Genomic DNA, 138,425 nt, shown 5'->3' on the forward strand with positions numbered 1-138,425 from the left:
TTAAGGTTGAAGTAGTCTTTATAAGTGTCTTCTCAACATGTCAGTCCTATCTAATCAATTGAAGATAAATTAAGGGTTTGATCAGACTTCCTTTCACAAGAATTAACCTGATGAGTAGAGACAATACTTTGTGTGTTGCTTCATCCAGTGCAAGAAGAAAAATCAACTGTACCTTGCTACAAGTGGCCAATTTTGGGTACTTGAGGCCCCCTGACCTTAAGCATCACTCAGTGCCCACTGCTGTCTAAGAATGACTGCACAACTTGCTCTGCATTTCACTCTGCAGGAGAATTGCCATAGTTATTATTTAAATAGCTTAAAATTGGGACAGCTTGAAGTGCAGGAAGGCAGACTGGACCATGAAAACCCAAGCAGTGCCACCCAAACAGACCCCTGAGGTCACAACAATGCCTCCTCAAGAGGAGGGACAAACACTTGATTTCTTTACCCAAAAAGACAACACCACAGTGTCTGGGTAGTCAGAGATCAGAGATAAAACCACTTTAAAATGACAGAATCCACTGAGGTTGGAAAAGACCTCACAGATCTTTGACTCCAGCACCACCATGTTCCCCACTAAATCACATTCCTCAAGTGCCACATTCACTGGATTTTGAGCTCTTCCATGAACAGTGATTCCACCACTGCCCTGGCAGCCTGTTCCACTGCCTGACCACCCTTCCAGTGCAGGAATCTTTCCTGTCATCCATTCTGTAAACCTCCCCAGCACAGCCTGAGCCCATTTCCTCTCATCCTGTCACCTCACACATCCAAATTCCCACTTCCACCATCTCCTAAAGCAGGTAGGGAAAAGGCTGGAAAGCCCACACCAGTATTCTCTCCAGCCAGCTGCAGGGTCTGTAGAAATACCCCCAGAGGGAGGGAAAAAGCACAAATCTGGCCCCTCGGGCACACCAAGCTGATGGCTGCCAACACACACCCATAAAATCCTGAAACAACCAGGTGTGACGGCGTTCACAGGGGTTCTTGGATGAGGGAAGAGACAAGGATCTGACTCCATGTTTCAGAAGGCTTGATTTATTATTTTATGATATATATTATATTAAAACTATACTAAAAGAATAGAAGAAAGTATTTCATCAGAAGGCTAGCTAAGAATAGAATAGGAAGAAATGATAACAAAGGCTTTGTCTCGGACTCTCTATCTAAGTCAGCTGACTGTGATTGGCCATTAATTAGAAACATCCAACAAGGACCAATCACAGATGCACCTGTTGCATTCCACAGCAGCAGATAACCATTGTTTACATTTTGTTCCTGAGGCCTCTCAGCTTCTCAGGAGAAAAAATCCTAAGGAAAGGATTTTCCATAAAAGATGTCTGCGACAACCAGGTATTTATTTCAGGGAAAGTGTTGAAACAAGAGTAGGAAAAACGTAACCCTGAGGAAAAAACAGTTTCTATTTCAGCGTAATAGATGGCCTGGGAAGATGACAACCTTTGTGTGTTTGTTGATAGAACAAGCTGATGATGTGACTGGGCCACAGGAGAGGCTAATGAGTTTCTGCAGTTATTACAGAAGGTCTGCTCAGGAGAAACTGAAGATCAGTGTTATTGCTCAGGCCCAGGAATCCCAATTTAGGAAAGATCTCATTCAGACTGAAACAGGTACAAAGAGCCATATGTGTTTAGTTAATCTCACAAAAGAAGATTAAAAATAACTCATTTCAGTTTGCAAATGAAAGTCTAGAGGCACAATTGCAGTCTTTGAATAGATCAGGGAGATTACCAGCATCAGACCCTTCCTGTTTTTACACTGAGAGCTGGAGTGACCCTTGGCTCCATCAACAACATGCAAGACAAAAAGCAGTAGGGGCACAAGAGGAATTTCTACATTTAATTTCCAGCACAAATACACTGGCTAGTTAAATGTCTAGGTGCTAGATGAGGGCACAGCTGGAAAAGCTTTCCCATAGGAGAGGAAGAAATAGCACCCCTTACTAAAATAATCCTACTTGCTTGCAAGTTCTCTGAATAGGATTGGGATCTTTCCTGACACTGAATTAAACTTTCAGACACTGAATTAAACTTTCAGACACTTCCCTTCCTGCCTGACCCCACAAAGCAATTGGAGTGGATACCAACAGCCCCAGCAGCATCTCCAAAGCTGGTCATGTTTTTCAGTCTCCTCATCACTGAATATTTCCATGAATTAGGTTTTTCAGAAGAGGGATGGAGAGAAGCAAGTTTAATATACTGAAAAAATTAAAAATTTAGGGGCAGGATAAAACTAATTGAATCCTGTGTTAAATTATACCACTGCAGGGATGCCAGTGCAATTTTATCATTCATACTTAGTCTAATAAAAACTCTCGGGCCTTAAATTTATCTCCCCTCTAGCACCATCCTGCACCATGAAAGGGCTTTGCCACAGAGCAGAGGTCAGGCTGAGGAGCAGCACAAGCTGTAAATACAGCAACTGCCTTCAGCTTCTTCCCCTTGGGAGTGGCACCAGGATGCTCTTTGCTAAGGATAAATCAGAGATAAGCACAGCACCTGAGAGCTCTCTTGCCTTCATGTTCTGTACAACTTCTTCACTCTCAGAAGTGGCCATAAAACTGTGCAAAACAAGGATGGGGGAGTCAGCTGGGCTTGGCCTCCAGCACAGTGTCCCCCACAAGGGTAATTCAGACAACTGTGGGTGTTGTTTGTGAAGAGGACAGGAGCACAGCTTTCCTTTCTCCAAAGCCATAATCCATCCTCAGGATTCAGGCAGTTCCTCAGACCAGCCCCAAATTATTTGTAAAAAGGCAGAGCTGTGCACCCAGCAGTCACCACAGCTGACCCCAGCAGACAGAGCAGATAGTGCTGCTGCTTGCATAGCCTGCAAAACATGCTGTACTTTAGTCCTCAGGCCTACAGGGAGCTGGGACAGAGATTTTTGTGCATCTTCTGAGCCAAAGATTTATTGCACGGTTGCCTGAGCTCAATGTGCCAGCTGCTGCACATTAGCCCTGTGCCCCCACACTCATTTGAAGCCCTGTTCTGAGCTGATTGTCCCAAGATGGGAACTCAGCAAGTTCTGGAAGATCTCTGTGGCTCCACCTGCCTGAGATCTGGGTGGATTTTGATTTCACACAAAATGGCTCAGTGAAACGTTCCTACTCCATATCTGTTCCACAGGACCTTGCACTTGCAGGAGCAGTGATCCCTGCCAGCCACCCACCCCACTCAAGCCCAGGCTGTGCACCAGTCCCCCCAAAACAGGCAGGGTAAAATTTCCACAGTGCCTTTTAAGACAGTTTCAACTTTAAAAAGCCAACAAGACAATGAACAGCTGACTAAACTGTTGCATGGTTTTGAGGAATTATTAATTTCCCTTATTGGTACAAGCTGTGCATTCATAAGCAGCTCAGAGCCTCGCCAGACTCCTGCCAGACTGAATCACTTTAGCTGGAAGACGAGAAACTGCAAAAGTTCAAGGTTGCCACAACAGCAATCAGGCTTTAGTGCAGGCACTGCTATAAACAAGAAAGCAAAAATTCTCCCAGCCTCAAGAAGCTGGAGATCCAATTCCATCTCACAGAGCTGAGATGCACTGGATGTGGGGATGGGATCTGGGAGCGTTCTGCAATCGCCTCATCCCAAAATGAGGAATTGGATCTCAGGAACACAGGGCTTTAGTGCCCCTGGGGAGGAAGGCACCAGAGGACACCCTGGGGACATCAGCAATTTCTGTGCTGCAAAGATGTCCCTCAGGCAGTTCTTACAGCTCCTAATCTATCCCGGGATGAAAAAACTCCATTGGAGCATCTTCCCCAGACTGAGAAAAACAACTCAACTGCTCTGTCCTCTGCAAGGATATCTCAGACAGCAACCTGTAGAGCTGCACTGAGTGGGTACATATGGTCAGGGACCACCTTCAAAACACAGCAGCTTTAATTATTCTGGCTCCTGTGCCAGGCATATGGCATTTTACCTTCAGTTTAAATGCCATCAGCTTCTATTCCCATATTGTTCCTTTCCAAAACTTGTCCTTTCTCCCCACTTTAATATTTTAAGCTGAAATGGAACTAGTTTTTTTTTTCAAAGGAAAAGTTTGTAGCCAAGCAAATATGTCCATGTCATAAGATGAATGACTATGCAGCTAAAGCAGTGATGTTTTCAGGATTAATCTTGCCTAAATATTTCATTTCTTCATTTTGAATTATGAACATCTTTTTCATAAGTACTGATAGAGTTTATAGATCATTCCCAAAAGGAAAGTTTGATTAAAAAACTAGAAAACCACTTGAGGAGGAGGACTTCAGTCCTATCTGAAGGACAGTTTTTGCCACCTACTGAAGAGCCTATAAGAGATGGGTCACTTATTTTTTGATAGAGTTTTTATTTTGGCAAAAAAAAAGTACTATAATAAGTCTTGTGCCACTTTTCCATTGTTGGATTAATATAATGAAACCTCTGCTTGAGTCTAAAACCAAGAGGCATTGTCAGAGAGTGTCTGGGGCTCAGCACTCTGCAAGGCTTTGGCAGAACATGCACCCCCTTGTGCTGTGGGATTCATTGAGAGCTGTCAATACACATTTCCTTCAGGAAATCAGGAAGCCTAAGAAACCCCGTGGCAGATAAGATGCAAGACTGATGAGCTGCAATCAGTACAAATTGGCACCTGCAAGGGATAAAAGGAAAGAAAATATCTATTATGACTATCAGAAAAATTCCAGCTGCAACATGAACTTGAGGAAGTCACAAGGTTATTATTTACAGCTAGACCTCTTCAGCAACTGGAGTTTTGCAAAGAAAAAAAAACCCAAAACAAAACCAATTTTTTTGGTTTTGTTTAAAATGAGGTTTTATTGGGGTTTTTGGTTTTATTTAAAAGGAGGGTGAGTACTAAAAGCTAATTTTTCCTAGGAATGAAAAAGCCACAAAGATTAATAGTTCCTGGTCAAAGGGAGTACCAGCCAAAGAAAAGGATTAAACATGAAGCAGATTTTTGCTAATGGTGTCTAAGGGACCATTTTTTTTTTCCTCTGCTAAATCTTAGATACCCTGGAGATGGGCGTACACCCATCAGGGCACCATCCTTCCCAGCTCATGTTATTAACACACCAGAACTCCTGGAAATGCTCAGGCCCCGGCTGGGAGGTGGTGGAGGGCTGGATGGACAGCAAGAAATGTTGGATTGCCAGAGGAAGAGTTCTGCAGGAGGTAACTTGCACGTTCTGTAGGAACAAGAGTCCATTTTCCCCGACGCATTGCTGTGCAGCCAGAACAGAGACCTTGAGTGGGCAGGAAAAGCTTTAACAGACCAAGCAGACGAGAGAAGGAAATTGGTGTCAAGGACAAGCACAGCCCAGTGTCACCAGGCACCCCAGCAGGTCACATAAACCATCCAAGTTATGGATTTCATTTAGAGCTCCTTGTTCTTACTACACCTGCAAAACCCAGATACTGGTCTGTCCAACAGCACCTCTTAACTAGGAGATAAGCACCATTAATTACCTGCAGGCCCAGGGATATCTCCTTTCACTGCCAGCCCACTCTCAAGTGCTTTCATAAACGCCGAGTTTCCTCTTGCAGGGGGAGGGATCCTATCTGCAAAGTGTTAATGGTCTGAAGCCACTTTCAAAGTAGCACCTACCAGCTGATAAGTTTATCCTGTATCTCAGCACTTCACAAACAGCAGCTCCAAACACTTTTCCCTGACCAATTTATCAAGATTTATATCAGATTTGGGTTCTCTGCTCCAGCTTGACTTGCCCAATATTTCAGCATTCTGTAATCAAACCCCGAGAGGCCCATGACTCTTGGGCATGACATCTTCTGCTTTTCAAGATGCTCCTGTGCTGTGAAATAAAGAGGCAACTGTGCCAGGCAATAAGCAGGAAGAGAATATTTCAAGAATACAAGAGAAATAATTAAAACTCAGCAATTTATTTGAGAGCACATATGTGCTTTTGTTAGCAGGAGAACGTCATCCGTGGCTTTTTTAATCTGGGGATGCACTGATGTATTGTGACACTCTGTGCTTTTCAGTGCCCTGCATTTCCATCCATTTCCTTCCCTCGAGTGGGGCAGGCTTTCCAGTGGATTGTCACCATTTAGTAATTACAAATATAAATGTCACTGCTGTCAAATAACATCACACACCTCACGCATCAGGACACAAGCTGTTTAAAACCCAGCCATTACAGCAGAGCCACCGCTGGGCGAACACGCCTTGATTAAATTCATAGACATTCATCATTTTAAATAAAAACTGAATTTTTGTCAAGGCAGCAATGAACTTTCCAGAAGATGTAGGAGTGAAGTGATGTTTCCAGAAGGCAGTGTTCCTCCAGGCATTCCTTTAACGCTGGAGCACAGTTGGAGTACATAATGCATAGCTGCAAAAAGCAGTTTTTAAGCACGGAGCAGTTCAGGACCACAAAACCCCTGAAAGCTGCAGCCCTCAGCATATGGCAGCTGCTCACCTGAGCACCAGCACAGGCATCACAATCAGGTGTTGTCTGCCCAGGCACAGCCCCAGCTCGCCCAAACCAGGGTCCAGGGTAATTTGGTTTTGCCACGCTGTCAATCCCACCCCCAGGAAGAGGTTCCCCTGCCAGCCTGCCCAGTGCCAAGACAGCTTCTATTTTCCAGACTGTCAGTCTCAAATCCTATCAGATTTCAGGCTGCAGAAGATGGATTATCTGGGCAGCACTATGACAGATGCACTGCTGAAGATGCCCACTTACTCAGAGAGAAAAGGGAAAATTTCTCCCCCTGCTCCTCATCTGTGTCAGACCCATCTGCCATCCACTGCTGGGTTCATCTTTGTCACTCCTGGGGACAACAATTCCACCAAAGGGTCTGCACGTGCATTAATTAGGATGAAACATAGTTTGATGGAAAGATTTCTTTTTCTTATCTTCCCAGAGAAGGAATAGCCTGAGAAAACAATCTGTGATTATTCCCCTATACATTAAAGGGGTTCTTCTGCATAGGGATCAAATTGCAGTTGCAGGGTGGAACAGCCACTTGGCACAATGACAGACTGCTGTATCAGTCATACCTGCAAACCTTATTTACAGAAGCACCACAAAAATATTTGAGCTGGCAGCTGTTCCATTGTGAAAGCAAATATAGCTAAAAAGATTTGCAGAATTTCCCATCCTTAAAAAAAAAAAGTGCAAACCACATCTCCCCTCACTGTCATCCAGCCCCTTTTGATGAAGGGTCCCCTAAGTATGGAGCATTTGCTAAAATGCAGACAACGATGTTGCTGTCACTATTTAGTCTACTTATGAGTCCAGATCTGAGATCAAGAGCAGATGAAAGAGGAGAGAAATCTCATTTGGAGTCAGATGATGCTCAGCCCCAGCTTGCTGCATGTCCAGCCAAGTTTTCATTCAGTCACCTTGCACTTACTGGTTCCCCAGGTGTGGCTGATCCTTGCCCAGCCTGGGGTGAGCAGACACTGGTGCCAGCTACAGGGACAGCAGAAGACCCCCAGGTCCATGTCAGACCTGCAGCAGCAAACCAGCAGCATCACCTTTCCATTCCAAAAGCAAGGAGAGCTCAATGCCCCCACGTGAACGAGCACAGCCAACACACAGCCCTGCTGATCCCTCCCCTGCCCTCAGCCCTGTGCTGCTCCCTCCATCACCCAACTACAGCTGTACATGCAGCTGGCACAGCAAAAGCAGACTGAGGAGCTGGGCTAAAAAAAGAGGCAACTCCTTGCAAATAAACTCTTAAATTTAGCTTCAGAGCTTGCAGCACAGCTCTCCTTGATTGAGGCTGGTGTGCTGGCAGTGAGATGCCTCCTGGCATGGATGCCCCACCCCAGCACATTCAGTTCTTCCCAGAGATGTGCTGGGGTTTCTCTGTGCTGCCCTGGGACACACCAGCATCGTGCACAGCCTCTGGTGCCCTCCATGGGCAGCCCCCACCAGGCACAGCCTCACCAGAGAGACAAGCAGCACTGCAAGGCCACTCATCCAGCTTGAGGTACCAGGCAGCATTATCATAAACCCTTAGGCAACAGTAAAACCCCTAGATTTTGGGGTTTGCTATTTTTTTAAGCTGAAATATGCATGCATATAGTCCATCTCTTTGTTGCCAAAAAGAACCAGACAGGTAAAACACAGAAAAGGTAAAGTTTGTTATTAAGGCAAAAGCCAGAGCCCACAGCCCCTTCCCTTCTATCCCTCAACCTGAGTCAAGCACATTAACCAGCTCTGCCACTCAGCCTCCTCCTTCTGATAGAAATGTATAACAGGAGGGAAATCGTGCCAGGATCCAGAATGTATTTGCCACCTACCAGAGTCAGGACTGCACTTTACACCAGAAAAAAATTTCTCCTGGGCACTCACTTCAAACTCAAGTCAACATTTGACTTTCCCAGCATCAAGCAAAGCAGCTCTATTGAAAGCTGCTTGAACTACCCCCTCTACCTAAAATTGCTCCCTGAGGGACCAGAGAAGCTCACCACATACAAGGATGTTTAATTTCTCTCTTGCCTTGCCTGAATACAAGCCCTCTGCTGCTCCTCAGCACCCCTCAACAAGCAACTAAGCCTCAAACCAAAGCAGCTTTTCCAAACTCAAAAAAAAAAAACAGAGCAGCCACCACCTCAACTTACCATCCAGGCTCCCAAGCAGCTTCATTTCCCACAGCCATCCTCTTCCTTTGCAAAGGCACTTTATCCTGCAAATATCTACCCTGAGCTGGGGGACTCTTTTGTACTCATGGCCCTTAGTGATTTGTCAGGTGGTCTGGATTCAATGCACCAAAAAACCTCATCTTCCCCACCTGAAATCTTTTACCCCACTCTCCTGGATTGCCCTGGGAGGAAATGTGTGAGTTTTGTGACAAAACATTTGTGTTCCTTCACAGGGGACAGAAGAGAGGTCAACCTAGAGGAAAGGGATGGCACAAATGGAAAAGTTTGGTGTTTTGGTTTTTGTTTTGTTTTGTTTTTTCCTCTTTATGGATAAAGAAAACCTTTTCTATGCAGAAGAAGTGTGAAAGCGTTAGAGGTCAAATCACCAGCAAAGCACACATCTTGCACTAAAAGAATATATTTGTACATATATAATAAAAGCATCAGTCTTATTCTGCTCTTCAGCAATGGAAAAATACCCCTGGACTCCTCTTGCCTCATAAATCACTGGCACAATTGTCCTGTGCTAAACACTCTCACTGCAGCCAGGCTTGGGGTGGCAGGCAGGGCAGGGCTTGGTGTTGTCACCCAGTGCAGGGGCCAGCAGGGCAGGTTTGCAGCCACAAACTGTGAGAATGAGGCCTCAGACTATGGTGTGCTGTCTCGTCCTTCACTTTTCAACCAGTTTTCAGTACACAGGATTAAATTCTTTGCACTGGCTTCAGAAGCAAGAGCAGATCCCCAGCACAACACAGCTGAGAGCACTCGCTGCTGGGTGCAACGTGACATCCCCTACTCTTATCCACACATCATGAATGAAATTCAGAGCAACAGCTGTGCTGTACAGCCAAAGAGAACCTTCTTGTGGACCACTGCAGACACAGTTATCTGCAAAACATGTTTTTTCTTTGCACATGCAGAAGATGAGCTCACTCAGAGCCTGAAACCCCAGCGTGTGGCCAGCTTGGGGCAGCGGGATTGGATGTGTGCTCAGCGTGGATGTATGTCACAGACATCTTTTATGAAAAATCCTTTCCTTAGGATTTTTTTCTCCTGAGAAGCTGAGAGGGCTCAGGAACAAAATGTAAACATTGATTATCTGCTGCTGTGGAATGCAACAGGTGCATCTGTGATTGGTCTCATGGGGTTGCTTCTAATTAATGGCCAATCACAGTCAGCTGGCTCAGATTCTGTCTGAGACACAAATCTTTGTTATTCACTCCTTCTTCTTCTATTCTTAGCCAGCCTTCTGATGAAATCCTTACTTCTATTCTTTTAGTATAGTTTTAATGTAATATATACCATAAAATAATAAATCAAGCCTTCTGACACATGGAGTCAGATCCTCGTCTCTTCCCTCATCCTTGGACCCCTGCGACCACGGTCACAGATGTGCACCTGGATTCTCCCTCCCATGGCAACCCAGGGAGCACAGCATCCTCCTCAGCTCCATGACTGCTTGTTCAAGAGCAGGAGGAGGAGCAGTGTGGGGCTGGGAGGGTTCCAGAGGTGCCACAGCAGTTTTGCTGAAGCCACGGCCACACACGGCGCGTTAGCGATGGCACAGCCACAGACCTGAGCTCTGACCTCCACAAACACCAGCCTTCTGATCAGAGTCTGAAACCCCTTAAAAACCCCCTTTCATGCACCTCAATTATTTTAACCACTTAACCATCACGTTCCAGTATTGATTTGAGCACAGACGAATTATTTAAGTCAATTGCCTATTAAAATTCATTTTCGGTGAAAGGTCAGAGCTGCAAATTGAAACCAGATGCAGTACATTATGTCTATCAGCACTGTGATCTGCACACAAGTTCATTATAATGCTTCTGCAGAAGTAATTTCTCTTGTCAAATTTTGCTCTGTATGCCGCTGTGGCTATTACAAGCTCTATTAATTAAGAGGCCTCTTTATTCTTATTAGCTAAAAGTTTTAAATTCTGCAGTTTCAAATAAAGATACATAAAAAAGCTTTGGGCCTTACCCACCTTATAGCATGCTGCTCCTGAAATTCAGAGAGAAAGGAAAATGAATTAATTTTGCAGCTGTAAGTGTATTTTATTCAGTTACAGGAGATCTGAGGAGTTTTTGGGCTCCCTGCAGTGACTAACAGTGGCAAGTAGCACCCTCCCCTGAAGCCACCAGCAGCATCCCTGCATCCAGGACTGTGTTGCTTGTTAAGTGCAATGACTTCTGGGCAGCTTTTAATCCACTTGAAGTCCATCAAGAGAAAAGGGCCACAAGAGTGGCCTCTCCGTGTCACCTTGAAGCCTCCCTCGGCTCCTGATGAAAGGCACCAGAAGCACAGCAAGCCTCAAAGCAGCCTCTAAGTGTTTACACTGCTCTCTTCCTCAGCAGCCAGAGCTGGGAAATCCCACCCTGACCTGACTTGGGTTGTATCTGGTTTTAAGTTCCCAAAAAAATAAAGGCCAGTTACTCATGGCTTGCTCTGCCACTGCTTGCATTAATCTTGCCCCAACACAAACACTGCCCTTCCTTTATGTACTCATGGCTTATGCAGCAAAGGGGGCACTGGAACACAGAGGGGAACATGGCATTTTCTCCCAGTTTTGTTTTCTTTGAGACTGACCCTGTAGCTACTGTCCCAAGAGGAAAATTAGTTTTCTTCCAAAGTAAAAATCATTTGAAAGGAAGGCTGCTGTTCCAGTGGGAAAGTGATGGTGCTCCTCTTGGGAAAACTGAAAACAAACCAAAATGGAAATTTTCATTTCATTTTAAAACGCCAGCTTGAAATAGGACATTTGCATTTCTGCCCTCCAATAGCAGGCATGTTGTTCCTATTAAGATGTTTATAAAAAGATTGTGTTTTGGTAGAAGGAGGGGGTGTTTGATACTTCTGATAGGGAAAGCTGATCTCTGACCATCTCTGAACATCTGAAAGTGTTTTGAGCTCTTTGCAGCCTACACTGACATTTCAGAGTGTTGGAAGTTGCACAGATCAAGTCAACAAATTTCAGGCATCTTATGAGTAATTCAGTTCATAGAATCTCTCCCAGTCCAGGGAATCACTTCACTTGCACGTTGCACCAACACAGACCAAGGCTGTGCTTTGGCTACAGCATCTTCCAGAGTTCTTCCAAGAGTTCTTTAAGACAATTGCCAGTGAAAAGTGGAACAGAAGAGCCAAGAGAAGAGGAGCTGCTCTCAGTGCCAAGCATATTCAGCAGTTCAGCAGGCACACACAGACACGTTTTTTTTTCTTTTTTTGCCAGAAGTTAAACTTTTTCTTCTTAAAGTTTTCTTGTAAAAATATTTCTTTTCAGTGGAGCTCTGTGGAATCTGTCCAATACTGTATATTACATGTATATATGTATGTGTATATATATATACTATATTATAAGTGTATATATATACTATAAGTGTGTGTGTGTATATATATATATATATATATATATATAATATATACTATAAGTATTATATATACTTATACTGTATTTTCTGGAACAAGGAACCTGCAAGTCCCCAGTGGGTCACCCCAGAAGCTGATGCCTTAGGATTTTAGCTTCTATAATTTTCAAATCCTGTACTGCTTTAGGGTATAACTCTAAACTCCATATAGAGTGTTAGTTAACCATCTTCACATTTTGGTCAGACAAAACAATCCCTCTAGGCCTGATCCTGATCAAGGTGAGTGGGAGCTTGCGTGTGTCCCAGGGAGGGGACGTGGGTGAGTGTAGGACCCGATGTCTCTCTATAACACAGCTCATGGGAAATGAGAGTGTCTCCACCCTTGAAACTGGAAACTCCCCTGAACAAGGATCATTATGTGAGCAACCACAGAAAAGGTGCCAAGAATGGGAAAAGCATCCAAAGCAAGAGTCCTGTTTGAAGAGATGCAGTGGTGGTCCTGCTTCTGGTTGGGTTGGGCTTAACTCCTTTCTGTCTAAAGTTATTTGAAAATGACTCTGTGGACACAGCCTGTGGAAGGGCCTTTGGAAGGGACCAAGCTGCTGTCCCAGAGCCCATCACGCCCTCAGCTCAGCTGCAGAGGTGGCTGCTCTGCAGGCAGGGCAGGGCCTCTCTTGCTGGGGCATTTGTGACACAGGCACAATGCTGCTGGGAAGGGAGTGGCATGGCCAGGCCAGCAGCCCTGGCAGATGGTGAGGATCTTCCATCTCAGTAGGGCTCTCTCAGGAGGAGGGGAGGCTGGACACCTGCTCCTCCAGTCACACATGGCTCTGTGCAAGCCAAGGGGTGATCCATGGGCAGGACATCCACTGCAGCTGTGGCTGCTGGGGCCACGGCAAGAGTTCTGCAGGACCAGGGACTTGAAACTGCTCCATTCAGTCAGAAAAAAATCATGGCAAGGGCTGGTGCTGCGGGGCCATGTAATCCAGGGGTTAACAAATTCCAGTATCACCTCTCCATCTTTCTGCCTCGCTTTCTTGGAAAAAAGATGAGATAAGAGCCCAGCTCTGGGCAGGATTTCACAGTCAGTGGCAGACATGCATGGGCTCTGATTCTCAGAGGGGAGGCATCTCAGAGCAGCTTCCAGATGACCAACACTGGAGGGGTTCTCACCATTTGGCTGAGCTCATCCCTGTGCCAGCGTGAGCCAGTCCCAGGGTGGGTGCACAGCTGATGCAGAACTGATGCTACACTTGATCTCAGCTGAAAGGCCATTACAGAGGAATCAGAAGAGACTGGCTAAAAGCAATTTATGGGGTTACAAAATGATGTATTACATGCACCATGGCTCCAGGTTTGCAGTAATTTAGGCTGGTATTGATTGAGGAGAGACTGGGGCATATTCCACCACCTTTTTAATTTCAGTCTGATTTGGCCACTACTTGCAGGTCAGCAGGCAATTTGATGAGACAAAAACAAACGAAGCATTAGAGCAGCCTAAATCACATGCTTTTAGAAGTACCTTGTAAATAACTTTTAAGGCTGAACAAGGAGAACAAAATGAAAGAATTGGCTATTAAGGAAATCGAGACTGAAGTTTCAGGCTCAGAAAAAATGGTTTCATGGCACTGCTAAGAAAGAATATCCCTCACACCTACCATCATTGCCTGCCTGCATTTTCCCAAACAAATATGTTCTTTTTCCTCATATTACAGTGCTAATTCTGATTCAATGTGTACTGATTAGGTACCAAAATAAAGCCAAAGTTCATACACTTTATTACAGAAGCCTCTAATGATATTTTTTCAGCAATGAGATAGATGAATTGGTAGGATTCCAGATTATTCAAACTATGTAATGGTGGAGTATTGTCTCTGCACTCCAAGAAAAGGGACAGGCTGTAAACCTGAGTGTAAAACTCCTGTAAGGGTAAACCTGAGATGATTTTTGTCCTGGAGGTAGTGATTACAGTATTAGAGCATGGAAGGGCACCCATCAGTACCTGAGGTGGGGAAATTGCCCAGTGACTTCCATCAGGGAAGAAAACTTGACACATACCTTGTGATAGAGAGGAGAAAAAGCACAGGCAGAGGAAGTGGGGGAAAAGGTTATTCAATTCTTCATTATTTCTTTTGATTCTGGGGTTGAAGAGGTCCCCTCCTCACAAAGCTACATTAAAGTGCACAAAATCCCAGATCCTTCTCCCTTTCCCTCCTAGGCATGTGCCCTGTAACTTTTCAGGCACAGCCACAGTCTCACAGGGTGATGGAGGCCCATAGTAAAGGGGGAATTGTTCCAAACCACAGAATGAATCCAACTGCAAACTGCCTGAATTCAGCCCCGAGCTCACCTCTGCTGTGTTTGCCTATTGATGTTGTGCAGGACGTGGGCAAAGGTCTCAGCAAAGCAGATCGATTCTGTCACTGACACCAGCCATCAGCTGTGGATATAAATGGATTTTCTAAGTTTGCTGTGACTATCAAATCTTGAACTCTGATGTGCACAGGTGAGGAGAGACACAGGAATCTCTGATTGGAGTAATTAGCACTTTCCTGCAGAAGGCTCCTCTGATCTCTAATTGCATGTTCATTTCAGTCTTTTAATAGCACACTTGTGAGTGATTTTCTACTTGCTGCAGGTAAAGGGAGACATGACCTCGTATCCCATCACACCTGCTGATGGAGCAGATGGGATATCCAGACTTGCTGATGCTTGGGAGGGAGCTGGAAAAATCTCTGAATTTACTTCAAACCAAGCAGCTTCTGAGGACTCACTTTTTTTATTTCTGGCTAGCAGGGATTCTGTTCAAATGGCATCCCAGGTAGCATGAATTCCCCCTTGATGGTTTGTCTCATAATAAAATCAAGCTCAGTGGTGTGAGGGAGGATAACATCTCCTTCCATGGCCTGTAGGAAATGGTAACCTTCTCCCAAATATATACACATGTTGGGAAGGCCAGTCAGGCCCTATGGACTCACACAGACATGACAGAAAGTGCAGGACTCAGCTGCCAGTGAAGCTGATTCCACCCTTCTGATAACTCATTCACAACCAAATGAAACCACCTGAGCACCTTCCTTCGTCTCAACTCCAGAGGTGTCAAACACCTCAAAAGTTATTGGCAGCTTTAATTAAAACTAGCTTTGAGACACAGAGCAACCTATAATGGTTATGGCTCATTCTAGATAATACTGTAATAACCCTCTCTCATATTAAATATAGCAGCAATATTGTTCACCAGAGATGAGGACATTAGCACAAATAATCAGCTCACTGTTGTGGGGAGGGCACTGAAGCCAAGAGGGGGGTCTAAAATGATTGCATAAAATGCATTTACTCCTGGAAAAGAGACACCCTGCAGCTCCCTGCCCTCCTCACCATCCTTCCCAGAAGGGCCCTGAATTTCCAGCAGATTTAGTTCAACCCCCCACACCATCTCAGCAATGTGCTGCCAGTGGGGGCCATTTCCAGGCTCCTGCCCCTGCCTGGGCACGGGCTGCACTGTCTCTGTCTCTGCCAGTGTCACTGACACAGCCCAGAGCTGTGGCAGGGAGGGCTGTGGGCTCGGTGGCTGCACAATTTCAGCCCCATTCAGCTCTTCTGATCCAGGCCTGGGCTCTGCCCAAGGGGCTGCAGCAATCTCAGGGCTCAGCTCAGAGAACTCTGTGATGTTTGAGCAGGCTGGCAGACAGAGTCTCTGCTTTGCTGCCCTTCAGAGCTGGGTGGCTGTGGCACTGCAGAAAGGGGATTTGGTGGAAGGACATGAGGCTCTCCTTGGGCTGGGGGTGCAGAGGGCAGGGCAGGTTATCACACATGGCAGCTTATCACACATGGCAGGTTATCACACAACAGGTTATCACAGCCCTGCTCAGGGAAGCCAAATGGCTCTGCAAGCACACCCTGATGCAGTCAATGCCTGAGGGATGTGTGGCTCACCTGCCTTCTGCTCACCTACAAACCCCCAGCACGGCTGCAATTAACTCAGGTTCCCTCCTGTTGATCTGCATAGGAAATAATTTTTTTCCATGGCGTAAAGGCACTGAAGTCAGCACATTGAAGGAAGCCACACAAGGAGGGAATTTGACCCAGGGCAGTTCCTGTCACAGTCTCAGGTGTCCACTGACACTGCCCAATGGCCCTTGCAGCTTCAGCCCAGTGCTATTTTAAGGGCCAGTGGAAAATTTAATTGTTTCTTCACATGCATGACAGCCAAATCTTCAGTGCATTTTCTAGAGAGATATCTTAGGTTCATCTGAAAGTCTCAAGACATTCTGATTTGATTTGCAGGAGGCCTTTGGGGGACAGTGAAAACAGTAAATTTGAGGAAACTCTAGTTGAGTACGTGAGGTAAAGGCATCCAAAATCATTAATTTCTTTTGCAAACCACATCTCCTCTTTCCTACAGTACTGAGGGTGTGCATGAAAACACTGAAACAAGTTTTGCTCAAAAGACCATTTCAGTGAAAAGGATTGTCATTTTTTAAACTAATGAAACAAAATGCAGCAGTGTTTCTCCTTTGAGAAAAATAAAAAAAAATAAACTCTTACAGTTCTTATTCCTTTTTCACCCTGTGTGTGTAATTAGATAATAAAGACAAGTAAAAAAACACAGGAGTTGGATTCAAAATTTGAAACCCACAGGGTTCTTCACAAACTTCTTGGGGAAATGTTTAGCTTTCTGATAGATGATACAAACCTTACTTATAGAACCAGAGGCTCATGCTAACTTAAAATCCCTTACACCTGAAATGCACTTCAGTGGCCATTCTGCTCAGGAACAGTTCATCCTTGGGAAAACATTATTGCTGGAATGCTACATGAGTCCACAGCTTGGGGCTGGAGGATGCATTTAAATTCTCTAAAGAGGCTTTAGGAATTCATAACAGCACTTGGATCTACCTTTGGGGGAGGGAATATGGGGGGTTTTGTGCTGCAGCAGCTGAAAGCATTAATTGGCTGATCTTTTCACCAACAATTCATTGTGTTTCATTACGTGCCTTTTATGTTTCTGTTGTGTTGTCCCAGTGCCTTGCTAAATATTTCCAAGCTGCAGCATGGCAGCTTTGAAAGAGGGAGAGGGGCTGTAGCCATCACTCTGTTCCCAGAGAATGAAAGCAAAATTAAAATTAAATGGGAAAACAACTGTCACCACAATGATAATCAAAGTGCAGGCTGCAGTAGTATTTTTCCTCCAGAAGCTCTGGTATGAGGCAACAAGATGCATGTCTTTCCACAAAATAATTATGCTGTAATGAGACTGTCTTAATGTGTTCAGAAAGAAAAACTGGTGTTAAGGCTGATTAAATGGAAGTACAAGCAGAACAGGTAGCCTAAATGGCAGCTAGGCTTTATAGTTTCTTCTCCAGTCTGGAAGATTAGGATTAGTGTGATCATAGCAAGAGTAAAATGATGTGATAGATGCAAGTGTAAAATCCAGATCGGGATTTCAGGTTTTGCTTCAAGAGGTGGAGGATATACAGAGGAAGGCTTCTGATTCAGATTCATTTTGTAAAGGAAATGTGTAAGCGTCTATCTGTTCATTCTGGTTCCAACAAGTAAATAACTTCAGCCTCTCTGATCCCTGAGGAATGATGATTTACAACTGGTAATGTGCACTGAAGAAAAATACAACTTGTTTCTGAAAACCACTGAATAAAGTGATCATAGCAAAGGCAAATAACTCTGGGCTTCCTCCTTTTATCACCCATACCTGCCTTACCCCTTGTTACTCCACTCAGCAGCACTGACTCTGATTTAATCTGCTGGAAGGAGGCTTGTCTGCAATGCTGATCAACACAATTCAGCTTTTGCAAACATTTGCCAGTGCCAAGGGACCTTCTGGCAATGCTTTTAGCAGAAATAATTTTAAGAAAATGAATTGCTAAAATATGAACTTCCGCAGAGACAGGACCAGGAGAAAAAAAAATGACAAAACCATAATAGGCGCTGCCTGCTCACTGGGAAGCATGAAGGATACAAGTTATTGAACCAGGAGGGAAGTACAACCTGGCAGATCTCTTTAGCCCTGTCTCATCCACCATCACTGCCCCAGTCTCTGCCAGGACTCTGTCACAGGGCAGATCCATGAAGAGCAAAAGCTGCAAGTGATGGAACTGAACATTCCATCCCCATCTGGACAATTGCAAATATTTTTTCCTGGTTTTTAGCCCTCCTCCTGGTGCCTCTCTGCACTGTCCTGGAAATTGTGTGAAATGCTTTTCTCATTTCCTTCTGCATGTTATAGCCTTCAAAGAGAGAAAGGACCCAAATGCAGAATGTGTGGGAAACACTTCAGGAACACAGTCCATTTCATTTCTAGAAACTGAGAATCACAGAAACCTGGGCAAGAAAGAATTCAAGAGTACCCTCTGTCCTACTGGATCTCCCTGGCCAGGAGAATCCCTCCACTGATGGATGCTGCATGACTCCCCAGAAATCTACACTCATGCTGCCTCCACAGCCAGTGCAAATTTCCCCTCACCTCTAACCTGAACCCACTGCTGAGGTCCTCCATGGACAATGGAGATGTTTAGTCCCCCTACACCTGCTTTACACACACACACACATGGCTTCCAAGTCCCTCCACACCTTTTCCTGGTGGGCTCTTCCACTTCCCAGAGACCCAGCAAGCTGGAGGGTGGAGTGTGACCAATTCAGACCAGAAACAGGGTGCAAATTTAAGCAGCACAGGTAGTTTAACAGCTGTGACGTGACCACAGGCTGTGCTGGCGTCAGCCATGGGCAGTTCAAAATTAGGATGCTGGATGTTTTTAAATGATGGCTGCGTTTCAAAGAGGAATTAATTCAGAAGCATCCTGCATTTAGTGTTTACCCTGTATTACTGTGCTATACTATCCCATAATTGGTTGTTAGGTCAGGATTGCAACCTAGCAGGTTCCTCTTCCTTGCCTAATTAGTGTGTATTCCTCATTGCTCAGCGCAGGACTTGTTGTTTTCCCCCTACACATCTGCTTTTCCTAAGAACACCCTCCCAACAACACAAATTTATCCCCTCTCCCTCTGACAATCCAGCCATTCACATGCAGAAGAGCTGCTGGTTGCCCAAGCAGGGTGACCTGAAGCTTCTAACAAAATGAGCTGTTTAGTCTGACGAGCTTGAGGCAGTGGAAGTGTTTCAAACTTGGCAGCACAGCCAACTCACTACTCAGACACTGTACGTTTCCCTCCTGTCTGATCTGCAGCCCTGCAGTGACATGAGTCATTCTCCTTCCCCTTCTCTTAAACCATGGGTTTTCCTGGGGCTGAGCCAGCACACGGCCCTGCACAGAGGTGTGCCACATGAGCACCCAGCTCCTGCCAGGACAAATCCTCCCCTACAGCACAACCAGCCTGCTCCTCCTCACCCCAGGCCCAGCATTGGCTTGTGCAGGGTGTGAGCTCCTCAGAGCACTGTCTGCCTTGAGCTGCCTGGGGTGACTGTAAATCCACAGGCCAAGAGCCAGAACACAGCATCACCCCATCACCATGCAGATCTCTTATCTCTGCAGCACCCTCAGCTCAGCTCAGCCAACCTCATCCTGTATCTTGGCCTCAAAAACTTGGCTCGTTTCTCATCCCAGCCAATTGTCCCGCTCTTGCAAAACCTGTTATCAAGGCCAGCAGAACCTGGCTCCCCATGTGAGACCACAGGTGAATACACACAAGGTCCTAGACAGACCAGCACAAGAGGCACCGTACACCATCAAACTGGGACAGAAACAGGGACAAACTGGGAGGGTTTGCAGAAGCCCAGAATTGAACCAGACTGAGGTGCCTGGCGCAGTGCATTAGGGAAGATTAAAAGAATGGATCTGCATGGCTTGGCTGAACAGCACAATCCAACAGCAACAGCCTGGGCTCAGAGGATGATGAGAAACTGCACCCTGGTACAGGGAACTGGCATTAGAGGTAATGAGGCAACACTAGTTTGGACAATGAGAGCTATTTCAGAAATTGGGAATGGGATGCAGTACATAGTCTACCTATATCTAGACACAAATTAATAGAGCAGGGGGGACAGCTTGACCTTCCCTTGCTGCTTCCAGAGCAAACCAAGCAAGCCCTTGCTGGGACTGTCCTGCCCCAGGCACCACTGCATGTCCCACAGAGTCTTGCAGGGACTTTATTTCCCCCAGGCAGGACACAGAGGTCTTTGCATCTTCCTCCTCAGAATGGCTTCAGGTTTATGTGCTGAGACACCACAGGATATGTGTATTGTTGCCCTAAAATTGGCAACACAGGCAAGAAGGAGTGCAGATCTCAGAGCACACAGCACTTCAGCCCTTCCGAGCACCACGCTCCTTCCAACAGACACAGACGTGGCTTACCCAAACAGCCCAAACTTCTGCCGGCCCCAGGAGCAGGGGAATCAGATCAGATCAACCTCTGATTTCCCCTTCCTTCGCAGCACAAGCATGCAAAGAAGTAAGATGACATTTGGCTTCTTGCAGAGAGCAGCAGATGATTTAGCGAGATTAAACGACAGCCTCGTCTCCCTTCTCAGGCAGAGAAACCACCTCCGACCTGTCTGTGCTGCAATGATGCTGCTCGAGCGCCTCTCTGTGGCTCTGAGCTCCTCTTCCTCCCTGACAGCCTTCTCCAGCCACCAGCTGATCTTTTAACTGCCTTTTACTTTTTTAAAATGCGGAGCCAAATTGCTGCTATTATACCGTGAGCACCTCTGAGTTCACTGAACTTGGCACTGATCTAGGAGCTGGCCCAGCCAGAGCTCACAATTTCATCTTTTTGATGGTGAGATAGACATATATGATGCTACTCAAGGCCTTTCTATAGTTTCTAGCAGCAGAACAGCTGAAATTGGAGCAGACCCACAGCTGCCCAGGGCTCACAGAGTGACCAGGAATGGAAATGTGGCTGCCAAGGGCATTATTGTGTTTGAAGGAGGTGCCTGTGCTTGTCTCCAGAACGTGCTGTGGAGCTCAGCACAGAGCTCCATCACTAACACACACATGTCAACACACTGAGCATGCCAATTTTTCTGTATCCCTCGAAGAAGCAGGAAACAAATGGTCCCCTGCTGAAATCATGAGTTAAAACAAAGGCTCTTCATCAGCCTCCTGCAGCTGCTTGTTGTTTTCCCTTCTCTGTGGAGCCTGCCAGCTCCTAGTTATCTTGGCCAAGCACATGATTAGAATCTTAGAGCAAATTCTAACTGCAAACAAACAAGTACGTCTTGAGAGGAATACACACAAACTGGTGGATGCACAGTACATCTAACTGTCCAGCAGATCCTGTCCTGCCCCTTCTGATGCCAGGCAAGCCCGGCTCCTCTTCTGGATGAAAAGCAGATGGGGCAGGATTAAAGGTACAGATCCCCAGGCCCTTTATATTTGCACAAATAGCAAGAACTAGACCCAGTGCTGCTCAAGGGGCCACATATTTGTTGTGCTGGCTTTCTGCAGCATGGGAAGAAATGTAGGAATTCCTGCCCTGAGTAATCCCCAGTGCCTGGCTATGGCAGGAGGTCTATTGTTTCTGAAAGTACCATAGAAACAAGATAATTAAGCTCTGTGGCCACCACAGCAAGAACAGAAGGAAGGATCAAGGAGTGCTCCTTGTTCACTCAGTGCTGACCCAGGTGGCTGGTCTTAAACAGGCACTGAGGGTGGTGTGGGCTCACCCTCCCAGCTCTGCACTGAGGCAGATGGCAAGAGCTCACCCAGCCCAGCCCCAATATCTGTAACAATCAGATGAGCTGTGAAGCTGGAATCTGCGGCAGATGGAAAATGACAGCACAAAAGCTTTTACCACGGGCCTCAGAGCCTTCACAAAGGTAGCAGAGAGGAAGGTTTAATTCAAATAGCTTGTCCTTGTCCAGAGCAAAGCCAGACTGCAAAACAAATTGAATGCTTCTCCCTTTTCCTGCCTCCCCAACAGCTTGGCTGACTTCATTTCCAGAGGATGAGCTGAAACATCTCATCAAAACTCAGCCCAAAACAAGACAAGTTGCTATGAAAAACTGAAATGGGACCTTGGCATGGAAGTGTCTACACAGCACATTCTGTGCTGAATCCCTGCAACCTGCATTGGTGCTCTCCTGAACCTTTGTGGGAGGCACTAGAGGAGGCATCAGGGGATAAAAAAAAAATGTCCCCCATGCACAGACTGGAGCTGTTCCTGGGAGATTTGTCAGATTCCTTGTGGGTTAGGCAGTCATCCAGAAGCAAGATCAGTTGTAAAAAGACTGAAGCTTTTTCATGGGCCTTCCAGGCTGCAATTCCTAAGCAGCCTTATCCCAAAAATGCCTGCTTTGAAGTCAAGAGAAACAACTGCAGAACATCCTCTGTCAGGCCTGTCACACTCTGCAGTGTCACTGCTGCTTAGCACTGCCATGCTTTGAGGGAAGACACCTCCACAGCCACTTTGCTGCCTCCTTTGAAAGGACAAGGTTTCTGGTTAAGCACAAGGATGCTGATGGCTGTCCATGTGGGTAGGAACAGAAAATGACACCCACTGGTGAGCTCCAGCAACACAAGGAGAGAAAATAAGAGTCTGACAAAATGCCAATGCTGTGAAGAGCAAGAGACTTTTAATGGAGGAAAAGCTTTATTAAGGTGCACCCTATTATTGTGACATGCCAGATTGCTCTGATGCTCCACGTCTCTGGGAGAGAGATGGTTGCAATAGAGTGTCTATGAAAATGTCAGTGCTGGATCATGGGCCTGGCCCTCAGGATGCAAAGCTGGCTACTGCTTCTTCTCTCCCTTCACTTTCTCTCTCTCCTTGTCCATGGCAGCTGCCCGTGCCTGCAGACAATCCCAGTATTTCTGCTTCTCCATTTCCAGCAGTACCTCCTGCCTGAAAAGGTGGGCAAAGGTTGGTTAAAACCAAAACTGACCCTGACATTACCCCAGTGCTCAGACAACATCCCCAAGGGCCCCTGGGGCTCACTACTGGTTAAGCAGCTCTACTCCCTGTGTCCAAAAATCTCAGTGATTCCCCCATGCCAATCAATAGTTCTCCTGACAGCAAGGAGCTCTGAATTTCTGCTGTCTCCAGATCTCTGTAGACACAGGTCCCACTGCAGTTGTATTTGCACAAATCTTGGTTTCAGCTCTCAGTTCCCAGGGTGCAAGATATCCCTGGAGGTGGTGACTGCCCAGTTCTGTGGTATGAGGCAGATAAGAGTCTCCTCTCCAGCATTTTGAGAAGGAGGGACAGAACTGCTGGCTGGTGACATAGGATGGAACTTTTCTGCACTTAACTAGCCAGACAACTCTGCAGGATTCACCCTGGACACAAGGAATTAGGGAAGGCTACCAGGTAATAAATATGTCTATAAGGTCGCACCAGCACTCACCTGTTTCGTTTCGAATTGGAAAATTAAAGCATAGTGAAAAGATACAAAATTCTGACACGGATTCCAGGTTCCCAGCAGAACTGAAGGCCAAGGACCCAAAAAGAGATGTCACAGTGCCATCTAATGACGGCAGCGGCGAGATGCTCCAGCCCCGAGGCTGCGGGAACCTGCTCCAGCCCAGGACCCCCCAACACAAACCACCGAAACACCACACGGAGCCGGGAATGGGGGCTGAGAGAGGCACAGAGAGACCCCAGCTCTGCCTGGATGTGGGGTCTAAAGGAGCATGCAAACACGTGAGGATCCCTGAAAAGCTTGTACAAACTGTGCTGCACAAAATCACATCAGAACTTGCATCCTGACTTACAGCTGAAGCTGTTCTAGGGAGGACAGAAGGGAGAGGAGGAAGGGTTCTGGGTGGGTGTCAGGAACCCAGCTGCCTGAACACCGACCTTTCCCAGACACAAATCTCTCACAGCACACAGAACAACCCAGAAGCTCCAGGGTGAGCCCTTGCATGAACTCAGCAGCATCACAGCTGACAATAATGCAGGTAAGGTGCACTTACCTCTCGGGCAGAAAGCGAAACCTATCACGTAAATAAATGTTACATCTCTCAGTCCACTGCAGTTCCTGCGTGGGTTGGAAACGCAAATCTGGTTTCTTTGGGATAGCCTCCTTCAGTGGGTAGGAGTTGAAGTCATAAACGAAGATGGTGCTGTGAGTGGCTTTGCTCTGGAAAAATTCATCTACATGCTGGTGCTCATCTCCTAGACAGAGACAAGAACAGTGAGCTACTGTTCAGGAGTCACCCAACAAGACCAACCAAGGAGCAGTGCCCAGCTGAAGGCACCCAGTGATGGTGTACCAACGCCCACCCACCTCGGAGCAGCAAGCAGCTGCTGGCACTATCCACTGTGAACACTGGCTGCCAGGCAGGGGCCACAGCATGAGAAGGTGGGGTGCAGAAGCAGTAAACAGTCTGGGATGTGTCAGTGTTCATCAGGGACACTGTGCCATCCCAGCAGAAGATCAGGACCTGAAGCAGCAACATTGACAAGTAGGTGAAAAACAAGTGAAAAACATTTTCATTAAAGGACTTGAGGTGACATCCAGGACTTCACATCCCCAAAACTGACAGAGATGAAGAACAGCCCTTGCAGGGAACTTGGACCAAAACTGCTGGAGGTTTGGATTGGAAAAGGACAACAGGGCACATTAGAAATGAGGTAGATTCAGCCTTCTATGGTGAGTGACTATCAGTCCTTTCCTCCCCATGCCTGCAAACTTTCTGAAACCATTTGTAAGGTCTGGCTGGATTTGTTTTTGTACCTTCCTCCCCAGGATGCCACCTCATATTTGACCCTGATGCCTGAACCCTCCCACCTTCACCTGTCTGTGTGCAGCTCAGTGGCCAGTTAGAGGGCACAGGTGCCAGGGGACACTGGGTAAGATCATGGAAGAGAAATCCTTTGAGCATTACCAGCTACACACAGACCCGTAACTGGTGTGGGAAGTCTTCACATCAAAAATATTTGGAAGCTGGAAAGGATGTGAGGATCTGATTACCCTGCTCGTTATCTTCTCAGCACCCAGTTACTGTCCTTGCTGGAAACAAGGCCCCAGCACAGATGGACATGTGTTCCCACCCAGAGTCAAGAGAGCTGGCAGCAATACTCACTGCACTGGGGAAGGCCAGGACAGGCATCACTGCACTGACTGTAAGATTTGGATTTTCAGGCCTGTGAAAGAGACAGAGGTTTATGCTGCTGTTGCATGTACCTGGCATGTGATAATGACATTGGCTTTGTGTCACACTGGCTGGCAAATAATCCCAGCCAAGCCCCTTCCCTACAGAGACAAAGCCTGTCTCCTCCTGGGCAGCAACCCCTGGGGCCCATCCCTGTGCAAACCTGCCTGGGAACTACACTGGAGATACAAATCCCTGCCTGCCAGGGAGGCATGAACCCAGAGTCTTCAGAGCAGGGGGATAAGTGAACACAAAAATGATAGAAAGATGGCAATAAATGTTTATTCTGACTTCTAGAAAGATGGTATTCTGTTAAGGGCAGAAGAGGGAAGAAAAAATTCCCCTGGGTATCCAGCAGAGACACAAACAGTCCAGCATCAGCCCTGGAGCTGTGCTAGAAGTATTTGTGTTCCGGAGCACAGAAGAAGCCAGAAACACCCCTAATTCTGGCAAACCATTGAATTTTAGCACTGATAAAACCACACTTGCTGCTGACAGCAGCATGGCAGAGCCATCTGGGTGAAAACAGCAGGAAGTTTTCTACTCCACAGAAATCTGAGGCTCTCTGTTAGACAGGATCACTATAACCATGAGTTTGCCTCACCTGTCTGCCAGGAGTGTGATGCTGGACTTGCCAGCCTTGGGTGCTCTCACCAAATAGAAAGAGCTGTCTGTACACAGCACCAGGAGCTGTACGATGGCACAGACAGGGTCTGAACCACAATAGACAGGATCTGCACCACATGTCTCATCACTGGCAACTGAAGAACCATACAGAAAGTGGATGCTACGGATGAAACGTTCCTCTAGAATGGCAGTCACAGACAGTGGGTATCCTGGGGAAGGGAGGGAGAAAAAAGGAACTGGTCATTTATCCAAGCAAAGCTTAGTTTGGAGTGTGGGAGGGAGAATAAGCAGATGGCAGAAGAAGATTCTTGTGCCAGGAGAGTCCCTGCACCATGGCAGGGTGACACTAGCACTGATGGCAGCCTGAATGTGGTGCCACAACAGTCTCAGAAGTGACCTTAGAGTGCAGTGGCAAAGCAGTGACTGGCACTCTGTCAAACCTCAGGGCAGGACTGATCAGTCCCTGCTGCAGCAGCTCCAGCCCCTGCATTGCCCTGCATGGGGATGGTTCTGCAGGGGCCTGGGCAGTCATGCTGGCCAAGCACCCAATAGATGACTGAATCCAAACTGTTTTCAGATTTCCTTGTAAATTCACCACCAGCCTTTTATTCACACTAAGTCTGAGCTTCAGACTCCTAGGCAAAGGTGCAATTTATCCACAGTGATCCCAATACAGAGTCCCAAAGGGCAAGCTCACCTAGGTGCTTATCCCAAATAGTTATTGTTGCATCTTCACCTGCCAGTGCCAGGTACCTGGAGCAGGAACTGACAGCTGAGCATGCAATTGGAGCTGCACATGGCCACACAAGATCAGGCTTCAGATCAGAGCCTAAACAGAATGGCATGAAGAGACACAACTGTAAGAAGGTGCAGGACATTCTCTCACACAGTACTAGCATCCATTTTCCCCATCAAACATGCACCACCATTCTGCTGCCTCCTGCCAGAGTGGCTTCACTAAAAACACTGCCAGTCTGTGCAACACAGAGCCCCCAACTCAAATGCCAGCCTCACCCACCAGCTATCAGTCAGCTTTCCTGCCAATTCCTCATTCCCCTGAATCCTGGAGACCTGGCAGAGTGAGAGCCCCTGGCCACAGAACACACCCACTCCCCACAGAGTGCTCTGCTAGAGAAAGCAAAACTTCCTTACCTGCTTTGTCCTTGAGGGAAGGGTTGAGTAAGTACAAGCAGAAATTGTGGTTTCCATACCAATGCACTCCAATGCCAACTGGAATATCTGGTACAGAGAAGGGGACGGCAAAAAGAGAAGACTGGGGGACAAAAAAAGGAACAATCCAGGACACCAAAATACCATTAGAAAGCTTTCATTAGAGCTTTCATGGTACTCCTGATAGAAATTCTGCTCACACAGAAACTAAACCATAACAACCTCTCCTTTTGTTTGTTTGGTTTTTTTTAATCTTGACTATATGCCTCCTTTTTCATTTTTGGGGGGGATTGTTTTGATTTGGTTTTTTTTTTTTTTTCCAGGGGAAGATTGTGGGATTCATTTAAAATATGAAGATAAGTTTTTTTACTCCATGCTATTAACTGACTTATAGTCTTAGGGCTGACAGGTTTTTTATTTATGTCCTTGGAGATGGAACTTAGAGTGGATGCAAGCCAGACCCACTGAGCTCTCCCTGCAGCTCAATGCCATGCAGTCAATGACCGTGCTTCACAGATTAACAGCTTTTTGTCCATTTGGATTACCTGGCTCTACTTCCATTTCTGGTGCCATCAGGATCCGGCTAGGAAGGAGGAAGTGAAAGGTAGCATATCTGAAAAAGGGAAGAAATATATGTAAAAGAAAGGCTTTGATAAGTAGGCAGCAGGATAACAAGACCTGGAATGGCTCCAGCTCCCTGCCCTGAAGCCTTGGGAGGAAGGAAGCAAAGCTGAGAGAGAGGCTTCCATCTACACAGTGCCCTGTGTGGGTGACTCCTGGCTGAATCCTGGCTGGTGCTGCCACTCACCTGGGCATCTCCTCCTTGGTCACTCCCTCAGCCTCCAGATACTCCTGGTAGGTGCTACAGAAGATTGCATCCTGCAGCTCCCACTGGGAATCCTTGATTAGGTGGTTGTACCCCAAGCCAAACGTGCTGCCATCACCCACTTCCTTCAAGGCATCCAAAGGGCCCTTAAAACTGGTGCCTGGGTTGGGAACACAAAGGGAAAAGGCACAGCCCTGGAGAAGCAGAAACCATGAAGCAAACAGCATGGAGGCATTTGGGGGTGGCATGGTCTTGAGGCAGAAAACACTTTATCTTGTGTGGGGCTTTCCATATCACAAGTTCCTTTTACAGTATTTGAATGCAGGGATTAGGGCAAGTACCCCACTCACCTTGCCTCTCAAAATAAAGCCTGTCCCCTCCTCATCCTTGGCATTTCTCTATAATTCCAGAATTTCTCTATAATTCCAGGGCTCAGAGTGATGATCAGGAGTGCTGCTAGATCTAGGGAGCATCCTCCTCCCTCTCACACCCACTCTGAGACACTCCAAAGCACTTTGTGCTGGCAGAGCTGACATGTTTGATGGTCTGGGAGGAAGCAACTCCCACTGCAGGATTACATGTAATTAGACAGGTCAGGAAAGGACCAGGGATTGTGTTACTGAGACTTTCTGACCTGTTCTGTGTTTACAGGGGCCCTGCTGCCTTTGCACCTGAATCAGGCTGCACACACAGACCCAGTCCTGACCTGTAATGGGTTTGGGTGGCCTCACTGTCAGCAGCAGCTCTGGGGGATCCAGCTTTATATCCAATCCAGCTTGGAGTGCAGGCACAGGGAGCTCCTGCAACAGAAGAGTGCCCACCTGAGAACTGTGGTGTGTCAAAATGAGTTTTCACCTGTTCGTGGGAATCAAGTGCTACCCAAAGAATTTAGGAAAAACTCCTTTGTGCAGGCAAAGGATGGCTGGCACTGTCTGGGAGATGCTGGGTTTGGGCTCATTCTTCAGGCCGAAACACAGAAGCTTCAGGGCATCACTACTTTCCCAACTACATTACAAGGATGTCCCGCCCACCCTCCTGTCTTTGTGCCATCTCTCAATTATTCCTGTTGCAACACAGGCCTGTGTGAGTCACAGCAATGCTCAGAAAATAAAGGGAAAAAAATTAAAAAAATAAGCAGGACTAAAGGTTGAAGGGTGTCTCCTGAAAGTGAGAACCAGATTTCACTTCACAGAGCCCAGGACTGGAGGAGGGCTGGGGCTCCTCCTCACATATATGCTTGGCTGGGAACAGAAAATTGTAACAGGGGGCCACCACCAGTGTGTGCCCACCACCATCACCCCACACACATTGACATTGGGCTAAACAGAAAAGGTCTGGCTAAATAATCAGCCAGTCTGAGCAGGAAGGGGCGGGAACTTGGATGGTTTGTACAGAATCAGCAAAGAGAGAATGCTTGAGTGTTTGGTTTTGGCTTCACTAAGTTAAGCAGGGTGTTTGCCCTGAGGACAAGGCTGAGAGCAGTTCCCTATTAAATGTCCAAGAAAGTCTTTGCTGAAGGAAGAGGAAAGAGTTGGGAGCTGCTGTGACAGAGGGTTAGTTCAGGGTGCTGGGAAGGAGTGTCTGTGTGCTGAGAGGTGAAATCCTGCAGGGTGAAAGTGATAAAGGGGAGGGTTAAGCACTGACTCAGCACTTTGAATTCCCCATGGCAGCTCAGGACAGCCCCTGAGGCCAGTGACCATCTCTGCAGAGCTGTGCCATGCAGCTCCTCAGTTTTCTGCCAAAGAACAGAGCTGACTGTGGTTAGTGCACACTGCAGAGACTCTGCCCTGCTCAGGTGGGTGAGGCTGTGACCCCACCAGGCTCTCCTTGCATGGAATCTAAAACACAAACCCTGCTTCAGACTCCCAAACAGAGGCATCCTGCCTGGCTCCCACTCCTCCTTCCCCCAGTAACACACAGGAGAAGCCCTGTGGGAATGCCCAGGGTCCCCTCGGATGGAGCAATGCTGCTGAGAAACTGAGCTGCCAGTTTCAGGGAGGGGCAGCAGCAACACGAGCCCTGGGACCAGGGGAATCTCTTTGGAAAGCCTGTCTTGGGAGAGTAAACACATCCCAATGGCACAAAGGCTTATGAAATGTGGGATGGGCAGCTGCAGCAGCTGCAGACACACACACAGACACACACCATCCCTTAGGGTTCAGGCTGGGTCAGGCTGTCACTGTCTGTACCAGCAAGGCTTGGGGGAAGAGCTGTGGGCAAAAAAATCTTTAAAAAAAACAGCACAGAGGGAGATGGAACTGTTCTGTACCACAGGTGAGGAGCTCGACCTCCTCTCACTGCCAGCCAGCTCCTCTGCAGCTCTTGAGTTCTCTTCCATCTCTGTCAGCCAGGAGTCCTTAGGCAATTGGTAGATCTCCAGCCAAGCTTCTGCGCTGTCTGCATTGGGAAACCATGTTAAGCAATTGGAAATGAGGAGGAAAGGTCTCCCAGGCAGGCAGCCTCTGTTATCTTTCATCCTTTTTAAAAAGACTTGTGTATTTTCTGAAATATAAAATCTCTGTGAACTGCATGCAGCCCAACTCTCCTCTCACTTAAGGCTTGACATGCTTGATTGAGACTGACAGCTCAGCCTCCAGCTCAGTCCTCAAGCTCCCACACCCATCAAAGAAATTCCATTAAGCTACTCAGTGAAGAACCTGACTTGCAGCCTCTGAGTAATAGAGTAGAAACTAGAAAGTGAGGCATGGTCTCACATTAGCTCTCTGCTACATGTCTCATTCTCAGCATGTGTCCAGGCAGATCCCACCAAACACAGGTCCAGAAAACCTGCCTGCCATGGATTCAGCTGCCATGAAACAGAAGAATATGGTAACAAGGAGTTTCTTGTGGTGTTTCTAGAGGCTCTCTATGCTCTCTGGCCTGTATCTGCAGAGAAAATTCTTCAGGTCTACATCTTTCCAGTGAGCCATAGCAAAGCAGAGGAAGAACTGAGTTTGGTACATCTGGAGAGAAGGAAAGCTGCTTTCACTGGGAGCTGGGGACTGTTTTGCAGAAATAAACAAAACTCCACAACTCTTGTGAAAGTTGTACAGCCGATATGTTTATTACAGCACTGGACGCATGTGGGAATCGTTCCCCTAAAATGACATGCATCATTCTGGGGACTTCAGGTCCCTTTTTATCCCCCTCTCAAATACATATGCATACAATTTCACAATAGGTTCACACATATTCATTTTTACAAATTTCATGTGACATTTGCCACTAGTTCTTCTTTATCAGAAAGGGTGAAAGAATTCCTAGGTCAGGTTCACCTGCTCTCACAGCACTCTCTGTCTCTCTCTATCACTCTCTGTCTCCCTCACCTTATCTCTGTCCTTCTCTGAGCCTAGGTTCTGCAGTCAGGCTAAATAGCTATGTTTTCTAACCACAGACTCAACCCAAAAACGTACATTTCACCTAAATCAAAATGGATTTCTAACCTGGAAAATTTCCACTTTGCCTCAGGACTGCAGCGACCAGCTCCAGACAGCTCAGTTTTGGAATCAGCCCCAGTGCACACCGAGTACTTTGGAAGGGACAGGGAGTGGCAGGGGCTGCTCCTTAAGCCAGAGGGGGAACTGGGAGGATTAAAACAGGATCCCTGGCTACCCAGACCACTTGCAGCATTCTAAAAACATTGCTGCTGTCCCTCTGTTGGAACACAGGATTCTCCAAATACAGCATGTTGCTGCACTTGCCTTGCAGCAGGATTCCTGCATAATCACCTCCTCGGGACAGCACCACCTCCACACAAAGACTTCGCTGGCTGATGTCCTCCTGCCAAGGAAAAACAGGCTGATCACAGCTAGGCCACTGATTCAGAGAGCTCTCACACAGCTCTCAACAGGCTGAAGGCCTGCTAGACCGCTGGAAGAACAAAAGTAAATATTGGGCAGCAGTCTTGGAGCACTACTGCCTGTGAATAAATTTCTGAGGGCAACTGGTGCTCCTCATGATTGATTACTTCCCAGCCTGTGCACGGAATTAGCTCAGCACTTACCACTTCATTCAGGGCTTTAATGAGCAGGAAGCTTTCCCTGTGGAAGCAGAAGAGCCAGGCAAGCCCTGAAACAGAAATACAGGAGCAGCAGGAGGAGGGAGAGGAAAGTGAATGAACATTAGCCACGCTCCTGGGAGATGGCTGTTACAACATGTGCAGGACAGTGAGCAGGATTACATTCCTCCCTGGGCCCAAGAAACAGCATCCCACTGTTTGCAGCACTAAACTTTTGCTGGCTTCCTTGTGCAAGCACCAGTAAAGCTTTGGTTGTTGCAGAGACGGAGAAGCCAGTCTGAAAAGTGTCTCCACCAGAAGTGACAACTTTCAGCTCACAGGCAGGGGGTCTTCCTGCCCAGCCCAAGATGTTCCTAAACCTCACTGTGCTTCCCCCTCAGCTCTGCAGCTGCCCCTGCTGTGCCCCAAAGGCCACCAGACCCACAGCCCTGCTAATGACAAGGCCCCAGGGCCACTCTGCCACCCTGCAATCTGCTGGCTGTCCAACGCCCTCTCTGCAGGGCTTTCTAGGAACGTTCTCAGCCTCCCTGATGCTGCTCTGTGGCACTGCCAGCTCAGCCCCAGAGCTCAGCTCATCCCCAGCCAGGGCAGGGACACCCCGGGCACACTGACCCATTTCATCCACAGCCAGCAGGACGTGGCCCTCGTTGCCCAGGGCTGAGGCATGGATGGCACAGATCTCTCTCTGGGCTGCATCCCAAGCACAGACATCCTTCAAGTCACACCTGCTGAAGGCAGCCAGACCCACGGACAGACCCACAAAGATGTATTTTCCAGACACTGCAAGGCAATTGGCTCTTTCAGTTACCTAGCAAAAAAAGGGAAAAGATGAGTGTACCCACTTGCATTCTCATCAGCCATGCTAATGATGTACTCCTGACCTTTTCACCAGAAAATGCTGATTTATTCCACAAGGGAAACCTTTGGACATATTCTTTCCCCACAAGAGCAGGGAAGGGTCTCTCATCTCTGTCACAGAGATTGGTCTGTGTTAAGAATGAGAAAGTTTTCCCCCGTCTTTCCCCTTCCCACAAACAGAAGGGGCTTTAAAGGCCAAGAACTCAGGAGCATTGAGCCCTTCCATTGTCACAGACATCTTTTATGAAAAACCTTCTCCTTAAGATTTTTCCTCCTGAGAAGCTGAGGAGGAGTAAACAATGGTTATCTGCTGCTGTGGAATGCAACAGGTGGATCTGTGATTGGTCTCATGTGGTTCTTTCTATTTAATTGCCAATCACAATGAGCTGGCTCAGACAGAGAGTCTGAGCCACAAACCTTTGTTATCATTCCTTCTTATTCTATTCTTAACCAGCCTTCTGATGAAATCCTTTCTTCTAGTCTTTTAGTATTTTAATGTAATATATATTTTAATATATACTTTTAATATAATATATATAATAAAATAATAAATCAAGCCTTCTGAAACATGGAGTCAGATCCTCATCCTTGGACCCCTGTGAACACTGTCACACCTCCATTCCAGTGCAGAGCAGTGATGGGATGCTGAACTCCCCCAGGCAATCACAGGCACCAGAGTGTCCCCCTGGACACCCCCACATGCTCTTGGGGAAGGCAGCACCTTCATTCTGCCCCCACTGGAGCATTCAGCAGAGCTCACAGAGCTGAGCTTTCCCACTTGTGTGCCACTGACTAATCACCTTCTCCTCGGCAAACAAGGGTGGAGCCAGCCCGGGAAGCAGAAGGTGAATTTAGTGTTTAATACCTAGAGAGGTGTGATGATTGGGTGGGAAGCAGAACCTGCCAGACAAGCTGGGAAGCTGCAGGCTTTCAAAGTGAGCCAGTGAGATGGTGGCTCATTCTGGGGAAGGTCATGAGCAGAGGAATGACAGGATCTGCTGTGGTGGTTGATGCTGGCTCTGTACCTGGAACTCAGCTGTAGGAAAGCATTTTGTGGGCTGCACCTTTCGTTTTTGTGCTTCTCGGAGCATCTCCCTTTCTTCAATGATTTCCACAGCACTCTCAAAAACCTGCATCACCAGTTTGTGGATCATCCTGAAGGGCTGTGGCAGCACATCGCGCTTTCGATCGGGATCCAGCAGGAAGAAATTTTCCTCCTCTTCCTTCGGCCAATCCTTTGCAGATGGCGGGGGAATCTCCAGGGGATGCTGCCGGCTATTCACTGCCATGGCTCTCCCTTTGCAGATGCAAAACGCACCAGGGATGCAGGAACAACCCTGGATGCAGAAGAACAAAGACTCCTTCAATACTTTCTTGCATGAGGTAATGGGGGAAAACTTGATTAATGATGTCTAAGGGGGTTTCCTTTCCATATTGATAGCCAGAGCAACCCTGCTCTGCATAGCTCAATTCTCCTTGCATCGCCTCTGTTTCCCGGGGGTTTTGTCCTGCTCTGGGCATCTCAGCCACACTGGGATTTGCAGGCTGCCCACAGGTAAAGAGAGCCCAAAAACTTTGTCACAAGCATGTATAAGCATTTTGAATGCATTCAAAAATATCTAAAAATGTTATCTTGCTCTTCCTTAATTACCCAGGACTTATTCGGCCTGGGTAAAATCCCAACGATTAACTCTGAAAGCAGCTGCTCTCACTGGGAGTTTTATACACTTCATTTCCAAGACACCGCGTGCTTTCGAGCTTCATCTCCGCGGCGGGGCCATACGCACACGGGCGCACCTGACCTCGGAGCGGGGCCGGGGGCCGGGGGGCCGTGCCGGGGGCCGTGCAGGGGACCGTGGGGCAGTACCAGGCTCCTTCGCTTTCCCGGGAGGATCCGCCGCAGGTCAGGCGGCGGCTCCGGGGCGGGGGAAGCCTTTAGCGGTGACACCGCCGCTGCTCCGTTGTTGACGGTTGCCGTGGTAACGGCCCCTCGGTGCCGCAGCCCGGCCGGGATCGGGGCGCGCAGCGGAGCGTTCCGCGGCGGGGCGGGGCCCGGGCGCGGCGGGGCGGAGCGGCCGCGGCCCCCGCGCTGCTCCCGCCGTGCCGCCGAGCCATGGAGGGCTTCGTGGGCTTCACCAACCGCTCTCAGGGCCGCGACCAGATCTTCCGGTGAGTCTGGGGGCAGGCGTGCTCCCCGGGAGCCCCGGCACCGAGCCAGGGCCCCTCAGCGGCCCCGCGGCCGTGCCCGTCCCGCCCGGCCCCTCAGGCAGCCCGGCCCCGCCGCGGGCCCCGGCACCTCCCGCCCTGCCCGGGGATGGTACCGAGCCTCCTCCGCCGTGCCCAGCCGCAGGACAGGAGCGGTGGCCCTAAACTAAAACACAAGTTTGGTTTTTTTCCTCCTCCTCAGCGTGAGGAGGAACTTTTATACATTGCATCTGAGCGGCTGCCCCCGGAGAGCCTGGAGTGTCACTCTCTGCCTCTCTGGGGGCATCCCAAACCCACCTTGTCACCGTGTCACCCCTCCAGGGGATCCTGCCCTGACAGTGGGGTTGTACTGCGTGTTCTCCTTCCCAGCCTGACAGTTCTGAGTCTGTGGAATAAACCTGTCCTGCTGCTGCCATCCTGTGATTGTCCGTGTCTCACCTGTGTCTCCCCCTCTCCTCGTTTTTTCCCTTCCAGAGCCACTCAGTACACATGCATGTTGCTTAGCTATTTAATAGAGAATAAAGCCGATAAAAAGAAGCTGGTAATGAAACTCAAGCAGTTGGAATCTAGCATGAGCTCTGGCCGGAAAAGTAAGTACCCAGTGTCTAGAGGGATAAGAATTTCTTCACTTGCTCCTTCCAGTAAAACAGCTCCTGGCCTTGTGTTTCCTGTAGTTAACCTACCTTGAGCCACAAAACCTCTTTTAGTATATTTACAAAACTGTCAATAGACCTTATCCCTGCCATGGCTTGCCAGGCTAGGTAAGGCTAAATAGATTTTTTTTTTTTTTTTTTTTACTTCCTCAGCCTCCTCTTCAGTTAGACAATCGGAATTACTGCTGGAAGGATGAGAGGAATCAGTTAACAAACAAGTTAACAGTCAGCTGGTGCTGTAGAGGCCAAACTGTCACCTCTGTTCAAGGACAGAGCAGGGTTATGAGGCAAGGCTGGTTCACTGTGTGCTCATTAGTCCTTCCAGCTGATGGGTTGAGACAGCCCAGTGCTGAAAGATCATCATCCTACAAAATCACCTCTGAAGGACCATCCTTCAATATGGCTTTTATATCCTACTTAACATATTAATCTCTTTAGCATTTCTACCCTACTAAAGACATACCCTTCCATGCTTACAGCCTGACCATTTGCATCACTCCCTTCTGTGTCACGGTTGCATCCACGATGACTACACTGTTACTACGTGTGTATCACTTGTTTTCAGCTTGATCTTGCACCCACTTGTCAATTGCTCAATCCTGGAGCAACTGCAACACATGAGACAAATATTCTAGTCTATCATATTGCTATGGATTTGTTTATTATTCCATTAGCTTTAGAGTTATGGTAATGTCCAGTGGGGAGGCCAGTTGGTTTATCAGCATAGCCATAATTCTCGTGCTTCTGCTACATAAATCACTAATAGACACCAGGCCTGAATTCAGGGCTCTTGTAGTTCCACCAGGCTTGGTGCTGTCAGCATCTGTCACTGTGATAAAGGCAGCAGGGTGTAAAAAGTATTTTCAATAATATTGTATTAACATTCAGGGGCCAAAACCCAAACGGTGCAGAGGTGAAATCAGGTTTGCCATATGTTGTAGCTTGAAATGGAATACAGTGTTCCACACAGTTTACAAAGAGCTCCATGTGCCTCTGGCAGAGTCGTGGCTGAGGAGGGACTTTGGTCCCCGTGCTCAGCACGTGAGTCACCGGCTTTCACAGGCACAGAGGGCACCTGTATCTCATGGCTGCAATAGGATTAATGCAGCAACATCTTCTGTCCACAAAGTGAGGTAAAATGCTGTGCAATGTCCAGCTGAAATTAGAGGCTCTGTTTGTGTTCTTTACTTGCTGGCACTGAGTCCTGCAGTGCCGAGGGTGATATTGGTCCAGAGGGGTGCAAGAATGGAGTGGCAAGAGAGGCTGCAAGTCCTGGCTGCTGACCAGACATGTGTGTATGTCCTGGGCTGGTGATGTTTACATAGAACTGAGATGTTCACATCCCTTTCCTCACTAATTCTAGCAAGTGCTCGAGCACACACATGCCCAAAGCCCTGCAGGTTTTGTACAAACACACGCGGACCGTGCCGGGCCGGGCCGTGCTAACCTGTGTGGGCTCTCTTGCAGTGTTCAGGCTGGGCAATGTGGTGCATGCCTTGGTGGCAGCCAGGAGAGCTGCAGAGCTGCCAGAGGTGGTGCCTCGCCTGTGCCTCACGGGCTCCCACCTCAGCCGGGCCCTGTACTTCGTGTGCGACGCCGCGCTCTGGCTCCGCAGCGTCGGCCTCCAGCCACACCTCAACAAGCCCAAGTGGCACACCTGGGCCACCAAGTGCTACTACTGCTCCCTGCTGATGAACCTGGCCAGGGACTGGTATGAGATCTCCTGGAGGCTGGAACAGGCTGCGCTGGAAGAAAAGGCCAAGGAGAATTGTGCCTGGCAGAGAGACGGCGAGGGGCTAAACGGCGTGAGGAGCGATGGTTTGCACAGTTTTCTCTGCCAGCTCTTTCAGATACTGAAAAAGAATCCTCCTTTGCTGCTGGACTTGGTGAAGAACCTCTGTGATCTCTCAGGCCCTTTGGATACACTGGGAATCTACAAGACCAACCCAGGAGTGATTGGTTTCTGCGGCGTGCTCTCCTCCCTGGTGGGGATCCTCACGTTAGCAAGCCCACATCTGAAGCTGAAACAGTGACATAAAAGGAGCTGCATAGTATGAGGCTGCAGCTTTGATCCTCTGACAGATTTTTATCTTCATATAGCACTTTCGAATGAACATGTCTTAAAATAATCTCAAGGTTAATTTTGTCCTCTGAAGAAGTGGATTCTGCCACTTTTCCTTCCCTGTGCCTTTGCAGATGAGTTTAGTGCCATGACACACTCACTGATGGGGTGGAGAGAGGAAAAGGCCAAGTAATATTTCACAAGCAGAAAGAGGACTTGGAACTTGGCTGCTAGATAAGAAAATATTCCTTTATTTTAATACAGGGTTGTGAAATAACTGCATAGGCGACTGTAATAGGTATATGATTCATGACTACACTAATCATGTTTACACTGGAAAGTTTCAATTCACTAATCCAAGGTCCCTGCAGTCAGATTGTCTAGAGTGGGCTAAGGTGGGTTAGGAGCTGCAGTTAGAGCAGCCTGAAGTCAGGGGTGAGTGTTCTGATGGGTTTGGGTTGGTGGATGCTGTGCCCTGCAGGTACTGAGCATGCTGTGATGGTACTTGGAAATGGTCTCTGTGGTGTGTGCCCTGCTGGTGCTGGAGCTGCAGTCTAGTGAGTGCCAACTCCTGTCCCAGAAAATTGCACTTTCTTTGTTTCCTTTGATACTGTGAGCCAGGGACTGTTGGCCAGTGACTCTGACTGCTCCAGCAGGCCACAGCTGAGAGCTTTGGTGCAGGACAGCATATTAACTCCCAAACCCCTGTAATTGCAAGCCCAATTATTTTCCATTAATGATATTGTGATAAGGAGCTTGTTTTTGTCTTTAAATTTACATGAAAAATTCCAGTGTAATAAGGAGTTTGGAACATGCAGTTAAGGAGAGAAGCCTGGCTCAGAGCTCGTTGAGTCACAAAAACTGCAAGGACATGTTTCTGGTTGTGTAAGCTCCAGGAGGGGAGAGAATGGAGTTTGTCATGATAACATCAGAATCCCTGTGGAAGAAAGCTTTTTACTGGATTTGGGCATTCATGGTTTAGACTTTTGTATCTGGTGCTCCCTCTCCTCCCTGCTCATGACCACATGATTGCTTCTGTGTTCCCTTGCTGGCTGAATGGGTTCAGCCATTTGAAAATGCCTCATTTTGTTGCCCTGCAACTGTGTTGTTGTTTATCAGTGACCTCACTGGCAGGGATGGCTGGCAGTATAACTGGGTTAAAAGAGAAATGCTGTGTCCAGCTCTCTAGCATGGCATGCAGTGTTTGCAGAGTACCAGTTTGACACCATCTGAGACAAATTGCACATTATACAGGAGATAAATGTAACATTTTTCTTCATCAGAGTTAGGCCTGTGTGTTCTGCTGCTTCCTGGTGTAAGAAGTCCTTGTTTAATCTGTCAAGGAGATGTGAACAGACTAACCTGGACCAAAGTTCTCTCTTATTATTTCTGATGCTATCTAAAACCAGAAAATTAAAAGGTGTGGACCTCCTTTATTAAAAGGCAAAGGATGTGGAATTAAGTAGGCAGGTGAGGCAGTGCTCCAGTTTACCTGAAGTTGTGGTTGGGCTTGGAATTACTTCCAGTTTGAATATGAAGTGATAGCCTGCCAGTGAAGTGTTTGAAAAGAAAGAGGTTGCTGGGCAGGATAATTAAGTGTGTTTGAAGACCAGATGTGGCCTTCAGCAGCTCTTCAATATGGAAATGAGCAGCACTAAAAGTAAAAGCATACTGGCAGTTCAGGCCAAAATGGAGCAATGTGGGATGTATATTATAGGCTGTATTCTAGGCTTCCTCTCCTTTATAACAATGGAATTTTTTTTGTTTGTTTCTTTCTCCATTTGTGTTTCATCTCCTGGCCATGTGGAAGCCATCCCTACCTTAGTCAGATTGATCATTATCTCAGTGTGTAGCAATCCCTGGAAGAAAGGAAGAGGAGTCTTGATCATCTGAGAGTGGAGGTTTGACCGGCTTTTGTGTACAGAATTCCATCTTATTGCTAAAAATGTGTTTTCAGTCCCACTCAGGGGAGCTCTCAGATGCAAAATACTTCACAAAACACTTTCACTGGTTTGCCAGCTGGTTTCTCTTTCTCTCTTACACTTTTCAGGGAAAGCCATTGATAGAGCCCAGTCTCCCTCCCTGTGCCCTGCAGGCAAACACGGTGCTAAGCCCTGAGCCAGGCTTTGATGTTTCTCCCATAGGGCCTGGTGTGGATTAGCTTGTGCAGCCTTATTGAGGGAAATGAGGGTGAGTTTTCAGCCTGTCTCAGCCCTGCCTGTCCCATTCTCCATGATGCAGGCTGGAGCACACAGGAGTACCTCTCTTTACTAGATGTTAAGCACTAATATTTGCCTTCTGCTCCCCAGCTGGAGGCTGGTGATTTAAGGTACCTTAAAATAATGTGACTGAAGCTATAGGATTGTGATCATATGGAGAAAATCCTTTTAGTGCCTTTTTTTGTATCTCTTTCTAATACAGCAGCTGGAGTAAGAACAAGATGTTTGAACACAAGCAATAAACTGTGATGAGTGTGACACTGTGTCTGTGTATCACTTGGAAGGTGGTGTAAACAGGGAGAATTTCTCTCATCTCTGAATTTTATGAAGGGTGACACTTTTAAAGAGACATTATGAGTGGGTTCTAGAACTTTCCTTTTGTACTACCCAACTGGCAGCTAGATTCATCCAGTTAATTTAGAATCACAATTTCAGCTGCAAAAACATTAAGAGATATTTGAGTGATATCAGGTGAAAGTGCATCCTTAGATTGCCCTGAAACAAGGAGGTGTTTTGGGAATTCCTTTGAGTACCAGCAGTGAGGGCTGGAGCCTTGTGGCCAGTGCAGGCGCAGCTGGGTGAAAGGGACAGGGGCACCTGCATTTCAGTATCTCATAAACAGCTTTTCATTTGGATGGTCATGGTTTAATGACAAATGCCAGCTCAGGGGAACAAAGGGTGACATCTCTGGCAGAGGTGGCCAGGGATGGAGCCAGGATAACCATTAAACTGAGCTCACTGCTAGCTCCTACCCCCTGCAGTGAGAGTCTTGCAAACTTGGAAGTTCCAAAATGTCAGCTCCTGAACAATGTATAAAGCATGGCATTCAGGGTGCTTTAGCAAGAGTTTCCTTCTGGATTAGTGGCCTCAGACACATTTTGTAATGGGAACAGTAGGAGAGTGGTCATCTTCTCTTCTACTTACAGACAGGGCCTTCCTAACACTAACACTGTGCTGGGCATGGCATTTCAAGGAATATGTGAGCCATTGGGGATTCCCAGGTGAGCATCAAGAGCAGGCAAAGGTTAAAAACCAACATCTCTAAGGAGACACCAAATAAACCAGTTCTGTAGAGGAAGTGTCACCAGGGGAGGGTGTGAGTAGTCTTCTAAGTGTCTAAAAGCTTTTCTGCCAAGGGCAAGGCAATGAATCAGTCTCCAAATCCAGGGGACAATACTTTTATATTGCCACAAAGAATTAAATCACACCTTTTTTTGAACTGAAAGTAAAATAAAAAATCTAAATAGCTTGCCTAGGAGGGCATCCTGGGCAGATGCCCTGGATGAAGAAACTGGGCAGACATCTGTCAGCAGTGGTTATGGGGTTGCTGATCCTGCATGGAAATGAATCAGATACTTCTCCAGCCCCTTCCCAGACCAAAGGATGAAGGTGCCTTGCAGGGCTTTGGGGATCTGGCTCATCCTCTCACTGTGGTACATTACTGATTGTGGAGCAGACTGCAGAGACAGGGGTGTGAAGCTGCGTCCCCTGTGGGTCTGGGAGCTCTGAACAGGGAATGTTTCTGGTGCTGGAGTGGTGGGGCAGGGAGGCCGTGGTGCCTTGGCCCTGCAGAGCCAGGGCTGGCACAGCCTTTGTCCCAGAGGAAGGGGAGGGGATGAGCACAGGCTTTAGTAGGGCAAAGGCTGTGCTGGCTCCTGACTCCAGCCAAGGCAGGGAGGAGGTTGCTGTGCCCTCTGCACTTTCAGCCATGCCAGCAGCGCTGGAAAAAGTCTGAGTGCCAAGAGAGCAAACTTTGAAGCAGGCTGGTGCCCTTTGTCCCTCTGTCTGAAGGGCAGTGGCTGACCCCAGCACCAGCTGGAGGCAGCCCAGCACACTCATGTGCCTCTGCACCCGGCCAGCAAGGCAGGCACAGCCCCGGACTGGCAGCAAACTCTGGGCTCTTTGGGAAGCAAAGGGGATTTTCTTTCCATCTGTGCCTTTCCCATGCCCCAGGGAAGCCTCCCACCCCCACGCAGGAGCAATGCAGCCACAAGCAGGGAGCCATGGAGCCGTGTTGGGTGCTCACCTCCATGTGCTGAATGGGAGTGCTGGGCACCTGTGGGCATTGTGAGCCAGTGCCAAGGGACACACGGCACCCTGGACCTCTCATGTGCACTGATCTCCCTGATTATTGCCTTGTCCTCAGGCATTTGTCCTCTTTCCATCACACTGTCCTCATCTCATCAGTGTGGCTCATCTGCAGTCAATAACCAAAACTTGGCATGGTCCCATACAGGTGGTGTGGTCTTCGTTTCAGTCAGTACCACAAATGGATTTGTTAACAATGATGTGAGTCCTCAGTGTGCCTCCTGTGCACTGAGGCCATGGGAGAGCAGCATTTTAGTGAGGGCAATGCTGGCTGGTCAAGGAGGGAAGCTGTTCCTCTACAAAGCATTTGTGAATCCACATTTGGGGAAACATGTCTTGTTTTGGTCCCACCACCACAGAGACATCTTGAATAGTCTTTCATGAGAGGGCAAGGCATTCAGGGGCATGGAACACAGGCTACACCAGCACTGAATGGGGTACAAACTCTGCTCAGAGGTGCACAAAGCAAAAATAGGACATGTCAGGTACAGCAAAGAAAATTCCAGCTGGACATTAGGAAAAAGCAGTTTAACCATTAGTATGGTTAGGACAGGAACTGGGCCTCAGAGAGAGAGGAATCTTCTCCCTAGAGGTTTTTAAGACTGGACAAGACCAAGAGCAGCCTGATCTGGCTTTGAGGGCACCTCTGCTTTGGGCAAGAGTTGAACAAGGTTATCTTCACTTCCAAACTGATCTTTTTCTCCATCTATCCCAAATGCCTAAAGCTTTCCTAATGCAGTGTCTGCCCTGACCCTCAGCTAGAGCCTCCTCACCAAAAGCCTCATGAATCATCTTAGAAATTGCAGACCTGCCCAAACCAGATTGCTTCAAGCAGAATATGTCCCCCACATCTGCCTTCTGCTCCTTGTGCTCAGTAAACTCTCCTGGGGAGAAACCATGTTCTTGGTGTGTTTGGTTTCCTAGCAGTATTATACCCTGGTCCATCATGAGACACAGCAGGGCTTACAGAAACACAGGAAGGTTTTAATCTCTTAGGAAACCCTGACTCTTCCCCTTCTCCCTGTCTGTCCATGATCTGCTGCTGTCGAGGTGGTGAGGTGGTGAGGTGGTGAGGTGGTGAGCTCCTTCTCTTGTGTGGAAGGAGAGGTGTTAAACCCTGGAACATTCCAGCCGTGCTGCAGCTGCTGCACTCTGCAGGGAAGGCAGCAAAGGGGATTTTCTGCCGTCATCTGCTCCCAATTACGGTGGTTTCAGGGAGCTCCTTGGCCCGTTTCCACCACGATCCCTCAGCTCCCGAGCCCACGCAATGGGAGGTGGGGCCTGGTGGTGGTGGTAGTGGCCAGAGCACGGTGCCTCACCCTCACAGCACCAGGCTGAGGGGACACTGCAGACACCACTCTCTGCTCCTGCTCTGCTGGGGACAGGCTGGCCCTCGGTGAGTAGTCTGTGCCTGCTGGGTGCTCCAGGACAGCTTCAGTGGGACCATCAGGGATCACCCATTCTCTCTAGATGTCCAGAATTTCATCTGCTGCTAAGAAAAAGGGGTCTGTGCTGGGCCTGGAGCTGTTTTCACAAGGATGAGTGTTGGCATTGTGAGCAGCAGATATGTATTAGGGGGACGCTGACCTCAGCTGGACATCTCACCATATCCCTACCCACTGCTCTTCTATCTGCTCCTGTCCTGCCTTCCTACCCCTCCTCAGCCAGAGTCTATTCTCATGCACATCTGTCAGCATCCTGGCTGCTCTGAGTTTGCTTTTCCAGCATACTTTATCCTGCCCTTATCATAACTTCTCTAAACTACATGCCTCTCAACTAATTCTTTTGTATCTTTGGGTGTTAAGGCACACAAGCAGGGCAGGGCTGCACGGAGGTTTTGGTTTTACATTTAACTGGTAAAAAGTCAAATGTTGGGCAATGCCACGTCCATTGCACCCACGGGAGCTGTGTGTCAGCCCAGCTGCTGTGCTTGGGGGTGCAGGAGTGAGGGGGAGCCCAAGCCCAGCCCTGCTTTCAGGCAGAGTCTGCTGTTCCCAACTTTGCTTTGCAGGTGGGTGCACCACAATGACGGTGAAGAAGACTCAGGCTCTGCAGGATGGAAGTGCCAAGGTGGGTGCAGAGAAGGGAGAGAGAAAAGGGCACAGATGTGCCAGGGGGGCCAGGTAGTGTGTGCTGACTGTGCTGGATGAATAGCAGCCACACCTCTGTGTCTCACAAGTCCCATGTTCTCTTTATATGGATCTTTACCTGCAGTAGTATGGAGCATCATCAAAGGGAAAGGACAAACCGTTTTGCTTGCTTGAAATTAAATAGTTCAGATTCAAAAAAGGTAGCCTTGAGCTGATGTAAGCACTAAGTGATAGCTGCCGACTGTGCCTGCCCTTCATCTGTGCCCCATTTAGTCCCCAGACCTCCAGCATGGAGGTTTCCAGAGGAAAGCCAGAGGGAGCATCTAAATAGTTGGGCTTGTGTGACTGTGTTCACAGGGGTTTTTGGTTGAGGGAAGAGACAAGGGTCTGACTCCATATTTCAGAAGGCTTGATTTATTATTTTATGATATATATTACATTAAAACTATGCTAAAAGAATAGAAGAAAGGATTTCATCAGAAGGCTAGGTAAGAATAGAAAAAGAAAGAATGATAACAAAGGTTTGTGTCTTGGACAGAGAGTCCAAGCCAGCTGGGCTGTGATTGGCCATTAATTAGAAACAACCACATGAGACCAATCACAGATGCACCTGTTGCATTCCACAGCAGCAGATAATCATTGTTTACATTTTGTTCCTGAGGCCTCTCAGCTTCTCAGGAGGAAAAATCCTAAGGAAAAGATTTTTCATAAAGGATGTCTGCAACAGGCTTGGGATATTGAGGAGTGAAGACCAACCCCCTCAGACATTGCCTGCAGTGTCCCTGCTCCCTCAGTGGCAGCAGCCAGCCTATAGTCCTTACTCAGCATACCTGGCAGACCCTCAGTGGGGCTAGAGTAATACCCTTCTACTCCTCCTCTGCAAGCAAAAGTGAGTCCTCAGTGTGCCTCCTGTGCATTGAGGCCATGGAAGAGCAGCATTTTAGTGAGGGCGCTGCTGGCTGGTCAAGGAGGGCAGTTATTCTTCTACAAAGCATTGATCCTGTACAAAGCATTGATCCTGTACAAAGCATGGATCCTCTATAAAGCATTGATCCTGTACAAAGCAGTGATTCTGTACAAAGCATTGATCCTGTACAAAGCAGTGATCTCTGCTCACTGCAGCGCACCAAGAGCCAGCGGTGTGCAGGGAATTGGGGCGCTCCTCAGGGCATTGCTGCTGGCTCACCCATCCCCACCCACCACGCAGGAGAACGTGCTGCAGAGGGTGCTGCAGCTGCCCGTGGTGAGCTCGACGTGCCAGACGCTGCAGCGCAAGTACAGCAGCACCAAGGAGTCGCACCCGCTGATGGCCTCGGTGTGCGAGGTGTACGAGCGCGGCGTGCAGGGCGCCGGCGCCCTGGCCATGTGGGGCATGGAGCCCGTGGTGCGCCGCCTGGAGCCGCAGTGTGAGTCCGTCTGCCGAGGGGGGACGTGGCAGGGGCGTCCAGCCGGTGCGGCAGCGCTGGCACAAGCATGGGCCTGGCACAGCCATGGGGTTTTCTTACCGTGCTTTTGCCCAAGGCAGTCGCTGTGGCCAACAACCTGGCTTGCCGGGGCTTGGACCATCTAGAGGAGAAGATCCCTGCTCTGCAGTACCCTGTTGACAAGGTAAGTCACAGGCAGGACTGTCACTCTTGCACTGAGAATGATATTGGAACAGGCAGTATTGTAGAAAGAGCAAAGAAGGCTTTTTTCAAGAGAACCACACAGTTTTTATAGAGTGATACAATAGATTCTATTAGATTGGCTAGTTAACAAAAACACCTTCCTCATACACCATCCTTGAGAAGAACAGAAAGACAAAGTAGAAGAACACCACCTGCAGATTGTTTATACTTAACAAGTTGTGTCATCCTTACAACTCCCTAAAAATTCTCACAAGGCGCTGTGAGAAACGCTTGCTCTTTCTCTCTCTGTCCCATGGGATCCACACAGGACAGGCTGGGACACCCCAGCCCCTCTGAAAAGCCCACAGTACATCTCCTCCAGCCTTGTTTCTGGATGGTGACAGGCTGCTGGCTGGGAAACAAGGCAGCACCTTCAAGTGAGGGCTCCTCCAAAGGCCTCTGCAACCTAAATGATGGCTGGGGCTCCCAAATATAAGTCAGCAATGTCTGTGTCCCATCCCTGCCAGCTACCTCCACCCCAGGTGGAGAGAGCTGTTATGCCCCTATTAGAGCTGTTCACTGGCATGGACGTGGCTGGGGTCCCTGCAGTCCCTCTGGCTGTCCCATGCCACCCCAAGCACACCAGAGGGGCTGTTCTCCATCTCTCTGCCCACAGCTCGCATCTGAACTGAAGGATACCATCTCCTGCCCCCTCCAAAGTGCCAAAAGCACCATTGGCAGCTCCATGGATAAGATCATCGAGCTGGCGGCAGAGGGCTATGAGGCCACCAAGAGCACAGTGGAAACGACAGCCAAGTACACAAGGAAGAACTCAGTGACCCAGATGGCAGCTGCAGGTGTCGACACAGCCCTGGGAGGGCTGGAGAAGCTGATGGAATACCTGCTGCCAGAGGAGGATGAAGAAGCAGGTAGTCCTGATGCCCAAATCCTCACTGAGGGAGTCTGGTGACAACTGGCTGGGCGGCTCCTCAGTTGTGGGGTGCGTGGGGCAGGAGGCAGCCCCTGGAATTTGGCATAAGGCTGCCTAGGAGGGTTGTCCCACCAGAATGTAACCATTCTTCTGCCTGTACTCTTCTCCCTTTAGATAAGAAGCCCAAAAAGAAACATCTGTCAACACCAAAGGTGTCCCAGCAGCAGCCCAGCACTACCACCACCACTCCCAGCACTCCCAGTGCTCCCAGGGCTCCCAGTGCTCCCAGGGCTCCCAGTGCTCCCAGGGCATACAGCGCATGCAGCACACCCAGCACTCCCAGTGCTCCCAGTGCTCCCAGCACCCTGGGCCGGATTGGTGCTTTGGTCAGCACCGTGTCCCAGCGCGCTTACCAGCAAACCACCCAGAGCCTGCAGCGTGCCAAAACCAAGGGGCAGGAGCTGGCCTCCTGGATCCCCATCCTGGTGAGTGCCAGGACCCACCTGCTGGGCTCCTGCTCCCCCATCTCCTCTTTTGAGCTGATTTTGCTTCCAGACAGGACGTTTCAGGCTCCTTGGAGCAAATCTGAGCAGAGTTCACTTCCCCTGCTCAGCAGGACAAGCTGGGGCTGGCGGTTCCTGCGTGATGTTCACACATAACCATGTACCATATTAGTGGGACGAGTTATTTTTAGCAGGTTCCCAGCATGTAATTGTTGATTTATGGCCTTGCCATAACATCCTTCCTAAAGCAGAAAGCCCCTGCAGAGACCCAGAGGGGATGGGGAGAAGGAGGTGTTTTTCCTACCCTGTGCTGCAGTGGGAACAACTTCCCTGGCCTGTGCTAAAATCCCAGAGCTCCCATCTGCGCTCAGGGTTTCTCCCCAGATGCACAAATGAACTCCCTGTGCACCCCTGTGTACCTCAGGCTAAAAGGACAGAGTGGGACCAGCCAGCTCCCTCTGAGTGGTGCTTTTTTGCTCCCCTGGCAGGGAAGCCTGGCCAAGCCGAGTGCCCCTGCAGCCCCCCAGCCCCGCAGTGATGCGCAGGGCTGGCTGACCCGGCGCCACAGCAAGGCACCCGAGCAGAAGCAGGAGAAGGCAGGCAAGAAAGACACCAACCACGCCAAGGTATGGAGCAAAGCAGAGCAGTGAGCTGGGAATGCTCCAAAGCATCCTCCTACCCACGGACCATAGAGGCTGTTCCTCCATACCTGTGGGGCCTCTATCCCTGCTCAATCCTGAAATGCAACTTGGAGGATGCAAGAGGGGGGTGGCAGTGGGGCAGCCCCAGGAGACCCCTTCCCTTTCTCCAAAGCTGGGAGCTGTGGGCAGCCCCTGTGCCAGGCAAAATCACTGTGGTTCGTATGTTCAAAACTCCTTTGGAGCTGTGGGATGCCAGCACTGAACTCCCTCCTGAACCTCTGAACAGCCCTGAAAACGCCCTGCCGTGGTGCCTGCAGGGAGGGGCGGTCCGAGCCGGTGGGGCTGGGAACAGCTCCTGCCCGGCTCCGCTGGGAGCTGGGGACGGGAAGCAGCAGGTTGGGGTCAGCGCCCTCGGCCTCTGCCTGCAGCGGAAGCACAGCCCCGAGCAGAGGGTCCCTGGGGCCCGAGGGGGGGAGCTGGCAGGGACAGGGAGAGACCCTGCTGCAAAGGGCTGCCGTGGCTTTTGCACGGCAGCCAGCTGAAACCTCTCAGGCTCAGAGCTGCGAAGGGGATGGGGAAACCAGGGCCACCCCTGTCCTGTCCTGCTGGCGGTGGGGCAGCCCAGGAGCTGAGCTGGTTTCTCTGGGCAGGCGGGACAGGACCCTGGGCTCGTGGGCAGCGTGGCTCACAACCTGCAGAGCGCCTGCGCCTCGGGCATCTCCAGCGTGAAGAAGGTGCCGGCCGTGGCCTGGGATGCGGCGGAGGGCTTGATCCTCTTCACGCCCCGCAGGCTGTCCAGGGCCATGGAGACTGTGGATGCTCTCGGGGGAACCCTCGTCAGTGCCCCTAAGCATCTGCTGGGCACCCTGTACAGCTATGTGCCGGTGAGTTTGCACCCAGCCAGGCCCTGTCCATCTCCTGCAAAGCCATTCTGCTCAATCTCCTGCCATGGGCACCCCACAGCTGCAGGAAATGTCAGACTGGGGAGATGGGGTGCCATGAAGACACCTCATTCCCACCCTCCTCTTGAGCATCCCCAAAGCCATGACAGTGAGTCCCTCAACAAAACAAATGGGTCAGACAGTGGTGACACCTCCACACAGCTCATGCCCAAGCCAAGGTTTGACCACAATCCTGGGAAGTTGAAATTTCAGGCTGAGACCCTGCTCTCTCTCCTTTACCTCAGCCTGTTGTTCCCCTGGGAGTGTTTCTCCACCACAGCTGCTCAAGGACTGCAAGCCACCCACTCCTCTCCACTCTGGGGGCAAACTGGCTTCTCCTGAGGTTCTCCCAGTTTAAGGGGGGCTGTGCAGCACAGGTGGGGCAGGGCTGGCAGGTGGCTCCACCTGGCTGGGCGCTCACCCCATCTCTCAGCTCCGCAGGCAGTCGGTGAAGGAAGAAGAAGCATCCAGGGCCAGCAAGACCAACACGGAGAAGAAAGAGAAGAAGGAGAAGGAGGAGGAGGAGGAGACCAAGGCCGCTGCCCCCTCCAGCGAGGAGAAATCGCAGCTGAGGAGCGACTGGCGGCTGTACCGTGGCCATCACCCCCTGTCCTTCCTGGGGCTCGAGGACCCCCTGTTCCTGCGGCACGGCTACTACCGCAGCCCTGCCCTGGAGCCCGAGTACCCGTTCCCAAGGAAATCCGCATTCTCCCCCTACAACAGGAGGGTCAGTGAGGGCTCCTACCGCTTCAGCCCCGAGTCCGTGTACAGCCGGGCCTACTACGGCAGCCTCTACAGCCCTGTCTACAAGAAGGACTGAGCCAGAGGCGGGACAAGCATCCCAGCCCCTCTCCAATCCCCTCAGCACGCTTTGCTGGGCCCCTGCCAGCTTCCCACACTCACCCCTGTTCCAGGACAGGAGCTCCAAGTGGTAGACAGGCCATGGGACAGCTTATTCTGGAGTGCATCAAGGCCAGGATGGGGGAATAAAGGCAAACAAAAGCCCTGCTGCCAGGAGGAGAAGGTAGGGGAAGGTGGGACTAGGCAGATGAAGGAGATGTGGAAAGAGCAATCACCCAGGGCTGGCACTGGGCTACCTTGGACCCTGCTCAGCAGACAGGGTGAACTTAGATGGGCTACACATTGAGAGAGAGAGGGGAGGATGACAAAGCTGTCAAACATCACCATAGCAAGCCTGCTTCCCCATCCTTCCTCCCTCCATCCCCCCTTGCAGGGCACATCCCCAGGCACAGATTGCTCCTCCATGGAGAGGCTGAAGATCCCCACCACCCAGCAGGATTCGTGAGTGGGAAAGCCCTGGGCGCTTCTCTCCCAGCTGGTGGTGGGATGGACGGTGGGGTCAGGAAAAAGAACAGGTGGAGCTCCTGGAGCCCCTCTCCCACAGGATCACCTGGCTTCCCACAACACCTTGTTGCATCTGCTGCAATAATAAACCTGCAACAATAAACCACCTGCAACTCACCCCATCTGCTCAGCTTCTTTGTGGCAGTGAGACACCAAACCAAGGGAACACAGTGGGGTGAGACCCCCAACTCAGGGCCAAGGGAGTGGGCGCAGGAAACATCCTGTTACGTTCCCTGTGGGTAGCTGCCCACAGAGTGGGTGCTCATGCCCAGCACGGTATGTGTCTCTTCCCATGCCCCAAGTACAAATTCACAGCTCCAAGGAGCCGGGGCTTCCTGCCAAAGACAATTTATTGCATTTCCAGAAGAACACAGCAGAGAAATCAGTGTCCCTACAGCACGCACAAACCCTCTCCCAACACACTGCGCTCCCAGGGCACAAAGAGAAGGGTTTGGGAGAGGCAGGGAAAAGCCTCCCAGCAGCACAGGGGTCAGCGAGCCCCTTTCCCCAGCTCCTTTCCTCCCCGGGGACAGGCAGCCCTGCAGAAGGAGCGGCTTGGGAAGGCTCGTGGTGCAATTCCCATGCTGGGAACGAGCCCCACGCCTGGCTTTTCCCAGGCACAGCCTGTACAGCGCCCGCCCGCACAAGGGAAACAAACGGCTGGGATGGCTGCAAGGCTGTGGGGGAGAGAGAGGGCTGTGAGCACAGCTGTTCAAAAGCACGGCAAGGGGGATGGGAGGCACCAGCCATCACCAAATTCCCCAGGATCGCCGGTGCCCTGGGCTCTGATACACACGTGGGAATTATCACTGCCTCCCCAGTGGGGAAAGCACCACCTCTCCAGCTCATGGGTGCTCCAGGGTTACTGAAGAGGACCCTGGTGAGGGTAAAACAGGAATAAGGGTCCCAGGGTAGGAGTGGAGAGACAGGGAGTCGTGTGCTGTACAAGAGCAGGATGTTCTCCGTAATCGCTGACAGCCTGGGCAGCTCCTGCTGCAGGAGCTGGGGATGCTGCTGCCTGGAGCTTTGGCAAAATCCCCCCGTGGTTTCCAGTGTTGGAGGATGGAAGGAGAAAGCAGGAGGCACCTAAAGAGCTGGTAGAGCAAAGAGATGAGACTGTCCCACGGCAGAGCCAAGAGGAACCCACTACAGTCCTCAGCTGCACTGGCTGTGCATGGCAGGACACCCAGACCCTGACACGAGGAGGACAGCAAGGAACCCGTCATACTTATGGAAAGACACACACCATGTCCATGGGCACCCAGCAGGCAGGCCTGGCCCAGCTGGGCAGCACAGGGAGCAGCAGCAGCCCTGCAGGGGCTCAGAGAGAGTCCGTTCGCTTTCGGGCAAACACAGCCGACATGGTCTTGACGATGCCCCGGATCCCTGTGCCCTTCTTCAGAGCCAGCTTGGTGTCTGGGATGAGCTTGGCCAGTCCGTGGAAGACCATGAGGGCCCCGTGATAAGCCTCAGCTGCAGAGACCTCGTAGAAGCCGCAGTCTAAGGAGAGGGCCAGGAGCCGGCCCTCCTCGCTGGACACCTCCCGCTGGTGGTGCAGGTCCCGCTTGTTGCCCACAATGACAATGGGCACCTTCTCCTGGCTCTGCCCCTCCTTGGCAGCCTTGATGAACTGCACTTTGAGGGGCAGGATGTTGAAGCTGGCACGGTCACAGATACTGTAGACCAGGACAAAGCTGTCTGCCCACTGGATTCGCTTCTCCTCCGAGGAGCCATCCTCTGCCTGCTCCTGTGGGGAAAGAGAAAAGGAAGGGTTGTTTCATTGAGCTCCCTCCCTCCAGGCCTGCCTGATGGAACAGGGCAATCCTGAGCCTGTCAGGACAACAAAAGGGCAGAGAGAAAGAGGAGTACCAAGGAGGGCAGAGCAGCACCTGGCTAGCAGAACTAACCAAGGGGGGATGATTCAGCTTTCACCATCACACCCTAATCCTAACCCTCACCCAGCTGCCAAGCACTGCAGACTGTAGATGATAACAGTGTGGGACCTCAGAGCAGCACCTCAATTTCTTTAGCACAGTCCTGTATTCCCATCAGTGCTTCAGCTCCAGTGTTCTCAGCCAGAGGGCCATGGGCTATGGTAACTATTGCTACCCTGTCAGCAGCACTGCTGTCCTGTGCTTGGCAGCTGAGAAGAGTTCAGTCACTTATGAACCCTCTGATCTGAAAGCCTTGCTCACCTGAACCTCCCAGCCTGTGGTTCCCCATAGGTAACTTCCAGTAAAGGGGTTTTTTGTCTCTAGGGTAGAAATGGGTGATAGGAGTGGAGCTCTCTCACCTGGGAATTGGGGACGTCCCAGATGTGTAAGAGAATCTCTCGGCCGTCCACAGTCAGGTTGTGGCTGTAGATGAATTCTGTGCCCCCAAAAAGAAAAAAAAAAATCGTCATCTTCACGGTGCCACCAGCTGCCACCCTGGACCTTTTGCACCCCAGAGAAGCAGCTGTGGAGCAAAGAGATGGGTCACTGAACAAATACAACACTGAGCCCCTGGGAGCAGGCAGATGCTCTGGAGAAAGGCAGGAGAGGATGGGCTGCAATGAAATCCCAGAGCAGAGCTGTGCCCAGTCCCTGCTGGGAACTGGCCTGGCCTGGCACTCACCCATGTCCCCGTACTCTCCAATAAAGCGTCGGGTCAGGAAACGCACGGTCAGAGCTGCAGACGGAAGGACAGGAATCATCAGAATAACCCAAAACCTGGAGGGTGCTCCTTTCTGAATCCAGAGCAGAGTCAGGCACCATGCCCTTGTAAACTCCTACAAGCAGCAACGACCTCTGAGTTTCCCCAGCCACCAGCAGGTCTGTGAGTGCAGCAGAGGCACAGCACGAACCAAAGCATCCGCACGAGCCGGAGCATCAGCAAACTGCAGCTCAGTGCAAAATACCTTCCCCTGTCATTGCCCGGCCGGCTACAAGGTTGTGCTCAGCTTCCCCACCTTGAACACAGCTGCACCCCAGGGCTCAGCCCCCTCTCACCAATTCACTCCTTGGGCTGCTCCCTGCCACTGCCCTCCAAACACTGCTGCAGTTTCCAGCCTGCTACAGCTCACCGTCAGTTCTCACCTGATTTCCCTACGTTGTCTGCTCCCATGACAAGGACGTTCGCTTCCATCTTCAGGGCAGCGGGGCCAGGCACCTCCATGAGGGCAGGGTGGTCGGGGGTGAAGCTGGTGCTGCGGCGCAGGGGGAGCCGGAGCCCCATGCCGAGCGTGGCCGAGCCCCTCGCACGGTCCCAGCCGTGTGTCCAGCCCGGCTCGGCACAGCCGGCAGCCCAGCGCTTCCCACGGCACCCGGGGGACCCGCCAGGCCCATACCCCTCCCCGCAGCCGCAGGGGCGGTGCGCAGGGAACTGCAGGCAGCCGGATGAAAAACTTTGTCATCGCTCGGAGTGTCCTGAACATACGTCAGTGGCTGAGCCGGCCCTGCCAGCCCCCAGCGCGGCGGGCGGCCGGGAAGCACCAGCTGTCGGCACCAGCTGCTCCCAAACCGCATCCCAGGAGGGACCCACGCCCCCACCCCAAAGCACTTTGTGCCTCGGCAGGGCCACGCAGCCCCTTGTCCCTTCCGCACGGTGATCGTGGCAATGTCACCCGGGAGTGCGGGAATGTTACCGCTGCTGGGCTGGACGAAGCGGCTGATGAGAGACGCGAGTCCCCTGTGGCTGGCGGAGCATCTCATGGGCGGCGGAACTTTGTTTCACCAGCGATGGAACACTCACGATTAACGGAGCGCTGCCTCGCATGTGACGAAGCATCTCACGAGGGACGGGATCCCGAGTGAGGGAGTGAGTGATGAAACATCCCAGGAGTGATGGAGCATCTCCCGAGTGATGGAGCTTCTCTGGAGCAAGTCCCGCAGACACGGGCATCCCCCGCTCCCCCCGACTGCTCTCCGCGGGGTGCAGCGAGGACCGGCTGCATCCTCCCTTCCCGACCCTCCGCATCCTCCCTCCTGCTCCCTCATCCTCTGCCCTACCCGCATCCTCCTCCCTTCCCGACCCTCCGCATCTTCCTCCCGGTCCCGCATCCTCTGCCCTACCCGCATCTTCCTCCCGGTCCCGCATCCTCCTCCCTGCCCTGCCCTTCCCGTCCCGTCCCGTCCCTTCGGGAGGAGCCGCTGACGCCATCGCGGCGCGCCGGGCGCGGCCATGGCGGCGGAGGCGGCCGTGGTGCGGGTGGCGGTGCGGGTGCGGCCGCTGCTGCCCCGGGAGGCGCTGCGGGGACACCGGCCGTGCCTGCGGAGCGATGCCGCCACCGGCGAGGTGGAGCTGGGCCGCCGCCGGTTCCGCTTCGCCGCCGTGCTGCCCGAGGCGGCGGGGCAGGCGGCCGTGTACCGGGCCTGCGTCCAGCCGCTGCTGCGCGCCTTCTTCCGCGGCTTCAACGCCACCGTGTTCGCCTACGGACAGACGGGCTCCGGCAAGACCTACACCATCGGGGAGGCCAGCGTCGGTGAGTCTCGCCGGGACCGGCGGCTCCGTGCCCGCCAGCATCCCTGTCCCGCCAGCATCCTTAGTCCACCAGCATCCCTGCTTCTTCAGCATCCCTGACCTGCAAGCGTCCTTGCTTCCCCAGCATCCCTGTCGCGCCAGCATCCCTGTCCTGCCAACATCTATGCTGTGCCAGCATCCCTGTTCCTCCAGCATCCCTGTCCTGCCAGCATCCCTGTCCTGCCAACATCCTTGCTGTGCCAGCATCCCTGTCCCACCAGCATCCCTGTTCCTCCAGCATCCCTGCTCCTCCAGCATCCCTGCTCCTCCAGCATCCCTGTCCCTCCAGCATCCCTGTTCCTCCAGCATCCCTGCTCTGCCAGCATCCCTGTCCCTCCAGCATCCCTGTCCCTCCAGCATCCCTGTCCCTCCAGCATCCCTGTTCCTCCAGCATCCTTGTCCTGCCAGCCTCCCTGCTCTGCCAGTATCCTTGCTTTACCCAAACCCAACTGTGTCATCATCATCTCCATCACTTCCAGTTTCACTCCCAAACAGCCCTTCCACCCTGCCAGCCCCTCCAGCTCAAGCCAACCTCCCCTCACCATCCCACCGCCAGCAGCCTTTCCTTTCCCCTGACCTATGTTGCTGTAGCCACCCCCAAAAGTGTATCTCCATACCCTTGAGATCACAGTGTTTAGGTTTCTCCTCTTTCACTGCAGGACAAGTGACAGGACCTGGTCTTCCACCAGCTCTGGAGGTGGTTGGTGTTGGTCCTAGGTCCTGAAATAAACCTGAAGGAGAGGGAGGTTTGCAAGTGTTGGTCCTGTTAATTTCTTTATATGAAGGAAATGAGCAAAGAGGCAACTTTTTCAGGCTGGTTTAATGGCATTGTGATTTCTTACAGAGGATGTGCTATAAACATTTCAGTCATCTTTAGTTAATTGCATCATTTGTAAACACTAAATTGTTTCACAGTTTTAATGTACATCTGTTTTCAGTCTCCCAGCTCAGGCTATCATTGCACCAAATTTGAGAATTGCCATTTTACATGGCTATTGGAGACAAAAGAAAAAATAGAGTGCTGTGGCCAGATACAAGCAAGCTACAAGCACACACAAAAAAAAAAAAAAAAAAAAAAAAAAGAAAAAAATAAAGAAAAGCTGCTCTCAGTTGGGAAAAGTTGTGGAGTCATGCTGGCTTCAAAGGACAGCACAGTGCAGCTGCAGGCCTGGTGTTTGACACTGAAATGCTGAGGTGCTTTTTCCTTCTTGAGGAAGGACTGGAACCAAGCAGCTTTGCTGGAATCCGGCACAGCAGTGGGATAGGATGTGCCCAGAGGTCTTGTGGGATGTTTAACCCAGGCTGAGAGGGCTGAGCTGTGGGGGAGCTGTGAGGCTGCTCCTTTCCAGCTGACGTGTGTTGCAGGCAGGCTCCTGACCTCAGCTCTGTCCCCAGCCAGCGTGGGCTCCCTGGATGCTCCATGGGTGTGTGCCTCTCTTTGGCAGCTTCCATCAATGAGGATGAGCAGGGCATCATCCCAAGAGCCATGGCTGAGACCTTCAGGCTCATTGATGAGAACGACCTGATCGACTACACGGTGCGAGTGTCCTACCTGGAGGTGTACAAGGAGGAGTTTCGGGACCTGCTGCAGGTGGATACAGCCAGCAAAGACATCCAGATCCGGGAGGATGACAAGGGGAACATTGGTATGTGTGCCTGTGCACAGGCTCCTTTTCTCCCCATGCTGTAGGCCAGAGCTGGGTTATCTGTCCGTGAAGGCAGAGCCAGGTCTTCCCCCACCATCCCTTTGTCTCTTGCAGCAGTTTGCTGTGCTTAATCTTGAAAGCATGTCTGGGCAAAGCCCGGTATGGGCAGGGTGACAGCACCAAGCTGTGCAGAGCAGCTTGGGCAGCCCATCCCTCCCAGCTGTGGGATTCACATTCTCTGAACCTGAGAGAAGCATCGAAAAGAATGATCAAAAACAATTCTTATCTTATTAGCTGCTCCTGTGTTGTGCCAAAGTAGAATGCAGTGTGGAGATTGTTTAGCCACAGTGATGGCGTTTTGTTTCCTTGGGCTGTCAGGGCCAAGCGTGTGTGCAGACTGTCGGTCAGGAGACAGTCACAAGATTTTGTTCAGTTGAGCTGAGTGCTTGTGCAGTTTCAGTTTAGATATAGTGTAATGTAATATAGAATAATATAGTATAATAAAGTAATTAATTAGCCTTCTGATATCAATGGAGTCAGATGCATCATTCCTCCCTTTGACGGGGATCACCTGCTTTTACAATAGCACAGCTGCCTTTGCTTTGCAGTGCTCTGCGGAGTGAAGGAGTCGGAAGTGGAAGGGCTGGACGAGGTGCTGAGCCTGCTGGAGATGGGGAACACGGCCAAGCACACGGGAGCCACGCACATCAACAGGCAGTCGAGCCGCTCGCACACCATCTTCACGGTGACCATGGAGCAGCGGCGCGGCGCCGGCCGCCTGCCCCTGCACCGCCAGCCGCCCGCCCTGCCCGCCGCCGGACAGGTCCTGGTCTCAAAGTTCCACTTCGTGGACCTGGCGGGCTCAGAGCGGATTGTGAAGACGGGAAACACAGGGGAGAGGCTGAAGGAGAGCATCCAGATCAACTGTGGCCTCCTGGCCTTGGGCAATGTCATCAGTGCCTTGGGAGATCCTCGGAGAAAGACCACCCACATCCCGTACAGGGACTCCAAAATCACCAGGTACCACTGGGAGCAGGACCCCCCATGTCTCACAGGCTCAGCTTACAGGTCTGCCCTCTCTGCAGGTTCTGATGTAGGGAATCTCAAGGATCAGTGAGGCCAGGATAGGAATGCAGCCCTAGCTCGTTGCAGTGCTACAGACAGTGAAGCTTGCATAACTCATGCTGCTGAAGCTGAGATCAGGTGTTGCTGTGGGTTATCCTGCCCTTCCTGCAGTCAGGGAATAAAAAATACTCCCGGTAGATTTGTTGAATGGTCCACAGTTAGTTCTTAGCTTGAGCAGGTGGCCTTTGCAATCTCCACCAGGACATACCTAGCAGTGATCACAGAGTCAGGGACCTCCCAACCTCAGGAGTTATTTGGATGGAGACTTGCCGTGGTGCAGACTGTTAATCCTCTGCTTAATGATTCCATTCACATCACTGATGCCAACGAACTACAGAGCAAGGACCAGAGCAAGATCATTTTCCTTGGACTCAACCTCTGAAAACCTTCTGTGTTATTTTGTATTTCTGCCATTTTAATCCCTGTGCTTTTCCTTAGGATCCTGAAAGACTCCCTGGGTGGGAACGCCCAGACCGTGATGATAGCCTGCGTCAGCCCCTCGTCCTCCGACTTCGACGAGAGCCTCAACACGCTGAACTACGCCAGCCGCGCTCAGAACATCCAGAACAGGGCGGTGGTGAACTGCCGCAGGGAGACGGAGCACATCGAGGAGCTGCACCTGCAGATCAAGAGCCTGCAGAAGGCGCTGGAGCAGCGGCAGCGCTCGGAGACGCGCACCATCCGCCGCTCGGGCAGCGCCAAGCGCGGCGCGCCCGACGCCACGGCCCGGCTGCAGGCCGAGTGCGCCCATTACCGCACGTGCACCGACGCCGCGCACCGCCTGCTCTCCGAGCTGCAGGAGGACAGCAGCCTCAGCCTGGAGCAGGTCCTGCGCGTCAAGGAGTGGCTGTGCGCCGTGGAGAGCCAGAGGAGCGAGCTGACCTCGGCCGGGCTGGACAGCGGCATTGAGAGCACCTCCATGGAGGAGCAGGGGCAGGAGGCACAAGGGTCAAAAGTGGCGAAAGGACAGGTAATAGGAGGGTGTTACAGCTCTCTGAGGTGGGGTTCATCTCGTGGCCACAGCAGCTCCAGCATAGCATGATTAAAGGGTCAGGAGAGGGAGGGGAGGAGAGGTAACCTGTCCAAGAGGCTCTAGGGAGGCAGGAGGACATGATCCTCACAGCAGGCAGGGAAAAACTAGGACTAGGACTCTCAGCTACAGCTGAGAGATTTATTACATAGGAAGAATCTGCAGAGCTGTTGTGTCCTTGCAGAGATGGGAAGAGAAGGACAAATACTGATGCTGCCTCTCTTTTATTTTGGGGAGCAGGTGAGCGCTGAGAAGTGTGAGTCCATCAAAGATGAGCAGGTGGCCAAGCTGCAGAGGCAAGTGGAACGCCTGGAGGAGGAGAACCGTGATTTCCTGGCTGCCCTGGAGGATGCTATGGAACAGTATAAGCTGCAGGTATTTCTGGGCTCTGCTCTCTTTGAGGGACCTGCCCCACTCCTCTCCTTCCTGCCCAGGGGTGCTCAGCCCAGCTTTCAGGTTCCTCTGCAGTGAGTCTCAGATCAACATGTATGTAGCCACATTTTTCTGATTGTTTCCTAGAGTGACAAACTTCAGGAGCAGCAGGATAAGATCTCAGAGCTGCACGTGCGCTTGGAGATGGCAATGCCAAACCTGTGTGTGCCAGGACTGCTGGAAAATCTTCACCTGGTCACTGCCAGCCAGAGACCTCACACAGCCCCACTGGATGCTGCCCCTTCTCATGGCTTTGGTGGGGTTCCCTCGGGGCTGCTTCCTGAGCAGAGTGGAAGAGCTCTTTGCAAGAAGGTGAGGGCATAAGGCTGTGCCACTGAAGAGCTGCTGCCTCTTCATTTGGCTGCTCTCCACCGTAGGAGAGCTTTTGCCCTGCTGTTCAGTGTGATCCTTACCAGAGGTGTAGTTCAGAGCACTGTGCTCAGTGTTCAAATCTAGAGTTTTACAACTCTGGCCAAAACAGCCCAGCTTCGAAACTGAGGCTTTTGCTTTCATGTTGTGGGTGAGTCCCAGAATTGTTCAGTGTTTGAGCAGCAGAAGCACAGGCAGCTGGCAATGCACCGATTCTCCTGAAAATACACTCAATTCATTTTGTTGCTTTTATGTCTAGCAGTGATGCTCAGCTGGGAGCCACTTTTTCTAACACTGGCTCTCACACAGCTTGTTTCCTCTCTTTCCAATTCTGTGCCCAGAAGCTCAGCAGCAGCTCCTGCTTGCAGAAAGAGGAACTGGCAGGCTGGCACCCGAACCACACACAGCACCCAAGTGGTGATCCTGAGGTGAGAGAGGTGGGGCTGAGGAGGGAGCTCAGCCAGGACTCAGAGAAGCCATCAGAGCTGTCCTCGGGAGAGGAGATGGAGGAATGGGAACAGAAACAGCCCCTGTCCCAGTGCCGGTGAGTTGGGGCTGTCCCAGCCAGCTGTCCCTGTGCCGTGTCCCTGTCCCTGGCTGTGACCTGGCTGCCCCACCTCTGCAGCTCAGCTCTCGTGTCTGATGCAGGGCAAATGCTGTCTGCGGGGTCAGTGATGCTGCTGGTACACCTTACTGCTCCCTGGGGAGCTCATTACCATCATTCCTGACCACAGCTATTCTTTCCATCTCCTTCTGGAGCCTGTGGATCATGAGGGTCCTTACTGGGAACAGCTTTAGCAGTGTCCAGACCAAACTGATTAATTTGCTTCTCCTTCTAGAAATGGGATCCAAAATTTGAGCAAGAAAGAGATTTTCAAGTTGGGTGAGGAGCCAAGTGGAGGCAATGCCCACTCAATTCAGGAGGAGCAGCTGGAACTGCCAAAAGGCAAGTAGCAACTGTAGGTTGTTGGACAATCTTCCATGGGCTGGTGGTGCTTCACTGGGAGATCTTGGTGTCCCACCTGGATGTGCCCAGAGGACAAAAATGGAGCAAAAAATGGAACCCAGCTGCTTTTGTTAGGGAGAAACTTGAACTCTTAGGGTCTGGCAAGGGTGTATGTTATGGTAGAAGCTTCAGGTGACTCTGGGCAATGCTGTGTCCGACTCTGGTGACAGATCCAAGATCAGATTGTCCTTCTGTCACCCATCTGCTAAGATAGGACTTTCCTGACGTGGGGATCTGTGTTGCAGAGGTCTATGGGAAGCGGGAGTCACTGCTGGGCTGCCGGGAGCGCCTGCCAGGGAAGGGCTCTGAGTGGAGGCTGGTGCAGGCACAGCAGAAGATCCGAGAGCTGGCGATCAACATCCGCATGAAGGAGGAGCTGATCACGGAGCTCATTAAGACAGGTGCAGAGCTACTGGCAGATATATGCACCCATTTCCCATGAAACCTCCTCCTAGTTGTGGTGCTTAGTCTCTTCTTCCATCCTCATCTTCTCTGCCTGTGTTGCTTGTGCTCAGTCTCTTTCTCCTAAAAGCAGCAGGGCTTTGTTTCTCCATCCCTCCAGCTGACAGAAACCCTTCCTACTGGTTTGTTCCTTCCCTGGAGTGCCTGAGGGAAAGGGAACATTCAGTCTCTGTAGCCAAAAATACTTGTGGAGGGGGAGGAAGGGTCGGGATCCTGGCTGTGAGAGAGGGGGCTGTGTTGCAGGCAAGGATGCCCAGGCTCTGAACAAGCAGTACAGCCAGAAGATCAGTGAGCTGGAGCAGGAAGCAGAGCAGGTGCGGGCAGAGCTGAGCGACAGCCAGAAGCAGCTCCAGGAGCTGGAGGCCAAAGAGCCCTGGGACCCTGGGGAGAAGCGCAAGCTGCAGGAGTACCGCACACGCCTGGCGGCCGTGCGGAGCAAGGCACAGGTGAGGGGAAGGGCTGAGCAGGGCAGAGCTGGGGGCATCTCTGCAGAGAGAGGAGGTGCCAAGGGTGGTTTCCCCCCCTGGCAGGTTCTGTGCAAGAAGAAGCAGGCGACGGAGAGGCTGGTGTCGCTGTCGGCGCAGAGCGAGAAGCGCGTGCAGGAGCTGGAGAGGAACATCCAGCTGATGCGGCGGCAGCAGGGGCAGCTGCAGCGGCGGCTGCGCGAGGAGAGCGAGCAGAAACGGCGCCTGGAGACGGAGGTGAACAAGGGACAGCACCGAGTCAAGGTAGGAGAGGCCAGGAGCAGCTGTGGGGTTTGTGAGGATGACTCTGGCTGGGCTCTGATGTGGTCTGTAGTTGTCTTGGAGAGCATGGAGACAGCTCTATCCGAAGGGCTAGAGGAGAACACAACCTGTCCCTCGGCCCCTGGGCAAACACATCCCACTCCCTCCATGCTCATGCTGCTCTTTCACCTGCAGGAACTGGAGCTGAAGCATGAGCAGCACCAGAAAATCCTGCGCATCAAAACAGAGGAAATCGCGGCTTTCCAGAGGAAACGGCGGAGTGGCAGCAACGGTTCTGTGATCAGCCTGGAGCAGCAGCAGGTACAGACAGCAAGCCTGCCTCTGCTTCCCTGCTCAGGGGGGATGCTTGGCAGGCTGCAGGCTGATGGGAGACATCTGAAAACAGACCTGAGCCCATCTCATGCTTGAGAAGGACAGTCCATAATGTCGTTTCCATCTAGTAGCAGAAGACTTCAGATCTTTTCTTACCCCAGAAACAGGATCTCATCTAAATCCTAGCATTGGTAAAAAAGTTTTGAAGTTTTGTCTGTTAGCAGAAGTGTGGTGAGAGATGTGCCCTCCAAGAACTCCTGGACAGCTGGGAATTTAGTTTAGCTCTGACTTTTGGAGGAGCTGGAAGGATAAAACCAGCGAAGTCTGGGCTATGGGGGTTAGCAGAGATGGAATAAGGACGCTTGTTCAGATCTCAACCCCGCTGCTCTTTAGTCCAGCAGTCCTGGGCACTGCTGCTGCTGTCTGCACACACACACACACACACACACACCTTCTGCTTCTCCCTCCATCAGAAAATTGAGGAACAGAAGAAGTGGCTGGACATGGAGATGGATAAAGTTCTCGAGCAGCGCCAGGCCCTGGATGAGCTGGAAGATGAGCTGAGGAAGCGGGAAGCTATTGTGGCCAAAAAGGAAGCCCTGCTGCAGGAGAAGAATGGCCTGGAGACCAAAAGGCTGCGCTCCAGCCAGGTAAGACAAGAGTGTTACACCTCAACCCTTTGCTTGATTTCCAGCAGAGGGCGAGGCTGGAAGACTTGGGTGCCATCCTGGGTCTGGCTGCAGGCGAGGATTAGGGGGCGTTGGGAAGTGGGTAGGAAATCTTGTCTCTATGAAAGAGTCTGAGCTTGTTGGTTTGGTAGCCCTTGGTCTGACTGGGGATCACTTGACCTAGAGAGGGAGTAGAACAGGGCTGAGGGCCTGACTTGCCTTGGGAGCAGATCTCCTTGAGCATGCTGTGCTGCAGGCCCTGACAGATGACATAGTGCGCGTGTCCAGCCGCCTGGAGCACCTGGAGAAGGAGCTGAGCGAGAAGAACGGGCAGCTGCGCCACGGCAGCGCCCAGGACCAGCAGCAGATCCGCCAGGAGATCAACAGCCTGCGCCAAGAGAAGGACCAGCTGCTCAAACAGAGGCTGGAGCTGGACAACAAGCTGCGCCAGGGCACGCTGCTGTCCCCAGAGGTACCTCTGCTGGGCTGGGAGCAGGAGGCTGTAGGAGAGAAGTAAAGATTGAGCCTGAGATCATTGGCAGATGCTCCCCCACATCCCAAACTGCATGTCCCAGCTTCTCACCAGCACTGACATGACAAGCAAGACTAGGGCAGGGTGAGACAGAGCAAACCCTTTGCTCCCTGGTAACTACAGCTCTGCCCTGGCAGGAAGAACGGATCTTGTTCCAGCTGGATGAGGCAATCGAGGCTCTGGATGCAGCCATTGAGTACAAGAATGAGTCCATCACATGCAGGCAGCGAGTCCTGCGGGCCTCGGCCAGCCTGCTGTCACAGTGTGAGATGAACCTCATGGCCAAGCTAAGCTACCTCTCCTCCTCTGAGACACGAGCTCTGCTCTGCAAGTACTTTGACAAGGTGGGAGACAACTGCCCTCTGTGCTGGTGGGAGCTGTATTTCACTTACTGGCTGTTAGTGATTGCATTATTAGCCAGCCAGAACACAGCATAAACATAACACAGCTTGAATGCACTTGTTAACAGAAATTGTGACCTGACCACATTCTTGTTTTCCTCAGTTCCAAGCTTTCTCCTTGCATCATATTCCTGTAAAGTAAGGCCACAGAGCCACAGCACCATGACCCCTAGCTGGGAGAGGGGCTAGGTAGTCATAGGATGCATGGATCCCTGCAGGGGCTCTGCTACATCAGTGCAGCCACACCTTGCTCTTCCCTCCACCACAAGGCAGCTCTGACATCCCAGCACTACTAACCTTTGTAGGCTGTACCAAAAAACTAACCTGACTGGGGCTGGGGCAGGAAATCCTCCCAGGCATGAAGGGGCTGAAGAGTTCCTTGCTCTTGGGCCCTGGCCAGGTGGTGACACTGCGAGAGGACCAGCACAGGCAGCACATTGCCTTCTCAGAGCTGGAGATGCAGCTGGAGGAGCAGCAGCAGCTGGTGTACTGGCTGGAGGCGGCTGTGGAGCGGCAGCGGCTGGAGATGGACCGCCAGCTCACCCTGCAGCAGAAAGAGCACGAGCAGAACATGCAGCTACTGCTGCAGCAGAGCCGTGGTAACCCCCAGCTCTCCTCATGGGCAGCAGTGCTGCTGCTTTTGTCTTTCTCAGGGCTCCCAGGCTGAAACAGCCTTGTTCTTGCTTGCAGAGCACATGGATGAGGGGCTGGCCAGCAGCAAGCTGCAGTATGAGGCCAGGATTCAAGTGCTGGAAAAGGAGCTAAGCCGGTACATGTGGGCAAACCAGGAGCTGAACCAGAGACTGAGTAACATGAACCTCCATGCTGGACAGACCAAAGGTGAGAGGAAAGCCAGGCTAGGGGTTTGCTGTTCCTGCCAAGTTAAAAGGGAGGCTCAATTCCCACAACTGGCAGTGACAGCTTGGAGCAGTTCAGAGCAGTGCATGTGTAGGTCCTTCAGCAACTGTTATAGAGGCACCAATTTTGATTATGAAAGTCCTGATAATCTCCTCACTGTATCCTCATTTTTTCCCAGCAGGGATGGAGAGAAGCATTCATGGCGCTGGGGACAGAGCTGCCCCTGAGCTTGGCACCTGTGAGGAATTCAGCCTCAGGGAGCAGCCCGTGCCTCCAGCTGCCGCTGAAGAGAGCCCTCGGGCCAGGGATGAGAGCAGGGACCTGGTGCACGCCCCTCTGCCCTCGACATGGAGGCGTTACTCGCTGCCCAGCGACAGCCCCGGCGAGCCCCGGCAGAGGGACCCAGAGCACTCGCTGCTGAGAGCAGGGCAGCCCCACGAGCTGCTGCCCCCGCGGAGCCTGGCGGCTGCTGCTGCTGCTGCTCCCAAAGCCCGGCGGGAGCTGCGCAGAGCCAGCCTCACCGTGAGCCCAGTGCCTCACCACCCAGCCATGATAGACGTGAGGAAAAACCCACTCTAGAGCCAGCCTCACCGTGAGCCCAGTGCCTCACCACCCAGCCATGATAGACGTGAGGAAAAACCCACTCTAGAGCCAGCCTCAACGTGAGCCCAGTGCCTCACCACCCAGCCATGATAGACGTGAGGAAAAACCCACTCTAGAGCCAGCCTCAACATCAGCCCAGTGCCTTATGACCCAACCATCATAGATGTGAGGAAAAACCCACTCTAGAGCCAGCCTCAATGTCAGCCCAGTGCCTCACCACCCAGCCATGATAGACGTGAGGAAAAACCCACTCTAGAGCCAGCCTCAACATCAGCCCAGTGCCTTATGACCCAACCATCATAGATGTGAGGAAAAACCCACTCTAGAGCCAGCCTCAACGTGAGCCCAGTGCCTCACCACCCAGCCATGATAGACTTGAGGAAAAACCCACTCTAGAGAGCCAGCCTCAACGTCAGCCCAATGCCTTATGACCCAGCCACGATACACGTGAGGAAAAACCCGCTCTAGAGCCAGGCTTAACATGAGCCCAGTGAGTAAAAACCTGCTCTAGAGCCAGCCTCAATGTCAGCCCAGTGCCTCATCACCCAGCCATGATAGATGTGAGGAAAAACCCGCTCTAGAGACAACCTCAACGTCAGCCCAATGCCTTATGACCCAGCCACGATACACATGAGGAAAAACCCGCTCTAGAGCCAGGCTTAACATTAGCCCAGTGCCTTATGACCCAGCCATGATGTGAGGAAAACCCACTCTAGAATCAGGCTTAACATGAGCCCAGTGAGGAAAAACCCGCTCTAGAGCCACCTCAATGTCAGCCCAGTGCCTCATCACCCAGCCCGGACACATGTGAGGAAAAACCCGCTGTACAGCCAGGCTTAACATGAGCCCAGTGCCTCATCACCCAGCCATGATTGATAGATGTGAGGGAAAACCCACTCTAGAGGCAGGCTCAAGGCTCACCTGGCACAGGGAGCAGTGGGTATTGCTGAGCTGAGCTTGAGAGCTCTCCTGCCCCACAGGGCAGCCTGGCTGCAACCCTGTTACATTTCAGAGGCCTGGGGAAGAACAAAGATGTGATTTGTTGTCATGAGTGTGTAAGGTGTGGGAGCACCAGCCTGCATTCTCCGTGTTGCTGCCAGTCGAGGCAGCACTCACTGACAGGAAGCTTTTCCTCTGCTCCCTCAGCAGCTTGAACACTGTGAAGCAGGAGACACTTTGTTTCCAGGCCTCTTAACACTAAAAACTTGTTTACAATGTGGAATTCTCAGCTGAAGAGCTTGCTCAGCCCTGGCAGCCTCGGAGGGAGATGCTCTGCAGCCCTGCAGAATTTGTACATAGATTTTTGTAGTAACTTTGTGTTTTTTACATTTTTACTATAACTTTTCTAATAAAGCAGAGTGAGCTTTATGAAATGGTGACTTGTCAGAAGAGCCACTTACTCCGGGTATGTAGGAAAGGAGTTGTATTTAAATCTCACTGCATGGGAAGTCAGCTGCTGTCACACTGTTGGCCTAATGTTTAAATATCTGTTTTAAGTAGTCCCAGCCACATCTAAAAGGCCTCCTACATTAAATTGCCACAGGAGGAACATCTCCAGCCAGCAATGTCCATGATAAAAGGAACTCTGGTTCTGCTTTTCTCTTGCAGCCTCTAAGCTGCTTTAAGCAGGGTTTTCATATTCTTGAGAGAACTTCCAGTCTGGATTTAAGAAAGACTAAATGCAATCCTGCAGCTTAACACTGACAGCTCAGGAAGGGGGAACAAGTCTAACTCTAGCAGGGAAAGACGTAAAGCCCAGATCCCTGATTTAAGAAGGGCAAGGGGTAGGGGCAAAAGGCTGCTTGACCACTTGATCCTAAAAACCAAGCCACTGCTTCAGCCTGAAATGAGAACAGCTACCACAACCATGGCTTAAGGAGTAACATAGCAAGTTAAAAGCCAGCATTTGATATAAGAACCACCTTCTGATCTACATCCTTGACCTTGCCTGTAGTGGTGTGACAGTGAAGGGAGGATATTATTGAGGGCTCTGTATGTGCCTGAGCTACACAAGATTACGTTCAGACACTTTTATTTCCTGCTGTTGAAAACAAAGACCTTCAATAGGAAAAATAACAATCTGTCCTCCTTGGAAGTAAGTAGCAGATTTGGAGCTCCAAGCTTGTGTCACTCCACATCCTTAAAGGAGGTGTACCTTTCCTGCAACAAAGAGTGTGTCCAGGAAACAAGCTCCACTCTATCCCATCTAGTCCCTCAAAGCCTTAAAGCCACATAACAAGCCCCTGGTTTCCTATGCCTTGTTTTAGGATCACCCTACACCATCTCCATAGCTCTCCACCTCCTGTGCAATCAGTAGACACAGTGGTGTGAGTTCCCCAAGATCACTACCCCAAGGGAAAAAATTCAGCCCTTCCAATATTATGCACAATTTTAGCCCCTTGTAGGCCACATCTCAGGCACTGAACCACAGCTCCTGCTCTCTTCATGGGGTTAGAACACAAATGTGTCACAGGCAACTAAATCACTTTTTTAATCCATGACTCAGTTTGGTAAAGAGTAGTCTTGAAACTGTCATTTCCAGTTATTCCATCCAAGTTTTACTTCTCAAGGACACTTCCCCAGCCAATTCTTTCTGGCTTACTGCAAGTTTGCAGAAAAGGACAATGAAGTCACTCCATCAGCATCTGCTTATCCAGCAGTAGCCAGGAGCGGATACACCAAACCATTCATGATCTACAAAGATGTTCCCAGTTAAATTATCTTTCTCCTTTTCTGAATTCTTGGCACTTGGCTAATTAATTAATCTGCTTGTTATTTTCCCACTAAGCTGTGGCAAACTGGAAGCAATTAACAGAGGGATCCATTTAGTATCAGGACAAGACACAGCAGGAGCACGCAGCTTGTTCTGTACCCGTTTGCCTCCAGCATCCTCCTTCCTGCAGCCCACATCCCTCAAGCCAAACACACATTTTTGGATTAAAGGACACAATGAAAATTCATCAGTTTATTCTACAAGAGCTGGAGAAAAGTGACAATTCTCCCTCTTAACCTGGGAGAATTGGCCCTTCACTGCAGAACTCACTCTAAGGTTCCACTAGCAGAAAGACCAAGCTAGGCTTTGAATGGATGGAAGAAACCATAAATTTTTAGAGTGGTCCTTATTTCTACTGCCATGTGCTTGCATTCAGTGTCCTACCAACACAAGGCAGCTCCAGTCTAGCACCAAATACCAGTCTTTGTTAAAAGGTGTGTTGTACAGCTGGGATAATACAGTTTCCCATGCTGGCCTGGCTCCAAGCTTCAGCTGAGCAGCTTTTTCCGTGAGTATGTCCTGCTGAGGCGACGCCTCCTGGGAATCGTGATGTGGAATGGAGACAGCTCCTGGTTGGCAGTAATTTGGACAGCATCAGATTCCTCCTCTACAAAAACAGAAAGAATACATGAGAGGCACAGTTTACCAGAATTCACTGGTGATTCCAAGAAGCCAAATACCAGGTGGAAGTTGCACTTCCCATGTAGCTACCCTCTCTTCATTCTTCAGCAACTTTTCTCTCCTCCCAAACTTCCCAGTTCATGCCAAGTTTCTTGTAAGCACGTGAGACTGAGATACTGAGCACAGCAGTGGCAGATAGAGGTTTTCTGCCCAAAGCCCACCCCCAGCACAGCATGATTTTGTTCTTATGTGCTGGAGCCCAGCCTTTCCTCTCCTGTGCTTACCTTGAACGCGCTTCCTCTGAGCCGGCGGTGGGGACAGCAGTGGAGACTGGGTCAGGGCTCGAAGGCTGCTGGCACAAAGTCCACTCTTCAAGGGTGGGGTGGAGCCTGGAGAAGCACAGTGAGATGCTGCAGCAAAAATACTCAACAACTCAAATGTTATGTCTCACCACAGCCTTTATACTGATGTCAGTTTTGAGGTAGCATAAGTGTTACTTGGAGTTTATCTGAAATAAACTCTAGGCTGCCACAGTGCTGTTTTAGCATTTGAGAAAGGTAAATGGCAGTCTGGAATCAGCTTTTAGCACATTTAATTTTCTTAGCTGGTTAAGCAGAAAATCACTTCACTTGTAATAAACACAGGTAATTCGCACTTCCTGGAAGAAAACTATTACAAAACCACAATTATATAGAAATACAAACAAGAGGTCTGTAGGTACAGAAAGTCTCTCACAGGACCATCTTAAATCTATTATTTCATGTCCTGAATATGGATTAATGTTGCTTCCAGGTGTCACCTGTGATAATGTTGAGTAAGACACTGCCTCTCTATACAAATCTTTCCTTGCAAGAGAAAACACACACCAAAGCTTTGTGCAATGACTACAGAACAACACCTGCCACAGCCCCCTGTAATTTCTACAACAATACTGGATTAAGTATTTGAAATTCACAAGGCCTTGTTTACAGAGCTGAACCTACAGCAAAAGCAGAGAGACAGCTTAAATCCATTCACCTCCTGATACATTATTGCTAGCACGAGAATAATTTCTGGTAGCATTTCTTACAAGTGGCCCACCGCCAGGGGCAGAGACAACTGGAGCATCAATAAACACCAACATCCACAGGACTAACCCCACCAAGACTCCAGTCTGAAGCACTGAAACAGCCAAGCTTTATACTTAAGATTGGCTTGTTGGCTTCAGAGCTGAATGCTGGGCAGAAACAGGCAGTGGTATCAACACAAACCTGAACAAATCACCAGCTGGATGCAACTGGGATCCTCTCTCCTCAAGTTCTCAAACTTTCCTTTTAGTTCCTCCAGCTTTCTGCTCTTTCATGTTTCTCTGATCTCTCTTCCATCGTTAATACTCCTCATATCCAGTCTGCCTCTCCACATAATTATCTTCCATGTCATCTACAAGTCACTCCCCTTTCACCTCAGTCTCCCTCAGATAATTACATGGGAAACAACTGTGCTCTTGTTTTAGTCTAACCCCCATTTTTAACCACATCTGAATTTCAGTGGAGTGTATTTTGTGCCATTTAATTACCTGACAAAAGGAAGACATCATCATCCCCTAGACAACTGTGCTGCTCCAGTGTTTTGAGGGCACATGCTCCTGGTTTCTCAGGAAGTACAGAGTCTGTCCTTGATTTAGTTCTGTTGCTATCATCTGTGGAAAAGCCAGTGAGATCCAAGCTGCCCCTATCAGGACATGATCTCTTGGCACTGTGGTTCTCCTCCTTTTCTGATGATAGGTAGGTAAAGACCCGCTTCCGAGATTTCAAGCCAAAGGTTCCCATGACAGAGTCCTCATCAGCCTTCAGTTCAGAGTCACCAGGAGATGCCTGATCCTGGAGCCTGCAAATCCCTTCCAGTTCAAACTCCCCAAGAGGATTTGTCACTTTGCTGCTGCAGTTTTCTGAGATCCTCATTGTTCTCTCTCTGGGCCGTGTCCAATCATCAGCACTCCTCTCACCCTGACTGCAGCTCACACCAGCAGTGCTGCCTGCTGCTCTCTTCCTCCGAGGCCAGTCATTGATGGCATCAGGAGTACTCTTCCCCTTCTGCTTTGGAGAAGGTGTCTGCAGAACTGCTTCCAGTGGGAACGGGGAGGTGACAGTAGAGGCACAGCTTGTGGGGGTGTATGACTGGCATATGTAGGTTTGTCCTGCACCTTTCCCAGGTGTGCTATGGAAGGAACGGCAGCAGGATGGGGAGACACAGGCAGCTGCTAGTTTTCCTGGGTGCTTGCTGCACCAGGTCATAGCAAAATCACTGAAGGGGCTTTCTCCTCCCCTGGCTTTGCTGGCACTTGCTTCAGGCTGAACTTCCAAGGATGAGCAAGAGCCAATTTTCTTAATGCGAAGCTTGGGCAGGCCTGAAGCTTGCATTTCAATCTCCACCTCGTAGGCTGGTGGGCTGGCAGAAGGAAGTTTGCCACGACTTTCAGGAGTGGAGGACTTGGCTGCCAGCTGGGGCTCCCCCATGCGTGCCGCAGCCTCCCGCTGCCTCCTGTCGGCAGTGCAGCGTAAGGAATAGGCAGGAGGAGACTTCTGCACAGGAGGGGAGGGGTTCAGGGCAGCTCTGGAGCGTCTCCTGAGACTCGGAGCTTTCACTCCCATGCATTCTTCCCTCAGCACAGTTCTTGCTTCCAAGTCATTATGAACTGTTTGCAAATGGCTTAGGAAGGACTCACAGGTGTTTGCACTGCAGTTCTCCCCCTTAACTGATGGCTCACAGTCTCTCTCAGCATTCTGTGCATGTTCCTGCCCTCCAGCAAAAGGCTTTGGAGACAAATGGTTTTCCAAGTTTTCCAAGTCCTCCCTTGAAGGAGACTTTTGAGACACTCTATCCATCTGTTTATTTTTCTCCAATACAGAAGTATTTTCAGCAACTTGGGACTGATGAAGCTGAAGGCTTTCCACAGAACAGTTACCACCACTATCACAACGACTGTCCTCATTTTCTCTAAGTGTTGCACCCCTGAGGCTCTCTCCTCTAGAACCTGGTTCACATTTGGCCTGCTTGGGTGTGTGAAGCAGGGACCCCAGTGAAGTGCCAGTAATACCTGGAGTCTTTTGAGATGCACCAGGTTCCCAGTCAGACTCCCCAGGCTGCGTGTGGGAAGCAGAGCAGCTTGTCACAGTGTTTGTGGAACCTTCATGGAGTGCAGAACTGCAGAGAGGCTCTGGCCTCACAGCAAGCTGAGGTATTTCTGTGCTCAGTGAGCTAGTACATAACTTTGAACCAGGATCTTCAAGTTTCCTGGGTGTCCTTTTAGGTGCTTGAGATAACTGATCTGACTGCTCCTGAATTTCCTTTGGGAGGATTTGCCTCCGAGCACTCACCGGAGATGCTAATTTTGAGAGGTATCTCAAGGAACGTCTTGGAGTCTGAAGTTCTGTAAAACACCTTTCTTGGGTGGCAGAGGGAGGAGAAGAAACAGGATTTGGATCTGTTGGAGGTAATACAGAGGCTGTGAACCTTTCACGTTTTGGTGTTTGCCAGGCAGGCTCATTGTAAGGAGGGGAAATTGTCAGAGCTGCACAGAAGTCCTCAGCAGTCACTTGCACTGAGTGAACCCTCCTGCTGTCAGTTAGCACAGATGGAGACTTGATCCTTTGTGCAGGATGAGAAAAGCACTTCCCCAAACATTTAGCTACATTCTGCTTAGCTGCTGGGCTTCTGCCAGGTGTCCTCTCCAGCTTCTGAGGCGTCCTGTGGACAATGCGAGGCGATCTCCTTGGGAGCTTGCTGGCAGAATTCAGTGGCTTCTGGGCAGATTTGTGAGGTGTTTTGCTAGGAGTCTGCAGGGGAAAAATAATATATTAAAGAATCGTGCTTGTTCTACTCCAGGACTATTATCTATCCATCTTCATATTTACTTCCCAAGACTTGAAACATAAAAAACTCATTGGATGAGACTTAACAAACACTAAATCTAAGATGCTGATGAATGGTGAAGAAAACAAGGATGGGAAGAAAGAGAAAAGGAGGTAGGTAACTGTTTCTACCTGACATGAGGTGAGCTCCTCTAAGTGTAAGGAATCTTTTCTTGTTCTCTTCCTTCCAGGTGAATGCTTCCCTGCTGGACTACCCATGTCAATGACTGCACCAAAGAAAAACCTCTTGGGACTCTGGATGGGGGGGCTCTCTGAATGCTGGTTAAGGCCTATAAAATGGAACAGCACAATTTAACTAACACAAAGTAATGTGCCACAATTGTCTGAGTCACGTCAGATGTGTGGAAAAGTAGTGTAAAAAGCTCATATCCCTGGCATGTTCTTTTCTAACCAAGAGTTAAAGCTTCACCAGAATTATTGTTATTTCCCATTATGAAATTAATACCCATCTTTAGAAAGAGTGCTCCAATGGTAAAAAAAGGTATAAAATACCTCGGCCTCTTATTCTATTTATAGCTTGTAGCTTTAGATAGTTCTGGTTCATGACTAAGGATTCTAATAAGTAGAATATAAAGAACTAAGTGTCACCATTTTTAGCTGATAATCCTACTGAGAAAGCCTCCAAAGAAGATCCCATCAGTCATTGCTTTATGCTGCCACAGAGTAAGCTATAGGATTTCTGTCCCATATTTTACAAGGATTTCACTGCTTTTAAGGAATACAGACTGACAATCAGTGGTATTCTGTTAGATGGGCCTGACTGGTTTGTTAAGTTGGCAGTGAATTCATCATAGAAACAGCTGCCTTACCATCCTCAAAATTCAGATTACCAATTAAAAAATAATTACTGAGAATGAATTTCTGTCTAGGGAAGATATTACATGACAGCTCTTAGCTTCTTACGGTCTCTTGTAAAGCCAAATCAAATCAAACTCAGAGCTATCCGTGTCAGCTTTTCAGATCAGCAGTATCAGTCTGCTCAAATCCCACTCAGTACCTTCTACATCCTGCAGTTTACAGCTCTCCTTTTCTTGTCCCTGCTGAAGGTGCTGTGATTTTTTTGAGCTGGGCAGTGTAGTGGAATAGAAAGCACCAGAGCAGGTCCTATTCAAAGCCAGCTGTTTGATGCGTGGGCTTCTTCTCAAACTTGCTTCTGAAAAGGCAAGGACAGTAGAGACTGAGCCTTCTTTCCCACTCAGCAATGGGCACATCATCAGGAACAGTTCACAACTGCAAGGAACAGACCCTCAGAAGAAACTTCTCTACAGATAACCTGTCTCACCCAGGAAGGCAAGCAAGTGAAGCAAAGGTTCAGTTTTTTCGAGGATTTTGGAATATTTATGCATACAAATCTCCTCAAGTAAGATGCCCCTCCTCTAACTCACGATTACTCTCATTTCTCTTTAGAAATTATATGAAAAGGAATGCTAGAAAAACCATGTTCAATGCAAGTTACATCCAAGTTAAAAGACGGGTTAATGCTCTTGTCTCTTCTTGCTAGCAATTTCATTTCCCTGCTTGCCCAGACACGCTGTTATTTTCTTCCCTTCTGGGGAAAAAGAACAGCAGTAGCCAACATAAGAGGCACTCCCCAGAGTCAGGTGGCTGTCTGTTACAGCAGAAATCAGAGCAGGGTCACAGCACAACACGGTGAAGTTACATTAAAAATAAGCATGTGCTGGTTTGACAGTAATTATAGCAGCTCAGAATCTTGTTCACCCTTCAAGTCCTTCACGTTTTTTCCTTTAAAAGATTTGCTATCTACCTCTCTTTCTTAACTTAAACTGTACAGAGCTGTTAAAGCAGTGAGCAGCAAGTGGTTCTGTCAGAACAGAACAGTACAACACTTTTGGACTGACTTTAATGAATTAGCCAAATCAAAGCACACTCATGAGCTACATACAACAGAGCCAAACCACCTTTAACGAAAAATCAGTGCTTACCATATATGGCCTTCTCTGGAGATTCTTCTACAACACCAGTGTCACAACCTGGATCAGAAGACCTTGAGAAACAACAGATATTTTGGGCTTAGCATACTGAGCACATGTACAGAAATAGAACCTGCCACAGAGAGTAAGAAGCAGTGCTTTATCCTACACCAATATATTGTGTTGTAGGCTATTCTGAGTGACCAGTAAGCACTTTGCCTCCTATTGACATGTAATTAAGTATTGGTAGCTACCTATATGTACAGGTAACATGTCTACATGAAAGAAAATGCTACAATTCAGCCTGGAGCCCACAAAATACAGCAGGAGCCTTTCCCTCATAAGCCCTTGAATCAGCAAGTGAACCTAAACAGACATTAGCTCAAGAATGAAAGCAGCCTGACTTAACAAGATGAAGCAAGCAGTATTTCCCCCCACTTAAGCAATGGCATTTAGCCTCTACTGGTTCTCTTACTGCCTTAAGTGAAGATGATCTTTGACTGCAATGATACCTGGTAATTCTGCTCATAGCCATTAATTAGTTACTGAAGAAATTCAGAAAGAACTCACCGGCCTTTGATCTGCTTGTGCAGGAGCCTCCTGGACACCTGCTTGTGCAGCGGCGTTTCTGCAACTCTCTTGGTCAATAACTTGCGATGATCTAAAAATCATGCAAGAGCTGTAACATCACACCATTATAAAGCACTTGGAACAAATAAATAAATACAGTTTTGTACAGGCTTCAGCTTAGAATGATAATAGTTATTCTTAAGTCAATACAGAACCACTGTGCTGTCTCCCAGTACTCACAAGCTATCATTATTTCAGTCCAGGGTCTACACCTCCCTCCCACTCCCTCAATATTGTACCATGTCAGACATAGTTAACCTACTGAGATAGCTTTCATTACTCATCTTTATTTCACAGATCCCTTTTAAACCAAGCATTTTTAATTTTGTTTACAAGATGTAAAAAGTTTAGAAAAACAGGTTTCAGTTTTAACATCATCATTATTCACCCTCCAAACACCACAGCAATGCTTTTATCCTTCAATAAAAACAGATCATAATTGTTTCATAGAATTGAGAATGCAAAAATAGGAATTTTAGCAAAAGCTCAACAATTCTACATGTGCAAGTCATATCCTACCTTTGTTGCCCTCACTGGTGCATTTGTATTTTAGGCCTTCCACAGCAGATACTGACTGGCTTCTAAGCATCTTTTTCAGTGACCTTTTTGAAGGTGAAAGCATCTCTTCATTGAAGAGATTCCTCCTTACCTTTGTAACCTCTGTGAGACAAGAAAAGCAAGAAAAGATCAGATTACTAGGAAAAGAGAAGAAAAAAAAGAAAGGAAAAAAAAAAAAAGGTAATTTTGTTAGGTGACTAGGGATAGAACAATATACCAGCATGGAAAGACAATGTTTTAGAGGCTAAAAAGCTTTGAGAAGTTGTTTTTCCTGCTACTGGAACATGTCCTCCTCTAAATCCATTCCAGTCTTCTCTTCTGAATTTGTTATTATTTGCATTATTCCAGCAATAAGCTACAAGCAGATGCCATAGCAGGAAAAGCAGACAGTCGATGTCCCATGTGGAACATTAGGTGCACTACAAAATCTCAACCAAAGCACATCTTGGTTCAGAGAACACATGAGATTTATTTTTATGAAGTATTTGTGGGGATATATCCTATTTTCAAATATAGTTCATTCTTGTTCCCATTTTCGTTTCAGGACAGAGAAGTTGGAAATAATTTCAAGAGTCAAGGCTTTCTTTTGAGGACACAAAATTTAAGTTTTCTGTGTATGAGTACACAGAATACCACATATTTTTTCCCCTCAAAGTTTCTGCACAACTCAGCAAAACTTCCTTCAGATTTCCAGCATGCCTCAGCATAATTTCACCATGGCTCAGTAAAATTTACAGGGACAACAAGTGCTGAAGATGCACCTTTCCATGAACAAGCCAAAAGTCAATATACCTTGCCCTGCCTCTTTCTGCAGCAAAGGCATCTGCTGGGACTTCTCAGTGGCAAGGTAAGAATGGGAGTTCTCCTGAAACAAATGAGAAATCAGCCTCAGCAGCAATGCAATGCTATGTTTAAGTATGAATATTAACTACAAGCTCTGAACACATTATTTCAATTTTTCCTTCAAAACAATTTTATCTCTGTACAGCTGATAGGGCACACTTAGTAAGGGAATAAGGACAGAGCAAGGGTTTTTGCAGTCAAGCATCACAACTCACAGACAATCCTTCTGGAAGAATTTTACCTTTCTGATGGGGTTCTTGGCTACCTTGGGAATCTCAATTTGACGCAAGTTCTGTGGTGCTTCTGTCATGCTCCTGTGTCTGGCTAACACATGATTCCTTCAGAAAACACACAAAAATTATGTTAAAATGAGATCAACAGCACAGTTATCAACCTACTGACAATTAAACTTAGGTGTGACTCGAGAGATAGGATGTGTTTACCTAAATTCAAATTGCAAACTACATTGATACTTCACTTACTATAACACTGGGATATGGTTTGCAATATAAAAAGGCTGGTATTGGAATTCATTCACAATTTGCTCATATGAACACAGAACCCCCAACACAGAGATCTTCAGTAAATCACTTTTAGCTTTAACAATATAGGTCAGCTACTGCACAGCATAGCATGTGTTTCCTCTCATGGAAGATGCTCCTGAAATCTACTTTTGCATAAGATACAGAATCAAGACTGTATTTTTTACAGTGAACAAAAAGCTGCCTCCTGTTTGGACTTAGTACCTTCTCTTTTTGGCAGATCTGGTGCGCAGCTCCTCCAGCTGATCACCCTCAGAGCGAACAGCACTGGGAGTTAAGACAGATGATAAAGAGAGGGGAAGGCCTGGAGATTTGCTATCCAGAGTCATGGAGTCATCACTGAAGAAGTCTGAAGGCAGAACAGATATCAGCTTCGGAGGTATTTGTGTACCCAGACCATAATAAATATCTCCAAGGGTCTTCGGTATAGAATTCATATACCTGGAGCACCAGAGAGAACACACATGAAATACGCCCCTCCTCAAAACTTTGGTATTTCAAACTCAAGGTGTGAACTAAATCCTTGTCCTTACATGTCCATTTAAAAACAACAAACTGAATATCAACTGAGTTTTTAAATTAATTTACTTGCTTATCAGCTACTTTTTCTTTAACCAAAATGTAAGTGTTATAAAGCGAACATGTCTAAATTTCTGAGAATTACAAAGATGCAGTAAATCAAAGCTGTTGATTGCTCTCTACTCACAGACAACATCTGGCCCAAACCATAGTCCCCAGCAATACGTAAGTCATGCCAAATAACTTACACTTCTAATATTTCCTCTAGAAACTTTGTAAGATAGGCTGGGTCTTCAGTCAGACATAAGATGCGCAGCATATCTGTCACCTGGAAGAGAAGGTCAGGTGGCAAAATGGATTAAGATGTGCCAGCTGCAGCACCAGATATTTTAGTAAGGAATATGAAGTAATAGTGTAAAATCAAAGGAAAAGCAGGTTCCAGATCCCCATTTCTAGTGCCATGCAGAAACACAACATGGTTTATACTTTACTTGCCTCTTCTAACAGCTGCTCCATTTCCTCAGCGCTGCTTTGCAGTGAAGGGCACTGAAGGCACAACTCAAGGCGCAAAAATACCTGAAGTCGGCACCTAAGGAAACAAGTAATTACCCAACACATCTTGTTCTACTGCAAACAGCAGATTTACTGCAAAAGGTGTGCTCAAAAAAGCGATGGGAAGGGAAGTGGTTCCTTTTGACAGCAATATTTACTTAGCATTTCATTTGGGTGGCAAGGGAGATACCTCACTGCAGATATTGGCTGCAGTGCTTATCACACAGCACGGGTATATTTGCATTTAATGAAGTGGTTTTACTGCAACCCTTGAAATATTTGTCCCATGTAAATACTTTTCCAGTTGTACAAAAAAGCCACCATTAAAAACTGCTAACCAACTCCACAGTATCTCAGAGGCTGAAGTAAATAGAGTGTCTCATACTCTCTGACTTTGGTCTCCTTCTGTGAGCCATGCTGTTGTCTGAGCATTTTGCTGGTCTTCAGGAGATGTTTTCTGACTCTTCCCACACAGGCCACCTGCAGACACATCATGACAGCAAGAACTTCAAAACTGTTCCCTATCTGCAGGGTAGGTTCTTCCCTTGTCCCCCATTTACCAACCCAACCAATTCTTTTGGAAGTATAGTTTTTTCCTTTTCTTTCAAGGAAAGGAATTACTTTTCGTTTCAGTAGCAGAGTTATAAAATAAAACAACTTAAAGCTTGAAATCACAGAGGTTTCCTGCTCACAGCTCCAGGCCTTCTTCACTTTGGATCCACTTTGGATTTGTCTCTCACAGCGTTTTTATTAAATTAATCCCAGGCTTACCAGTTTTGGTTTAAGATTACTGTAAGCCTATAAATAGTGCTAAAATTGTAAGAAATACCTTGAAGAATTTTTCTTCCCTGACAAAGCTAGGCCCAGATTTGCCACATAATGCAAAAACAAAAAATGCATCTTCTTTAAAATAGAGTTTGCAAGAATGTATTTTTTTAAATACTGTCTTTGAAATCAGAATTTGTAAGGAGGTCAATATGAAGTAAACATGTCTTGCAACATTTAGCAAAGTTCTAAACTGATAACTGAACTGGATTTTCCTACATATTTTACAAGCATCCAGTTTTTCACTATTGTGTCCTCACAGATAGAAGCAGTCAGTGACCATGGTGCACCTCCACATAAAGCCTCAGAGAATATGAAGGAAAGTTAGCCCAAAATAATAAAAATTTTAACTTCCAGATCAGTAACAACCCTGCCTACATGCTGACACCTACCTCTTTCTCTTTGGTATCTTGTATTTTCAAGAAGCTTTTAATGGCCATGATCATATTCTGGGCACACACAGATGAGGGAATTCCCTCAGCAACAGCCTTCTGGTAGCTGGCAGTCAAGTGGGCCTGCAGCTCCTCCTCTGTTTGGAAATCTGCAAGGAAATGGTCTCCATTAGCTAAATGCATGTTCACCACACCTCCCTGATAAAATCCTCACCCCAGCTGAAGCAGGGAACAGAGGAGGTAATAATAAACATTTCCTCCAGTAATAATGCATCCAGACCACAGTACACTAACAGAGGCTAACCCAGGTTCAGGCCCATGACATACTATAAGCTAAATTAGTCTTATAATCAACAAAGTTTGCTTAAAATCAGCAAACTTTCAGGCTACTGAAGCAGTCAAGAAATGCCTTTTATTTCTGCCTAATTAATACATTTCCAGTTATACCTTGACAAGTGCTTCCCTCTATTTCTTTTGGTTAAAAAAATTTTAAAAGTAAATCCTTATTGCTTTTTTCAGACGGATACAAGGCAAGAAACTAATCCCAGAAGCAGCTGTAACAGTTTATAAAGAATCAGAAACTAAATGGCAGAAGGGTGGGGAAAAATGTCTACTCTTGCCATGCTGAGGATACAGAAACTCAAACACTGATCTGCTCCTTGGTACTGAATATTCCATTATTATCCTTTGCTCTCCCTTCCATAAAAATCCTCTATAACTCCTCTATCAGGATATAAGAGCTCATATGGGATGTATCATGACAGAAAGATAACAGGACTTAACACACACCAATTGATATTTTAGGTGCTTTTGCCTTTCCTTCCACCTTTTCATCCAATCTTTTTGCTGAATGCTTCTGTGGAACCTTCTCATTCACTGCTGGTGGCACAGCATCAGGTTGAAACTTCTGAGCTTTTACATTCAGTCTTGCTGCATTGAGCATCTGCAGGGATCTGGGCATGGTCTTCATCTTCTGCCTGACTGGAGTTCGGGGAACCCCACCTAAAATGCCACAAGAGAGAGTTCTACCATCAGGCACACTGGGGCAGGAACTCCATCCAAGGGAGAGAACAGCACTAAATTCTGGATTATGTGACCTTAGTAACCTCCTAGAGGAAAACATGGCCCAAAATGTTGGTATTTCTTTGTGAAATTAACATATAGGCAGGGTAGCAGGCAGCTACTTCTCCAAATAAAAAGCCAGGTGCATATTGCTCTGCATAAGAACTTACACAGGTTTAATCAGAAGTTATATATATATATATATATATATATATATATAGGCAGCAATCTTATGTCACAGAAATAGAAACAGCTGACACCGGGACTTGCAGATACATGAGGCTAAGGTAAAGTCAACTGTAGTTAGTGCAGAGAAATGCAATGATTAAACTCTTCTACAAAAAAAAATGTTCTATTTGTCTAATTAGAACAAAATTGCAATATTTACTAGTAGTTGGAGCAGTCCCTGTTTCAACAGCTAATTAAACTGCAGAGCTCTGCATGCTGCTTTTAACAGCTTTGTCACTCACTGCACAGCCCTGAATAACAATAATTTGTGCTCTACTACAGGACTAACCTAATATTAATAAGCAAATGAGACTGTCCCCAGATAAATATCTAAAGCATGGTACTACTTAAGAGTACAGATCTCTGGAGTTCTTGTATCATCTTTTATTAACAACACACACATACAACCCCAAACTATACGTACGTCTTTTTTTGTTATTGCCTGGTCCAGCTGCAGCAGAGGTTTCACTGAATTTTCTCTGGTACAGCTCAGACAGACTTTCTGAGAGCTCCACATCAGATTGGTCTGCACCATCCTTCCTGTTAGCACAAGGAACCTGCAGGAGCCTGTATGAAAGAACAATACAGTTATCAAAAGGTGGGAGTAGGAGGCATATCCCTTCCTTCCCGTGGAAAGAAACAAGATTCTCTAGATTCCAGTCTGCAGCAATATAGTGCTAGCAGCACACACTAGTAACTCTTCCAACACCTGTTCCCCAACACACTTAGGAGGATGCAGAAAACTCAAACCTCTTAAAATGCTGGAAACAAGCATTACAATAATGTACAATGGATATGGCACTGACCTGTACCACAAAACTAAATGAGCAGCTTTGTGCTCTCTAAACTACCCTGCATTAGGCTCTTTAGTTACACTCAGCAAGCTCTTTGAAGAAAGCAAGCTTATCCATTCCAAATAAACACCAACTGTGAGAACACAACCATATCTTCAGTATCTTGCACTGGATCTTACCATCCCATAAAGCTAAAATTTGTCATTTCCCAAGTTGCTTAAGGTCATTTTAAATGACCTTTATACCTTCTGAAACTGCCAAGATTTTAATCCATGCAAACTCATACCCAAACATCCTGTTCCCAGTTTCTTTTGTCTGTATACCCCACTAAGAGATTAGCCACCAGTAAACTGAATACAGAAATAAAAGCAGAATTCTAGAACTAGGCAATGCTACAACCACACTCCCTTAATAGGAAGCAGAAATACTTGATTATTGCTCAAAGACATCCAGAAAAATACCTGAAGGACTCCATGAGATCTGAGCTTGCTCCACAGGCATTGGATGCAGGATACCAAGCTTCCAGCACTGAAGGATGCCAGCCCCCTGTATGGGACAGCTCCCGCTGCACCCACTCTGGCACTGGAGCTTCTTCTCCTGTACAGACACACACATATCCAAAAATGAGAAAAGCTGAACTAAGTGGCAGAAGCTTCACAGAAGCTCAAAGACAGAGGTTCACAAACCTTTGATCCTTGAGACAATTTCATAGCCAATACAACAGAAGATGTATTCAATGATATCAGAAGATTCACACTAACACAAAACACTCATGTAAAAGCAGCCTCCTTGCTGTAGTCCTACCCAAAAATGTTACTGGTCAGGGATGGCCCATGTGACACATTTTAGGAATCCTCCTTCTAACAGCATGTCCTCAGGCACATGTAGCTGTGCTTTATCTGCAAGCTAATGGAAACTACTCCTTAATAATGAAAAAGAAAGCTACACCCATACAGATTTCTTTCTGCATCACATCACAAAGCCTTAGCTACAGATGACACAATGAACAAGTCCCAGAAAATAGACTCTTCAAGGAGAAAATCATTAACTTTAGATTTTTTTTTTTTCTGGACATAATGAAAAGATGGTGAGTTTTGCATTTCCTGACACCTACCCAGACTGGCCAGAGAATCTTCCACTGACATGTCAATTTTACTCAACACACTATTCACAATCTCTGGCAGGTGAGTAGCAGAGTCTTGGGAAGAGTCTTCCACTACAGCTCCTTCAAGGCTGCATCCCTGAATTTCAGCTGTCTTCTCAGGACTAAGCACAGTCAGAACTGCAGCATCCCCAGAAAGAGGTGACAGAACAGCAGTGGAGGGGCACCAAGTCTTAGACAGAGATACTTCAGCAATCTGCATTTTAAAGGAAAAAAAGGGGAAAAGAGAAGAGTTTACATTACCTAGAAATACAGAGACCTAAGGAGCACAGATACCTTACAAGCAGGTTATAGCTACATGATTTAAAAAAATGTTCTGAGTTTAGCTTCAAATGAGCAATTTGCAGTGCAGTGTCTATTACTGTCTTCACAAAGTGATACTGCCAGCCCTTCTGCCACAGTTCACTTCAGAGCAGGCATCAGTTTAAGGCAAAGATGAAGATTTACCATGTGCAGTCCTTCAGCCACCAGACTCCCCAACAGCTGATGAAACAGAGAGCTGCTCCATTCTCCCTGCTCAGGCTGTGAGCTCTGCAGGATCCAGCTCTCTGTGAGGAAGTGGCCAGCCTGTGCCAAGCTCCAGCCTGTCAAGGTTCCTTTCACAACAATGCTGACTGGACACGGCAGCTGTCTTTGGCTCATGGCAAGAGGTTCCAGGATCACAGCACAGCTTTCCTGCTTCTTCCCTCCTGTGCAAGGATAGATAAAGTCTGAAAGCAGCCTTTTCCATCAAGGTGAAGAGACAACTTCAATGGAAAAGTGAGTTAAAAGATTAAACAGGGAATACACTCTAGAGTAAGTGTGTTGCAGAACTGACCTCCTCCCCATGCTCCCAAGGAGCTGAGTGCATGGAAGCACCACTAAAGAAGGACCCCATGCATCCTGCATGCTGCTTTCCAGCTGATCTGCTTTCTTTGGAAGGGGTCTTTAATCTGTGTTCTTATTTTAGCTAAATCAAATAATTGTATGAGAAAAGGGAGTACACCTCTACAAGGTGGGACCAGCAAAGAGCTCTTTATCCAAACATCTAGGAGCATGGCAAACTGAAGAGGCTAAATCAGAAACCTGGGCTCACAATCCTCATATCAGAAGTAGAACACAAGCAGAACTTTAAAAGAAAAACACCTAGGCTTTGAAATATGTGAATTACTTCTACACACATTATTCACAAGGGAAGCTCATCAAGGACCTTGCATGAGAGATCAGTTACTACCATGCACATCTATATTTTTCTTTTTTTTTTATTACCAGGCATGCTGAGAAACAATGTTCCTTCTTGCTGGGGGAACACTGATCGATAGAGGGATGGCCTGGAGAACAAACAGTTCAAAGTCCCATCCAGGGGCAGAAGCCTGGTCCAAGGCACAGCCTGTGGCTCTGGGAACCTGGAGTCTCCGAGGAAGCCAGAAGCAGCATCTGCCCTGGGGTGACACAAACAGGGCACCAAGGTTTCAGCTGGCAAAATGGTGCCTCCCATCTGATGAATCACTTCACACATCGTCCAGTAGCCATCATGATCCGGGCATTCGATCAGCTGAAATAAGAGTAACAAAGAGGTCTCAAGTTAAGGCTGGCAGTGGGAGAGCTTTCATGCAAACAAATAAAGATTGCACTTTTTCAGAAAAGCTGGCATGAAACATATCCACAGCATCTACACACGGTGCATTCTGACTGTTTTTATGGACTTTTACCAGCCTTTGTAGGAACCTAACAAAGTAAATACTATTCCCAGTGAATTAAAAGCTAACAATATTTTCAAGCCAATTTTTTTTTAAATCTGGCATCTACACACCTGAACTATCAGGCTGCTTATCTGCAATTCTGAACAGCTCTAACACCCCTCTAAGTCAAATCACAAGCCATCCCATCAATAAACACAGTACAGCTACTCCACTGCAGATGTATCTCAGCCTCCACGTGGATGATTCCACTCCAGATTTCAGTCCCTTGCTGAAGATTATGTGGCAGCGAGTGAACCTTGGCGTGGTTCCCTCCCACCCAAAGATTACTCATGCCAGAAGGCAGCGTGGCAGATGTCCCGCTAGTGCTCACAGCCGAAAGCCGTGTGACCCCGTTACCTGAGCCCAGTCGGCAGTGTCCACCCAGAACAGGGAGATTTTCTGTTCCACGAGCAGCTCCTGCACACTCCTGGGCAGGAGTTTCTCCGCCAGCTCCTGCGCCGAGGGCGGCTCTCCGGGGGAGGAGGGGGCGTCGTTCCCGGACACGAACTGCCGGAGCTCCCTCCGCGAGTGCGGGCATGGCGAGAACAGGAACACGGCGTTCACGAAGCCCTCGGGCGGCGCCTCCGGGGGCTCTCGGGCGGCCGGCCCCGTCCTGCGGCTCCGGCGGGCCGGCTTGGCGGGGGACGCGATCTCCGGCCGGTCCCACTGGAAGTCGAGCAGCGTCTCCTTGAGGCCGCTGTGCGTGAGGGCGGCGCGGGGCGCGGGGCCGGGCAGGGCGGCGGGGGCGCGCGCCCCGAGCCGCTCCGCCAGCTCCTCCTCGAAGCGCTGCCAGGCGCGGGGCCCCGGCGGGCGGAACCCACCGCCCCGCGAGGCGCCGCCGCGGCCGCCCAGCGAGTCGAAGAAGCGGAAGGCCCAGCGGAGGCGGGAGAGGCCGAAGCGGCAGCCCAGCAGCGTGAGCAGGCGGAGGGCGCCGCGCTGGAGGCGCTGGCGGCGCGCGGGGCCGGCGGTGTCCAGCAGGAACACGGCGCTGTGCGAGCACGACATGGCGCGGGCCCCTCACGCCGCCGCCGCCATCGCCCGCCGGTACGGCCGCTCGCGCCCTCGCCTAGCGCGGGCCCCCATTGGCTGCCGCCGAGTCCTTGCCACGCCCACTCCCTGCGCCGCCCTCTCCCATTGGCGGAGAACGGAGAGCGGGAGGGCGGAGCGGTGGAGCGGTGAGAGGGGTGCTCGCTGCTGATTGGCCAGCCGCGCGGAGAGAGCTGCTATACCATTGGTGGGAGGCAGTGACGGAGGGGGGCGTGGCCAACGCGCGGACCGAGCCGATTGGGCGCCGCCACAGGTTTAAAATTTAAAGCCGGCGGGGCGCGCCTGGCGGTGACGTCACTCAATGTTTTGCATGACGTCACCCAGCGTGCGGTGTGATGTCACTCATCGTATGGCATGACGTCACCAGGACAGGGCGGCGGTGCTCGCCGGGTACAGCGGGATCCCCGAGCGGGGCCCGGGGCTGAGCCGCGCCCCTGGCCGGGCCCTGCCCACCCCGCCCCCGGCAGGCTCCCCCGGTGCCGCTAGAGGACCGCGGCTGCCGGCGGACCGGCACCTCCCCATCCCCGCAACCGCCCGCGGGCACAGGACGGGGACAGCGCTGACCCAGCCTGCCCAGAGGGTCCTGCCGGCATGGCATCCTCCTTCCTCAGCCTCCCTGGGACAGCCCAGGGCCCATAAAATTGGGCAAAATGGGTAAAATTCAGATTCAAATTCAGATTACATATTGAGAAAATAAATACGTTACTATTCGAGTGGTCAGGCATTGAAATAGGCTGGGCAGGGAAGCAGTGGAGTCACCATCCATGGAGGTGCCCAGGAGGCATCTGGATGTGGCACTGGGTGACATGATTTGGGGGTTACAGTGATAACGCTCTGTTGGTGGTTAGGCTTGATTGGAAAGGGCTCTTCCAAACTTGATTCTATGAAGAGGTGTAGGGTCAGGGCCCCTGGACAGGACGCTTGTGGAGGACAAAGACCCTGGGCTGTCATCAGCCCCTCCCTGCAGGGCTCGAAGCACGTCTGTCCCCGTGGTGTCAGTGATCACGGTGTGATCACAGTGGGTAACACAGGAGAGTCCCCACAGAGCATCCCCACCCCGGTGTCTGCTCCACCCTCACCTCCAGAGCCAGAGCAGCCCAGCCCAAACCAGTGTCCCCAGAGCCAGTGGTATTTATAGAGCAACAAAGACGAGGGGCACTAAAGGGCCCGTTTGGCTCTGTGCTGACTGTGAACACAAGTGGGTTTAACGAGCTGGAACCAGGGGCTGGTGCACTCGGCTGGGCAGGAGTAACCTGCCACCAAGAGCAAGAGAAGGACACCAGGTGTCCCTGGGAAAGTGCAGAGGGCAGCCTGCAGCCCCAGGGATGTGGGCTCCCTTCTCCTGGCCAGGGCTGGCATCTCTTGCTGCTTGACATCTCTGTGCTGTTTGAGCCCTGAGGAGGAGCCAGCCACACCATGTCACTGCCATTGTCCAGCCGCTGGCATCTGTCCCAGCAGGCCGCTGAGGACACTTAGCAGAGTGTGACCAAAACCTGCCTTATCACAGTCCCCCTGGGACCCGAAACAAACCCAGGGCAAAGGGCAGCTTCCCAGCAAAGCCTGACAGCTTCCAGCACAGGAACTGCTCCTAGCTACTCAAAGCCCTTCTCCTCCCCTGCCCACCTCAGTGGGTTTGCTCTGGCAGCCTGTCCAGCTCTTGGCAAGGCCAGCAGAGGCGTTGGCTGAGCACAGGTGACATTGTTTCCCAGTGTGACAGCCAGAGTTGCTCACACCCCTGCTTCTTGTGCTGTCCCACGTTTGTGCTGCTTTCACAGACATTTGCCCTCTCTACCTGCTCCACAAGGACACCAACTTCCCTCTCAAACAGTCCTTGGGTTCTTTCTGGACAATCATTTACTTGCTGGTAAATGCTGTTTCTTAGGAGGAAGGAGAGGGCTCAAGAAAAATAATTTGAGCATTTGGCTCGTGTGTGGTTGTCACTTTGATCCAGATAAAATATTTTTTGTCTTAAAAAATCTCGTCTTATTTTGTCGTGTTTCCAACATTTATCTCCAAGGGATACTTAATGGTGGGGGCTGAAAAAAATTGATGAGAAAGCCCAGACCTAAATGAAGTGTTTGATCTCCCCTCATAGCACCACTCTGTCCTGCCCCAGTGGAAAGTGTTTGCCAGGCTGAGCCAGCCTGGAAAAAAGTTTTGTTTTGTATTGACTCAGATGCTTTGCTTTCAGGTCACTCCTCAAGGACATGCACAAGCAACAAGTCACCTTTGATACTGAGCAATGCCCAGAGTCTCATTTGTGCTGCATCAAGGCTTCCAGGACTCCCCAAATCCTCATTTTCCACCCCGTGTGCCCAAAGGCTACTGGTGGTGGCTGCTTTGAGCACTGATTTGGGGAGCACCCATTCCCTCCTGTCCAGGGTGAAGCTGCCCCAAGGCCTCCAGGCAAGAGGGAGGGATTTCCTGTGCTTTAGATTTTGTCTCTACATCTTTCAAACATATTTAGTGCTCATAAAAGTGAGAAACTGGGAGAGACCCAGCTAGGACCAGTACTGTACAACCCTCACCCAAGGTAACTGAGATCTGGACACTGCCAGACCTGCTCTTGAGCAGAAAGGCAAATGTTCCTTCTCCCTCAGCATCATCTCAGAAATTTTTCGGGGAAAACTTGCAGCTCTTATGGGTGCTGGACATGATGGAAGAAATTCTGTGGTGGAGCAAGCTGACACCTGCCTGAAGTTTCCAAGACATTTAAACACCCTGGTATTTGTGACTGAGACATAGGGAAACCTGCCCTGTGTGTCCTACCAGCCTTGCAGGGTGGGTGCAGTGGTGGTCTAACCCATTGTAGGGAGTGCCCTGCCAGCACTGCTGCAGACACATGTGCTGGCACAGCCCATCAGCCTTCCCAGTGCTATCCTGGCCCTGGAAAGGAGCCTGGAGAGAAGCTGGTCCCTTAATGGGCTCTCACAGCACGGACAGCCAGTGGAGCATGCCAGCCCCGCTGGGACTGCAGTGACAAAGTGCTGATCTGCAGGCTGATAAGGAGGGGCAGTGCAGCAAGGTGAGACTATCAGGCCAGCAGAAAAGCCATTAGCCTTTGTTCCTGGCCTCCACACGTGGGAAGAGGGGCTGGGGACAGCAGATGGGACAGAACTGCTGCCTCTGGGGTCTGCACAAGGGCTTTGCAGACTGCTTTCCTGGAGACCCTGCCATTTCAGTGATGGCATAGATTAGAAAAGCTCTGCAGTTACTCTTTTGCTCAAGTAATCACAAAGTGTAGCTGCTGGTGGCTGCAGTACCTAAGCAAGTTCCCTTTTGTTTTAAAACTCTGCTCTGTGCTGCCTTTTTGAGGTGTCTAAAGGCTGCTCTAGGGCAGGGCACAATACCAGTCCTACCACGTAGCTGGCACGAGAACAGGCAACTGTCAACAGCGCTCCAGCAATTAGAGATCAAGTATTGTCTGGGGATTTCAGCTTCCTTCTAGCTGGAGATCTTTTGTATCCTGGTGTGCACAGCCCTGTGTAATAGGAGACCCAAAACCACACCCTGAGCAGCATTGCTCGAGGGGGAGCTCGTCCTTCAGACAACAGCAAAATCCCCTTGCTTTAGGTGTCCCCAAAAAGTGACCCCAGTCACATGGAGCTCTGCACATGCAGGGTGAGGGCTAAGGCAGATGGGCTTCTCTCTTTTTTCGACACTGTCTCTATCCTGCTGCCTGCACGGGTTCAAATGAGGTTGGAGGATGATTTTTGTGTGGCCATCAGTCTCTTCAAGACCATCCACAGCATTTTTCTGCCATCTGTCATTTTGAGAAGAAAAGCACACAAGAAAAAATAATAAACTCAAATTATTGCCTAATCAACACCAAAATCAGTGCTGCTTGCTCAGCCTGCGGGCCACAATTAGATGCCATCAGCAAATTTGGGCAGCTTGCCTGGGCTGCAGTCTTTCATCTCTGGAAGACTGACAGGCAAACCAGGGATCTGCAGGCAGAGGAAGGAGCTGGGATCTGTTTGAAGGACTTGCCTGGCTCTTTGAGGAAAGAGCACATAATTCAAAAGAATATGAAAAATGGACTTTGTGTTTGTTAATTAAAGGAAAACCATACCAGAGGAGGGGCTGTTTAGGCCTCCAGCACCATCTCACAGTATTGCCCTGGTTATGCAGCCCCAGCTCAGTTTGCCTTGCCAGGGGGATGCTCTGGGTAAATCACTTTGGGAAATGATGGAACACATGGCACTTGAACATCCTTACAGCCTTGGCAGGGCCATCACATGTCTCTGCATTCATGGAGGATCTCAGTACCTGGTTTGAAGCTCACACCTTCCTCTTCCTCCCGTTCTGAACCTCAGCTGCTTTTCCAAAAGCCAAGAGCTGGAGCAAAGGGCAGTGCCTTCGCCCACAGTGCCAGCTGGGGAAGGGGATCTCAGAGCTGGGGAGGGGGTGAGGGGAGCACCCAGAGCCGGGAGGGAGGGGACAGTGGGATCAAGGTGCTTCTGGCAGGGGCAGGGAAGGGGTGTGGGACTGGGCAGAGCAGGGGGCTGGACACTCTGAGTCACACTGGCCTCCACATCTGCTGGTCTCTGTGGAGGCAGGGCTCAGAGGTGCTCAGAGCAGCTCAGAGGAAAGGTGCTGAGGCTGTCCCTCCTCCCAGGGAGGAAGGTGGGTTAGAGGAACAGCCCTACTGAAGCTCCAGAGCTCTGAAACGTGATCCTGCCGGAGGCACCTCCCTGGGCCCCACCTCGCCCTCCCTGACCGATATATGTGCCCGGCCCTGGGCGGCGCGGGGGCCGCGGCTCGCTCAGCCCCCGGGAGCCCCTGCTCAGGGACAAGAGCGCCAGGGCATGGCCAAGAACACCAACATGCGCTGGCGGCTGCCGCTGGTGTGCCTGCTCTGGGAGCTGGCCATGATCGTCCTCTTCGGGGTCTTCGTGCGCTTCGGCGCCGAAGCTGACGCGCACTGGGAGGAGGAGAAACGGGACATGAACCTGACCAGTGACATGGAGAACGACTTCTACTTCCGATACCCCTGTGAGTATTCTGGGAGCCTAGTCCTTGTGCTGGCTGGTCCCCATCCCATCCCATCCCATCCCATCCCATCCCATCCCATCCCATCCCATCCCATCCCATCCCATCCCGATCTATGCCATCCCAATCTATCCCATCCCATCCCATCCCATCCCATCCCATCCCATCCCATCCCATCCCATTCCATCCCATCCCATCCCATCCCATCCCATCCCATCCCATCCCATCCCATCCCATCCCATCCCATCCCATCCCATCCCATCCCTATCCATCCCATCCCATCCCATCCCATCCCATCCCATCCCATCCCATCCTGTGCTGTGGCAGAGCCTGTCAGAGGTGCTGTCTCCACCAATTGCTGGAAGGTCATGCTCTCGCCTCGAGGCTGGCTTGGGGTTCACCAAAGAACCAGAGAAAAGCCTCATGGCCCTCTGGTGCCTTGGGGCTCTGTCAGCAGCGTACCATGACGTCTTTTTTCCAGGAATAGGGCTGACGTGTTCCCAACACTCTGCAAGTTTCAGCTCTCTGCCCCCTCCCTCAGCTTTGGATCAGAGCAAGCCTTTCTGTGCACACAGAGGAACGGCTGTTGAGATCCTGTGACATCTTCCTCCTCTTCCTCCGTCCACCCCCTCACTTGTGAATTACCCTTTAGCTACTGGCATTTCGGTGCCAGAGTACTCCTGAGCTGCCAGGTTCCCAGGGTTCTTGGGTTCTGCATCACAGTGACACAGAAATTATTCAGAAGGTTAAAGCTCTTCTGGCCAGCCAGTGCCTCTGGGTGGCTTTGATCTCCAAGGCTGGTCATCTTTGTGAGCTTTTCAGAACAGGCTGCTTCTGTAGGCAATTGTTTCCAAGGAAGCAACAGGCCTGAGTCATGCATCTATTTAGAACATTTCCATTAAAAACACCTGCTAAATCAAAGGAGCTATAGCAACCTGTGGCTGCTGAGGATTAGCTAGTTGAGAGAAGGATTTGCTTACAGAAACCCGCTGCTCAGTCAGCCTCCAGGTTCATGTATGGTCGTGGCTGCCCTGGGCTCTCCCTGGACATCTGCCCTTGGGACCAGCCCCACGCAGGCCGGTGTGAAGCAGCAGCAGTGCCTGAGGGCTGCTCTTGTCACCGGTGTGCTGGGAGGACATCAGGAGTCCAAGAAAGAGTGTGTAGGAGCTAAGGAAGTGACATCTCTTCTGTCCTCATATCCCACTCCTGCTCTGCAGTGCCAAATATTCCCCCTCAAATGGCAAGATGGATTCAACACAACTAAATCAAGCTAAGGGCAACTGCTCAGTTTAGCTTTGAATTACGTTTCTGTTTCAGGCCTGAGGAAGAGCTCACGTGCCCAAAAGCACAGCTGTTCTTTCTCCCTTATCTAATCAGAAATTTTCTCTCTCTGCAAAGATGGAAAAACATGACAAGGTAGCCAGACTCTGGAATTTCAATCCTTGTGTCCATCCTGTGCTGCTCAGAAGACTGTGGTGGTTGATCACCCGTAAGATCATTTGTACCAACATATCTGTGACCACTGCTGTCCCCAGCACCTGTCTGCAGTGGCAGAGGGATAAGAGTGACGAATTAACAGGTCCTTCAAGCCAGAGAAGATTGGGAAGGCAGGCAGAGGGAAGCTGTCCTGGTTTCAGGAAGCCAACATGTAGTTGTTGGTGCCCATTGCCGGGCCCAGTCAGTGAGACAATTCCTTCTCATTTTGGATTGCAAGTTGATATTTTGTAATCAGTGACTCATCTGCTCTCTAGGGGAAAAGAAATGAGATTCGTTTGTCCCCGAGAGCATTCTCAAAGCCCAAACACTTATTCTTGATAGTTATGGCAATTGTCCTGCCACAAAAGCAGGCTTACAGAACCTGTAGGGCATGGCAATGCCTGTACTGCCTCAATGATAACAATGTTATTCTTACTAAAGGAAAACAACGGCAAGGGTTAGAAAAAGGTTTTCGATTGGGTGTGGTTTAAGCAAAGATCTGCTCTTCCTGCTGAGTTCATACAGGGTCTAACACAATGGGATCCTCTGGGTTTTGGGAAGGCAGAGAGTCCACAGCTTTAACTCTGACCTGTGTATTTCTGCTTTTAGAATGAGAGAATGAATACATGATGCAAATGGCAGCAGATAAATCTAGCTGTATATTGTGCTGCTTACACTGGAAAAGAGAGAGGAGAAATAAATACAGCTGCAGAGGGAAAGTCTACGGGATTGTGTGGTAAAACCACAGTCACTAAGATTGGTTCTTAGGACATGTGGAGAAGTGCTTTGGAAGTGACCTCTACTGAACAGTGCCAGCTGAAGATCTTGTCTCCTTCCTTTTTAAAGAGTGATTTCATAGCAGGGACATCTTTTAAAAGCAATCAGATTATCATGGCACTGCATGGCTTAAGCCTGTCCAAATGCTCATCCTTAAACAAGTTACAAGGTCTTCTCAGCTTCTGCAGAGCTGCACTTCATACAAGCCTTCACCCACCCTCAGTGGAAATAGCAGACACAAGCCCTGTGAAAATGGACCAGGAGCTGATGGATTTCAGCACAGTTTCGGGGTAGAGCAGACTTGAACCCACAGAATTTCCTTTGCCCTGAGCTTACACCCTCTCTGAGTGCACAGACTTTGCTGGATGTAGTGGCTGTAATGATTTCTGCACTGCAAAATGCAGAACATTCTGGTTTAGCTCTCTCAGTGCTGTGTTTATCTGCTCTGCACCATGGTTTTGCTGGCAGGAGTCTCCCAAGGGGGATCCCAGCCTTGGGTTTCCTGTTCTTTCCATTGGCTGGGAGGCCTGCAGTGTTAGGGTTTGCACGGTTCAATTTGAAAGTATGCAAGCGTTTCAGCTCACTTAATTGCAAAGGAATGCTTATCTGATAGAAAGGTGCAGCATTAAAAAGTACAGCAGGTTTACTGCACCAAAAGGTCTTTCTAGAGGCTCACACAGATCTGGTTTCCCCCGGGGAAGGGCATCTGAGGGGCTTGGCTGAGCAGGTCTGACCATTAGTGGGAAGAACTGGGTCTCTCTGGTTTGAGCACTAAAAATCTCACACGGTGGGTTTCTGCTCTCAAGGGTGTTTTGCTGCTGATTTCCAAAGCATTTAAAAGTGTATTTGTAAACTTTCCTTGTTCTTGTGCTCTCCTTGCTCTGAGCCATCACCAGGACCCTGCACTGAATGGATGTACCCAAAATGGCCATTTACGTGTTTTAACAAAACTTTACTGTTCATTTCACGTGATGGTTTTGAGTTTTTCACAAAAGGAGAATAAACAATCTGAATAGAAAAAGGTTTTCCTTTGTACACTCCATTACTCTCAGGTCTTCTTTTGCACGCAGCTTTTAGTAAACATTTCCTTTAAAGGCTGAGCCTTTTAACCAAAAGCCAATTTCTAAAAGCTGAGCCATTTTCAGACTTAGAAGCATGGGGACATGAGGCAAACACACATTTTCTCTTGAATTTCCCCCCTACTGCTACTGATGTAATTAGTTTCTTTTCAACACCAAATGCACGTGGCTCTTGCAGCCCTGCTGTCCTCACAGAGCTGAAAGTCCCTTCCCTCTGCACAGCTTTCCAGGATGTCCATGTGATGATCTTTGTGGGCTTTGGCTTCCTCATGACCTTCCTCAAGCGCTATGGATTCGGAGCTGTGGGTTTCAATTTCCTCCTTGCTGCCTTTGGGATCCAGTGGGCTCTCCTGATGCAAGGCTGGTTCCACTCTTTCAAGGACGGGAAGATCCTCATTGGAGTGGAGAAGTAAGGAGGAGTTGGGCTCTGGGATGGCACCTCTGGCCTGGCCAGTGGAAGAGCTGGAATGAGAGCCAAGCAGTTGGCAACACCTGTATGTCAGTGCTGGGAACACAGATCATCCACATTACCTGAATAATGTGGGACTGTGAGCATGGGAGGAAGGTCACTGGGAAATCCAGGGATGTCTCCTAATCACTTCTTTGTCTTCAGGTGGGATCTACAGAGCTAGGGGTGGATAAGAGTGATTTCCAGAGAAAATTTCCCTTATTAAACCACAATTTTCTTTCCCTTTTTCCAGCCTGATCAATGCTGATTTCTGCGTGGGCTCTGTGTGCATCGCCTTTGGGGCCATCCTGGGCAAAACCAGCCCCATACAGCTCCTTGTCATGACTTTGTTTCAAGTCACACTCTTTTCAGTGAATGAGTACATCCTCCTCAACCTTCTTCATGTAAGGCTTTAGGTAGTACCTGCTTTGTTCTGCTCATTTCTCTCTGCACCTCTTCAAACCTTCTCCCTTTGCTGGGGCTCCACCAAGACACTGCCTTCATAAGCATTAAAAATGCAAGAATTCAGGCAGCAAAACTAGGCAGATTGTCAAGGAGAGGGGCAGTGGGTCATGCTTCCCTGGGAAGGGAGATCTTCTGGGGTTTTACACATAAGCCTGGCAATTCAGGAGCACTGGGTCCCTCTGTCAAGTGCACAGACAAGCTGGGCATGATGCAAATCAGGCCTCAGCTCCAGAACAAGTGGAGATTGCAGAGGCAAACCTCTGTTTTCCCGTGGCTGCAGGTGAAGGATGCAGGTGGCTCCATGACCATTCACACCTTCGGAGCCTACTTTGGCCTCACAGTGACACGGATCCTGTACAGACCCAACCTGGAGCAGAGCAAGGACAAGCAGGGCTCTGTGTACCACTCTGACCTCTTTGCTATGATTGGTGAGCCAGCCTTCACCCCGGGGTGCTGCAGCATGGGGAGCTCTCAGCTGCACAGGGCTGGTTCCTCCTGTGTCTCTGGGAAAAATGCAACCAGCATGAGTTGAGGAGCTCTGTATCCCAGAGGTGTTTCACATTTCAGAGTTACTCAGCTCCCTTCATCAGTGGCTGGGCTGGGATGGTGCCTGGGAAGATAAGGATGTATTTTGGTTCCCTTTCTGTGCCAGCCTTTCCTGATGCTGCTCTCATCATGTGGGGTGTGAATCTGGGGAAGCAGGACTACAGGATGTAATTTCTCCCTGTGCAGAAGAATTTTGTTTTCAATCCCTGTATTCTTTCTTTTCCCTTTCTCTTCTTCATTCCATGTGCCCCATCCCACCAGGTACCCTGTACCTGTGGATGTACTGGCCCAGTTTTAACTCAGCCATTTCTGACCACGGGGATGCCCAGCACAGGTCTGCCATTAACACGTACTGCTCGCTGGCCGCCTGTGTCCTCACCACCATGGCCTTCTCCAGCATGCTGCAAAAGAAGGGCAAGCTTGACATGGTAAGATGGGAGCACAGAGCCCTGCACTGCCCCAGGGACACATAATGAGGTTGATCAAGGGTCTAGGAAACAACTGGCACTTGTGTTTTGCTGAACAGACACAGGGTTTCCAGGGATGATGGTGAAACCAGCATCCAGTCAGAAACTCTGAGGCTATATTGAATAAGAAAGTGGGAATGGGTCCTGCAGGGCTTGAAGTGTGGGGTGATGCCCTGCCAAGTCACAGCAGGGACTGGACTTGCTCTTGGACACATTGCAGAGCCCTTTTTGGCAGCGCTCCCCATCAAACAAGGCCTGCGCAGCAGCTCGTGAGCAATCGGGGGGCTGACTCGTACGTGTTGGATGTGTGGGTGACAAGTCTCTGTGACAGCAGAGCTTGCATGACACACGGGTGAGACAATTTCCATCTCATCACAACTCCCCACCCATATCTGTGGATGCAAAGAACGTGTGTGGTACGGGGAGTGGGAGTCTCTGTGCACCTGTGCTACAGACAGAAGCTGCCTGTTCTTTTCTTGTTTTTCACCACCCAGTAGGAAAATGGGCCCTGATATTTCCTCTGGAAACATTTTCAGAGCTGATTCTCCCGCTTTGCCATTTGCACCATCCCTGAGCAATTGCAATGTCCCTGAGATGCCAAGGCAGAGTGGTTGCCCCTGCAGGTGCACATCCAGAACGCCACGCTGGCCGGCGGCGTGGCCGTGGGCACCAGCGCCGAGATGATGCTGACCCCGTATGGCTCCCTCATTGTGGGCTCCATCTCTGGCATCGTGTCCACCCTGGGCTATGTCTACTTCACGGTGAGTGCTGCTCCAGGGGCCTGCAGTCCTGCTCCTGCTGAGGAGACCAGAAATGGATTCACTTCCCTTTGATGGTTCCTGCTTTCCAGAATCCCTTGTGAGATCGCTTCTCTCTCCTTTCACTGCCCCAAAATGCTCAGCAAGTTTCAGACTCCCAACAGGAGCGTGTTTGGAGGATATGTTGTTAGTTCATTTTGAGCTTGGCTCACATCTTTGTATCAAGCCTTTAGCTCTTTAATGGGACACAATATCTCTCGTCTTTCTCTGCTTATCCCAGTCCTCCATGGAAGAAACTAATCCTTTCCAGGACCACACTCAATTCCCTGATTTCTCTCTACTTCCCTTCCCCTCAGCCTTTTTTGGAGTCCAGGTTGCACATCCAGGACACATGTGGCATCCACAACCTCCATGCCATGCCAGGCCTTATTGGGGGCATTGTGGGGGCCATCACAGCAGCTGCAGCCACAGAGGATGTGTATGGAAAGGAAGGGTAAGATGGCTTGAAATTCTTCCCTGAGGACACATTTTACCTGAAGCTGTGTGGGCTGGGAGCAAATAACAGCTTTTGTTAATAGTTCAGAGTTGCCCAGAGCTATCCCTCAAAAACATGGGTTGCACTGACTGTGTTTGGCTTACTGAATTGTAGCCTCATCTTATGCAGCTGACTCTTGGTGGCCTCATAAAGTAAGCCACAGTCCTGCTGTTTGGCATTATTCTGGGCCACAATGGGGAGGGAAGTCCTTCTCCCTCTCCGCTGCATTGTTTTGTGGGGTCAGGTAAGGCTAAAATTCTGAATTACAAGGAGAATGTTTATATTTTGGGCTCCTCCTTGGTAAAGCTTTGCCAGGGGTCAGAGAAAGAAGTGAGCGGTGTTTTGGTCATTGGAACACTGCAAAAGAGGGATGGGGGTAGGGAAGAGCTCCCAAAAGAGCTGGGCACCATGGCTCCTCCAGAGCTGGGGAATCCCTCCTCTCAGGGGCAATCATCAGCATTTCTGCCCTTCTGCCAGGGGCAATCATGCCCATTTCTGCCCTCGGCAGGTTCATCAAGGCGTTTGACTTCACGGGCGTGTACCAGACGCGGACACCCAGCATCCAGGGAGGCTTCCAGGCAGCCGGCATTGTGGTGTCTCTGCTGATGGCATTCGCTGGGGGAGCCATCGTGGGTAAGCCGGAGGGCAGCGCGGAGAGGGGAGGATGCTCAAACAGCGGCATCCACGTGCCGGATCCATCCTGGGGGGACGGCACCGAGCGCCGTGCCAGGGCTGCGTTTGCCCCCTTGGGTGGAGCAGCCGCATCCCCCCGTGCCCACGGCCCTGCCCTCCTCCTCGCAGGGGGCATCCTGAAGCTGCCCATCTGGGGGGACGCCGCGGCCGAGAACTGCTTCGAGGATGGCATTTACTGGGAGGTGAGCGGGCCGGGAGAGGGAGCGGGGCGGGGGGCACGAGATGGCGCTGTCGGCCCGCGGCCCGGCCCGGGGGGCTCAGGGGGCTCTGCCGCAGGTGCCGGAGGACGAGGAGAGCGACGTGTACCACATGCACAACCCCGACAAGCCCGCCTCGCCCTGAGCCGCGCCCCGCCGCCCGCCCGCCTTCCCCGCCGCAGCACCGAGCGCAGAGGGACCGTCCGCTCCCCGAGACCGCGGGGCTCTGCCCTGCTCTGCCGCTTTTGTGGATACAATAAAGTCGTGTTCTTCTTTCCAGGCCTGTGCTGCCGTGTGTCAGCAGCCGGGCGGGATGGGATGCGCGGCACAGGGATGGGATGGGATGGGATGGGATGGGATGGGATGGGATGGGATGGGATGGGATGGGATGGGATGGGATGGGATGGGATGGGATGGGATGGGATGGGATGGGATGGGATGGGATGGGATGGGATGGGATGGGATGGGATGGGATGGGATGGGATGGGATGGGATGGGATGGGATGGGATGGGATGGGATGGGATGGGATGTGCGGCACAGCCGCTGCCAGGAGAGCTCTTGGCTGCCCGGGGCAAAGCAGAGGCGCTGGGACACTCCCGATGCCCTGGGGACAAAGCGGAGGCATGAACGGTGGCAGCACGAGCTGGGTGTGTTAGAAAATGTATTGGATTATGCAATCTGGGGAGATACCTGGTTTGGGAGCAGGCACCTTGAGATGACAACCCCCACGGTGGGAAGCACAGGCTGGGCTGGTTCTTTTTGAGGAGGGGATGCAGGGGTGCAGCAGCTGAGCCTCTACTCATCCTGCCATCCACGGCAGGGGTGAGGGCCATTGTGAGTGCAGCTACACTTCTACATGATGGCCTCTGCCATCACCTTCCCTTGAACCACCCTTCCAAGGCCTCCATCAGCTCCTTGGGAACCTTTTTTGCATGTACAGCACAGGCTGAAAGGACCTTTTCCTCCTTTTTGGCTTCATCCATTTCTTCCAGTGTCACCAGATGTCTCTTTCCACTGTCTGATGCTATTCTGATGGGAAGAGGACAGCCCCCATCTCTTAGCTGGACCATCAGGCTTCAGCCAGAGTTGGAGGACACAGGGATGAAAACAGGGCCTAAAATCCTGCACGTTTTCCAGGGTGATATAATATGAGGAGCAGGAAAGGAAAAGGGAGGGGGGGAAAGGAGGTAGGAGGGCTGATAGGTCTCTTCACTGCATCTAGCTGTAATTCTTACACCTGAGGGGGGGAGTCAAAAGTAGCTATTCACATCCCCTTGGGATATGACACCCTCATTTTCCATGCTGGGTAAAGACAAAAACCCTTTACAACATGTTTCTGGAATTTGTCAGCAGCTGCCAGCAGCAGCATGTTAATTAAATGTCGGCAAAGATGGAAGCAAGAGGCTCTGCTCTAATTGGACACTTTGCTTGGTGGAGCTGAAAAACATTGTGACAGAGGAGGAGGTGCCGAAACACTGTGTTCCCCTGCCATGGCGGGGACGGGGACAGCCAGGCACCGAGACGCTCTCTCCTGTACACACATTGCCTCCATTTGGCCTGAAACAACCTCACCATTGAAAAAAGAAGAGTAATAAAAGGCCTAAAATCCTCCACAGGATTGGTTTCCAGCACGGCAGCAGTGTGGCATGCAGGGAGAGGGCTGGTTGGCTGAGGAGAAATTCAGAAATATCGTAGCTGGGCCAGCTGGAGCTCCAGCCTGCTTGCCAGCAAGTGGTGTATTGTATATTTCTTTTATGATGGCAAAGGCAGGTCTGACAGGGGTTAGAAATGGTCTCTGGAGAATGATCCCTGCAGAGGCTGAAACATACATTGAGCTCATCCTTTCTCTAAGACAGGGATGGGAAAATGTAGGGCAAGTGTTTTCCCAGTGCTGGGATCTGCTGAAGGAGGGAGATCTCATCCCAGCTTCTCTGCCCTGGGAAAGGGATGTAACAGGCATTTTCTGCTCACAGCTTCATGCAGAGAGTGCATCAGAAACCACCACAGGGATGTTCAGTGACAGGCACCGCAGGCAATGTCATTTCAGAAAGGAAGTCCAAAACTTTTCCCCACAAGTCTGCAAAATCTAAAAGCAGGAGCAGACCTTTTGGGCACTGCGTTTCCTCCTGTGTGACTGGACTGGTGTCCCTTCATCCCACACCATTTAAGATCTGTCTGTGTCCCAGATAATCTGTGTGTCCAACCTTCGTGGCCTCTGGTCTTTCCTCCCAGCAGCTCACGAGGGTCCATGTAATGGTAAAGACTGGGTGACCCTCATTGCTTCAGCAAAGTGGCCAACCCACATCTCTGATGACAGCTCTGCGAGCCCTGGGAGATGGTCCTGTTCCATGTGCATGTGCTGGAAGAAGCAGCCCTGACCCAATTCCCCGGCCCTCTGCGCTGTGCCTCCTCCTCGTGGGAAGACCCCTAAATCGCCGGGGCTGCTGGGCAGCGAAGCGTTTTATTGCCCGTGCTCTGGCGGGGCTCAGTCTGGTCTCAGTGCCTAAATCACTCGCTGGGGCTGGCCGTGCAGCTTTAATTCCCTGGCAAACAATGCCGGGAGCGGGCTGCCGCGTTTGAAGTGCGGCCGCGGCCCCAGCGGTGGACGGAGGGTTTCTCGACGGGGGAGCGTGGAGAGCAGAGGATTGGGCTGCTCCAGCAGGCGGGAGAACATGTGAGAAAGGGGCTGGAGATACTCGCGGGGATTAGGTGGTACAAATTGGCTGGGAAGCACCGGAGCCATTGACCAAAGTTGTCCTGGGGCAGGTTCCCATGGGGGGGGTGGCTGAAACAACCTGCCTTCAAGGAGGCTGGAAGGCCCAGCCTGGCTGCTAATCCCCTGGGATCTCTGTGGCATGGAGCAGAAAAGAGGTTAAAAAAAAGGGAAAATCTCATGTAAAGGTGGTAGTTTCCCCAAGGGGATGATGTTAGAGAGAGAAGGGAGGAGGTGGGGGGGAGGAACAGCATAGTTTAATCCCTCTTTTAATAGGCAGGTGGTGGGCTTTGCTCGCACTCCTGCTCCTGCAAGCTGCCGCAGAGATTTTGGCAGAAGGCCTTTGCTCACCTCTGCTGTCCCCCACTCTCAGTGGAGAGGGGCCCATCTGTGGATCTGCCTGGGACAAGAGGGTTTGCCTGTTTCCTACACCTGTGCCCATGTGTGTGCTGGTCTGCACAGGTGCACATACATGGTGTCAACCCCAGATTTGGGCTGAAATGGGCTCATTGTACACCCCAGCCACTGGCCACTGCACATCTGCTGCTGGCAGCGTGCCCACGTGTACAAAGCCCCATATCCCCACAGCCTCCTCGACTTAGCACAGGTGGCACACCTGCCACACTGCAGGTGCTGCTGGTGATGCCCACGTGTTGTTAGCCATGGTGCCACTGTGCACATCCTCCACCTGTGCCATGCACACCCGGCTACCTTTGGGTTGGTGCGAGCAGCGTGTCCACGCCTGGCCTGCCCACGTGTACAAAGCCACACATGTCCTCAGCCTCCTTGACCTTGCACAGGTGGCACAGTGAAAGCCACGCTGCAGGTGCTGCTGGTGATGCCCACACGTTGTTAGCCACGGTGCTACCTGTGCCGTGCACACCCAGCTACCTCTGGGCCAGTGCAAGCGGCATGTCCCGGCCTGGCCTACCCATGTGTGCAAAGCCAACATCCCCACAGCTGTGCCCTCAGCCTCCTTGACCTTGCACAGATGGCACACTGAAAGCCACTCTGAAGGTGCTGCTGGTGATGTTCACACACTGTTGGCCATGGTGCTACCTGTGTCACTCACACCCAGCTACCTTTGGGCCGCCATGTCCAGGGCCAGCCTGCCCACATGTACAAAGCCACATCCCCACAGCCATGGCCTCAGCCTTTTTGACCTTGCACAGGTGGCACACTGAAAGCCACACTGCAGGTGCTGCTGGTGATGTTCACACACTGTTAGCCGTGGTGCTACCTGTGCCACGCACACCCAGCCACCTTTGGGCCAGAGTGTCCAGGCCCAGCCTCGTAAGCCCCGCTGCAGCCCCTCTGAAGGAGAGCTGTAAATTGTAATCAGATTAGGGCAGCCGGTCGCTTAGGGCCCTTGAAAAGGGCATACGACCCCTCATCAGTACCTAGCATTGAGTCGCACAAAGGGTCTAAGTAACTCGGCAGGGGTCGGGCCCTCTGGAGTGCAGGGGAGGGGGCTCGCCTTTCTTTTCTCTCTGTCCCTTGTAATTATGTCAATTTGCTAGCCAAATTGTTTGCTTGAGTGGACAGTGGGGGCTTGCCCCCCTTCACACCTCCCCCCCACCCCTAACCCCATTCATGTGCTAATGTGGGAAGGAGCACGGCCTCCTGACTTCGGGAGGTGGCCTTCAAGGAGTAAAGCACAGGGGGACATGGGCCAGGAGCCCCCCATTTATGTGCCCATGGATGCCTTGGCCTTGCAGCCCCGATGAACAGGGCTCTCCTGGTTACTTCACCCCGTGGCAGGGTGTGCAACGGCTCAGCAGCCCTAGCCAGCCCTGGCTATCTCTGGGCACCCCTCACCTGTGCCACATGCCCTCCTGGGCCACGGCATCCCCAGGGCCAGGAGCCTTGCCCTCTGCACTGCGGTTTTCCCGGCACACCTCCCCACCCACTCACCTCCCAGCATTTGCATATATTCTGCCCGCAAATCCTTGTCAAGGGGACCCTCTTTATTGCCTGTATAGATCACAGGGTGTTAGTTAAGGGGCTTCTTTGTATTGCCTCAGACAGCTGGGGTCATCAAAAGTCCTGTGGTGGGAAGGAGAGACAGGAGGAGGGGGGAAGCTCTGACAATACAGACTGAAGGATTAAAGGAGCATATAAAGTTCCTATTGAGTGAGACAAGAGGCTGTTCACTCCCAAGATTGACAGCAACCAGGAGGCGATTCCCAACACAATGTCCAATTAATTCTCTACCCTCTTCGCTGCCGTCTCCTCCTCCCTCCTCTCCTGGGCTGGGGCATGAGCAGGGAAGGGCTGAAGCTAAGATCCTTGAGAAGGTAATTAATTATTCCTGACTAAGAGGAGCTTGCTGAGGTGAAGGCCAGTCCCCAGGCTCGCTGGGCATCCATCCCCCTCATACAGGCTGCCATCAGTTTGGGCCACTTCAGGGCAGTTTTCCTCTCTATCACAGAGCTGTCCCACCTAAGGTCTGTCTTCATGGCATGTGCTGGACAATAACCTGAGCTACTGCTGAGCCTGGAAGAGAAAGATTTAGGGCTAAAGCCAAGCTGACAGTGGAATGCAGTGGACAAGGCAGCAGGAGGAAAGCCAGGGAGCAGGGCAAGGTGCATGACCAAGATGCATGGGCAGGCAGGGCATCTGTGAAGAGGCAGAGCAGCATGTGCCAGGCCCAGGGATGAGATTTTACCTGTGTGTGCAGTGGCAGTGGTTAAAGCAGCTCCACCTATCCTGGTTTTGTACGGAGAAGTGGGTTTCTGGCAGTGAGGGTGCATTGCCACTGTTCCCTGGGCTAACCAGACACTGGCCCCAGTGCTGGGCATAGCAGGACATGTAGGAGATATTGTAGGATATTGCATCTCTTTGATGTACCCCATGTACAGGAGCAGGATCTGGGCCACCATGTGAAATTTCTGCAAGCCACTGAGGTCACAAATTGTCTGACTTGTCTGGTCTGGTTTTTTCTTTAGAAGCACCTCAGCCCGGAGGGAGGAAAGCACCTTTCTCTGAGCTGGCCATCCTTTCCTTGGTACTCTCTGTGGCAATGAGGCTCCCACACATGAGTGACCAAAGTCCTTCAACAGTGACAAACATCTTCAAACCACCTCATTTGTGAGAAAAAGCCATGCAAGGAGGACAGCCTGCTCTCACCACAGGGACATTTTGGCCAGCCCATCTTCTACTCCTCAGCACTGACCCCTTCCCCTCTGCCAGCCCTGAGCATGGCACTGAGCGGTCAGCACGGGGTGAGGAACCAGTGCTGCCCTCCCTGCACACCTCAGGAGCAGGGGATGCCCTCAGGATGCCGGCATGGGGCTGCCAGGGGCTCGGCACCTCCTGCCCGCTCCCTCCCGCCGCACACGCTCCCAGTGAAGTTGTTTGAAAGTCTTCCGGCAGTTTTCCCGGCCAGGAATAACAGATTAGCCATGATCTGATCAGCCCAGTATCTAAGCTGTATTCTCCCTGCTGACAAGTATTTGAAAGAGGGGAGGGGCCACTTTCAGCCCAACGATGAATCTTTCAGCGACAAGAAAAGACCCTTTTTTCTGCCTGCCAGCCGCGGGCTGCTCCGTGCCCTGTTGCTAAGCGAGACCCGGGGCTGCTGCTTGCACGCGGCCGGCTCCAGGGTTAGCAGGATCAGGATATTCACACCAGACATCTTGGGATTTTTTTAGGGAGGGTGTTTCTTTTCTCACCCACCTCTGCCTGGCAAATAACAGCTCGCCGGCGAGGCCTGGGGATGCTCCTGCTGAGGCAGCTTGCCCTGGGAGGAGAGGGGAAATGCAGAAGTTGTTGGAGGGGAAATTGGGGCATTGGGGTCAGGCAGACAGCCCTAAATGTCTGGGGTTTGCTACCACACGTGGGGCTGTCCTTATTTGGGCAGCCACCCCACTGCCCCCACGTCCTGGTGGCTTTGGGCACAGTGGGACCGTGGGGACATGGATGTGAAGGATGCTTGGTGCTGGTGTCTGAGAAAAACCTGGCTTGGCCTCATGCAGGTTTGCTCTGGGCATGGTATTGCAGGGGAACATGTGCAGAGGAAATAGGAGGATAATTTCCAGTTTTGGTTTGCTTTTTTAGTCCCCACAGCTTCTCTCTGCTCCAGAGCACCGTTTTATCCTGTCAGCACCAGCCGTGTGACCCTGGGAGAAAGAAGGGAAAGCACTAAGACAAAGGCTTCCAGGCTATTTCTGAAGCTGCCAGCATGAGGTGCCCTCGCCTAAGACATGGTGCTCACATCTCTCCTCTCCTGCAAGGCAGCGGTGCGGGCAGGACTGCGGGCTGCCAGGGCTAGGGCTGGCATCTTCTCAGAGCCCTGCTCGCCCTACCTGCCCTCGCTCAGAGTGTGGGGAGAGGAAGGAGGCTCTCAGCCCTTCTGTACCCCTCCAGTGCCTCCCTAGTGCTGCTGCCGAGCCTCCCTCAGCAGCCCCGAGCAAAGGCATCCCAGTGTTACTGATGCACGGCAGCTCAGGCTCTTTGTGAGCCGCCCTGTGCAGGAAATCTCCATCTCCACGGCTGTAGGAAACTGGAGAAACCCACTCATTCCTGCCTCAGCCCAGGAAGTCTTGCTTGACCCCAGACTCCTGCAAGCCCTCGATATCCTGATAGAGGTGACCAGGGTTCATTCCACTGACGTGCAGGAGTGTGGAAGAGACATACAGAGAGGCTGCTTCCTTTTCCAGGGGAAGGATAAACCTCTCTGGCACAGCATCACAAGCTGCTCCCTCTCCTCAGGCCATGCCCTGTGCCCAGCTGGTGCAGAAAGCCCCAGGGAAAGATGCCAAAGGGGATGTAAAAGTTACTGCTGCTTTCAGCGGCACAAAAAGCAAAGAAACCCTGAGCCTCCCGGTTTAAAACACAAAATACTGGATCCATGGCTGTGATACAGCCCCTTTCTGGATCTTTAGCAGCACAAAGCAGCTGACAGACTGGCCTCTCTGGCCCAGTGAGCTCCTGTCCAGTTTGTGGAGGGTCCCTCAGTGGCTGAAGGGGCAGCACCAGTGCTGATGTCACCTCCAGTGCCATGGGCAATGGGATGGCTTCCTCAATACCTAGAGGTTGTCCTAAGTCACATCAGAGGCATGATGACTTTCTCCTGTATTCCCAGGAACAGAGGTACCTATGTGTGGCATTCTGGAGGAAGGTGGACTTATGGGTGCAGGTGCTCTCTCAGTTTGTGTTTGCCACAGGCAGCAATGGCTGCATGGGCTGTTTTCCATGCTTGGCAGAGGGCACCCACCCCAAATAGATCCCTCCTAGCCCACAGCTTCTGAAGGATACGCTCAAATCTCTCTAGGCTTGAGCCAGCCAAGCACAGGCAAGGTCTGCTGACTTTTGAGGCTCTCACACAGTCCTGCCTAATTCTGTTACCCTTTTCCTGGCTGTTGGCCATTCTGGCATGGGCAAGCTCTCAGCTTTGGGACCTTAGCAGCCCTCTGGTACTCTAGGCCAGATTTCTCACTCTGTGTGTGTCTCTGCCAGCCATGAGTCATGCTCTCCACTGCACAGACAGGTCTCCTGCCTTGCTCTGCAGCCAAGAATCACCTGTGTGAATGAGCAGCCAGAGAGCTGGGTGGGGGCTGGAGCACAACTCCCTTCATCTTCTCCTGGGGAGGCTGAATGACTTTTGACATACATTTTAGAGCTTCTTGGCCCATTGCTTGGTTAAACCTGCAAATGGCCTCTGTTCCTCTTGGGTAAACTCTCTGACTCATTGACTTCACCATCTGCAATACAATGACCCAATGCTCACACCATGGACATGAAGACCCATTTTTGACTGCCCCCGAATTTCACACTGTCATGGCACTGACCAGGTTTTTAGGAGCTCCATATGCTACACACAGCAAATCCAAAGCATCAGAATTAATTGCTGCTGACTTTCTTCCTTTTGTCTCAATTTTGTCTGCTGGCTTTGCTTCCAAGCCTTGGCTTTGCCTTGGATTGTGCTTGGCAGGTGCTGGAAGGTGCTTTGTGAATGGGAGCAGGAGCATCCCATATGGCTTCACTTTTCTCTGGGGAGTCCTGAACCACTAAAACCAATTTACTCTGTAACTCTGGGCAGCCTCTACACTGGAAATGCTCTATAAAAGCCTTGTTTGGGAAGGATGTGGTCTGCAGAGAGATTTGACTGTCCTCCTGATGGTCTGATCATCTGCAGGAGAGCACAAGGGTTTTTCCATGGCCAGGGCTGAGCAGCACCACGTCTTCCTGAGGAAGAAAGGAAAATTTACCTTCAAGAACTAGCAGGTAAAACCTGATCTGAGAATTCATGTCCCAGTGATGAAATAAACCATTGTGCAGCAAAGAATAGTACACAATGTAAGCACTCAGGAAAGAAGAAAATAATTTTATCCTGATTTCTAGTGTCTTCCTGACTTGTGAGCACCCTTCTATACTCACACATGTCAGCAGAACACCACGGAGATATATTTGTATGAAAATCCATTTGTCTCCACAGCTATCTCTGGCATTTCTTCCCCTGCCCTTAGCTCCTGTGGCTGTGGGTTGGGTTTGCCTGCTTGGTTCCAGTGCCTGTGCAGAGGGACAGCACCGGCACCCTGCGTCCAAAGGAAACCAAAACAAAGAGCCACCATGGCATCAGCACGGCAGCTTGGATGGTTTGGGAGCACACCTTGAGCATCACAGCATCCTTTTGTGGGGGAAGGGGGTGCCCCCACAGGCCTGCCTGCAGACGAGGGCCCCCGCTCAGAGAGAAGTGGCGGCACATCAGTATGCAGGAGTGGTCGCTGCTCGCCAATAAATTAGCATAAACCACTCTAGGAGGTAAATAGACATACAAGGCGCCAGTGTGTGCAGCGTGGGCTGTGGCTTTGTCTCAGCCCCACTATTGTCACGGCCCCTGCTGCACACTGACCGAGTGGGGCCGGTGTGGTGGGCTCTTACACTTTTGACTGCTGGATAAAAGGGGGGAACATAAAGAGAGGGGAGAACTTTTTTTCGGGGTTTTTTATAAGTCCAGACGAAGTTACAGACGTCTGTTAAACGTCAATTACAGCTGAATAAAGACGTCTGCTTGAGGCTTAGTTATGGCTCCTTTCAGCCACCGAGATTTTTCCAGGGCTGGTCCGGGATGCCTTCGGCAACCTAATTTGGAGATTGTAACTCTATAAACAGGCTCTGGCATTAATCAAGGCTGGTGAAAATGCAAATGATGGCATGGAGGGGGCTTGGGGACGGGACGGGGTCCTGTGCCTTGCAACTCAGGGCAGGGAGTAAAAAGAGGGAAGCAAAGAGGAGGAAGAAAGGGGCCATGCAGAGGAGTAGGGATCCATAAATAGAGAGCTTGGTGGGGTTTGCTGACTTTCCTCATGGTGCCCTGGGAATCTAGTCTCATCAAGACTCATCTGTATCCGACTCTGCTTCCCACTGATTAACCCTTGTGGAGCTCCTGGCCATATAAGCCTGGCTGCCTATGTTTTTCCCATACCAAAGCCAAAAGAGCAAAAAAACAGGCATTTAATGCTTTAAAATTCTGGAGGATCACTGGGTGTTTTGGAGCATCCAGACTATGTGAGAGAGGGTGCCAGGACAGTTCAGAGGCTGCAAGGAATGATTCCTTTTGGAAGGGCAGCTCATGCTCTCCATGTCTCACTGCTGATTATTATGTGGCCCGTTGGTGTTGTTTCTATTTTGTCATAGGAAAAAGGCCTCTGAGCTCTAGCTGGGTAAGGGGGGAATGAAGCCTCTGGTCAGTGTTGTCCATGCCACTAAAAGACATGCTGGTGACCACAGAGACCAAAATACACTTCAGATGGGACAAGGTACACAAGGACCTTCTTCCCTCTGGGATACATCCATGTCAAGAGGCCGAGGGGGGAGGGATGGAACTCGCCTTGGCCTCATTGGAAATATTGTCTGGTGCCCTGGGATGGGTGAGTACCTGGTGGGGAGAACCATGTCCTGTTGTACAGCCTTGTCCTAGGAAGATGTTGCAGCCCAGAACATGAGGAATAAGCCTGGAAATCAGAGTGGAAACAGTGCAGATGCTGAGGTCTTGCTGTCTGGTGTGTGCTGTGGAGGAAGCTCGCTCCTCACTCCCCCAAATCATGGAGTATCCTTCCCATGCTGTGCCCCAGGGCTCAGCACTGTGCTGGCCCAATGCGCCATGCAGTGACTGTGGGATGGATGGTCCAGAGGAGCTCCAGTCTCCATCCTTCCCAGATCTTCTGGGAATCTTCTATTTTGAAAACATTTGAGAGGAGAGGTGAGTATTTTAGAGGTGACAGTAGCATAGGAAACCCCTTTCCATTCCACTTCCTTGGCAAAGCCTGTTCTCCTCTTGTTTCCATTCTTTGGGGAACATTCTCTCCCCATCATAATCCCACTTCTTTTACACTCCCATTCCCTCTCCCCCATCTCATATGAGCATACACTTTCCTGTCTCCTCTCTGTCTCCATAGCAGAAAAATCAAACAGAGAGGCACAGAAATTCCAGAGAGTCCCTTCTCTGATTTCTTGGAGAAACTCTTGTCCATTTTCAATAGATCCAGAGTACCAGGTTCTTCCTCGGCCCATGGGAATGGAGGCTGCAGTCCCATTTATCTCACAGACCTGCCATGGGACTGGCTGGAGGGGTTGACAGAAAGGGGGATTTATTGCAGAGCACTGACACAGAAATGCACACCACAGGTCCTTCCCCTTTGGGTGATGATTATGAAGGAGCCTGCCCCTCCCAAACCATTATCCTGGCACTGCTGGGGACTGAGACCTAATGCATTTTACCCTTTTTTTTTTTCCATCCACCCATGGCTTCAGAAACGGGACGAAAAACCAGCTGCATGCTTCTGGAATCACCTGAAGGGTACCCTGCAACCCAAAGAGAATCTACAGGATGGATTTAGGCCAGAAGACATTCTTTTTATTGTGGTTTATACACAGCTGAGCAGTTTTCCTGGTGAAGCATCCTGAGAAATCTGTAGTTGGTCCTGGGGAAGTGTGAATGAGGTGCTGTGCCAAGGCTGTGGAAACCCCTTGCAGGAAAGTGGCACATGTTCATGGGTGTCTTTGGCAGGATTTGATTTTTTTGCAGCAGGATGTGGTTCAGAGGAAAGCCAAGGGAAGGACAGGAGGGTGCAACCTCACAGGGCTGCAAAGACAGGCTTAGGCAGACATGCAGAGCAGCAGGACCAGAACAGGAGTCTGCTTGTTATGGGCTGAACTGCAATTGCTGGCTCTCCAAGGCTGATGTTACCATGCACTCACATCCTTTCACCTAAGAAGAGGGGTACATGCAGATTTTTGGGGAGCTTACAGCCCTTCCAAGGAAAGGAAGGTCAGACCTTGCAGTGACAAAGTGTCACTGAGCCCAGAAACCACGAGACAACAGAGAAAGAAGGGGTGGAGGTGGGAAGGAGGATGAAGATGAGAGGATGATAAAGGGGGATGTGAATCAGGGCACAGAGCCAGCCCGGCGGACAACGCCCAGGGCTTCCCGAAAAAAATGGAGGATGGGGTGGACCAGCGACAGCTGGAAGATTTAATTGCTCCTCTCCACAGACCTGTTCGGCTCCCTCCCTCTCAGATCTGCATTTCAATATGAGAGCAGCAGTAAGTGGGATGCCGCTGGAAGGGGTTAGAATGATTAATCATTTAAAAAGCAAGATCTTAATTACAGGGTGCAATTTTTGCTATTTAAGGAGTCCATTAGTTTCCAGAAAGGAAAATATATATATATATACATTCATATATATATATACTGCAGGTTATTCTCCTTCTGAAAAAAATGGGAGGGGGGAAGAAGCCGGGGGGCCACAGCACCCAGGCTGGCGTGGCCGCCCCTGCCTGGGCGAGGGCGTTGGTGTGCGAGGATGGCGAGGGGGAGGTGGTGTCATTTGTTCCCCGAGTGATATTTTTGAAGGGTGCTGGCTGCGAGCGTTCGCCGCGCTCAACCACGCGTTGGCACAATCTGTGCCGGAGCAGGCAGACGGCTTGTGCTTGTGCTCAGCCTCCCCCGGCACGGCTCCTCCTCCGCCGGGAGCGCTCGGCCGCCCTCAGCCCCGCTGACCCCTCGGCCGGAATAGCTCCCAGAGGATGTTTTGGGGGGTAATTGCCGTGATAACATCTTGTCTGCTGGGAGCCAGGTTGAGACCTCGGAAGGCTCATCCTGCCCGCGGCTGGGGCAGCTCCCATCGTGCTGGGGGGGGGGCTGTGGGCAGCAGTGCCACCCGCGATGGGTGACACGGGCTGTCGGGGCACGAGGGGACACCGGCTCAACCGGTGCCGGGACCGGCGGCTGCGGGCTCGGCCCCGTCTCACCCCGCGCCGCAGCCTGGAGGGAGGTGACGGGGGTTAATCGCCCACCGCCTCCCCTCTGACCCCTCTGTGGGTTTTTCTCTTGTATGGTCATTTAGCCGTCCCCTGACACAAAAGGGAGCGATTAAACACAGCTCAGGCCCTTCATGCTTTAGTGGATTAATTTGCTGATCCCCCACGGATTAAAGGTCTCGACAGGATCAGCGGGAGCAGCGGGGCAGACCCCGGCGGGAGGAGGCCAGTGATAGTCCCGGGCAAGCTCCAACCCGCAGAATCCCCCTCTCCGGGGACCTCGCGGTGTCACCGAGCCATGTCAGGGTTCAAGGCATCGGAAGCTCGCCTAAATAGCGCATCCCCAGCGCTCCTGCTCGCTGCGCCGAGAGCCGAGCGAGGCAGAGCCGCCGCCGGCCCGTTGGCCCCGGGCAGCGGAGCCGGGCCCGGGCACCCGGCCAAGGCGAACGGGGCAAGGGGAGCGGCTGCTCCGAGGGAAAGGGGGAGCAGCGCTGATTTTGGGGGGCTGCACCCCAATGAGGGGGGAGCGTGGTTACCTCCCCCAGGCCTGCGGGAAGCAGAGATTGCATCTGCCTTTAATTACTCCCTCTCTACATATCAGATGCTCGTGCACCTTCTGCACATGAATGCTGATTAATTGCAGGGTTAGGCTCCGAGGCAGGCCGGACCACATTATTTCTGATGTTTGCTCTTTTCACGAGGAGAATAAATGCCATGAATCCACAGTAATCAGTGGCTTTTAGCTTGTCACTCTTATGACACTCTTTACTTAGACCAGGAAATGGCAAATGTGGTGGAAATAAGAACTTTATTATCTTTTTTTTTTTCTCCCAAAAGGGAGGTGTCTGGTGAGGAGGGGGAAGAAGGTGGTAGGGGCATCTCGAGGGAGAGGGAGAAAGCGGCTCCATTTTCCCTGTGCTTGAGGAGCTGAGCTTCACCCTGTTCAGTGAGGGAGAGAGAAAAAGCAGCAGCATCTTCTTTGTGAAAGGAAGAGGTTCGGGTGGCACATCACACTGGGGCTGTCCTGTAGCAGTGGTGGCATCCTGGGGACAGCAGGGCTGGAGGGCAGCCGGATCTCTGCTATCCTCCGTAGCATCTGCGGCCTTGCCTGAAACGCTGAGCTTGGGCGTGCACGGTAGAGCCGCATCCGGGCACTGGTACCCACGTGTGCTGCATCCAGCCCTGAGACATCCCTTAGCCTAACCGGAAAGGAACAGGGCTGGGGAGAAACCCAGAGGGATCATCGTACAAAGGTCTGGGTTGGAAAGGACCTTAAAGGTCATCTAGTTCCAAACCACCTCGTTCCAAGGATGCCGAGTCTCCTGGCGGGGATGAGCTCTGGGGGACAAGCAGCAGCACCCACAGCATCTCCCCACGCTCACCCTCTGCCTTCCCTCGCCGGCAGGCCCCGTTCTGCTCCCAGCAGAGCCCCATCGGCTCAGGTGGGAAACCCTTTCACCGCCTCCCTCAATGCCCTGCTACCGATCTCATTGCCACCGCTTAGCTCAGTGCGAGGGCAGCCCTCGCCTTTTCAGCAGCGAACATCTGGCGTGCGGCGGGCGCCTGGCCACGGCCCCGGCCCCCTCCCCGCGCCGCCCCGCCGGGCTCGCCCGCAATTAGGCAGCCCCGAGCCCCTGGCCGCGGCCCCGCTCAGGTGAGCGCCCCGTTCCGAGGATGGAGGTGTAATTAAGGTTAATCAGGGGGCCGGGGATCAGGGCGGTGGTGGGGAGACCCAGCGAGCCTAATGGCGGCCGTAATTAGGCAGCTGTGGAGAAGCGGTTAATGAAGACGGCAACCGTTAATAAAGCTCTTCCTGAGCAGCCTTCTGGCCCGGGTAATTGAGGGATTTGCAAGTGCCATCTCCCCCTTAACCCTGTAATGAGCAGACCCGTGGCAGCCCGCGTTAACCCTTCCGGGGACGGAGGCGGTGGCAGCGGGGCCGTGCCGGTGAGATGCGGGTTGGAGCATCTCCCCTCGCCGCCCGGTCCCCAGGGCTCCCTGTGCCCCGTGGCTTCCCCCGGAGCCCTTTGAGCCACGCTCAAAGCGGCTGGCAGAGACTTTTCTCGCAGATGCTGTGGTTTCCCACGCCTGCCTCGGCATTATGCAATCCCCCCCAGCCCTCACCGCCCCCCCGGCCCCACCACCCACCAGCGCCGGGATGTCATCATCAGCCCAGGCCCTGGGAACCCACATTGTTAGCTTAGTAAATAGAGAAATCCCCACTCAAGCATTGCAAATGAGGGCAGAGGGGGAGCCGGGGAACCGCGCCGGCGGGCCGCAGGGTCTCTCCCCTCTCTCTCTCTCTCTTTGAGTTGTCAGATGAATTCAGTGGTTAACAAAGAGCAAGGGAGGGAGCTGAGCTGCTGTCGCAGCTGGGCAGGGCGGTGAGAGGAGGCAGGACTGCAATGCCACCACTCCAGCGAGCAGCTTTGGCCCTGCAATACCTGCTGCAGGTGGGCAGGAGCCCGGCATACCCGGAGCTGCCGAGTACCTGAGCATCAGTAACTCTGCACCCTGAGGCTTGTACTGCAACGGGGGTGACAGCCAGGGAAAAAGCAGGGAGGCTGGGGACACATCCCCATCCTTGCTTTGCTTCTCTGCTGCTGGTTGTACTGGCAGGGATGCAATTCCCCAGGGAATCTTGGGACCTTGCTGAGGTATGGGGACCCACCACGCCAAAATGTTTGTGAGCATCCTGAATGTGTCAGTAAGGAAGCGAGGCAGATCAAAAGACACTGAAATGCTTTTATTTTCATCTGAAATAAAAAAGAAGCACAACAGAGCTGCTTTTACAGAGCGATGGTTCTGCTTTTCTGAGTGGGGCATGAAAATCACTGGTGAGTGGAGCTCCCAGCTCTGGCAGCAGTGATGCTACTCAGTCTGTAGCCCAGCAAAGCCTCTGTTGGCCCTACCAGGAGCTTTCCTTCACCTCCCACCAGGGTCCCTCCTGTTTCCCTCTAGTTCTGGGTTTCTGTGAGTGCAGGGAGGTGTTGGGGAGGGTACACAGCCCCCTCTGCAAGGCTGAGAGCTGGTTACATCCCACTTGGCACACGTGTGGAGCCAGACTCCATGCTGAAACCGCTGCTATTGACTCTGCCCTGCAGCAGGCGGGGCAACTGGGAGTCTTTAAAATCTTTATTAAGGTGTGGAGGTGTGGGTGCCCTGCTCTGCCAGTTGCCTTAGTCTAGAGGCAGAAAAGGTCACAGACTTTGTGGCACTGTGAGCAGCAATGCTGTTCCTGATTCGAGCAGTGCCTGAGGTGTCGCTTCCTTCCAGAGTGCCCACAGAGCTGCTGTCCACAGGAACCCCAAGGTGAGCACAGACTGAGGGTTCAGGAGAAGCCACAAGCCCCTGGCTGGCAGTGGGCACCCAGAGGTGAGAATGGAGCACAGATTCAGGGCTGTTCTCTCTCCTAATAAAAAGCTTTTTATGCATCCACCACTGGATGGTCAGAGAAATCTCCCTCGGGGGGCACATTTTCCCAGGCCATGGTGATTTTTAAGGAGTTGAAAGATCTCAGTCTTTGATTTCTAATGCTAACCTGGCTTCATTGAACTGTTCTGTTAAGCTCTTCAAATTGTGCGTTTCCATTATAATAACATGTTGGGTTTAAAATAAAAAAGACCTTTTTAAGATGATAGCTAAAATGTTTCACTCTGTGTCTTTGCCCCTGGTTTCAGCTGCTGCAGCTGGATTAGCAGTGGATGCAGGAGGCTTGGGGAGCCCTGAATTCCTGCCAGGGTGTTCATCAGAGCCCTGGCAGCTCAGCCACCCTGGTAACTTGTGCTGTGATGTGTTGTCAGGATCAAATCCTTACCCCAGCAAGAGGGGCAATTGCTATTGCCATCAGGCAGCCAGAGGCAGAGCTGCCCCAATCCTGTACTGGGAGAGAACCTTGCATTCTGCCCCACTTTGGGGACACAGTTGGCATCTGGCACCTCTGTGCCATGGGTGCCAGCCCTGTGCCTGTCCCCAGGTAGGGACAGTCTAGTGTGGAACACCAGCCCTTGTCTCCAGGCGTTCCAGCGTGTCTCATGGTGCTGCAGCCCAGACTTGCTCACATTCTGACTTCTCCCCTGTTTCTTGCACTCTCCTCAGGTCATTCTCATGACCAGATTTACAGCTGGTTATACTGGGGGGACTGGAAGGAGCCAAAACCGAGCCCCATGAGACAAACCCAAAGCGCGGACAGATGTTTGTCCTTCCCTATAAGACAGAGTGTGGGAAGGGGTGGGGAAGAAGATGCTGAGATGAGAGAGCAGCTTGGAGCAGTGGTGGCATTCAGGAAAAATGATAAGGAAACCTCTCCTTGCAGCCCTGCAGTTTCAGGGCCCAGATGCTCCAGATGTTTCCTACCCATGCCAGAAAGCAACCATGCTGCAGGGTCTGGAGAGCTCCCAGGATGTCCCAGGCACACACCCAGGCACCTTGGTCAGTCAGAGCTGGCTCAGCCTCCCTGGTCCCATGGGCTGACCCTGCAGGGACAGGGACACTCCTAGCCAAGCTCTGCAATCCATCAACTCCTCCAGTGCAGGGTCACCAAGCTGGGAGTCACAGGTGAAAAGTCACTTCCAGGTATTTGAAATGTCTTTTTCTTTCTATTTTTTTTTTTTTAAGAGCAAATTCCTATTAAAACATAAATAAATAAAGGGAAGAAAAAGACTCAGCAGAGACCAAGTGGTCTTCAGTAGCTGGTGGCTGCTGGTGTTGAGCATCTCCAAAACAACCTGATAACAAATATATCCTCTCAGCAGCAAACCTGCTTTGGCAGATCCCACATCAAATAAAATATGTAGATTTTTCATGAGAAGGTTTATTTTTTTTTTCTTTTGGCTCGTTGCTCTATAAAACACATTTACTCAGTCACATACAAAATACATTTATCCAGTTTCTTTAAAACAAACAAAATAACCTCTCCTCTCCATCTGGCCCCTCTCTCTGCTCCTTTCTAGCCTGGTCTGCTTCCCTATTCCTCGCAATATGGAACATGACAGGGTATTTTCAATGCTATTTTTGTCCGTTGTGTCATAGCTTATATTTAAAATAGCATTTAAATCTGCCAAGTAGTGCGGTGTTTTAAACTGCTGTCAGACTGAATTTCTCCTCCTACATACCACAGATTTCAGCTACGACTTAAAGACAGCTGAGGGAAGCTTTTGAGGAAGGGGGGAGGTGGAGGTGGTTGGGGACCAGATTGTCTGCAGGTGTGAGGACAGTCAAAGGATATTAATAGGGTGAAGGGATGCTGGAGAGGGGACACAGACCCAAAGAGAATCAGGGAAGGTGCATGGGAATGAAATTGCCTTCCCAAAGGAAGATCTTGCTTGGGACAAAAGGATGTGATGGCGGCACCAGGAGGCTGCACCCAGCAGCTGTGGAAATGGGGATGTCTCTGTTCTAAGGGTGAAAAGAGAGACCCCATAAAGGGATGTTTGCTCTGCATTTGGAGTTCACCTTTCAGTCCCAAAAATAGGATCAACTGAGATTTTAGTAAGGGCAGCCCTAAGGCAGGGGAGGAGGTTGTGCTGCCTTGCTTGCATTGGGGTTTATTCCCCCTTTCTTCATCATTTGATTTGTTGGGACTTGACTGACACTGAAAAGCCCTGAGGTGAAGTAGTACAATCATTGTCCATGATCACAGAAAAGGGCCCATTCCCACTCTTTATGCTTTTGGGGATCTAAAAGTCAGCTGGTCCCTTCCTTCCCCACCATGAATAAACATTGCAGAGCTGGCTTGGTTGCAATCATGCTAGAAACACCAGCCAAACCTTCCCCAGGCAAATCCTGAGCCAGCTCAAACATTCACAACCTCTCTGAAATCATCTCCCACTGAAGGAGATGCTCCAGGTATGGATCTTCTCTCCCATTTGAGCCCAAACCACCTTTGTTTCACATGTTCAGTGTCTTCACCCCTTTACTTTAGATGCTGTTGTGTTTCCTTGATTCCCTGTTATCCCTTTCACATTTCCCCTTCTATCCATGGGCACATCCCAGCAGCGAGGTGGGTCCTGAGTGGCACCTGCCACCCTCATTGCTGTGCTCTGCACCTTCCCCAGTGCCCATGGAACCCATGCCAGCTCCTGGTGGCTGCTTGATGCTCCCAGATGTCTGGAGGGATGGGTGTTTCATAAGGTGTCCCCAGCCTGCAGGTGACCCTAGTTTCCAGAGAAGGTTTGGGTTTCTCTCCTGCAGCTGTCCAAGGCTCATTTCTTGCTCCATCTCTGGTGGTGTCTCACCCTCTCCTGGGACACGTGTGCCTGCCATTGAAATCTCCTACCCATCTTCTTCTGTCAACACCACCTAAGAAAGGGACAGATTGAAAATTTAGCAGTGTGTCCTCTGTGTCAATAACTCCCCCTCATCATCTCCTGGGTGGCACAGAGATCTGCTCAGCCATCTTCTCCCTGCTCCACACGCAGGCTTCCTCTCCACCCTCTCCCCCTGCCTGGAGTTTTCCGCTGCTCACCCTTGCTCCCAGAGGGAGAGGTGACCCTTCCCAAAACTCCTTGTCGGTCATGCAGTGCCACAACCCCTGGCACATCCCTGTGCCAGCCCCAAAACCACCTCTGTCACCGTTGCGCCAGGATGGCAGAGGCATCTCTGTCACACCCCTCAGCTTTCTGGGATCCTTTGGGATCGCCTCCTGCCTCCAGTCCCATTCTCCAGCTCAGTTCAGAGCAGGATGAGGCACCGTGAGCGGGGGTGCCTGGCTGGGTTTGGCCATTCATTCCCCCAAAAGCAGGGCTGGGGAAGGGGTACGGCTGGCTCCACCATCACACCGCGGCGCGTTAATCAGCCGCATTAAAATTCCGAGACAGCTCCTGCCAAAGTGGCTGCGCGCCGTGCGAGGTGGCTGGGAAACGCCGGGAGCCGTGACAGGCAGGCGAAGGCAGACAAAGAGCTCGCTCCGTCACTCGGGGTCTGCTCCGGGAGGAGAGAACCAGCACACGCACACACCCCGCTCCCCATCGCCGCACAGCCCGGCCCCTCGGTGCCGCCAGAAAGCCCCAAGCCAGCGGCGTGCGATGGCCAGCGAGCCTGCCCGGGCTCCAGCCCCATCCCTGGGGATGTCCGGGCTGGATGAGCATCCCTGTGAGCCCAGGAGATGGGTGTGACCGCCACACGCGATGGGATGTCTCGGTGGAGGGCACCCCCGGCTGTTCATGCCCCGCATCCCATCCCTGCGTGTGTGTCCTTACAGGGTGCGAGCCCCCAGGGCGAGGCCCCCGGGCCGTGTCCCCTCCGCTTTGGCCGCCAGCTGTAGTAATGCGTTTTGCCACAGGGTGCCACTATGGCAAAGCTGTAAGGCCGCCGAGCCCTCGGCCCCGTTGTGTAAGGAGGATACCTGGCGTTCCCCACGCTGCTCGTGGTTTCCTTCTTCCCCTCCGTTCCTATCTCCTCTCACCCACCCCGCAAGGCAACTGCGGCAAGAGCTCCCCAGATATTCACCCGAAGGGGACAGTGCTGCAGGGTGACCCTGGCACTGCAGGGCAGAGGAGGGGATGCTGCAACTGCTCTGGAGTGTCCCGAGAGTGACACAGTGGACACTGAAGTGTCATGATGGCATTGCTCTGTCTCCACCAGACCTGGCAGGGAGGAGAGATTTTGAAGGCTTTATGGGACCTTGTGCCGTGGCAGCGAGTGAGGGGGATGCTGTGTAACACAGATGTCCAGGGACAATACTCCAACCGTGCTTCTCTCCTGCATTTGGGGTGCTGAGCTCTGGGGATGCAGCTCCTCAACCAAGGGGGTCTGGCTCCATTGCTAGGGAGCAAGCAAAGGGCCTGGCAAGGATACAGCCACTCATCTCCTCCAGCTTTCCTCCAAGGATGGATCCGACCAGCCCTGTCCACCTGCAGCTAGGCCTATGAACTGCCTGAGAGAAAGGGGATTCTGCACCTGGGGCATCCCATCCCATCCCATCCCATCCCATCCCATCCCATCCCATCCCATCCCATCCCATCCCATCCCATCCCATCCCATCCCATCCCATCCCATCCCAAGACACTGTAGGAGTGAGCAGGCTGGGTCCCACACCCCGAGTTTCTCTTTCCCTGGCACACTCCAGACCCTTCTCTGGCTCTCCCCAAAGAAGAGGATGTGCCAGCAGCCAGCTCAGACCTGCACCCACAGCAGCTCCCCGGGAGCCCCACTCTGTAGTCACGGGAGGGGAATGGCACAGCTCATCTAGGGAACGCAGCTGATGAGAGCTAGGCAGGATCAGGCCACGAACCTGAGATTTTTTAGGGTGAGAAGTATTCTGCAAATGGCAGGCAGTGGGATCCTGCGTGCTGCATCCGCCGCGGGCGGAGAGAGAAAGAAGATTCTGTTCTTCCCTCGCTAATAAAGTCTGGCTGAAATGACACAGTATAATCAGTGTTTACCTGAGAGTTTACATATGGTTTGTTGTAATTATAGTTTCAATTCCTGCTTTTGCTTTTTTTTTTTTTATTTTTTTTCCTAACATCTATTTTTCAATCAGTAAAAGTAAATACTATTTTCAGCCCAATGTAATTCTTCCACTCCCATGGCCACAAACACAGCGAGGAGAGCGATTCCATTTGCGCGCTGTGCAATTGAGCAGAGAGAGGAGCCCGGCGGCTGCGGAGCATCAGCGGAGCCACGGCCGAGCGGGGACCTGGGGACATGGGGACGAGCCTCCCCTCCCCACCACGAGTCCCCCAGGGCCTCCACCCCACCTGGCAGGGCTACCTTTGCTGGTAAAAATCAGCACCAGGCCCAGACGTTGCCTCTCATCACATCGGCATCGTTAAAACCCCAAAGCTGCCTGGTCGGAGGCAGTGGGGAAGGGATAAGAGCCATTAGGTGAAGCATCATTTATTTCAGGGCTGGCAAAGCTTTGTTTCCAGCTTGGGGATTGAGTTGGCACTAAAAGAACTGCGATCCCCAAGATTTAATTTCCACCCCCCCCAATTTTTATGTGTGTGATTTATAACAAATCAAGGATGCCGGTGTCAGGTCCCCTTCTTCACCCAACTATTGTCACACACACACACATGCTGATTAAAACCACCCGGCCCCCTCCTTGTCCATCCATCAGCCGCTCTGGGGACAAACTTAGACATCCCACTCCTAGCCCACACCTCCATCCCTGCGTGTTCTGACACCCTGCCTTTACACCAATATCGGATATTAATTTGGTGAGCACATGCCCACCTTTAAATATATATAAATATGCGTATTTATTTATACCATGCACCTAAATCCCTGTAAAAACAATTGGGAGCTTTGTCTCGAGGAAGGATTGGGCATTATTGGGATGCAGAACGAGCACGTTGCCCTAGAGACACACGGAGTGTTCCTGCCTCGGCCACTCCAGTTGAATGTTTGCCGCTCCAGGCGCGGTTTGAACTCGGTGCCAAGGCGGGCAGCTGGGCAAGGCTGTCAGGAAGGGACCCTTCTCCTACCCAGAGGGTCTCAGCCCCTCAGGGTAATCCAGCAGAGGCCAGAAGCCCTGCCTGCACCCCGTCCTCATCATCCTCATTTTGGGGTTAAAAAATAGGCAACGAGGATGTGTCTCCCAGAGCTGTGTCTTTGGCCTCCACTCTCCTACATGTCCTACTCCCCACCAGGAGAATTACTGCAGTTTTTACCACCCTGAGAAAGGGCTTTTTTCATCCTGGATGCACATACTACCCCTGTGAATATCCCTGGGAGCAAAGGGGAATGTTGCAGAGAGGGTTTTGGAAGAGGGCCCTTGTCCCCAAGGCCCAGCAGGGCAGGCAGGGAGTTGGGGCTGGGGCTGATGGGGACAGAGCACCCCATAGCACCCAGGGCTCCCTGGGCCTTTGGAGTGAGGCTACACCAAAAAATTCCCATCCCAAATCACGGGCGGCTGTGCCCGATTTTAATTCAAGAGGTGCTGGTTTGGGTTTTCCAAAATAGGAGGAAGAAGGAGGAATATTCATTGGGTCAAGAAAAGCATCCCTCTCCTGCCACTGCCTGACACTGAAAAGAAAATTAAAACCCAAGTGTTTTTTTAAAAAAATACAATAAAATAAAATTGTTTTATTTCTCACAAGAAAAAAAAATAAAAGCTCTTCTCACCAATCCCAAACATGAATTTATTTTCTTAGTATATTTCTTAAAAGTCTACCACAGCCAACCTTTTTTCCCCCCAAATTAAGAATGAGCTGGTTTAAACTCTCACCCAAAATATTTATTGCAAGGAACAAAGATATTGGAATCGTCTCCAGTGTTGGATTTCAATTCTTCCTTTCAGGCTTTTATCTTTTCAATCCAAATTTCAGTGACAATAATCCGATTTTGATTGACATTAAAATTATTTATTGTCACATTGTAGCTGTTTAATAAATTGTGCCTGCTTTATTTTTTGGCTTATAAATACTGTATCTTTACTACCTTGGTACTTAATTCAAGGGAAGAAACCACTTCTGAAAGCAGGCAGCAATAGTCTTAGCTCAGGCAAGATATAAAAATGCCTCTTTACACACATGAACCTGAGGGAAGAGCTGATTCCACCTTTTTACTAATTTATATATTTTAAGGCTCTCTGGTTTATACTATTTTACTTTATTTTCCAATGGTAAAATATGCCTCTGTGAGCTATGTGTAAAATGAAGATTATTTTAATCTTCTTTCAGATACAGAATAATTATTTGTCAGGAACATTTAAAAAAAACAGGAAAACAATTCATTACACTTTCATGATCTAGATTTGAGAGATTTTTCACCATTCTGGGAGTGAGTTCATAAAAAAAAAAAAAAAAGCAAAAAAAAACAAAGCCAGGCGACATCCATTTCAGAGTGCCATTTAAATCTGGGTCGCGTTGCAAATGATTTTCTTTTTTTTTTTTTTTTTTAATTTCCACAAATTACTGAAAGTTAAAAGAACCATCAGCCCATTTTACTATTAAAAAAAAAAAAAAAAGAGAGAGAGAGAGAGAAAGAGAGAGAGAAAATTAAAAAATAACACGGAAAAATGTATCCCTTGTAGAATAAACCTAAAGCGGCTCCTTTGCAGAAATATTATTTCCCTGAATGAAAAATTTCAAGCCTGTGTCCCACTTTTTTTTTTTTTTTTTTTTTTTTTTTAGCAGGGGGGTCCTGCCTTTTTAAGCTGGATGCCAGGGGGTGCTGAGGGGTGCTGGAGGATGCCCATGCCCCGGGGATGTTCTAGGGACACAGCATCCCATTCTCCTGCCTGCAGCGGGCAGAGAGGCTGTTTGCCCACTGCCTGAATGCCCTGGAAGCCTGTCTGGGGGCAGCCTGCTGGCAGATAAAGGAGGGATCTGCCAGGGGACAGCGGGTTTGTTCCCTATGCCTGTGACTCTGAGAGTCGGGCTGGAGGGGCCAGGACCCCAGCTGGGTTTGTGGGAGCAAGGGAGAGATGCAGGGCAAGGCAGGGAGCAAGGGAGAGATGCAGGATTCAGTGTTGGGGCTCTCCTGTGCCCACTTCCCAGTGCACAGACCCAGTTCTACCCATCAAAACTATCCCAAAGCCCAAATCTACACCTTAAATTTACATGGGATTGGTTCCATTCCATTGCTGATGCTCCTATTTCAGGGCAGTGTTAGGGTCCTGTGGAGACACCCCAGGGAAAAGTGAGGCCTTTCCCACAGGGACACAGGGTGGCCTTGGGGACACAGACACAAGCCCAGTGCCAGAAGGACAGTGGGGCTGCCCTGGGTCTCCCTGCTGATCTTCTGTGCTGCCTCTCCCAGTGCCAGGCGGCCGCAATGGCTCTGGCAGCCACATTTGTTTACGGGCTGAATGTGTATTAAAATGGTTCATTATTTTCCTGACTGGCAGGTTTCCAGGGTCTGTGCTAGTTAATAATTGCTGCCAATTAAACCTTCGCAAAATATGCATTGCAGGGACGGGGATGGGGGGGAAACAACACGCGAGGATTTCTCCCGAGCCCATGGATGGCTCGTGCTGCTGCGGAGGAGCCCCGTGGTGGCTTGGGGACGCGGTGTTGTGTCTGTGCTCTCTGTGGGAACCTTCCAGGGATGGGGCAGCTGAGCCCCCCCCCAAGATGGGGATCCTTGCAGGGCTCTCACTGAAAAGGGATTTGTCTCTTTATGGGGTAAAATTTGCCGCTGATGGAGGGAACAGAGTAGGATCCACCCCAGTGGCCCCCTTGACCTCGCAGGAACCAGCCTGCCCATCCCAAGCGCTGACCTGCCCACTCACCCTGTGGATGGGTGCTCCCAGGGTGGGCAGCCAGGGCTTGGGACATTGATCCAACCCCGGGCATCCCGCTGCAGCCTTCCAGAAGGTTTCTTTTCAAAGGACAGCTCCCTCTTTGCCTGTCTTTCCACTTGTTCCCTTCCGCTGCTGGAACACCCTCTGTCTCTGCAGGCCAGCAGAGCATCGCCTCTGAATTCCACCCCGATCCCAGCTCCAGGCACAGCCTGGAAATAAAGCTTTTCTCAGGGGTGAAACACAAGCAAACCCCCATGTTCCAAAACCCACCTGGGGCTGGGTCTGCCCAGCTCCTTCCACCTGTGACCTCGAGTGTCTTTTACAAGCCATAAAGGCGTGAGCACGTTTGCCGACCACCGATTGAAAAGCAGCCAAAGAACAGGAATAAAGAATCATTATTTAGTGAACGCTCGCCCCACTCTTTGAAGCTGGGAAGCTCGGCAGAAAGGCTGGGTGTTCAGGCAGGCTGTGGCTCTGGGAAGGCTGGGGGGAATGTTTCTCAGATGCTAAAATCGCTCGGAGAGATGCGGGAGCGGGACTGCGTTCGTGGGAAGGACGGCTGACGGGGAACCGCTGCCTTTCAGAAAGGCAAATAATCGCAGCCTAGGTTAGCTCTTCTGTCGAGAGAATAATTGTGCTTCTAAAGGCTCTGATATGATGAGCAGCACTGCTTTGAAATAGAAATAAATACATAAATAAATCAGAGATCTTGGACTGATTAAGGCAATTGCTTCCCTTGCTTTTGCAACCCCTTTGGGTCCTGGTTCCCAGAGCCAATTACATATTTAAAAAGTTTCTCTCTGGAAAAAAAAAAAAAAAAAAAGAGGACTTGCAACTCTAAAATAAAGTTTCTTTGTGGTTGCCTAATGAACAGCAATGGCCAGGACAGTTTACAGTTATTAATTGGTTTTAAATTGCTCCAGCTCTGTCTTGAACCATCTTCTTGAGCTGGCCACATTATATCTGTGCCCTCCTGACTGCCCCACATGGGGTCAGGGCATGCTGGGCACCGCTGGTCTGGGCCCCTTTGTGTGGGTGAGCAGCCAGCTCATCTCCCCATGGCCTCTCCTCCTCCTCCACCCCATGGTCAGTCCTACAAAAACCCCTCAGGATGTGCCGAGTTTCCTCTGCCTCACACAGGGTGCAGACAACGGGGAGGCAAGCCAGGGAGATGCTGAGGGTGCTCAGCCATTACTTTTCCAAATGAATTCACAATTTCTCCAGCTCTCTGCTCTCTCCTGTGTGACTACGAGGGAGATTTGCTTTGCCACCCACTCCCCACTTTATCCCCCACCTTGGCACACTGCAAACCCTTCCTTGCCACCCAAACCTCAGCTTATTTCGAGGCTCCACATGGCCATGACATGTGGGAGCTCGGCAGCCAGCACGAGCCCAAGGACTGCCTAAGCTTCTCTTGGCACACCACACCGAGCACCACCGAGCACCTCCAGGCACCGAGCAGGCAGAGAAAAGGCTCTATTCTTCACCCAAAAAACTCCCAGGGGGGTTAATTCCACAAACAGCTTCCTTGCCATAAGGATAGGTGAAATAAATCTTTCTCCCAGCCCAGGGAAGTGCGGAAACGTCACCCCTAAAGGGAGGATGGGCTGGAGCCATGGGCCTCCTTGAATGTCTTCTCCCTGTAAACATGCATTATTGATAGCAGAAATTATGCTGGATTGGTTTTGGGATGTAAGGAAACGCTGGAGAATATTGATATTTTCCCGAGTTGCTTCCAAACCTATTCTTGGGCTTGAACGTGTTGCGTGTGTCATCTCCAATGAACGGTTTTGAGCTTTAATTCAAAAAATAGCACGATGTTTATAATACTATATAAGGTTTTCTCCTGGCTGTACGCACGGGATTATATATGTGTCGGTGTGTGGGTGCGGATGTGTGTGCAGGGATGTAATGAGACAAACAACTCAATCTGGAGCCGGTGGGGAGGAGGAGCTGCACACGCAGCCCTGAGCAGCGGCTGGTTCCCTTTGGTACCAACTCGGTTTCTTCCCCAGCAGCCGTCAGAGTTGTCTGAACAAACACGTTATCACCGGGACCGATCCGTGGATAAACAGGCAGTGATGTTGTAGGTGCAGGAATACACCTGGGGGTGCGTGGGGAGGTTTGTTCTCCAGCTGTTGAATGCTGGAGATGGGCTGGTGCATGACAAGATGCCAGACGCTTTTCAGCACATCAAATCCGCATCTCAGCACTTTGCAGGGCGCGGAGAGGAAACAGTAATTAAGCGACAGGACTCACACCACTTCCTCGCTGCATCCCTCTCAGCCCCGTGCACGTGTGTGCCAGCGGGCCCCGCTATTCCAGGTGCAGCCTCACCCCTTCTTAAACATCCTGATGGGTTTTTTTTATAATAGATGAATTATTCAGCAGAAAAAGTGTTTCCCCTGTTCCGGGATTTTCCTGCTAACACCTTATTGGTCATTTCTGTTGTTCCCTGCCCAGCTCTACTGGTTTTATAAAATGCTCTGGAATAATACTGGGAATAGCAGCGTGTGGGAAGGAGAAAGGTTTTTATCTGCATGGGGTCTTCCATCTCCAGCTCTGTTTCTATGGATATCTGAGTGGAGTTTATATTTATCTCTCCCGTTTGAGCCGTGTGTGCAACTTTGGAGGAGAAGGAGGAGGCCAAGAGCAGAACCGCCCTGCTGCTTGCTCTGCTGAACCCTGACTCCTTTTGGTCAGCGGTGAGAGCATCACCCAGGTGGTAAAATCAGCCAAAATACCACTAAGGCGAGGGGAAGCTGCAGAAATGCTTGAGCTAAAGCTTAACGCAGCAGCAGGCATTGTGTCCAGCAGGGAAGCGGCCCCTCTGCCACCCCCAGACACCAGTCAGGGATGGCAGGGCAGGAGCATCACTCCTGCTCCCCAGTCGCTCATCCCCAATCCCTCATGCAGCTGCCCTGTAAATGGCCAAATTTCCTGGGAGCAAGGGATTTTCCATCTGTCACAGTGTCCTTTGCTGTCAGGAGGGAAGTCGGCACAGCCCTGGTGCCGGGGGGAGCGCGCCGGGTGCCGGAGCAGGTAGGAGTGGGAAGGCGAGCACATGACTCGGCCTGGCCCCGGCGCACCAGCTCCCAGAGCATTACCATGATGGCTCCATCATTAATTGATCAATCACTGGATGACAGTTAATTAAGTAGAAAATAAAGCTGCTCTGCCCAGCCTGGCATTAGTAGGCAGCGGCATTAAGATTTCTGGAGTACAAGGGGGAAATTAAAAAACAAAGGCACAGCTGGAGGAATAACCCCATCGCCGGTGGCTGGGGGTGGCAGCCTGGCACCATGTTCCCTGGGTCAGGATATGCAGGCAGCCCCTGCACAGCAGCAATGGCCAGTTCGTGGCTTCTCCCCTTCCCATGAAACTGGATTTCACCCTCCAGGCATAACCCCCAGTATCCATGTGCCCCTTTCTCCACAGCTCTGGTGCTGCTGCCCAGGCACTGGCCACTGGCCACCAGACCCTTGCCAGCACAAAAATCTGCAAAGGGGCTTTTCCTTTCCATCCTGTTTTCTCATCTCTCAGTCCTGCCTTGTGAGCTAACCCACAGACAGGGTGGGGAAAGAGAAAGCCAGATAGAAAGCATCCTCCTGCCCCCCGTCTTATGCGTCCGGGATTGTCTTGATATGAAAAATTATGGTTTTTGTTAAAAACTATTACTAATGAGGCGTCTTTCCTGCCCTTAATTGTTGCCAAGGCGATGACCCCAGCCAGCCATCTTTAATTAACTTAGACTAGATCTCCTGAAATGAGTTCCTCGGGTAAATTGCTCACCACAGCTTTCAGGCACGGAGCTGTGTTTGCCAAGGCCACCCGCTCCGGCACGCTGCCACAGCCACCGGCAGAGGTGATGGCACAGCCCGGTGTCCCCACCTCTGCCTCCCCTCGCCACCGCTCGGCAATCCCAAGGCAAATTGGTAGAAATTCTGAATAATATGGGGACGAGAATGGAGTGACTGATGCCTGAGCACAGGGAATGGGATGAATGTGGGCTTCTCCATAAAATGGGAATTCACGCTGGCTGCTGGCTTCTCCCATCGCAGGGGCTGTGGGACCGGCCGCACTGTGGCTGGCACCTCTCCAAGTGAAAATCACATTTCCTGCCTGACAGATAACGTCGGTCAAGAGAATGCCAAGGACAATTCCTGAAAATGCCATAATTGTTTTAATCTGATGGCGGATAAAAGATAATGATGCTAACAATATTTAAACGTAATTATAGTTTCCTGCGGCTGTTGGGCTCTCTGAATCCTCTCCACTCAAGTGGCTTTGTTTACGAGCCGCTCCAATAAGGCAGGGCCCGCTTTCCTGCTCTTCACACCTGCACCTCCATCAAGGCACAGGGTGGACACATGCCAGGGGGCTGGATCTGCTCAGGGACCGGCACTGGCCAACCCTGCAGCCCCTCTGGGTCCTCCTGTTTAGAGCCCACCATCATCCATCCTCTATCTCCTGGGATGTGATGCCTGTCTTGGAAAAGGGACTGGGATAGTTGGACCGTGGCAACCGCCAGAAGAGAGGGATCTGTGTGGGCAGTTTTAGGGACAGGTGGTAGAAGTAAATCCCCCCCATCAGGGTGGGGCAGGCATATGGTGGTTCGTTTCTACCAGTCACCCATGTAAGGGCTGTGACCCCTTATAGCCCCCAGATCGCATCCCAAATTCCTCTCCAGGGTGAACTCCCCCGTATCGACATAAACAACAAAGCAGGACAAAGGGAATTTCCAGGAATGGTTTGCTGATGATAAACAAATAAAAAACACCAAAGGTGGGTGTCTGGGGGCTTGCAATCTGCAGGAGAAGAGAATGGAAGGAGAAGAAAATGGTATGAACCCCTACACTGAAGACCTTCCTGCACTGGATAGCGTTACCATCCTCTCACAGAAAATCTCCCAGTCCTATGGGGGCCTGGATGCCCTGGTTGCAAAACAGCTTGATCGAGTGCACAGAAACAGGCAGTGAGAAAAGATGGGTTTGAGGGGAGGCTTTTAGAAGAAGCTAAATATGAAATGGCTATTTCAGTAGCTGTAGTTTAGCCTCCTGTGTGAATCGGTCTTTGTAAATAGGAATGGAGGATAGCCAACTTCCCCAAAAGGGCTCTACGGGGGGTCCGGAAAACCACAACGTCCTGAGTTTAATGGGGAAAACAGATAGAAATGGCAACAAAGAATGGGGAGAAACAGCAATAAACCTGATTGTTTGGTAAATAAGGCTGAGCCTGTTGCCGAGAAGGGAAGTTTGAAAAGCAGCTGGGGAATGAATAACCGGTTAAAAGTTAGGAGACAAAGTGGCATAACAAACCCGAGGGGTTCCCAGCTCAGAGCAGCCAGTGCCGGAGCCCCGCAGCAGAGAGGAGTGTGAGCCTTCAGAAGTGCCAGGAGCAGGGAGGAAGTAGCAACAGAACAACATCCACTGCAGCTCCAGTGTAAGACCTGGCATTGTGTGGAGGGCTATGGGAAGGAACTCATCGTGCTAATGAACTTGGCCTTCAAGTGGAGGAGGAAATCAGTGTTGAGCACAGAGAAAATAAATCCATCACCTACATGGCCAGGAAACAGCTACATCCATGGAGGAAGAGCACTCCAAGACATGGGTATTGAAAAGATTAACCTGGGCACTGGCAAGAGCCATGTCAGGAATGACTCAGGATAGACCAGAGAAGAGGGCAGGATAGGTGAGGAGCAGGCTCACCCTGTGCCATGTGGGTCACTGCCTCACTGAGGGCATCCCACAGGGCAGGGCGAGGAGGCATCTTGGGGTTGGGCAATAGCTGCAGTCTGAGGAGGAATTAAATAGAGTCCAGCCTGCAGAAAGAGGGGCTCGGATGTCCAGCTGGATGCCTGGCACAGGAAGCTGCTTTTGCATCCACCCAGGGTGCTGCAGCCACCAAAAATTTGGAAAGGTTGGAAAAGTAATTGGAGAGAGAAAAGAGCTCCCTGGATGCTGGAAAGGCAATGAACGAGCTGGGGCTGAGGGCTCTGCAGAAAGTAGGGCAAGAGCGGGCAAGAGCAGGCAAGAAAGTGTCCCCTCCCTGTCACCGTCCTGTGCCCTGGGCTGGCCTGGGACACCTCTGGGGAGGGAGGGAGTCATCTCCAGAGCTGACATTGGTTTGGGAGTGGCCCGGGGTCCTACACTTGTCCCTGCAGCATCTCTACCCTCCAGAGCCAGGCACGAACCTCGGTAGGGAACCTCTTTCCTACAGCATCAGGAAGGATCTCCTCCCTCCCAAAACGCACCTCCAGGTTTCCCAGCGTGTCCCCCCACCCCGCCGGGACGGATTGTCACCAGTTCCCCCATTCTCCGTAGAAATCCACGCGAGACACACAGACACAGCTCTTTACACCACACCCATCACAACGATGAGTGCCCACCCTTTTCGCCCCTGCAAGGACCCAGACGCCAGTGGCAGGGGTGGATCCCGGGCGAGTCCGGGCACTGCTCTCTGCCAGTCCCGCAACCCACGGCCATGAACCCGGGGCCGTGCCCACGCGTGGCCGGCGCGGCGCGTCTCCACGGGCTCGGCGCAGCCCCGATGGGGCGCGTTGACATCTGTAACCAAACTCCGGCTCCGGCAAAGGCAGGGCTGCCCGGCCAGGCGGAAAATTAACACTGACATTGAGTTTAATTAAACAAAACAACCAGGCTGCGAGCTGGAGCGGGGACGTGGCAGCAGCTGGAGGAGCCGGGCTGGGCGCGGTTCGGGACCCGCACCCGCCGCCGCCCCGCCGGGACGAGCCGACATCGGCCTCTCGGAGCCCCGCATGGCTCGGGAAACCGAAGCCGGATGGGCGGCCCGGCTTCCCAGCCGAGCCTGGCGGCCAGGGCCGGCAAACAGCGTTTTCCTCCCCCGTTTTGCCCGTCTCTTTACAAAAAGACGCGCGGGGCGCAGCACGACGGCGGAGGCCCACGCGTGTCCTGCCCCAGAGTGGAGCAGGACGGGTGCCCGGCGGTGTGGGGTGCGGAGCGGAGGCGAGGGACGCTCCAAGGAGCGGATTTCGTTGAGTGGGATTTGGGGAGATGCTGACCGACCGACAGCCACCCCATCACCGGCTGCGGCCCCGCGCCTGTCCCCGGCCCTAAACACAAACGGTGGGAAACGTCTGATCCGGGCAGGGAGAGCCCGGCAGAGCCTTTCCCGGCCAGCTGCTCCCCGGCGGGCACCAGTCGCACCAGTATCACTAGTGGCACTGGCGCTTGCCGTGCCCGGGCAGCGGAGCTCCGGGCAGCGCCGGCAGAGGCGAAGCCGTGCCCGGAGGGGCCGTGGTTTTACCCCGCTCGGCTCCGAGATCGGTCGTACGGGGCAGCGCCGTCCTGCCCGTTGCCCTCTGCCCGCTGCCCGCCGCGGCTCGCCCCGCAAATTCCTCCGCGAAGAGCTGAAAATAGCGCGCAGCCCAGCGCAAGGCGAGCACGGGGCGGCCTCCTCCGGCCCCCGACAGCCGCCGCGCTGGTGTCCGTGTTTGGGGCTGTTTCTGCCTGAACCCCCCACAGCTCTCTGCCCCACTCCGGGAGCTCCTTCCAGCATCAGACACCTTCGTGCCCTATCCAGCCCTCTGCGTTCGGGTCCTGGAAGCTGAGGGCTGATCCCTTTGCCGTCGGCCTCCTCCTCCCAGCTCCCATCCCATAGCTTTGCGGCTTTTAGTCTGGTCATTTTATTTTATTTTATTTTATTTTATTTCACTTTTTTTTTTTTTTCTGGGGGGGAGGGAGGGCGTGTGAAATGTCGGCTTTGAAGGATATTTGTAATAACATAACCAGCAAAATGAATGTCATATTTTTGCTCCAATGAATTGGATTTCCTGAAATATTGTCTCCGTAATGATGCCTTTAGGCTCCTCTGGATTAGATAACTCTCCAACCACATCAAGAAGGCTAATTATCCCAAAGCCACTTTCCACATCTATTTCACACACCTATGTGTGTCTATATTCCGGGACGCGGTGCTCTCCCGGCCCGGCCCGGCTCCGCTCGCGGCAGGGGACGCGCCCCCCGTGTCCCCGCGCCCGCGGGAGCCCCGTCGAGCGAGCAGCCGTGACGACACCAAGCCCGACCGCCCCGCCAGCCAATCCGCGAGCCCCGAGCGCGCCCGTCAGCCCGCGCTGACCAATGAGGGGCGGGCGGCGCGCCCCGGCGGGATCCCCTCGACGGCTCGAGGCTCCCGGGGGGCGCTCCGGGACCCCCCCCCACACACACACACACACACACCGGCCGCGCTGGGGCCGCTCTCCCGGTACACAGAGCGGCGACACCGACACCGCGGGGCCGTGGGGACAGGGCGGCGCCGGGTGCCGCGGCTGTCCCGTGGGATTGGGCCACGCTGCCGCAAGGGCGGGTGTGCGAGGGGGCGAGACCCTCGCAGAGGGGTGGAGGCTCTAAGAGCAGAGCCCCAGACAAAGGATGAGCGTTGTCCCGGTCCCAGCGAAACCGCAGCGCTCCGGGGGTGCGGGCGAGGCCACCCCCGCACACTCGCGGGCGGAGCCCACGCGTGGGTGCCCCCGCCGCCTCCCACCGCCCTGCCCTGCCCTGCCCCGCCCGGCGCGGCTCTGTGTCCCGGCTCTTTGCTTGGGCCGGGGAGTCTGTACTTCGGGATTATTCAGCTCCTGCAAGTTTTTTGTTAGGCGGCCCTGAAAGGCCTCAAAGGCTGGGAACACCATTCTAATTACGGGGAAGCACAGCTTATTTAGAAGATAAAAAGAGACTTGTAGTCTCATAACAGCTTCTTATATCCGTCAAATAAGGATCTCTAATGACGGGGTGAGAGCCAGTGAATGCCTAAAACAAACTAAAAAAAAGGAGTGAAAATAAAGCAGCCAGGGGCTTAAGATATATTAAATTACCCTGATTAGGAATTTAGGCCGTGGCTCGAGTCTGCTGGAGAGGCTGGCGAGGGGGGGGGACGGAAAGTGCTGCTATTCATTTCTGGGGAGAGGGGTCAGTAGGTCGGAGGAGTTCACAGGGCCTGGCTCTATTCTTATGCTAACAGAGAATACAAGCGCTGGCCTGGAAAATAGAAATGAATTTGCAATAATCCGAGCCCCTCTGTTTGCAAGGCGAGCGGCTCTATAGCTAATTGCAGCCCGGCCTCCCCCGCCTCGCTGCGGACAGTTGTAACGATGCATGGGAGATTAGAGCCCGAGGGGCTTGGGGGGGTGGATTTAAGCCGTCTTCCCCCTCCCTCCCCTCTGCCCGACGGTGAAATATTCCGGGGCAGGCGCTGGTGTTTGGGCTGGCTCTGCTCGGAAGGGAGCGGGGCCAGGCAACTTCTTGAACTTCCCCGCAGCCGCGCAGGGGAGCGGCCGACGGGCAGAGCGCTGTGCCGGGGGGTGGGGAGGGGGGGTCGGCTCTGCGCGGCCCCGGGCACGGCGGGGGCGGGAGAGGGGGAAGGCAGCGCAGGTCCCGCAGACGGGGGGACCCCCATTGAGCTGCCGGTGACAAGCAGTAAATCGGGGAAGAATAGCGCATGGAAACGCGCCGTCGGGGCCGCTGGCCGGCCCTACAGCTGCCGGCCCGTCTCGCCGCCGTGAGAGCCACCGTCTCCTCGGTGGCATTCCCGTGCACCGACGCCTCCCGCCCCGCACCCGAGCAGTCCCTCCCCGCAGCACAGGGGTCCCACCCGCGCCCCGCGGGGCTCCGCCGCCCCCCGCCCCGGGCCCGTCCCGTCGGCGGCTCGGCGGGCTCGGCGGCCCCGGAGAGTTTCAGGACCCTGGACAGGGGCGGGGCCGCCGTCGGGGCGCGGCGCCTCCAGGTCCCCTCGCATCCTCCGGCCACGTCCCGGCGGGCCGAGGGAGGAGCGGTCCTCCCTGGACCGGCCCGGTCTGGGGCTCTCCCCTCCTTTTCCCCATGTTACCGGGCTGGGATCGCCCGCCGCAGCCTCGGGGCCGTACCGTGGGGACGGGCCGCGGTTTGGCACCGGTGGAAGCCCGCTCGAACACAAACACACCCGCCGGGAATCGTGCGCGGGAATCGTGGGTGGGGGACGCCAGTGCAGCCCGGGGCTGATTTAATGACTATCGAGCGGCTCGGGCAGCCTCCGCCGCCCCCGTCGGCATGCGGGCTGCTCCCGGGGCTGGGGACGGTGCGGACTCCCCGCCGTGCCCCGACGGTGAAACGGGGTGCCACGGACCCGGGGTCGCCCTGCCCGGTGCCAGCGACAAAGAGCCGGCCCTGCAGCCAGAAATAGAGCCCAGTTTCGTTAACCGCGCTCCCCTCTCCTCCCCGCCCGCGGCTGCCCCAAAGCGGAGGCAGAGATGCCCCGGGTGAGGGCTGTGCCTGGGATGGGCGGCATGAGATGGTGACAGCCCGGACCGACACCGGGACCGGCTCCGCGGAGCCGGGCCGGACTCTGAGCCCCGCACAGCCCTGGCAGCAATCCTGACGAGCGCTGCCAACTTTGCCCGGCAGCTCAGGGCTGTCCCTGCCGTCCTGATCCTGCAGGAATCGGGCACAGGGGGATGGAGAGCGGGTTCGGGGGCTGCTACGGGCCGGGGCCGGGATTGCCGGGGCCGCCCCAGCGGCCGCAGGTCTCAAGGTCTCCATAAATCACTTTTCCAGACTCGTGGAATTCTCTTACTCGAGACTGAAATTAAAAGGATGATTTCCGTGAGTGGCACACGCCGGACAGAGTCATCCCCGCTCGGCATTGTCCGTGCCACGGGGCTTCTCCCAGAACCTTCGCTTAACACTTTTGTCGTTTTAAAAGGCAGAAACTCCGAATTTTATCTGGAGTCCTCTTCTGAAAGGCTGCTAAAGCTTAAGAAAATTATATTTCAGGTTTATTTGAAAAAAAAAAAAAAAAACAACCTCCAAACTTAAAAAAACCCACTACACACAAAACAAACCATATACATAATAATAATAAAAATTATTATTATAATAAAAATACTACTAATACCAAAACATCGGGGTTTCTAATTTACAATTGTATACTTAGTCAATGAAAAAAGAGGCAGCATTATTTGTAATCATAATCTATTAACTGAGTTTGGGAGGAATTTTCAGCAAAAAAAAATTCATTACGGGAATGCTCTGTGAATTTTCGCTCTCCCGAGGACATACGGGCAAAGGACATACTCGGGGTTTTAAAAATTGTGTTAGAAAACAAATTCGCCGGCGCTTTTATCTCCTCTGTGATGGGACACGAAGATGAGCCAGGGCGATTTAATTTCTCAACGCCTGCCGGAGTTGGGGTTCTCCCCTCCCCAAAACACTGCCCGGTCCGGCCCCACGTCCTCTCCCCGCCTTGTCATTCCCGGCCAGAAATAAACCACCGGGGTGGAGAAAAGCTGGCTTGTTTGCTAGAATAAAAATCGGGCTTATTTACAAGATTTTTTTTTAATATCGTGTTTATTTGGAGGAATTAAAAGCGTGTTCCTCTGCAAAAATAAAAATCGGGTGTACTTGCGGGACCAAAAATCCGGTTTCTTTGCAGAGGGAGGAGCCGCTGCTCGGGGAGGTGTGGGACGGGGGGCTGTGCCGTGTCTCGGGGGCACGCAGAAGAAAAGGGGGTGCCTTGCCAGCCCGGTGCCCCCTAAATGGGGCTGGGGTTCATTCCCCAGCGGGTCCCCCCGGGGCCCCGCGCCCAGCCCCGCAGCCGCGGCTCCAGGGCATCTCCTCGCTCTGTCCCCGCAGATGTGCGGGAATTTGGGGGGCAGAGAGTGGCACACAAAGGTGCCCGGGAGGTGCCCTCCTTTTCCCGCTGAGGTTGAATTGCCCCTCGGATGCGTTTTCCTCGCTCCGCGGCCCGTGGCACGCTGTCTGCCTGCCCTCCTGGCAAGGACGGCAGAGCTGTTCCCCCTTCAACGAAAACCCGGAGCGGTGACGGCGGGGCCCTGCGCGGTGCCAGCCTGGCCGCAGCACGGCGGGCACGGAGGGGAAGCGCGGCCGGGAGGGATCCCGCACCTCATCCCTTCCCCCGCACCCCCCTGGCCGTGGGTGCGGTGCTCGCCCGCGGGAGAAACGCTGCGGAAGGGTGCCCGGAGTGTGTGTGCCAACACCCTGAGCTCTGGGGCACACACGCGTGTGCGGGACACGCTCCTACACCCGCGGATGGTGACACACCCACCCGAGCGGGGACACGCGTGCGGTGCGGGGTTGCCACACGCGTGTGCGGGCACGCACGGGGCGGCACTCGCGGGGGTCGCGGTCACAGCCGCGTCCTCAGACGGACACAGCCCCCAGGTTGGCGCCCGTCTTTTGCAAACGCGCTCCCTGCCCGGCCGCTGCCCGGCTCCGGCAGCCGCGGGGATCCCCTAGCCCGGGTACCCATTCCCCTGCACCTTCCCGCCCCAAATTCCTCGGCTTTGTCACTCCCTTTCCCCACTCCACCCAACCCACTCAATTAAGGGCGGTGGCGGGAGCGGGGCTGCAAGAGGCGGCGGCCGAGGGCTCCCCGCCCGCCTCCTTCCCTGCACAAGGTGAAAGAACACGAAAAAAAGGTGAAAACACAGAAAGAGCCCCAAAAAGAGCCGCTTCCCGAGGTTCGGCTTTATTTATCCCTGCCTATCCTTGTGCCTTACAGCCCCGGGCGGGCTGGACGAGCCGGGTGCCCGGCGGGACAGCCGCGGTGCTGGCTCGGAGGGCCGGGGGGGTGCCAGGGGGTGATGGGGTGGCAGTGCCCGCGGCGGGGGGCGCGGGGAGCCGCAGGTGCTGCTGGCGGGAGAGACCCGCAATGGCTGTTTGGGTGTTGCATTAAAGCACGCTGCAGTGCGCACACTGCGGCCCCTCCCCCCACAATCTGCCTGTATGCTAATGACATGCAAAGAGACTCATTTGCATGTTTATCTCTGTCAATGGGCAAGCGTGGCGGGCGCGGTAATACGTTTCCCACCGTGGCGTGGAGGCCTCCCCAGCCCCCTCCCCGCGCCCCTCACCGCCCCGCCGGGCCCGGGAGGGTCGGGCAGGGCTCGGCTCCGGCCCCACCGCCCAGCCCTGGCACCGAGGCAGGTACTGCCACAAAATGGCTGCCGGGGGGGCCTGCAGCCTCCCGAGCACCCACCTCTGCCCCCCAGCAGTGCCCGGCCCCTCCGCGCCCCCACCCCGCAAAGCCACCTCCGGATTTTGTGCTTAAGCAGCCAATCGGGGGCGCGGTACCCTTCCCCCCTCCTTCTCTCCTTTCTCCCTTCATCCCTCCTTTCTCCCTCCATCCCTCCTTTTCCATCCTCCATTCCTCCTTCTTCCCCTCCATCCCTCATTTTCCACCCTACATTCCTCCTTCTCCCACTCTATATTCTTCCTTCTCCCGTCTCCATCCATTTCTTTATCCCACCTCTATCCCTCCTTTTACACCCATCATCCCTCCTTTTCTACCCTTCATCCCTCCTTTTCCACCTTCCATTTCTTTTCTACCCTTTATCCCTCCTTCTCCCCTTCCATCCTTTCATTTTCCTTCTCCCTTTCCTTTCTTCCATCCTCTCCTTCAACTCTCCATTCCTTTTACCATCCCTCCTTTTTCCCCCACTTTGTCCCGCTTTCCCCAAACCCAGACCCCAGTCTCCACTGTTTCCATGCACGGGGATATTTTTGATTTCCCACCGACCAGGGGAAAATCTTTTCCATCCTTCCAAAGGGTTCCGACTTTCGCCTCGGCTGCTGAGCCCCCGACAGTTTGTGACCTCTGTGGGTCGGCCGGCACCGTGTGCGGTCTGCGGTGGGTGCAGAGCCGCGGGTGGGTGCCCCGAGGGGCTCGCCCCTGGTTCCTCTGCTGAGGGGGGCGAGAGGTGTCCCCAGGCACGGGTGGGGAGAAGCAGCCGTGCGTACATTCACGCGTGCTGGCCCACGGAAAGGACTGGCAGTGGAGGCACTGGTGCGAGTGTGGGGTTTTGAAATAGCCACCAAAAAAAAAAAAAAAAAAAAAAAAGGCAAAAAAAGCGCGGCCTCTCCCACGGCGCCGGGTGCGCCCACGCCGCTATTTTCAAACCCGCACGTGAGAGAGAAGGGATGTTTTATGTTTTGCGGAGCAGGGAATGCTCTGTCCCCGCTCTCCGAGCGAGGCTGCGGCCACCCCAGCGCACCCTCGGCGGGGACAGCACAGCGCGACCTCCCCACACCCCGGGGGCTTCGGGGACGACTCCCGCCTGCAATGCAATACAGCCTTCTATGCGCTCCACTCCATACATAAATAAAGAACACGTATGTCCTCATGTTCCGCTATGGTTTATGGCGCCGTGTTATCCCACACGGTGCTGCGTGACGCGATGCGACGTGACAGCGCCCGGCCCTGGGCACGGCACGGCCCCGCCGGGGTCCCCGGGCCCGCCCCGCGGCGCTGGGAAGGGCGCCCGCGTCCCTGCGCTGGCCTCGACGGCGGCGTTCGGGGGATCCCCTCCGGTCTCCCCACCCGTTATCCCTCCTCCTCCTCCCTGTCCCTTCTCAGCCTCTTATCCCCTCCTTTCTTTTCGCGCTCTCCCAAACCTCGCTCGCTTCCCCGGTGAAGGTGTGTTCGCTCCTTGCATCGGTTATCTCTATTTTAGCCCCGGGAGGTGGAGGGGCATGCGTGTTTACCCTCCCCTCCTTCACCAGAAATTATCTTAGAAAAAAAATAAATCAGCCGAAAACCTAAATCTGCCCGGGGCCCCCAGACTCGCCCTGTCCCGACCAGTTTATCCCAGCACTACCCAGGCACAGGAAAGGGGTTTATTTGTGGGGTCAGTCAGCACGCTGTGGCCTCCCCTGCCCCTGTCATCACACCGGCGCACAGGGAGGTGTGACCCGCCTGGGATGGCGCCGCTGACCCTCGGCGAGGGCTTCGCCCCAAGCCCCGTCGCGGAGGGCAGCGGCTCCGGGGGTGTCGGTGCTGCGGAGCCCGGGGGGTTCCGGCCCTCAAAGGCCCCCCAGCCCCGCGCTCCGCTCCCCGGGTGGGTGTTCCCCTCCCGAGGGGGGCGGAGAGAGGCAGGCCGGGGCAGAGGCAGGTTTGGGAAGGCCGCCTCCCCTGGCTTTCCGACTGCCCCCGCCAGGCAGCGTCCCCGCCGCACCCGGCCGGGGGTGGGTCCGCACGGCCGGGGGAGGCCGGCTCGGAGCGTGCCCCGGGCAGGGCCGGTTTTGCCAGGAGTATGTGGTAGCCCCTACAGAGAGACACCCTCCCATCACTCCCCGAAAGCTGCTGTGTCATCACGCCCCGAAGCAGAGGCAGCCCCCCAAAAGCGAACGGGGGGGTGTGTTCCCTTACCTGAGCGCTAGCCCGGGGGAGCCACGCGGAGCGGGGGTTCTGGGTTCGGCTCGCGTTCTCCTGCCGTGTCCCGCAGCAGAAACTCCCTCCGGCCGGGGCCGGGGTCGGTGCGGGGGAGCCGGGCTGGGCCGGGGGGACCCCGCGGCCGGGGAGAGCCGCACACCCCGGGCCGTGTTTATATGTAGAAAGAAGGGTAATTTGAGTGCTTATACCAAGAACCGGGGTTGTTAAGTTTGCAGGCAGACAGCTAAACGGTGCCAAGTGCGGGCAGGGAGGGGGGTGCGGGGGGGAGGCTGGGGGTGTGTAAGAAATAAAGAGCAATTGTCAGAAGCGAACAAAAGGCGGAGGATGGAAAGGAGCTGGGAATCCCAGGGCAGAGCCCCTCGGCGTGGACTTGAACTTGGGCTTTGACACCGTCTGCCAGGCGGAGAGCGGCTTCGGGCCGGGCGAGGCGGGCTGCGGGGGGAGCGACAACAGCCCCGGCAACGCAGAGAGGGGGCAAACACCCTCCAAACACGCACCTTGGGCGCGGCGGGGGGGCACTCTGCTTCAGAATGCGGCTGAGCCGGGGAATAACCCAGACGGGCTGAGACCCGACGGGCTCGGCGCACCTCGCGGTGCAGAGCGGGGCGGCGGCGGGGGGACCCCGTCGGGGCTGGCCGGGGCCAGACGGTCGGGGGGGCCGCCCGGTTCTCACAGTCTGCGCCCGAGCCTGGATTCTCTGCACGTCCCGGCCGGTCCCCCCTTTGCTACTATTCAGCACTTAATTGAACATTAATGGCAGCTGGGGATGAGGTCATTGGAGCCGGCTTTTCTCACACATTTTTCATGCAAATCCGCTAAACTCTAAACAAATTTGAATAAAACCCCCTTTGTGCAGGCCCTCCATGGTGTTTTTCCACGGGCCGCTCCGCCTGTCTCCGCACACTTCATCCGGGGAGGGGGGAGCGGCGGGGAGATGGGGGGGTGTGGGGGGGTCTCTGCTCGGG

General features: G+C 51.5%; 7 protein-coding genes and 1 long non-coding RNA gene across 8 annotated transcripts; 4 read left to right on the forward strand and 4 right to left on the reverse strand.

The window, feature by feature from the left end:
* Nucleotides 1-22,566: 22,566 nt before the first annotated feature.
* Nucleotides 22,567-34,386, reverse strand: WDR93 (WD repeat domain 93). Its single transcript, XM_063169846.1, has 16 exons — nucleotides 34,348-34,386; nucleotides 33,576-33,887; nucleotides 32,305-32,500; nucleotides 31,678-31,742; nucleotides 31,376-31,454; nucleotides 29,944-30,071; nucleotides 28,381-28,474; nucleotides 27,657-27,834; nucleotides 27,394-27,461; nucleotides 26,831-26,917; nucleotides 26,376-26,507; nucleotides 25,656-25,887; nucleotides 24,983-25,043; nucleotides 24,184-24,340; nucleotides 23,870-24,071; nucleotides 22,567-22,799 (listed from the first exon to the last, which is right to left on the reverse strand). Exons 2-16 carry the CDS (start codon nucleotides 33,837-33,839, stop codon nucleotides 22,688-22,690), a joined length of 2,055 nt encoding a protein of 684 aa, XP_063025916.1. The 5' UTR covers nucleotides 33,840-33,887; nucleotides 34,348-34,386; the 3' UTR covers nucleotides 22,567-22,687.
* Nucleotides 34,387-34,623: 237 nt separating this feature from the next.
* On the forward strand, nucleotides 34,624-39,947 carry PEX11A (peroxisomal biogenesis factor 11 alpha). The gene is made up of 3 exons (XM_063169845.1): nucleotides 34,624-34,719; nucleotides 35,230-35,345; nucleotides 36,876-39,947. The coding sequence occupies exons 1-3, from the start codon at nucleotides 34,664-34,666 to the stop codon at nucleotides 37,439-37,441; spliced, it is 738 nt and encodes a 245-aa protein (XP_063025915.1). The 5' UTR covers nucleotides 34,624-34,663; the 3' UTR covers nucleotides 37,442-39,947.
* A 3,076-nt stretch (nucleotides 39,948-43,023) lies between these two features.
* Nucleotides 43,024-49,972, forward strand: PLIN1 (perilipin 1). Its single transcript, XM_063169848.1, has 9 exons — nucleotides 43,024-43,173; nucleotides 43,789-43,847; nucleotides 45,075-45,273; nucleotides 45,393-45,475; nucleotides 46,151-46,403; nucleotides 46,580-46,890; nucleotides 47,397-47,534; nucleotides 48,200-48,433; nucleotides 48,924-49,972. Exons 2-9 carry the CDS (start codon nucleotides 43,803-43,805, stop codon nucleotides 49,308-49,310), a joined length of 1,650 nt encoding a protein of 549 aa, XP_063025918.1. The 5' UTR covers nucleotides 43,024-43,173; nucleotides 43,789-43,802; the 3' UTR covers nucleotides 49,311-49,972.
* Nucleotides 49,973-50,187: 215 nt separating this feature from the next.
* LOC134425315 (ras-related and estrogen-regulated growth inhibitor-like protein) lies at nucleotides 50,188-53,854 on the reverse strand. The gene is made up of 4 exons (XM_063169849.1): nucleotides 52,933-53,854; nucleotides 52,472-52,525; nucleotides 52,149-52,225; nucleotides 50,188-51,602 (listed from the first exon to the last, which is right to left on the reverse strand). Exons 1-4 carry the CDS (start codon nucleotides 53,069-53,071, stop codon nucleotides 51,177-51,179), a joined length of 696 nt encoding a protein of 231 aa, XP_063025919.1. The 5' UTR covers nucleotides 53,072-53,854; the 3' UTR covers nucleotides 50,188-51,176.
* Nucleotides 53,855-53,993: 139 nt separating this feature from the next.
* KIF7 (kinesin family member 7) lies at nucleotides 53,994-65,898 on the forward strand. Its single transcript, XM_063169850.1, has 18 exons — nucleotides 53,994-54,317; nucleotides 55,801-56,001; nucleotides 56,610-57,021; nucleotides 57,565-58,096; nucleotides 58,397-58,531; nucleotides 58,676-58,900; nucleotides 59,299-59,501; nucleotides 59,797-59,903; nucleotides 60,209-60,364; nucleotides 60,669-60,871; nucleotides 60,956-61,153; nucleotides 61,346-61,471; nucleotides 61,957-62,133; nucleotides 62,408-62,623; nucleotides 62,821-63,027; nucleotides 63,485-63,683; nucleotides 63,775-63,924; nucleotides 64,121-65,898. Exons 1-18 carry the CDS (start codon nucleotides 54,017-54,019, stop codon nucleotides 64,519-64,521), a joined length of 4,149 nt encoding a protein of 1,382 aa, XP_063025920.1. The 5' UTR covers nucleotides 53,994-54,016; the 3' UTR covers nucleotides 64,522-65,898.
* A 1,592-nt stretch (nucleotides 65,899-67,490) lies between these two features.
* TICRR (TOPBP1 interacting checkpoint and replication regulator) lies at nucleotides 67,491-84,614 on the reverse strand. The gene is made up of 22 exons (XM_063169851.1): nucleotides 83,967-84,614; nucleotides 83,137-83,422; nucleotides 82,336-82,577; nucleotides 81,841-82,084; nucleotides 81,188-81,323; nucleotides 80,357-80,499; nucleotides 79,432-79,644; nucleotides 78,643-78,791; nucleotides 77,811-77,905; nucleotides 77,369-77,462; nucleotides 77,122-77,201; nucleotides 76,559-76,795; nucleotides 76,054-76,150; nucleotides 75,762-75,834; nucleotides 74,931-75,071; nucleotides 74,352-74,442; nucleotides 73,794-73,855; nucleotides 72,848-73,003; nucleotides 71,962-72,119; nucleotides 69,495-71,754; nucleotides 68,224-68,328; nucleotides 67,491-67,925 (listed from the first exon to the last, which is right to left on the reverse strand). Exons 1-22 carry the CDS (start codon nucleotides 84,612-84,614, stop codon nucleotides 67,807-67,809), a joined length of 5,829 nt encoding a protein of 1,942 aa, XP_063025921.1. The 3' UTR covers nucleotides 67,491-67,806.
* Nucleotides 84,615-89,213: 4,599 nt separating this feature from the next.
* RHCG (Rh family C glycoprotein) lies at nucleotides 89,214-97,368 on the forward strand. The gene is made up of 10 exons (XM_063169852.1): nucleotides 89,214-89,651; nucleotides 93,203-93,389; nucleotides 93,682-93,832; nucleotides 94,174-94,321; nucleotides 94,701-94,867; nucleotides 95,530-95,667; nucleotides 96,021-96,157; nucleotides 96,708-96,832; nucleotides 97,001-97,074; nucleotides 97,169-97,368. Exons 1-10 carry the CDS (start codon nucleotides 89,465-89,467, stop codon nucleotides 97,232-97,234), a joined length of 1,380 nt encoding a protein of 459 aa, XP_063025922.1. The 5' UTR covers nucleotides 89,214-89,464; the 3' UTR covers nucleotides 97,235-97,368.
* Nucleotides 97,369-114,664: 17,296 nt separating this feature from the next.
* On the reverse strand, nucleotides 114,665-137,616 carry LOC134425319 (uncharacterized). The gene is made up of 2 exons (XR_010029634.1): nucleotides 137,437-137,616; nucleotides 114,665-116,369 (listed from the first exon to the last, which is right to left on the reverse strand). It is a non-coding gene; the product is annotated as an uncharacterized LOC134425319 (long non-coding RNA).
* Nucleotides 137,617-138,425: the final 809 nt, after the last annotated feature.

This window comes from Melospiza melodia, chromosome 15 (assembly GCF_035770615.1).
Source record: "Melospiza melodia melodia isolate bMelMel2 chromosome 15, bMelMel2.pri, whole genome shotgun sequence".
Classification (NCBI taxonomy): domain Eukaryota; kingdom Metazoa; phylum Chordata; class Aves; order Passeriformes; family Passerellidae; genus Melospiza; species Melospiza melodia.

Coding starts and splice junctions, on each gene's coding strand:
- PLIN1 (XM_063169848.1), top strand. CDS start 43,803: ATGACGGTGAAGAAGACTCAGGCTCTGCAGGATGGAAGTGCCAAG. Junction 46,891..47,396: donor CCTCCTGGATCCCCATCCTG/GTGAGTGCCAGG, acceptor CTCCCCTGGCAG/GGAAGCCTGGCCAAGCCGAG. Junction 47,535..48,199: donor AAGACACCAACCACGCCAAG/GTATGGAGCAAA, acceptor TTCTCTGGGCAG/GCGGGACAGGACCCTGGGCT.
- PEX11A (XM_063169845.1), top strand. CDS start 34,664: ATGGAGGGCTTCGTGGGCTTCACCAACCGCTCTCAGGGCCGCGACCAG. Junction 34,720..35,229: donor GGCCGCGACCAGATCTTCCG/GTGAGTCTGGGG, acceptor TTTCCCTTCCAG/AGCCACTCAGTACACATGCA. Junction 35,346..36,875: donor CATGAGCTCTGGCCGGAAAA/GTAAGTACCCAG, acceptor GCTCTCTTGCAG/TGTTCAGGCTGGGCAATGTG.
- RHCG (XM_063169852.1), top strand. CDS start 89,465: ATGGCCAAGAACACCAACATGCGCTGGCGGCTGCCGCTGGTGTGCCTG. Junction 93,833..94,173: donor TCCTCCTCAACCTTCTTCAT/GTAAGGCTTTAG, acceptor CCGTGGCTGCAG/GTGAAGGATGCAGGTGGCTC. Junction 96,158..96,707: donor GATGTGTATGGAAAGGAAGG/GTAAGATGGCTT, acceptor TGCCCTCGGCAG/GTTCATCAAGGCGTTTGACT.
- LOC134425315 (XM_063169849.1), bottom strand. CDS start 53,071: ATGGGGCTCCGGCTCCCCCTGCGCCGCAGCACCAGCTTCACCCCCGAC. Junction 52,526..52,932: donor AGACAACGTAGGGAAATCAG/GTGAGAACTGAC, acceptor TTCCGTCTGCAG/CTCTGACCGTGCGTTTCCTG. Junction 52,226..52,471: donor TGGAGAGTACGGGGACATGG/GTGAGTGCCAGG, acceptor TTGGGGGCACAG/AATTCATCTACAGCCACAAC.
- TICRR (XM_063169851.1), bottom strand. CDS start 84,614: ATGTCGTGCTCGCACAGCGCCGTGTTCCTGCTGGACACCGCCGGCCCC. Junction 77,906..78,642: donor AAGATACCAAAGAGAAAGAG/GTAGGTGTCAGC, acceptor ATGTGTCTGCAG/GTGGCCTGTGTGGGAAGAGT. Junction 76,151..76,558: donor AGATCTGCCAAAAAGAGAAG/GTACTAAGTCCA, acceptor TGTTTTCTGAAG/GAATCATGTGTTAGCCAGAC.
- KIF7 (XM_063169850.1), top strand. CDS start 54,017: ATGGCGGCGGAGGCGGCCGTGGTGCGGGTGGCGGTGCGGGTGCGGCCG. Junction 58,532..58,675: donor TGGAACAGTATAAGCTGCAG/GTATTTCTGGGC, acceptor ATTGTTTCCTAG/AGTGACAAACTTCAGGAGCA. Junction 59,502..59,796: donor CAGCCCCTGTCCCAGTGCCG/GTGAGTTGGGGC, acceptor TTCTCCTTCTAG/AAATGGGATCCAAAATTTGA.
- WDR93 (XM_063169846.1), bottom strand. CDS start 33,839: ATGGCAGTGAATAGCCGGCAGCATCCCCTGGAGATTCCCCCGCCATCT. Junction 27,462..27,656: donor ACCAAGGAGGAGATGCCCAG/GTGAGTGGCAGC, acceptor TCCCTTTTTCAG/ATATGCTACCTTTCACTTCC. Junction 22,800..23,869: donor TTTCGCTTTCTGCCCGAGAG/GTAAGTGCACCT, acceptor CCACCTTTTCAG/GCAGGAGGTACTGCTGGAAA.